Here is a 141786-nt window from a genome sequence, read left to right as displayed (position 1 = left end):
CTAGACTATTGAGATTCAGCCACAGTGTGTGTCGTCAAGGTGAGGAGGTGTTGAAGGTGCCCCTCGGGGGTCGGCGGGAGGCGAAGGGAGATATGTCTTCGTGGGTGAACATGAAGGCGTCGCTCGGTTTTTGAAGTAACAGGAACTGCAAAGTCAGCCATTATACCATAGATCACCGGGTGCGTCGCAGGTTGAGGCATGCTCCGCCTTCAACTCCTCCTGTAACACACAGGTCATGTTGGAAACTTAGGGGTTAGTGGTTTAAGTGTAAGGGGCTAGGTGAGAGTAGGAGGTAATGGTTGTCCTCCCACACCAGACACCTCTTCTCAAACACTGGCTTATCATCACTCACCTCTGACACACCACCAGGTAAAAAAGGGGAACATTCCTAAGTGTGTGTGTGTGTGTGTGTGTGTGTGTGTGTGTGTGTATATGTATGTATTTGGGACACGAGAGCTCACATGCACTTGGCCAGGTGCCTAAACAGGATATGTCATCACACAGGGAGAAAGATGGCAGGAGCAGTGTGTCACAGGTTCCCCTTGTGTAGGCTATGTTACTGTAAAAGCACTGTGACAACTGCTGATGTAAAAAGAAAAAGGCCAAATATAGACCTTTGATTGACTGATTGTATAAGTAGATGTCCACTTACCCGTCATGTGGGAAGTATCAGTGCCAACACTGCCAAGTGGCTGGGATGTCCTCCACTGAGTCCACTGTCCTCTCTACCCCAAACAACTCCACCATCTGCACCCCAGCTCCCTATGACCACAGTTTGAGGCATTGGCCCACCAGACTAATCACACAGTTGGGTGGAAGTGTCTGGAAATTAAATCAAAACAACTGAGAGCACATAGAAGAGTGAACACACTTACCTCGCACAAAAAAAAAACGAGTAGGGCAGAGTGACTAAAACAACTGACACATGGAGGTTGAGATGAGTGTGTCCTGGTGATAGGAAGATCATGTTTTTCGGGATGCTCTTCTGCAGAGGGAGCAGCATCAGAAGCAGCAGGCTAGAGCTTTTACACACTAACCCCTTCAGAGAGGACAGAGGGTACGACAGTCTGCCTCCTCAGTTCCAACACACACATACAGGTTAGAGCCCTCAGATACATACCCTCCAACAGAGAACATCAGGAAACACTGTCACCTTAACTCACCACACAAACACATGCACACACAAAGAAACCTCCTATGATTCTCAAACCTTTCCGTGTGAAAATGATTACCATGTGTGTGCTCATCCATTCCTGTGTTTGCGTGTTACCTGTAGGAAGTGGTCTAGCTGCTGCAGCAGCTCCATGTCTATGGATGTTCTTCTCTGCTGAACATGTGCAGGATGTGAGGGGTTGGAGTATAATTCTGCATCCAACGTCTCTATGGAGAACAAAGATTCTACAGTTAAATAAAGTGAATTTAGTTAAATCGCACATTACACACAGTCCCTGTCCCTCTAGCAAAATATGTCATTATACTCTAGTATAGGGGTATTCAACTCTTACCCTCCAACAGCATTTTCCAAACTCGGTCCTCGGGACACCAAGGGATATAAGTTTTGTTTTTGCACTAAAACTACACAGCTGAGGATTCTTCTGCGGTATCATGGCGTTCACACATTTTGTCTGTGCATGTTATAAGTCTTCTGCAGTAAACTATTGTACATCCAGGAACTTCTCTGCAGCTGCCACCTACACTCTAAAAACCCACTACCCCAGTCCACTACTTTGATCCTATTGACCCTGCTCCTGCACCATGCCAACAGCACACAACTGATTCAAATGATCAAAGCTTGATGATTAGTTTTTTATCAGCTGTGTAGTGTTAGGGCAAAAACAAAATGTGCCCTGAGTTTGGGTAACTCTGCCCTATGAGGTCCAGAGCCTGTTTTCTGTTCTACCAGAATAAATTGCACCCACCTGGTGTCCCAGGTCTAAATCAGTCCCTGATTCGAGGAAAAGAATGAAAAAGGGTAGTGGGACTGGATTTGAGGTCCAGAGTTAAGTTTGAGTGCTCTAGTACATTGGTTCCCAAATTTTTTATAGGTCCATACCTTCAAAACAATCAACCTCCAGCTGCGTACCCCCTCTAGCACCAGGGTCAGCACACTCTCAAATGAAGTTTTTTGCCATCATTGTAAGCCTGCCACACACACTATACAATACATTTATTAAACATTAATTAGTGTGAGTTTCTGTCACAACCTGTCTCGTGGGAAGTGACAAAGAGCTCTTATAAGACCAGGGCACAAATAATAATCAATCATTTTGCTCTTTATTTAGCCATCTTACATATAAAACCTTATTTGTTCATCAAAAATTGTGAAGTACTCACTATAGATGAATGAGAAGGGGGTGTTTGAAAGGATGCAGATAACTCTGCAATGTTGGGTTGTATTGGAGAGAGTCTCAGTCTTCAATAATTTTCCACACAGTCTGTGCCTGTATTTAGTTTTCATGCTAGTGAGGGCTGAAAATCCCCTTACATAGGTACCTGGTTGCAAAGGGCTTCAGTGTCTTAACAGCACGATTTGCCAAGGCAGGATACTCTGAGCGCAGCCCAATCCAAAAATCTGGCAGTTGCTTCTGATTAAATTCAATTTTCACAGAACAGCTTGTTGCAATTTCGATGAGGCTCTCTTGTTCAGATATCAGTAAGTGGACTGGAGGCAGAGCATGAAAGGGATAACGAATCCAGTTGTTTGTGTCATCCTTTTCGGAAAAGTCCCTGCATAATTGTGCATCCACCTCAGGTGCTTCGCTATATCACATTTGACATTGTCCGTAAGCTTGAGTTCATTTGCACAAAAAAAAGACCTGTGTTGTCCTTGTTAATGTAGACAGAGAAGAGCTCCAACTTCTTAATCATAGCCACAATTTTGTCCCTACATTGAAAATAGTTGCGGACAGTCCCTGTAATCCTAGATTCAGATCATTGAGGTGAGAAAAAAATTAATCACCCAGATAGGCCAGTCGTGCGTGATGACGAGTTTCTCACAAGCAGTCAGACAAGTGAAAATTATGGTCAGTAAAGAAAATTTTAAGCTCATCTCTAAAAAAAAAATTGTCAATAAGTTGCCCCTTGATAACCAGCACACATTGTACATTGTAAAAGCATTATATAGTCGCTGCCCATATCATTGCATAGTGCAGAAAATACACAAGAGTTCTGGGGCCGTCACGCCCTGACCTGAGTATTCTTTATTTTCTTTATATATTTTGGTTAGGTCAGGGTGTGACGAGGGTAATATGTGTGTTTTGTCTCATCTAGGGTTTTTGTACTGTCTAGGGTTTTTGTAGGTTTATGGGGTTGTTTACCATCTAGGTGTTTATGTAGGTCTATGGTTGCCTAGATTGGTTCTCAATTAGAGGCAGGTGTTTATCGTTGTCTCTGATTGGGAACCATATTTAAGCAGCCATCTTCTTTGGGTATTTGGTGGGTTATTGTCTATGTTATGTTGCACGTTAGCACATTGTTTCATTAGCAGTCACGGTCACCTTATCATTTTGTTTAAGTGTTCTTCCTGCAATAAAGAAGAAAGTATTCTAACCCACGCTGCGCTTTGGTCTACTCCATATGACGACTGTGACAGAATCACTCACCAACAATGGACCAAGCAGCGTGGTAACGGACAGCAGCAGCAATCACAGGACTTCTGTACTTGGGAGGAGATTCTGGACGGCAAAGGACCCTGGGCTCAGCCAGGGGAATATCGCCATCCCAAAACAGAACTGGAGGCAGGGAAAGCAGAGAGACGCCGGTATGAGGAGGCAGCACGGCAGCGCGGATGGAAGCCTGAGTGGCAGCCCCAAAAATGTATTGGGGGAGGGCACACGGGGAGTGTGGCGAAGTCCGGAAGGAGACCTGCACCAGCTCCCCGTGCTTACCGTGGAGAGAGAGGGCGTTGTACCAGTCAGGAGCCGCCAGCCAGTCAGGAGCCGTCAGCCAGCCAGGATCCGCCAGAGCCGTCAGCCAGCCAGGATCCGCCAGAGCCGTCAGCCAGCCAGGATCCGCCAGAGCCGTCAGCCAGCCAGGATCCGCCAGAGCTGTCCCTCAGTCCGGAGCTGCCCCTCAGTCCAATGGGGCCTTTAATTAGGGTCTTAGACCCTAGGTCGGAGGCAAGGGTCGTCCCTCTGCAGAGGCCCTTGAAGAGGGCAATGACTATGGTAGAGTTGGGTCTACGTCCCGCACCCGAGCCGCCGCCGTGAAAGAGGCCTACCCGGACCCTCCCCCTTAGATTAGGTTTTTGAGGCCAGAGTCTGCTCCTTTGTGGGGGGGGTACTGTCACGCTCTGACCTGAGTATTCTTTTCTTTATATATTTTGGTTAGGTCAGGGTGTGACGAGGGTGATATGTGTGTTTTGTCTCATCTAGGGTTTATGTACTGTCTAGGTGTTTATGTAGGTCTATGGTTGCCTAGATTGGTTCTCAATTAGAGGCAGGTGTTTATCGTTGTCTCTGATTGAGAACCATATTTAGGCAGCCATCTTCTTTGGGTATTTGGTGGGTTATTGTCTGTTATGTTGCACATTGTTTCATTAGCAGTCACGTTCGTCTTGTTGTTTTGTTGAAGTTTTCTTCGTGTTCTTCCTGCAATAAAGAAGAATGTATTCTAACCATGCTGCGCTTTGGTCTACTCCATGCGACGATTGTGACAGGGGCCTGGCTTTAGCAAAGTGAACCATTTTCACTGTAGCGTCCAAAACATCTTTCAAGCTGTCAGACATTCCCTTGGCAGCAAGAGCCTCTCGGTGGATGATGCAATGTACCCAAGTGGAGTCGTGAGCAACTGCTTGCACATGCGTTACCACTCCACTACTTCTCACTGTAAAGGCTTTTGCGCCATTAGTACAGATACCAACATGAGCAGCAGCTGCGTTTGGCTACATTTGAACCGTTAGTGGAATTCCTGCAAGAGAGTAATGGTTAATGTGATTGGGATGTTAATTATTTGACTAGGCTACCTGTATTTGACATTGTGTGGTTATTTCACTGAACACCAGCAGGTATATCTCACTTGTCATCCAAAGCCAAAACCTCCTTTGGCTGCCTTTCCTTTCAGTTCTCTGCTGCCAATGACTGGAACGAATTTTTAAAAATGCTGAAGCTGGAGATTTATATTTCCCTCACTAACTTTAAACATCAGCTATCTGAGCAGCTAACCGATCGCTGCAGCTGTACATAGGCAATCTGTAAATAGTAATCTACCCATCTCGTCCCCATACTGATTTTATTTACTTTTCTGCTCTTTTGCACACCAGTATTTCTACTTGCACATCATCTGCACATCTATCACTCCAGTGTTAATTTGCTAAATTGTAATTACTTCGCTACTATGGCCTATTTATTGCCTTACTTCCTCACGCCATTTGCACACACTGTATATAGACTTTCTATTGTTTTATTGACTGTACGCTTGTTTATTCCATGTGTAACTCAGTTGTTGATTGTGTCGCACTGCTTTGCTTTATCTTGGCCAGGTTCCAGTTGTAAATGAGAACTTGTTCTCAACTACCCTACCTGGTTAAATAAAGGTTAAATTTAAAAAATACATTTAAAAAGATGGTTTAATTTTATGGGCAGTGAAACGAAGCTACTCAGGCGAGAAAAAAACCTCACCCAAATGTATAGCCCTGTTGGAAAATATAAATTGACTGTTTGAAAATGTGAAGCAAAAAATTAAAAAAGAAATAATGAAAAAGTTAATTTTATTTGGGTACCCCTGTTTGGGAATACCTGCTCTAGTATATAAGAAGCCATACCATGCAAGGCAAGGAATGGCAGTGCCTGCCTGTACATGTGTAGTGTCACCGTCAACCAAACCAGCTTCAATCTCATGTAGTGGCCATATGCAGTATGCCCACCTATTGCTCTACAGATATACTCAGGAACTACCATTGGAGAATGATTGAACGATCCATTGTACTGCCTTAAATCTCTGCCATTATTAGGTGGAGGGAATTACCACCTACATATACCATACAGAGTAGACAATTGTTGATCATTAATTCATACTCTCCTAATGGCAGAGAAAGGGTCATGGTCAAAACTTGGCATGTCAAGCCGTGTGAGTTGGGGCTGGATAGTCTTGAACGATCTTTGTAACCTACCATAGACAGACATGCATACATACATACACAAGGACACTCACCTGTTTGGTATGATAGCTAGCTAGTTTTAGCTCAATGCTTGTTGTCTTTTAATATAATCTCCCTGTCTTGTCTGTAAAGCCACCAATAATTGAAGGCAGCTAACTAACTGACGTCAATTATTGGTGACTTTATAACTAACCTGCGAAATATAGCTAGCTGGATATGTTCAGGTAATATCAGTAACACAGCCTTTACTTTCAAAACAACTAGCGACGTAATCATGTTGCAGCCCCCTCTCTATGCCCACGCCACCACTGTTGAATCTTGTGAACGAATTCATTACTGCAGTCGAAATGATTATCCGTCTTGGTTGTATAAATTCGGAAATTGATTGAACGAACAGTACACGGATGACATTTGAACAAAGAAATATAAATCGATCATGAGAATATATCATGGGTAGCCATGGAAAACGTAATTTATCAATACACCTTGCCATTTACACTATAACGTGTAAACGTTAACGTGAGTATAATAACTGTATAATAGATTAGAATATAATAACTGTTCCCTGAGATTCTTTCAAGATGCAATAGAACATTTATGCAAAGTCAACCAGGGAGGAAGGTTTACCATCCTCCTCCTACCATACGACAGACTGCAAAAAGAATGTTGTAAACATAATGTGCAGAGTAGTTCACTACCACGAACGAGGTGGAGTGAGTAATTCCACATTCAAATAATAGTCCTTACTATGTAACTCGGAAATGTCCAAATGACTAGATGGTTGAAGTACACGTGCCGTCAACCAGTTAGCAAGTCGTACATGTCCAAGTTCCAACTAGCACTTGAACGCGGCATAAATTCAGAAAGTCTTCACGCTCTCTCCCAACTAAAATAGTTTCTCCTGGATTTTGCACCGACTCGGATAAATTATTTATTCTCGGGATAACAATACGATCGTGCAGAAACATGGTAAGCTATTAATCCAAAGTAAATCAAGAAAAGGGAATTGTTTTGTGTGACATTCAAAAACGATTTATTATCATTTAGAATTTAACTTCAGATGCACGGGCTACTTCCACTTTCCTTTTGCCTATGTTGACGGGATAATGTTCTATGACATTACTTTTGAGACTAGGGAGGATTCATATAGAGCTTAGTCTATATTTTATGATAATACAGAATACTTTGTAAACGTCATTGACAAGTGGTTAATTAAATGCGTATTTGAAACGCTGCTTTGTTTGAGCATTCACATTGGGTGCATCTCAATAGCTAAAAGTGGGTTCCTCTGCTCGTCCCTCTCCATTCGCCTGTAGTCTATTGATTTCAAAGAACATGACAAACAGGTAAGATTAAATTCCACATGCTGTCGGGATTTATTTTACAGTTTCGTTTTCAGATATTGCGCAGATGAGTAGACGGAGAGAGGAAGACAGTATACTTTGAGACATACCCCAGCATATCCTTGCCTAGCTGGAGGTCGTTGACACATTTTATTGCACCTACAGGATAACAATTTAACATAGGCCTCGGCCTATTCATATTTCAGAGGTGTATAATAAGATTTACTTACTGTAAATCAAAAGACAACATATTGTAAAATAGATATTCATTTGAGTTTTCAGAACAACATGGTTCAATCAAATGTGGAATTGATTTGACAAATACATTATATTTGAAAGGGTATCATTTATTTTCATATTTTGTTGAATAAAAACATCCATGAATTACCACCCCATGCATTATTTTGATGTAGCCAATAATTACAAAAAATACATTCCTTGACAGCTGCTTGGTTTACAGTTCTTCCTTTTTAGAGTGCTACATTTCAGGCTTGACCTCAGGGTGAAAGTTGTCCCTATAAATGCTGATCTGGGGCCAGTTTAATGGTTAAGGTTAGGATTGGGGGAGGGAGAACTGATCCTAGATCTGTAGCTAGGGGAAACTTCACCCTGTAGCGAAACACATTCTACCTCTTCCTCTGGCTAAAAAAGAGAATCTCTTAAATCAAGGGATTTTTGTTTCATATTCTGTATTATAGTTGTTAGATATTCTGTTCCAGGTGGTTACAGGTTGAGTGACATCTTCAACATTTCTGAGGATGATATCAATATCTTGATTCAATTATGAGATCTTCCTGAAAAGGGGTGACAGTTACAAGCAGGAGGCTCATTATATTTTCAATAAACATGGTGTGGTGTTGTATAATATGCAGTATCCAGTTCATATGTTTTTCAACCCAGTTCATATGAGTTTATCAACACCAGCTCTTTGACAGAACTGTAGGAAAATGTTTGTATTTAATTCACGTGCCATCTCTCTCAGCCTGACAAGAACAGTCAGCTGCGTCAGGCTCAGGAAGAGGCGGAGGAGGTGAAGGTCATCATGATGGACAACATGGAGAAGACCGAGGAACGCAAGGCGAAACTGCAGGACCTTGACAAAAGGGCTGAGGAACTGAAGTTAAAAGTGAGACTGGGATTGCTTTTTAATTATTATTATTTACACACACACACAATTTTTATTCTGACCTGATCCATTTCAGATATCTTCTTCAGATGCATCACTTTTTAATATAAAAGCTGTTCAGACCTCACTCTGGCCAAGCCTTCCACAACCGGAGGTCTTTTTTGGTGTTCAAGATAGACAGTGGTGTTTTATCAGAACGGTGAATTGACTTTAGTCCTTGATTGGTTTGTTTGTTTAGAGCAAGTCCTTCCACAAGACCTCAATGAAGGTGAAGGAGCAGAAGAAATGTGACAACATCAAGGCCAAATGGAAGCTCATTGCTGTTGTTGCAGCCTCGGCCATAATTGTCATTCTCGTAGCTACCTTCATGTTGGTCAACAGATCAAACCCTGAAAACACACATGATATAGGCAGTATCCCAATGAACGAAGGAGGCATTACACCAACAACCATTGGGCCTGGGAAGTAGGCTATAGCCTAGAATCAATAGGGCTGAAGAGGAAACAAATAGTGGGCACTACTTGAAGGATACTAATATCGGTCAAAAGTATTTTCTAGCTTCTGTTGTTGATACTTTACTTGTCCTTGTACACCCTGGAGACTACTACAGATCCATCAGAGAAGATAAATAACTTATTAGGTGCAAAACTTGTTAAAGAATTGCATTATTCAGAATCTTGTTGGGATTACAAATTATCTGTAAACTATTACATCTGATAATATTGAAATCAGAAAAGACATTAGGGGTGATGAGATAGATTTGATCTATTTCCTTTCAACAGCATTTATAATGCATTACTGTACATCTTGGGATACATAACTAAGGTTAACCTGAACATAAAGTTGTATTTTGTAGTTTATTTGAAAATACCATCTTTTCAAATACTCGTGGCAATAATTACCTTTGATATTCAAATACAGGTCTCAGAAAAAAGAAATCTGTATTTTGAATACGTCTTTCAGAAAATACTGCAGAGAAATAGCTATTTTTTAAAGAAAAATATTTTATGGTTGCCAAATACTTTATGAAAAACCAAAAACTACAACAGTTGCGTTGAAATATAATGACCATAAGCACATCGTTTGGAGGGCTCCTAGATATGAATCTTAATATAGCCTAGAATTAGAATTAAATACATGAAGGACATGGAATCCCCTCAACATTAGAGTAGACCACTTTTGCAGCTTAAAAATGACCAACAAATATACAGTATTTTCATAATGATTGAGACAAGGTAATACAGTAACACTTTGACATCAAGTTCTTATACATGTGTAGTAATTTTGTGATAATAGCAACATTGTTGTTACATAGGACTTTGGAAATTGCTTTATAATTGCACAATGGAGTTATTACACAAGTGGAATAAGGACAGTCATTATTCCTCGTGTACATGAGTTAAAAATTCAGCTCATTGCTATGCAATTAAAATGCAATTACCAATTATGTAACATGCTAATAAAATGTTGAAGTTTTATTACACAGGCACAAGAACAGTTGTTAAGTGGAATGCTAATGGTTACAACATATGGCTATTAAGTGTCAAAAGGAAACTAAATATCTCAAAACTTAAATAACAATAGCCAAGATAGGTGTAAAATCATGTTAGTTTGTTTTCTGAGTAAACTGACTCTTTAAATATGTTATAGTGTGTGTTTGAAACAACACTTACCCACAGATGGACAGAGTTACATTGTTTTTGCTAAGCATCCAACTTGCTGTTTGCAGATGGCTTTGAATTTCTCTGCAGTAATTTCAGGTGTCATAAAATTAATTGCAACTTTCTATCTTTTCAGTGGCATGTTGAGTCAGTCGAACATCAACTGATTTATACTTATCTTTACAAAATATCATTGGTTTGACTTGATTATGTACCCCTATGGCAATGGACATTTACAGAATGTTCAGATATAAATGTGTTGTGTATATCAAATATGACTGTCAAACAGATTGGTATAGTATAGGAGATTGTGTGCGAGCGCGCTATTCATTATTTATATCTTCAACATGCAGTTGCAGATAGTTTGTTAGTTGATGGCAGACAATCCAATAGTTTCTTCAAAAGTAGCCACTTCCTGAGATCGGTATTGAAATATAAAAAAAAAGGTACTTGCTTTATCAGTTGCGTATTGAAATGGTTTTAGAAAATAGTCATTTTTGGGGATCTGTATTCAAATACTTTGTCACCTCCAAAGTAACTATTTGTTCCCCCTTAAATGGTTACCTTCCACAAAGCATAGTTAAAACTAAAGTTATCCCAGATCTGAACCTGAATAACCTCACATTTTCAATGACACCATTCATTGTTTATATTTTACTGAAGGTACACCACCATTTACTCTGTCATTCTCGAAGGACTAGTTGATAGACATCACGTGTTGACAAAACAAGGCATTCCATTGTCAAGATCAGGATTTAACTGACAATGTAATTCCCTTTAAAATTGGTCTGAGAGATGTATTTCAACATGCAACACAATTTTTAGAAATGAGTGTAACGTCCCTCAATGCTGAACAACTGATTGATAGTCACATTAAATAGGCAATAGCAAAAATGCCCTTGCTTGCTAAATAACTGACGTTTGTAGTGTAAACACAATGGGATTAGGTTGTTGACAATGACACCTTTTCAACCCTTTTATAAACAGTCAACAGGAACTCCCCAATAGCCAGCTGTGTCTAGTTCATTGACCAGTTGAATGGACATTGAGTCAAAAATATGTTTTGTTATCTTGCAATTGCATTATTGATTTATTTTATCCAGTAAATTAAAGTTGATTAAAAAAAGTACATTAACCCTGATTGCTCATTATTTCAACACGATTGGCTGGCAATTACCAATAGGCTATTTTGTCTAAGTGATTTGAATGTATAAACCTTACTGCATTCCAAAGGGGAAATCATCTCCTTTCCCTCATCACAACTCTGCCAGATGGTTTAGAATGTTTAATTTCCCCTAATACATACGTTGACTCTCCCCTTTCAACCGATCCAATCATTTGGAAAAAGTCAAGGACAAACTAAATATAACGTTTTTAAATGGAATTCAGCCTAGGGCACATGGCATTAGTTTTGCATGCCAGTTTACCCCGGTGAAGGGATTTTGCACTTGATTCAAAAACCTGCATCTCCAGGAGTGACATCGAAAGACAACTGTTCCACCCAATGAGATGTATTAACCGTAAATGACTGAACGGGGTGCTCGTTTGAAGAAACTGCGCACCCAGGGGCGTCATTTCAGCAAAACAATTAAGCTCATTTACTGCATTTCTACACAATTTAAAAACTAAAACAAAGACATTATCACCTTGTTTCTGTAGTTTCATTCACATCAATAGGGGACTTGCCTAAGCATCAGTGTAATGGGTGCATATCCGTGGCAGTGAAGTCAGAGGCGCAGAAAAAAAAAACTTGGTATAAACGGCGTCGTTTAATAAGTGCTAATAAAACTCCAAAGAACAGAAATACGTGGGTACAAACTCCGTCACACATCGACACATGACGTGCACATAACATACAATAATAAATCTCCGACAAGGACATGAGGGGAACAGAGGGTTAAATACACAACATGTAATTGATGGGATTGGAACCAGGTGTGAAGGAAGACAAAACCAATGGAAAATGGATCAGTGATGGCAGAAGGTCGGTGACGTCGACAGCCGAACACCGCCTGAACAAGGAGAGGGACCGACTTTGTTACCATATAATATTCAGTCTGAAATAAGTATGCCTAAAATAGAAGAAAGAGTCTCTACAAGCCAGAATGTCGAATAAAATGATATTTACAAGTACTGGTTATCTGTACCTCTGGTCCTTTTGACGGTAGGAGGTGGAAATAGGGTATCCACAGGAATGTGTTTCCCCGACTTTTTAGTAAATTCGGTCTCTTGTATTTTCAATCTCCCAAGGCATTGCAGGTGATGCACAATGCGTTAACAGTAGCATAATGTAATCGGCTAGAAGTGTTTGAAATCTACCTACTGATTGCATGGGCCAACTTTCAGTCGGTGGTTTGGTAGGCTCAGCCGTATTGTGCGTAAGTGTTTGTCACAGTGCGAATTGCAAACCAATAAATAAACCAGCATACTGAAGGTCGGGTTGATAACACTTCCCTGTGGATATTTTGTCTCTGATTACCTCCGAAATGGGGACTGTGCTGCCATCCTGTTAGAAGGTAACAGATTATTTTATTACAATGGTTAAATTGGATTTTCATTGTGTTCAATGGTGTTATTTGCCCCCTAGTGGCGCTTTCTGGTACTTAAGACGACGCAAACAGGAAGTACAGAATTTGTTTTGCACGCATAGAAACAGCTACAAACAACGCTACGGTGCAGGTCTTTCAATATAGTTATTTCTTGTCATGCTTCAGCCTTGGAAAAATATTTGTTTGTAAGTTCGATTCAAGCATTTAGCTAATGATGATAATCTTGTTATTGATAGAGTTGCTTACATATCAATGTTGGTTGCATTTACTCACAAATTGCAATGCCTTTAATGTATGTCGTTAGCTGTATTACTTTGCTCATGCGTCATGCAAACGAATTGTAAAATATACAATACTGTAGTTTTGTTACTTCTAGTGTAATATGCTTTGTTATTCTACATAATGGTTATACATTAGAGTAATGAAAGAAGCCAATTACCATATGGTTAACAATTAGCTATATGGTTTGGCATCATGCCAGATGCATGGTACCTTAGCGCGTGCTTTGTATTTATGCAACTTCCAATGTTTAATGTACAGCTACAGTCAGTATGTCTGTGTGAATTGAACACTAAAGTATATTATTTTCTGTATTTTGCAGTTTCACAACAAACGTTTACAATATATTCATTCAAGAAAAGTCACGCCTTGGGAGTTTTATTGAAGACTTAGTTTGCCATCTGTCTAGTTTTGCATGGGAACGCAACTCAAGGGCAGAATAGGGACAAATCAGCTGACAACATGTAAAGTCAATTGAAATTAATTAAACATTCTGACTGTTCGACAATGCTGCGCTATATGTTGGAGAGGTGAGTAAGTATTTCACTCTCTGGGTTCTAAAATAGGCTAATAGGTGACTTAATATTCCACAAACTCATGTCATAATTAACTAGCTCAGCACCGGGATTAAAACGGTTTGATTTGACTAAACTAGCAGTTACCCTACCTACTCAAAGCCATCTACTACAGCCATTTTACCTCAGCAGTGCTTGGAGAAAAAGTCATGCTTTTTCGATGAGATATCCATAAAGCCAGTCCGCCCTCCGGCATACAAACAGCCTTCCCTCCCGCTCCCAGGCATCTACATGGTCCTAAAGTCAGTCCTTTTGTATAGCTAAACTGCATTTGCCTTCGGGATTGGAATTATTTTATAATAAACGCAACATGCAACAATTAACGGTTCTGAGTTACAGTTCATATAAGGAAATCAATCAATTGAAATGAATTCATTAGCCCTAATCTATGGATTTTATATGACTAGTAAACAAAGAAAAACCCTTGTTCCAAACTTCCATTTCAGAATTATGGAGGCCACTGTGTTCTTGGGGATCTTCAATTCTGCAAAAAATGCTTTGATACCTTCCTCAGATCTGTGCCGCGACACAATCCTGTCTTGGAGCTCTACCGAAAATTCATATGACCTAATGGCTTCGTTTTGGCCCTGACATGCACTGTCAACTGTAGACAGGTGTGTGCGTTTCCAAAACATGTTCAATCAATTGAATTTACCACAGGTGGACACAAAGTTGTAGAAATATGTCAAGGATGATCAATGGAAACAGGATGCACCTGAGCTCAATTTCGAGTCTCAAGCAAAAATGTCTGAATACTTAGTAAATTAGGTATTTCATTTTATTTTATACAGTACTGTTGAAAAGTTTGGGGTCACTTAGAAATGTCCTTGTTTTTGAAAGAAAACCACATTTTTTGTCCATTAAAAAATAATAATAATAATAATAATAACATCTAATTTATCAGAAGTACAGTGTATACATTTTTTATGTTGTAAATTACTATTAATGCAATATCTACATTGCATTTACCAAATTATATTTTGAAAGAGGGAGCAAAATATTTTAAGCATATGTTTTCTTTTCAGTCTCCTCTATTTCTCCTCTATTTCTTTTCAGTCTCCTTTATTTCTACTGAATGTAATTCAGGATTTCCTTCCTAGTAATAATAATAATAAGGGAAATTTAACAAATGTACAGAAAGACCAGTGTGAAGGCCAACTTACAGAAGAGGAACTTTTTGAGGCAATTGAATATTTTCAGTCTTTAAAAACACTAGGACTTGATGGTATACCAGTAGAGTTATATCATACCTTTTTTTATGTACTCAAAGATCCATTATTAGCATGTTTTAATTACTCCTTTAAAAATGGTAGACTTTCAGGTCCACAACAATAAGGTCTGATTTCATTACTACTAAAACAGAACCCAAGTATAAAGATCCAGTCCATTTAAAAAACTGGAGGCCTCTTACACTTCAATGTTGTGATTTGAAAATCCTGGCGAAATGCATAGCACGTAGTATAAAAAATGTTTTACCAGATATTGTTCATCCTGATCAGACAGGTTTTTTACATGGACGATATATTGGATATAATATATACGACAATTACTTGAAACAATTGAACATTGTGAAGCATCAAAGATACCAGGCCTGGTCTTCATAGCAGATTTTGAGAAGGTGTTTGATAAAGTATGACTAGAATTATTATTTAAATGCTTGGATTACTTTAATTTCGGTGAATCTCTTATACAATGGCTTAAAGTTATGTACAGCAACCTCAGATGTACCACAGCTTGAAGATGGAGTGTGAGAAACTGGCCACAGAGAAGACTGAGATCCAGAGACACTATGTTATGGTGAGACCCTCAAACACAGTCAACAACATACACTCAATCCACTCCACCTTGGGTGTTGTAACAAACACCATGCTGATGATTCTTGTCTGCAGGAGAAGAGTTGAGATGTATTCTGTTTCACTGAGCAGGCAGACAGTTCAAGGGCTTTATTGGCATGGGAAACAAACTTGCCAAAGCAAGTGAAGTAGATAATAAACCAAACCAATTAACAGTAAACATTACACTCACAGAAGTTCCAGAAGAATAAAGACATTTCAAATGTCATATGTCTATATACAGTGTTGTAACGATGTACAAAGGGGAAATTAATTAGCATAAATATGGGTTGTATTTACAATTGTATTTACAGGTTGCCTTATCGCTTTGGGCCAGTAACCGAAAGGTTGCTGGATCGAATCCCCAAGCTGACGAGGTAAAAAAACGTTGTTCTGCCACCGAACATGCAGTTAACCACTGTTCCCTGGTAGGCAGTCATTGTAAATAAGAATTTGTTCTTAACGGACTTGCCTAGTTAAATAAAGGTTACTCCCCACCCCCCCAAGTCTGTATTTGGCAGTAGCCTCTGTGTTAGTGATTGCTGTTTAATAGTCTGATGGCCTTGAGATAGAAGCTGTTTTTCAGTCTCTCGGTCCCTGCTTTGATGCACCTGTACTGACCTCGCCTTCTTGATGATCACGGGGTGAACTGCTACAACATCCGCAGAGTACGACCCTGCCTCACACAGGAAGCAGCGCAGGTCCTAATCCAGGCACTTGTCATCTCCCGTCTGGATTACTGCAACTCGCTGTTGGCTGGGCTCCCTGCCTGTGCCATTAAACCCCTACAACTCATCCAGAACGCCGCAGCCCGTCTGGTGTTCAACCTTCCCAAGTTCTCTCACGTCACCCCGCTCCTCCGCTCTCTCCACTGGCTTCCAGTTGAAGCTCGCATCCGCTACAAGACCATGGTGCTTGCCTACGGAGCTGTGAGGGGAACGGCACCTCAGTACCTCCAGGCTCTGATCAGGCCCTACACCCAAACAAGGGCACTGCGTTCATCCACCTCTGGCCTGCTTGCCTCCCTACCACTGAGGAAGTACAGTTCCTGCTCAGCCCAGTCAAAACTGTTTGCTGCTCTGGCCCCCCAATGGTGGAACAAACTCCCTCACGACGCCAGGACAGCGGAGTCAATCACCACCTTCCGGAGACACCTGAAACCCCACCTCTTTAAGGAATACCTAGGATAGGATAAAGTAATCCTTCTCACCCCCCCCCCCTTAAAAGATTTAGATGCACTATTGTAAAGTGGCTGTTCCACTGGATGTCATAAGGTGAATGCACCAATTTGTAAGTCGCTCTGGATAAGAGCGTCTGCTAAATGACTTAAAATGTAAATGTAAATGTATGTAATATTGTAAATAATGGTTACTTTTCAGAAAGTATTGAGCTTTTAAGAGGAGTAAAACAAGGCTGTCCATTGTCTCCATATCTATTTATTATGGCCATTGAAATGCTAGCTATTAAAATGAGATCCAACGGGAACATCAAGGGGTTAGAAATCCAGGGGATAAAAACAAAAGTGTCAATGTATGACGATGACTCTGGATCCCTGCACAGTCTCATTGAAGATCTTGATCACTTTTCTAGCCTCTCTGGACTAAAACCTCATTCTGACATATTAATTATGACATATTACGTATTGGATTGATAAACGACACAGTGTTTACACTACCTTGTAGTTTACTAATAAAATGGGCCGATTGTGAAATAGACAACTTGGTATTCAGATCTCAAATCATATAAATGAAGTTACCACAATCAATTTCAATAGAAAGTTTGCAAAAATAGATAAGATTCTGCAACCATGGAGAGGTCAATACATGTCTATTTATGGAGAAATCACATTGATGAACTCTTTGATCGTATCACAGTTTACTGACTTACTAATTGCACTGCCTACACCAGAGGACTCGTTTTTTAAAATCATATGAGCAAAAAATCATTTGTTTTATTTGGAATGCTATGCCAGACAAAATTAAATGTGCCTATTTATATTGTGAATATGAGTTTGTGGGGATACAATTATTAAATATTAAAGCTTTAAACCTCTCACTAAAAGCATCACTCATACATACATTATATTTAAACCCAAAATGGTTCTCCAGTAGATTATTAAGAAAGGGACATCCATTGTTCAAAAATGGCCTTTTTGCCTTTATACAAATTACAACTTCTCATTTCCAACTAATTGAAAATGAAATTTTGTTGAAAGTATCTTCCTTTTTTAAACAAGCTGGTTACAATTTCAGTTTTATCCTCCAGAAATAATAGAACAAACATTACAACAAATGTTATGGTTAAACTCAAATATATTGATTAATAAAAAAAACATTCTTTATGGATGTATTTTTATTGTGTTATATTTATTAATGATATTATGAATACAATCGGTGAAGTTATGTCAAATGTGCAGCTATCGAAAATATATGGGAACGTTTGCTCAATCCAAATTTATAACCAACTGATTGCAGCATTAACACAATAATGGAGGAGGCAAGTGAAAAAAGGAGAAGGTAGGTTATTTATTTGCCTGCCATATATTAACGATACAAATTGGCTGAAAGGAATTGCCGTAAATAGAAATACATATACCAGTTTTATTTGAGGACAGAAATGTGGACAGCTGCGCCATACAGGTTGCAAAATAAATGAGAAGAGATTTCCGATGTACCGATTCCATGTCACATGGTTTATGAACTGGTACAAAAAACTACACTTGATTTAAATCACAACATTAATTTAAAATGTACCTTAAAATAGCAGTGTTGGGTGATTTGGAAAGCCATAGTCAGTCAATAAATAATATAATTATACTCGTAGGAAAGTTTTTCATCTTTAGCTCTCAATCTGTGGACACTATACGATTAGAAAGGTTAAAAATGTATGTAAAACTTCACAGCACAATTGAAAAATATATGGCACATGGAATCCAAACGAGGGTGGTCTATGGTGATAGGTGGGATGGGCTGAGAGTGGCTAAGGGGTGGGATTAAAGAGTTTATGTAATGTATTATTGTTATATGATTGTTTTATATAAAAGTACCATGAATGTAAAATGTGTATACAAAATGTATACAAAATGTGTATGTAAAATGTATATGTATATTTAAAATATATGTAGCAGAAAAGCTGTAAAAAAAACAACAAGATATGTGTCCTCCGGAGAGGGGTGGTGGTGCATGGGTTAATAATAAAAAATAAAATAAATACATAAAAAATGTTTGGCAAAGCCTCTCCTTGGTGCAATCCAGAATCCTTGCGACTAAACCCTAAACCTTAACCCTTACCCTAACCATGACCATAAACCTTACCTAACCCTGACCGTAATCCTAACCTTAACCCTTACCTTAACCATTTTCAATTTCAACTTCATTGGGTAGGGATGTCCCGTAGATAGCATAGACCATTGACCAATACATAGCATCAGCAATCCAGGGTTTATACACATCACTGGTTCCACCTGTGTCGTTTAACATATTAGCTTTCAAAAGGAGCGCACCTATTCATGCAGGTTCATATCCATATTCATGCAGGTTCATCTCCACTCTCTCCTACTGCTCCCACTCGATGGTCCGATATACAGTAAAGCATCTGACCAATAGGAACACGGAACATTTCAAACACAGGAAACGACTACACTTCTGATTGGGTGATAGAGGAGCCCTCGCATACAGGGACAGAATTTTCGCTCACCGTTTGCAGATGTGTTTACTATAAATACATGAAAACTGAACCACTATCGTAAATTGCAACACCATTCAAAGGTAAGGACTATTCGGTGAAATACCTTATGTGAGCTGAACGATAATTGTCTGATTTAACTGTGCGGTATTGGGGTGTCAGATTTCAACAAAATGAACCGGCTTCTAAAGGGTCGGGCAAACTGTGCGGCTGTTTTCTCTTTTGAAATGAGCATATCAGTTAAAAAAACGTACACTATTCTGGTAAATGAGCAGTGCTAATAAGCCATGAATATAGATTTGCTCATAATTGCTATAGGCCTATGTTTCATAATATACAATGCGGATTGATGTTTGAAGTTGTTTTGAATAGGATCAAAATGGGAACCTTGCAAGAACCCAGTGCTTTGACAGCCAGACTGCAGAACACTCTCATGTCTTACCATAGCCTGGATGAGAATGAGTGGAGGGTAGCCAAGAAATCGGTGGGTGATACAGTATTTTCACAGTCTATTTAATCACCTCCTATACTGTAGGCTCAAAAGCTAATTGATGGGAAACGATGTATACCACACACCATATGCTATCTTCAACCACTTACACTTTCAATTCCTCCTAAGCTCATTTTGTTTGTGCAAAACTGCGCTGGCACCAGACTGTTTCTTCTGCTTCTATGGGGTTTCCACTATCTTGATGTTTTTGGTAATCTTACATTGTAGAAAGATGTCACGGTATGGAGAAAGTCATCAGAGGAGTTTCGTGGCTATCTGTAAGTATGGGCCTTCTTTCAGTCATGACTCTGGACATGACATCACAAATATCATGCATATATTTTGTGTTTTAGCCATATTGCAGTAAATGCCCACTGGCCACATACATAAATTAAACGTCTATTCCACGTTGGTTCAACATAATTGAATTAAAATGACGTGGAAACAACGTTGATTCAACCAGTGTGTACCCAGTGGGAAGGTTTATTTGTCTGATCTGATGTGTGATGGTTTTATCTTGCAGGTATAAAGCCCAGGGTATGGTCGACGATAACCCCAATAGAATAGTGGATTACATACGCCCTGGGCCTTATCGATTAGACTGGGATAGTTTGATGACAGCAATGGACATAATAGAAACCCTTGATCAGGTAAACCCATCATTCCTTAAGTTTTCTTTGATAACGTGATCAAATGGCAAAAGTACAGTATCTTATTTCTCTCTTGAAGATACATGTAGACTGCACAGTTTTTTGTTGTGTAATTCCTATTTTACCACACTTAAGTAGACCCACTGCCCTAAATATTACTCAATTTGTCAGAATAATGATATTCCATCTTCTTATTAGGTTTTATAAAAGAGCTTTGTCACAGTTAGCATGTTATCCCAAATGAATCAATGGCTAAGTTTATCTCTGTATGTCTGCAGGGCTGTTGTGTGATGAGGTACACTACTGCAGGCCAGCTGTGGAACATCATAGCTCCCAGAGAGTTTATTGATTTCTCCTACACCACAGACTACCAGGATGGACTATTGTCCTGCGGTGAGTAGCAATGTGCAGTGATGGAACCACAAGGGAAGGCAGCATAATGAATACAAATGTGTTGTGTGTAAGGAGTCTGGAGTTCACTGCTTTCTTCTAACTACAGTATTAGTATCTAACTAAAATGCTGAATCCCAAACACCCTCACAGGTTTAATTTTTAAAGATTGTGATCCAGGAAATGTTTTCTGTGTAATAACTCTGTCTGTGTAATAACTCTGTGTCTGTGTAATAGCTCTGTGTATGTGTGTAATAGCCCTGTGTCTGCGACTCTGTCTATGTGCGTAATAGTTCTGTGTAGGTGTGTAATAGCTCTGTGTAGGTGTGTAATAGCTCTGTGTCTGTGTAATAGCCCTGTGTCTGCGACTCTGTCTATGTGTGTAATAGTTCTGTGTAGGTGTGTAATAGCTCTGTGTAGGTGTGTAATAACTCTGTGTCTGTGTAATAGCTCTGTGTAGGTGTGTAATAGCCCTGTGTCTGCGACTCTGTCTATGTGTGTAATAGTTCTGTGTAGGTGTGTAATAGCCCTGTGTAGGTGTGTAATAGCTCTGTGTCTGCGACTCTGTCTATGTGTGTAATAGTTCTGTGTAGGTGTGTAATAGCTCTGTGTCTGCGACTCTGTCTATGTGTGTAATAGTTCTGTGTAGGTGTGTAATAGTTCTGTGTAGGTGTGTAATAGCTCTATGTCTGTGTAATAGCTCTGTGTAGGTGTGTAATAGCCCTGTGTCTGCGACTCTGTCTATGTGTGTAATAGTTCTGTGTAGGTGTGTAATAGCTCTGTGTAGGTGTGTAATAGCTCTGTGTCTGCGACTCTGTCTATGTGTGTAATAGTTCTGTGTAGGTGTGTAATAGCTCTGTGTCTGCGACTCTGTCTATGTGTGTAATAGTTCTGTGTAGGTGTGTAATAATTCTGTGTAGGTGTGTAATAGCTCTATGTCTGTGACTCTGTCTATGTGTGTAATAGTTCTGTGTAGGTGTGTAATAGTTCTGTGTAGGTGTGTAATAGCTCTGTGTCTGCGACTCTGTCTATGTGTGTAATAGTTCTGTGTAGGTGTGTAATAGCTCTGTGTAGGTGTTTAATAGCTCTGTGTAGGTGTGTAATAGCTCTGTGTCTGCGACTCTGTGTAGGTGTGTAATAGTTCTGTGTAGGTGTTTAATAGCTCTGTGTAGGTGTGTAGTAGCTCTGTGTCTGTGACTCTGTCTATGTGGGTAATAGTTCTGTGTAGGTGTGTAATAGTTCTGTGTCTGTGACTCTGTCTATGTGTGTAATAGTTCTGTGTAGGTGTGTAATAGTTCTCTGTAGGTGTGTAATAGCTCTGTGTCTGTGTGTAATAGCTTTGTGTCTGTGTAGGTGTTTCCTTTTCTGTTCAATTTCCAAAAGTGGTGTTTAACTGAAACATTGAAATTGTTCTAAACTTTAGGGAGTACATTTTTTAAAATCTTTCCTTTCCACAAGGTCTATATACAGGGTCAACTTATTTTAGGGAGACCCGGAAGGCCACTCCAGGAAGTTGTCTGACCACAGATTTTGTCTGTCTCCACTATCCACCAGGTATCAGTGTGGAGCATGAGGAGCAGCACCAGAGTTATGTCCGGGGCTTCAACCACCCATGTGGCTGGTTCTGTGTGCCCACCTCAGATAGCACCACCACCCCAGCCCAGAGCCTCCTGACAGGGTACATTCAGACAGACCTACGGGGTATGATCCCCCAATCTGCCGTGGACACAGCCATGGCCAGCACCCTCATCAACTTCTACACTGACCTGCGCAGGGCTCTGAAGAAGGCCTAACCAGTACTAGCCCGGTTGCCAGATTGGTTTATGCTTTAGCCAACTCTCTCGTATTTGTTGTTATACTGAATGTATGGGATGGCAAGGGAAGTAAGAGGGGTTGGCTAAAACAAGTTCAAATCTGGCGACTAGGCTAAACCAGTACATCCTAACAGCACTCCTTTTTCAATACACCAGTCGATTGATCAGTCAGTCTATACTCCACCCTCATAGAGGGCTATAGAGATCCAACTCCAATTCACACCAACTCAGGGCAGGATCCAGTTTAGGTTGAAACAGGGTAGGAGTTAAAGGACATGTTCTGACCTGGTCTGCTGCTCACTGGACTTTGGAGTTGTGACGTGTTATTTGTCTGCCCTTTAAATCATTATATAATACTGAAAATTGCTACGAGATTAAAGTAGTACACAAATACTGAAGCACTTGATCAAAGTCGATGTTTGCCTTTTTTGTTGATCTCTTTTGCTGATTTCGGACAAACATCGAACATACCCAACAAATGTAATCGTTGGTTGTTGATAGATTTAAAACATCTAGGTAGACAGACAGCCAATACAATCAATCCAATGTTGCTTTTAGTTGAAGTTACATGTGAAAGTGTTTGCAGGACTACACATTGGAATTTGACTGGTGTGTCACACCCTGATCTGTTTCACCTGTCCTTATGCTTGTCTCCACCCCCCTCCAGGTGTCACCCATCTTCGCTATTATCCCTGTGTATTTATACCTGCGTTCTCTGTCTGTTTGTTGCCAGTTGGTCTTGTTAGTTCAAGTTTATCAGCGATTTTCCTGGCAGCGCCTATCGTTTCCCAGGCTCTCTTTCCTCGTCATCCTGGTTTTTTACCTTTGCCTGTCTTGACCCTTTATCCGCCCGTCTGACCTCTCTGCCTAAGCCTGCCTGTCTTCCTGTACCTTTGCTCCACCTCTGGATTACTGAACTCTGCCTGTCCCTGACCCTGAGTCCGCCTGCCGTCCTGTACCTTTGCTCCACCTCTGGATTACTGAACTCTGCCTGTCCCTGACCCTGAGTCCGCCTGCCGTCCTGTACCTTTGCTCCACCTCTGGATTACTGAACTCTGCCTGTCCCTGACCCTGAGTCCGCCTGCCGTCCTGTACCTTTGCTCCACCTCTGGATTACTGAACTCTGCCTGTCCCTGACCCTGAGCCTGCCTGCCGTCCTGTACCTTTGCTCCACCTCTGGATTACTGAACTCTGCCTGTCCCTGACCCTGAGTCCGCCTGCCGTCCTGTACCTTTGCTCCACCTCTGGATTACTGAACTCTGCCTGTCCCTGACCCTGAGTCCGCCTGCCGTCCTGTACCTTTGCCTTACCCTGGATGTTCGACACCTGCCTGCCTTGACCTGTCTTTGCCTGCCCCTATTGCTACAATAAACATGGTTACTTCAACAGTCTGCATCTGGGTCTTACCTTGATCCCTGATATGGTGCTAATATAACTTGTTGATGTCCATCAAATGTCTTCAACAATAGCTACCGATAACAGTATCCAGCCAGACGTGCATCTATCTGTTTTTATAATAATGATTAACTGTAACTCTTTGGACTATAATAGTAGATATCAGACACTGATTTGACATTCATCCCAAATATTCCCCGGTGAGGAAATAACAAATGTCACTGCCAGACAAAATCCACGATAAAAAGAACTACAACAATATGAGTAGGAAAGCATGGTACTGTACACTAAAAGCCTCATGTAAAAGAGTTTGCAAAACCTTTTTGAATTATTATAACCAGCTCAATATCAAGTACAGCATATTATGTACACTGTAGATTGATGCATTCTTTCCAATTTCATGTGTGTTTTTATTTGTATCCCTTCTTGCCTTTCTTAAATGATTGTTCTGTAATGTAACAGAAGGAAGAAATTGGATGCCACACATACCTTTTTTGATCCTTCACACTTCTCCCTATTGTTCCTTGCCTTAGGACTAAATGAACATGAGAAGACAACTTAACAATTCTATACTGAACCAAAATATAAAAGCAACATACAACAATTTCTAAGATTTTACTGAGTTACAGTTCATATAAGGAAATTAGTCAATTGAAATAAATTAATTAGGCCCTAATCTATGGATGTTTTGCTGTTGTTTTATTTCTTTACTTACCTATTGTTCACCAAATACCTTTTTTTCACTTTTGGTTAGAGCCTGTAAGTAAGTCTACACCTGTACACCTGTTGTAAGGTCTGGGCCTGTACACCTGTTGTATTCGGCGCACGTGACAAATAAACTTTGATTTGATTTGATGGGCCATGGGTGAGCCTGGGAGAGCATAGACCCACCCACTTTGGAGCCAGGCTCATCCACTGGGGAATCAGAATGAGTTTTCCCCCACAAAAGGGCTTTATTACAGACACAGTTTCATCAGCTGTCCTGTTGGCTGGTCTCAGACGATCCTGCAGGTGAAGAAGCCAGATATGGAAGTCCTGGGCTGGCGAGGTTACACTTGGTCTGCGGTTGTGAGGCCAGTTGGACGTACTGCCAAATTCTCTAAAATGTTGTTGGAGGCTGCTTATGGTAGAGAAATTAACATTTAATTCTCTGGCAACAGCTCTGGTGGACATTCAGCATGTAAGAGACATCTGTGGCATTGTGTTGTGTGACAAAACTGCACATTTTTGAGTGGCCTTTTATTGTCCCCAGCATAAGGTGCACCTGTGTAATGATCATGCTGTTTAATCAGCTTCTTCATATGCCACACTTGTCATGTGGATGTATTATATTGGCCAAGGAGAAATGCTCACTAAGGGATTTAAACACATCTTGACACAAGATTTGAGAGAAATAAGCTTTTGTGTGTCTGTAAATTTTTGGGGATCTTTTATTTCAGCTCATGAAACATGAACCAACACTTTAAATGTTGCGCTTATATTTTTGTTCAGTATATTTTCTAAGTTTGATAAACAAAAACAAAAAACTAAAATGAAAGATATTCTTTATAGGACAAGCAGCCCCTAGGCAGATATTAGTAGGGTTATTTATTTTAAGTTATTGTTAGAGTTTGTTAAGTTATTGTATGCTACTATAAAGGCTGTAATATTTAATCAGGGTTGGGATGTAATGGATCCCTTGTAGTATTTATTTTATAGTACAATACTAAAAAACATGCTCTGCTTTGCCCCTCTTATCATTTTGGAATTCTTCATACATTTTCTCATGTGATTCAAGATGTCCTATGTTATGTATATTAAAGTTAAAGTACGGTCTTCATGTCTCACCCCATCGCCCTTTCTTGGTCTAATGTTGGGTATGAATCTATGTCATTAAAGGTACACTCCTTTTACTTTGGTTTCCACCACTGTAATCATTTGTTTGTGAAATGGTAAACACAAACGTTATCAGTCAAATCAAATGTATTTTATTTAGCAGTTCTTTACAGATACCTAGCCTTAAACCCCAAAGAGCAAGCAATGCAGAAGCACAGTGGCTAAGAAAAACTCCCTAGAAGAAACCTAAGTAGTGGAGGCTGCTGAGGGGAGGACGGCTCATAATAATGGCTGAAACGGAGCAAATGGAATGGCATCAAACAAGGGGGCAACTTTGGTTTTAGAAGTGGGGGAGACATAACTTTTTTTATTCAAGTACATCATTGCCTCTGGGGTCATGGTAATGACTGATATAATTGATAACATTCCACTAATTCCACTCCAGTCATTACCATGACCCCATTCTCCCAAATGAAGGTGCCACCAACCTCCTGTGCTAAGAAGAAACCTAGAGAGGAACCAGGCGCCAAGGGGTGGTCAGTCCTCTTCTGGCTGAACCAGTTGGAGATTTAAAAGTATATGAGGTCATTAATGCCAGATCGTTTTTCAAGAGGCGTAATTGTTTATAGATGACCAGCAGGATAAAATAATAACTATGATGGCTGTAGATGGTGCTCAACACTTTTTTAAATTTAACCTTTATTTAACCAGGCAAGCTAGTTGAGAACAAGTTATCATTTACAACTGCAACCTGGCCAAGATAAAGCAAAGCAGAAAAAATGGCATGGCATGAAGAGGTAGGCAATAAATAGGCCATAGTAGCGAAGTAATTACAATTTAGCAGATTAACACTGGAGTGATAAATGAGCCGATGATGATGTGCAAGTAGAGATACTGGTGTACAAAAGAGTAGAAAGTAAATAAAAACAATATGGGGGTGAGGTAGGTAGATTGGGTGGGCTATTTACAGATGGACTATGTACAGGTGCAGCGATCGGTTAGCTGCTCAGATAGCTGATGTTTAAAGTTAGTGAGGGAAATATAAGTCTCTAGCTTCAGCGATTTTTGCAATTCGTTCCAGTCACTGGCAGCAAAGAACTGGAAGGAAAGGCGGCCAAAGGAGGTGTTGGCTTTGGGGATGACTAGTGAGATATACCTGCTGGAGCGTGTGCTACGGGTGGGTGTTGTTATCGTTACCAGTGAGCTGAGATAAGGTGGAGCTTTACCTAGCATAGACTTATAGATGACCTGGAGCCAGTGGGTCTGGCGAAGAATATGTAGCGAGGGCCAGCTGACTAGAGCATACAGGTCGCAGTGGTGGGTGGTATAAGGGGCTTTGGTAACAAAACGGATAGCACTGTGATAGACTGCATCCAGTTTGCTGAGTAGAGTATTGGAAGCTATTTTGTAAACGACAACGCTGAAGTCGAGGATTGGTAGGATAGTCAGTTTTACTAGGGTAAGTTTGGCAGAGTGAGTGAAGGAGGCTTTGTTTACGAAATAGGAAGCCGATTCTGGATTTGATTTTGGATTGGAGATGTTTAATATGAGTCTGGAAGGAGAGTTACAGTCTAGCCAGACACCTAGGTATTTGTAGTTGTCCACATATTCTAGGTCAGAACCGTCCAGGGTAGTGATGCTAGTCGGGCAGGCAGCGAACGGTTGAAAAGCATGCATTTGGTTTAACTAAGAGCAGTTGGAGGCCACAGAAGGAGTGTTGTATGGCATTGAAGCTCGTTTGGAAGTTAGTTAAACATGGTGTCCAAAGAAGGGCCAGATGTATACAGAATGGTGTCGTCTGCGTAGAGTTGGATCAGGGAATCACCCGCAGCAAGAGCGACATGATATATACAGAGAAAAGACTTTAGAGAGGCAGGGCAGGGGGGGCAGAGCTGTTGGCTGGGGTTGGGGTAGCCAGGAGGAAAGCATGGCCAGCCGTAGAAAAATGCTTATTGAAATTTTCGAAAATCATGGATTTATTGGTTTTGATCGTGTTACCTAGCCTCAGAGCAATGGGCAGCTGGGAGGAAGTGCTCTTGTTCTCCATGGACTTTACAGTGCCCCAACACCTTTTGGAGTTAGAGCTAGAGGGTGAAAATTTCTGTTTGAAAAAGCAAGCCTTTGCTTTCCTGACTGACTGCGTGTATTGGTACCTGACTTCCCTGAACAGCTGCATATCGCAGGGACTATTCGATGCAATTGCAGTCCGCCTGTCACGTCCTGACCTTAGTTCATTTTTTATGTCTCTATTTTAGTTTGGTCAGGGCGTGAGTTGGGTTGGGCATTCTATGTTTTGGCCTGGTATGGTTCCCAATCAGAGGCAGCTGTCAATCGTTGTCTCTGATTGAGAACCATACTTAGGCAGCCTGTTTTCCCACTATGGGTTGTGGGTAGTTGTTTTCTGTTTTGTGTTGCTGCACCTTACAGGACTGTTTAGTTTTTGTTTCACTCTCTTTGTTATTTTGTTTAGTGTTTCTGTTCCAATAAATAACATGAACACTTACCACGCAGCGCATTGGTCCGATCCTTCATACTCCTCGTCAGAAGAGGAAGAAAACCGTTACAGAACTACCCACCAAGAAAGGACCAAGCAGCGTGGTAACGAGAGGCAGCGATATCTGGAGAAATGGACATGGGAAGAGATATTGGACGGCAAGGGACCCTGGGCACAGGCTGGGGAATATCTCCGCCCCCCAAGGAAGAACTGGAGGTAGCGAAAGCTGAGCGGCGGCGATATGAGGTAAGGCAGCGCAAGAGGCACTAGAGGCAGGGGGCACACTGGGAGATTGGTGGAGTCAGGCGATAGACCTGAGCCAACTCCCCGTGCTTACCGGAAGAAGCGCAGTACTGGTCAGACACCGTGTTATGCGGTCAAGCGCACGGTGTCGCCAGTACGTGCTCACAGCCCGGTGCGCTATAGGCCAGCCCCCCTCAAGTGCCATGCGAGAGTGGGCATCCAGCCAGGGCATATTGTTAAGGCTCAGCGTGTTTGGTCTCCGGTACGTCGTTTCGGCCCAGGGTATCCTGTGCCGGCTCTGCGTGCTGTGTCTCCGGGGAGCTGGGAGGGTGCAGTGTGCCCTATGCCTGCGCTCCGCCCGTGCCGGGCGAATATGGGCATTGAGCCTAAGGGAGAGGTGCGAGTGGTATGCACCAGATCTCCAGTGCTCACCCACAGCCCGGTCCATCCTGCGCCTGCACTCCAGGGTCCGGCCTAAAGTGGTCATCCAGCTTGGAGGTGGGTCCAAGGCTGGCACCCCAGTGCTCCCCACAGCCCTGTCCATCCGGTGCCTCCTCCCCACCAGGCCTCCTTAGGTCTCCCGCCTGGTGGGTCCTGTGGCAGCCCCACGCCTCAGGCTGTCGGAGCTCCCCAGGTTCTCCCGCCTGTCAGGAGCTTCCAGAGCCGCCCCTCCTGTCCGGAGCTGCCAGAGCCGCCCGTCAGTCAGGAGCTGCCAGAGCCGCCCGTCAGACAGGAGCTGCCAGAGCCGCCCTTTAGTCAGGAGCTGCCAGAGCCGCCCGTCAGTCAGGAGCTGCCAGAGCTGCCCGTCAGTCAGGAGCTGCCAGAGCCGCCCGTCAGTCAGGAGCTGCCAGAGCCGCCCGTCAGTCAGGAGCTGCCAGAGCCGCCCGTCAGTCAGGAGCTGCCAGAGCCGCCCGTCAGTCAGTAGCTGCCAGAGTCTCCCGCCTGTCCGGTGCTGCCAGAGTCTCCCGCCTGTCCGTCGCTGCCAGAGTCTCCCGCCTATTCGGGGCCCACTGTAAGGGCCCCCAGTCTGGGGTCGGCGGCGAGGGTCGGCGCTCCAAAGGCGCCACTTAAGTGGGCCAAGACTATGGTGGAGTGGGGTCCACGTCCCGCGCCAGAGCCGCCACCACGGACAGACGCCCATCCAGACCCTCCCCTATAGGTTTAGGTTTTGCGGCCGGCGGCCGCCCCTTTGGTCCGATCCTTCATACTCCTCGTCAGAAGAGGAAGAAAACTGTTACACCGCCACAGGATGTTTTTGTGCTGGTCAAGGGCAGTCAGGTCTGGAGTGAACCAAGGGCTATATCTGTTCTTAGTTCTACATTTTTTGAAAGTGGCATGCTTTTTTAAGATGGTGAGGAAATTACTTTTAAAGAACAACCAGGCATCCTCGTCTGACGGGATGAGGTCAATATCCTTCCAGGATACCCAGGTTGTTTGACCGCGGACCCATAGCGGATACAGGCAATAAGGCAGTGATCGCTGAGATCCTGATTGAAAACAGCAGAGGTATATTTGGAGGGCAAGTTGGTCAGGATAATATCTATGGGGGTTAGGGTTAGGGTTAGGGTTAGGGTTGCCCATGTTTACGGATTTAGGGTTGTATCTGGTGGGTTCCTTGATGATTTGTGTGAGATTGAGGGCATCTAGCTTAGATTGTAGGACTGCCGGGGTGTTAAGCATATCCCAGTTTAGGTCACCTAACAGAACGAACTCTGAAGATAGATGAGGGGCAATCAATTCACATATGGTGACCAACTGGGAGCTGAGGGGGGACTATAACAGGTGCCAACAGTGAGAGACTTATTTCTGGAGAGATTCATTTTTAAAATTAGAAGTTCGAACTGTTTGGGCATAGACCTGGAAAGTATGACAGAACATTGCAGGCTATCTCTGCAGTAGATTGCAACTCCTCCCCCTTTAGCAGTTCTTTCTTGACGAAAATGTTGTAGTTGGGTATGGACTCATTGTGGGTGAAAAGATACATTAATATGACATGACTGTTCTAGTCGTGTGTGTCAGATTAGCCTGAGAAAATGCTCATAACTCTCAATATTCACATATTTAAAATGCTCTATAATGTCTAAAATATAACCTCTTATTGTTTTGTGCAGCATGTCTGCCCCCTGCTGGTCATCTAATGGATGTTCTGCACTTTTCAGTTGTGCAAGTTCTGTACTTGTCAAATCTCTGCTACTCCATCTGCAATGAATACCTGCAGGTGCGCTTGATTTAATGTATTTGATGTGTGGATGATAGCAATTAAATCGGTAAGTGATACAGTATTTTCACAGCATCTGTGTCGTGATCTCTGTGACCACTGTCAGGGGGTCCTTTAACATCAGTGAGGTGAAGGTTTTTTTCAGTGTTTGATAGTCACGTGCACAGGGTTTCAGGTGTGATTGCAGGGTACAGTGAACATTGTGTGTGTGTGTGTGTGTGTGTTTGTGAGGCAGACAGGCCCCTTCAGACAACCTGTTGCTGTTTAACGGCCTTAACGGCCGCTGCTGCAACCTGGTCCTTATGAGTGTCACATAACAACATTGGTCTGGGTGCCGGTCTTTTTCTGCTTTAGCCAATTTGCTGTTGTCTTTCCAAACTTGCTAAACATAAGGCAAGACAACAATGTGATATTTTACTGTTGAGTTTAGAAACAATCGGATACCCAGACTATCGCATCAGGGATTATGTTTAATCAGTAACAGATCTTCTACTGGGTTGTGTTGTACTCTGCTGTATTCATTATAATGTGTCCTTTGTCAGTTTATTTGACCGTAGGGAATCACAACATCCCTGCAGAGAGAGAGAGAGAGAGAGAAAGAGACTGAGAATTAAGGGAAAGAAAAAAGAGAGAGATAAACAGTGATAGACCACCTCTAGGCTGTGCCTACACTTTCGATACCTAGTCATAAATTAGTCATCAGTATCACTTCCCTGTGATCGTATTTCCACACAGCCCTCTAGTCTAATTGCAGGTGCGATCGATTTAGCTGATCTGACCTGGCCATTGGGAGGACAGTGCACTTTACGACTAATAAATGGGTCATGCGGTGTGCCGGGAGAGCTAAATCGGCGAGAAGCTACAGGTAGATCGTACTTTTTCGACTGACGTCACTCCCAGGGATGGGCTTGTCACGTGGTTAAAGTCTGCGCTATCTTGTGGAAAACAACCTCTGAGCTTTAAGGGAAAAAACTGGGAGAAAAACTACTGGAGATAACAAGCTAATTTAGCAGGGGCAAAGGTAAGCCCAAACTATTTCAACAAAGCACTCTAATAATTACAATTTTTGTAAATGACCACGTAGACCGAAGTCTATAGCTTTACCATAACATATTCAGAAGCTACTTTTCACTCCAGTGTTGCCGGAGAAGGGAGCCAAGTTTCTAATTCGTCGCAACGACTGCATTCGAATAGCTTATTTCCGATAGCCTTACCAAATAAACAATCCTCTATTACGTCCAAGTAGGTTATGAACCTGTCTTTATTATTAAATGCGACAAACTAAATCCAACATTCACAGACAGTGAAAAGGTAGGCTGAACTGCCATTACAGCGAACGTGCCCTTTGAAACAACCGAGTCAGGGGTGCTGGATACAATATAACTTTACTGTATTAAGTTATATTTTGTTTCAAGTCAAGTGATAGTGTAATAAGCAATAATATAAAGAATCGTATGGTAGGCCTCATTATTCCTGTCTTTCAATGGTTGTTTTACTTCACCTGTGAAATACCCTTATGTTTTTGTTAATAGTATTATAGATAATTTGAATGGTTTGCTTTCACAAATTGCAGGGCAATTCAAAATGCATTTTGAACAATTAAAATGCATTGTATTATTTATATTATCAGTAGGCTATAATGATATAGTGCTTTAGCCCCGGGCTACTCCTTTCTTTTACCACATACAGTGGGGCAAAAAAGTATTTAGTCAGCCACCAATTGTGCAAGTTCTCCCACTTAAAAAGATGAGAGGCCTGTAATTTTCATCATAGGTACACTTCAACTATGACAGACAAAATGAGAAAAAAAATCCAGAAAATCACATTAATTAATTTGCAAATTATGGTGGAAAATAAGTATTTGGTCACCTACAAACAAGCAAGATTTCTGGCTCTCACTGACCTGTAACTTCTTCTTTAAGAGGCTCCTCTGTCCTCCACTCGTTACCTGTATTAATGGCACCTGTTTGAACTTGTTATCAGTATAAGAGACACCTGTCCACAACCTGAAACGGTCACGCTCCAAACTCCACTATGGCCAAGACCAAAGAGCTGTCAAAGGACACCAGAATCAACATTGTAGACCTGCACCAGGCTGGGAAGACTGCATCTGCAATAGGTAAGCAGCTTGGTTTGAAGAAATCAACTGTGGGAGCAATTATTAGGAAATGGAAGACATACAAGACCACTGATAATCTCCCTCGACCTGGGGCTCCATGCAAGATCTCACCCCGTGGGGTCAAAATGATCACAAGAACGGTGAGCAAAAATCCCAGAACCACACGGGGGGACCTATTGAATGACCTGCAGAGAGCTGGGACCAAAGTAACAAAGCCTACCATCAGTAACACACTACGCCGCCAGGGACTCAAATCCTGCAGTGCCAGACGTGTCCCCCTGCTTAAGCCAGTACATGTCCAGGCCCGTCTGAAGTTTGCTAGAGAGCATTTGGATGATCCAGAAGAAGATTGGGAGAATGTCATATGGTCAGATGAAACCAAAATATAACTTTTTGGTAAAAACTCAACTCGTCGTGTTTGGAGGACAAAGAATGCTGAGTTGCATCCAAAGAATACCATACATACTGTGAGGCATGGGGGTGGAAACATCATGCTTTGGGGCTGTTTCTCTGCAAAGGGACCAGGACGACTGATCCGTGTAAAGGAAAGAATGAATGGGGCCATGTATCGTGAGATTTTGAGTGAAAACCTCCTTCCATCAGCAAGGGCATTGAAGATGAAACATGGCTGGGTCTTTCAACATGACAATGATCCCAAACACACAGCCCGGGCAATGAAGGAGTGGCTTCATAAGAAGCATTTCAAGGTCCTGGAGTGGCTTAGCCAAATCTTTGGAAGGAGTTGAAAGTCCGTGTTGCCCAGCAACAGCCCCAAAATATCACTGCTCTAGAGGAGATCTGCATGGAGGAATGGGCCAAAATACCAGCAACAGTGTGTGAAAACCTTGTGAAGACTTACAGAAAACATTTGACCTCTGTCATTGCCAACAAAGGGTACAGTGCCTTGCGAAAGTATTCGACCCCCTTGAACTTTTCGACCTTTTGCCACATTTCAGGCTTCAAACATAAATATATAAAACTGTATTTTTTTGTGAAGAATCAACAACAAGTGGGACACAATCATGAAGTGGAACGACATTTATTGGATATTTCAAACTTTTTTAACAAATCAAAAACTGAAAAATTGGGCATGCAAAATTAATCAGCCCCTTTACTTTCAGTGCAGCAAACTCCAGAAGTTCAGTGAGGATCTCTGAATGATCCAATGTTGACCTAAATGACTGATGATAAATACAATCCATCTGTGTGTAATCAAGTCTCCGTATAAATGCACCTGCACTGTGATAGTCTCAGAGGTCCGTTAAAAGCGCAGAGAGCATCATGAAGAACAAGGAACACACCAGGCAGGTCCGAGATACTGTTGTGAAGAAGTTTAAAGCCGGATTTGGATACAAAAAGATTTCCCAAGCTTTAAACATCCCAAGGAGCACTGTGCAAGCGATAATATTGAAATGGAATGAGTATCAAACCACTGCAAATCTACCAAGACCTGGCTGTCCCTCTAAACTTTCAGCTCATACAAGGAGAAGACTGATCAGAGATGCAGCCAAGAGGCCCATGACCACTCTGGATGAACTGCAGAGATCTACAGCTGAGGTCGGAGACTCGGTCCATAGGACAACAATCAGTCGTATATTGCACAAATCTGGCCTTTATGGAAGAGTGGCAAGAAGAAAGCCATTTCTTAAAGATATCCATAAAAAGTGTGTTTAAAGTTTGCCACAAGCCACCTGGGAGACACACCAAACATGTGGAAGAAGGTGCTCTGGTCAGATGAAACCAAAATGGAACTTTTTGGCAACAATGCAAAACGTTATGTTTGGCGTAAAAGCAACACTGCTCATCACCCTGAACACACCATCCCCACTGTCAAACATGGTGGTGGCAGCCTCATGGTTTGGGCCTGCTTTTCTTCAGCAGGGACAGGGAAGATGGTTAAAATTGATGGGAAGATGGATGGAGCCAAATACAGGACCATTCTGGAAGAAAACCTGATGGAGTCTGTACTGTACTTCCCTACCACTGAGGAAGTACAGTTCCCGCTCAGCCCTGTCAAAACTGTTCGCTGCTCTGGCCCCCCAATGGTGGAACAAACTCCCTCACGACGCCAGGACAGCGGAGTCAATCACCACCTTCCGGAGACACCTGAAACCCCACCTCTTTAAGGAATACCTAGGTTAGGATAAGTAATCCCTCTCACCCCCCCCCCCCTTTAAGATTTAGATGCACTATTGTAAAGTGACTGTTCCACTGGATGTCATAAGGTGAATGCACCATTTTGTAAGTCGCTCTGGATAAGAGCGTCTGCTAAATGACTTAAATGTAAATGTAAATGTCTGCAAAAGACCTGAGACTGGGACAGAGATTTGTCTTCCAACAAGACAATGATCCAAAACATAAAGCAAAATCTACAATGGAATGGTTCAAAAATAAACATATCCAGGTGTTAGAATGGCCAAGTCAAAGTCCAGACCTGAATCCAATCGAGAATCTGTGGAAAGAACTGAAAACTGCTGTTCACAAATGCTCTCCATCCAACCTCACTGAGCTCGAGCTGTTTTTGCAAGGAGGAATGGGAAACAATTTCAGTCTCTCGATGTGCAAAACTAATAGAGACATACCGCAAGCGACTTACAGCTGTAATCGCAGCAAAAGGTGGCGCTACAAAGTATTAACTTAAGGGGGCTGAATAATTTTGCACGCCCAATTTTTCAGTTTTTGATTTGTTATAAAAGTTTGAAATATCCAATAAATGTCGTTCCACTTCATGATTGTGTCCCACTTGTTGTTGATTCTTCACAAATAATACAGTTTTATATCTTTGTTTGAAGCCTGAAATGTGGCAAAAGGTCGCAAAGTTCAAGGGGGCCGAATATTTTCGCAAGGCACTGTATATAACAAAGTATTGAGAAAGTTTTGTTATTGACCAAATACTTATTTTCCACCATAATTTGCAAATTAATTCATTAAAAATCCTACAATGTGATTTTCTGGATTTTTTTTCCCTTCTATTTTTGTCTGTCATATTTGAAGTGTACCTATGATGAAAATTACAGGCCTCTCTCATCTTTTTAAGTGGGAGAACTTGCACAATTGGTGGCTGACTAAATACTTTTTTGCCCCACTGTATATGATTTTGGAGACTTGCATTTTTAGTCAATTACATTGTAGAATGTGTATCCATTAATGTGTGTATAAAACCAAATACTAATCTTTGTGTCTTCAGGTGATTCCTGGATGTATGTATGATCTGTATGTCCAGACAAGGTTTGCACTCTGACCTGCAAGCCAATGTAAGTCGTGCTGAGTGACTGCGTGTGAAAGAGGTATTCCAACACAGTATGTTCATTTATCATAATCTATCCTCTCCAATTGAAGATGGCATGCTGGCTGATGATCATCAATAATATATTTTTGTGTCACTACTGCTAGTAATTAAAGCAACACACTGCTGACTATCCAACCCTTACAAAAAAAGATTGCGGTTTTGAAACTGCAGTAAAAGTGTAGTAACTGCAGTCGACTGTGGTATTTTGGACACAGTATTTGCAGCAGTTGTACTGCACCCCAACTCAAATCGAATGTTATTGGTCACGTGTCAAATACAACGGGTGTAGACCTTACCGTGAAATGCTTACATACAAGCCCTTAACCAACAATGCAGTTCAATAAATAGAGTTAAGGAAATATTTACTAAATAATGTAAAGTTTAAAATCAAAAAGTAACAGAATAAAATGACATAACAATAACGAGGCTATATACAGGGTGTACCGGTACCGAGTCAATGTACAGGTTAGTTGAGGTACTTTGTAAAGTGACTATGCATAGATAATAAACAGTGAGTAGCAGTTATACTGCACTCTGACTGCAATCTTTTTTTGGAAGGGAAATGACTCTAGTAATCAATAGTCCTATGTAGGCTAGCCTATTTGCCCACTTCCTTATTTAGTTGTGGCACAAAAGTGTGTTCCTGACTCAACTTGCACTCATTCATTGGTACTTTTAGGGTGTTTTCACATATTTTGTCGTCTTTAAAAGAACTGATCGCCGTCCTCTTTAAAGTGCTAAATAACTCAGTTCACTTCAACTATTTTGTCCTCTTTGCATTGGCATTGCTATGTTTAGACAGGAACCAAGATATTTCTCCAACATGCACTCTGGATTTTTTACATAGAGCAGGACAAACCATCTTTTTTGGGGGGGGGGACCTGAACATCATCACATTCTCTCTTTTGTGGCACCTATGTGAGGGTTTAGGGCAGGGGAAAAGGTGTTGCAGTAGTCTAGTGTGTGGTGCGGGAATAATGACACACGAACCTGGGGAGTGTTGTGTTCACATTGTCCTAAAAATGGGAACCTGACTATGGAATTCAAGCGAACCGGACTCCGATCACCTCTTGATGGTCTCAGTTTGCTTCAGGGGATCTTTTGAGGGGTCTGCGTTTCTTTGGTGTGTTCACACTGCACACTGCTTAAAAAATTAAGAAAACCGTAAAAAAAAAGCCTGAAAGGGACCAAGTGTGAAAACACCCTAAGTGCAGCTACTCCAGTTCTCTACCATTCTTGATGACCTATGGTTTAGGGTTAATCTTCTATGGTGCTTGGGTCAGCATATAGTTTTGGGCTGGTATCTATGGTTTGGTATACCATTACATTGTGCATGTTTGGTTGACGTTATCAGTGGTGTGCCTGTTTTTTAAGTTTGTGATCTGGGATTTCTGATTGTTTTGACACATTTCCTGCTTCTGCTTTCCTCATTTATTGTGCTCTTGTAATCTCTTCTTGCTGTACTTATTTCATCATCATGCCATTCATCCTAAAAGATTTTTAATACTTTTGTGAAATATAAAAAGTTTCGATATTTATCTGTTTTGAAAAGGGCACTATAACTTTTGTGTGTGTGTGTACTCGTGTGCGGGTATGTGTGTGCAGGGCTCATCTCTTTCCCCATGACCTCTGGAGGAGGTCCCTGCGGCCGCACTGAGCGTGTCCGTCATGAACCCCATTACGACCAGGTCCCGCCAGGCTCCCTACGCCGAAACGAACTCTTTGACCTTCAACCCCTGAGGTACCAGCGGAGCACCGAACTAGCCCTGAGCTCTGATCCCCTTCCGCCCCCTCCCCTGCCCGACCAGCCCCCTGTGGGGCCCGAGTATGACCCCAGCGTCAGTGAGGACAACCCAGACCCTGACCCAGATCCACACCTCGAACTAGACCCTGCCCTCGACATCAAACCGGTCCACCGTTTCATCCCTGACTCGTGGAAGAGCTTCTTCCGAGGGACCAGTCTCCGCAGCAGCAAGCCCTGCCCCATGCCTGCCTCCTCCTCCTCCTCTAACAACAACAACAGCACCAGTGGCGGGGTGCGCTGCTCGCCCCCACACTCGCCCTCCCTGCCCAGATCCTACCGGGACCCCTATGGGGGGTCGGGGGGAAGCAGCTACAACTCCCGCAAGGAGCTCCTGGGAGTGGGTGACCACCAAGAGTCAATTTCGGGACGCACACTCCACACGGCGCTCACCTACAGCGAGCGGGTGGAAGAGTACCACGAGCGCTACGGCTACATGAAGTCCTGGGCGGGCCTGCTGAGGATTCTGGGATGTGTGGAGCTGCTGCTGGGTGCAGCGGTGTTCGCCTGCGTGTGCGCGTACGTGCACAAGGACAACGAGTGGTTCAACATGTTTGGCTACTCCTCGCCTGGAAGTGCATACGGAGGCTACGGAGGTGGGATGTACGGAGCGGGCACCGGAGGGTCCTATTATTCGGGTCCTCAGACTCCGTTTGTGTTAGTTGTGGCGGGGCTGGCCTGGATCGTGACTGTGATATTGTTGGTGATAGGGATGACTATGTACTACCGCACCATCCTACTGGATTCCTCCTGGTGGCCCCTGACAGAGTTTACTATAAACCTGGCCATGGCCGTGCTCTACATGGCTGCAGGTGGGTGGGAACTGAACTACACACTTTAGAGAGAGAATGCAATGCTATGTCAATGTAAACTATGATGATGGTTACTATTATTTGTGTTTCTTCCAACTGCTTAGCTGGTTATAGCATGATACTTAAAACACCAGTGTTGTGGTTGACTCCAGCAGGGGCCATACATTTTATAATAATATACAGTAACTGTGTTGACTCGTTGGATAAAAGTATTTACTAAATTACCATATTACTATCATTATTAGCTGTAGTCTACGTCAGGGACACCACGCGGGGCGGTCTCTGCTCCCTTCCCATCTTCAACAATGGCATCAACGGGGCTTTTTGTCGCACCGAGGCCGGACAGACAGCCGCCATCATCTTTCTGTTCATCACCATGGTGATCTACCTGATCGGGGCCATTGTGTGTCTGAAGTTGTGGCGGCACGAGCAGGCACGCATGTACCGGGAAAAGTATGGCCTGGAGGTGAGATTGTGGGTGTGTGCCTGAGGCATGAGGTTAAAAGTTAGGACTGAGAAGAAAGTTACATTTCTGTGAGGATGTCTAAGTTGCAGGTATTATTTGCATTCATTGGTGTCTGATTCAGAAAATCCAACAGTTGATGCAAGCTTGGCAATGAAAATAAAGCTGTTTGAACCACTACACTAATGAGAGGGGGTGTGAATGAGTGCATGTTCGCGTTCACACTGAGTGATGGTCCATTGAGAGAGCATTGTTCATTAGTGGATGGGGGTTGCCATGGTAGCTTGCTATGTTCTATGTTAATTGCTAGGCGGCTCAGGTACCACTTGTTCTATCGCTTTCATTCAGTTCTCCTGTGAGGAAGAAAATCTGTTCTAGTTATGAAAACATTGGAGCAATAGTTTATGGTAACATTTTATTTGGGTAGTCCATCTGTAGATGCTCTACAGACTCTAACATTTAAACTATCTACTAACCTTAACCCTTATTTTACAACTAACCGTAACCTTGCTTATACACAGATAATTTGACCATCTGTACAGCATCTACAGATAGACTTTCCAAATCAAGTGTGACCTTGTCTTTCTGTATGCTGTATAGATTGAGTGCGCAAAATATTAAGAATGCCTGATCTTTCCACGACAAACTGACTAGGTGAATCCAGGTGAAAGCTATGATCCCTTATTGACGTGACTTGCTAAAACGACTAGTCAGTGTAGATGAAGGGCAGGAGACATGTTAAAGAAGGATTTAAGCTTTGAGACAATGGAGACATGGAGTGTGTATGTGTGTCATTCAGAGGGTGAATAGGCAAGACAAAATATTTAAGTGCCTTTGAACAGGGTATGGTAGTAGCTGCCAGGCGCACTGGTTGTAATCAAGAACTGCAACGCTGCTGGATTTTTCACGCTCAACAGTTTCCCATGTACATCAAGAATAGTCCACCACCCAAAGGACATCCAGCCAAAGGACACAACTGTGGGAAGCATTGGAGTCAACCTGGCCCAGCATCTCTGTGGAATGCAAAAGGGGGGGTGCAACTCAATATTAGGAATGTGTTCATAATGATTTGTACACTCAGTGTATATGCAGTCTTATATTACATAAATATAAGCTCTTTTTTTTGCAGAAGTGTCATTTTAGACTTACACAACTTCTGTTTTGTTATTACGCAGATGCATACGACAGATTTCCCTGCGGCGCGGTCTTTGGTAAGCATTTACTGCTGAGCTTAATGTTTTTATTTATGGCTTAATGCCAACAAAGAAATCTATGGTGTTGATCAGCTCCTTAGTGTTGCACATACTCCAGTTACATCCATGGTCTATATTTCTATGGTTCTGTCTTTGTTCTTCTTTCTCCCAGATGCCGGTTCCAGAGCCAATTCAGGGTTCTACTGTGGTTCCCATCCAGGCTGCGGTACCCAAGGCAGGGCCACCGAAGGTTCTACAGGGAGCTATCCCTTCTGGTCACATCCCCAAACCAGTCATCATGCCTGACTATATAGCGTGAGTAGCACCTTCACACACAGGGCAGTGGGAGAGTAGTTGATACAGGGGTTTTATTGATAGAATTCAAGCACCATGTTCAAATCTGAATTTAGTTTATTTGAAAGCTTTCAGGGAATGCACAGAGATTGCATTGGTGCATAGAATTATGCTCAGGATGTTAAATTATTAGGACAAATATCTGCCCTGTAATGTTAAGCGGGTATAAAAATAGGACAGTCAATCTAACACAAAGGTAGAATGTGCAATGCTTACTGAGTCCTCTGGCGGGATTGTAAGTAGAATGTCATGTGGGCTGATTGTACTTCCCACTAAACAAAAACCATGAGCCATATGCAAATTCAAGCTCTGCCTAACCAGTCTAGACAGGAATTGTAATTTTATTTCTCTGGACATTTTGGGGGCAAATCCTAACTTCTTTAGAGGCAAATCCTAACTTCTTTAGAGGCAAATCCTAACTTCTTTAGAGGCAAATCCTTTAACAAATCCTCTTTAGAGGCAAATCCTAACTTCTTTAGAGGCAAATCCTAACTTCTTTAGAGGCAAATCCTAACTTCTTTAGAGGCAAATCCTAACTTCTTTAGAGGCAAATCCTAACTTCTTTAGAGGCAAATCCTAACTTCTTTAGAGGCAAATCCTAACTTCTTTAGAGGCAAATCCTAACTTCTTTAGAGGCAAATCCTAACTTCTTTAGAGGCAAATCCTAACTTCTTTAGAGGCAAATCCTAAGCGTTCAGGAGAAAAATAGCTTCTTTGCTGTTTTTAAGTCTACACATTTTCGCCACTCGTAGTGAGCACAATGTTGAATTTTCGGCCTTCCTGATGTAAATATCCTTTGTTGTTTTTATCACTCCCATAACAATGACCATGTTTGTTCTTATCCCTCTTATAATCATTAAGCCTGTTTAAGTTTAACACTTTACATTGAGTTGCCCTAATGCCTTGCAACTATTTTTGTACTCAGAATGTAATTACCCAGTTCTGCATGGTATGTACATATTAGGTTACATTGAATAGTAATAAGACAGGAAAATTGTGTTTTAATTAGTAAAGGGTGTAGTAACTGTGTATTTACATTGACAACAATAACTGTATACCTTAATAAATATAAATTTTGTAAAGTAAATACATTAATACCTTGCAGTAATACATTTAATTTCTGTAAAGTGTGACTGATCTCTGTTTCACTGTAGTAAGTAGGCTACCCTGTGTTCTTTCTAGACCTGTTGTTGGAAGTAAAGTTACACTGTCTGCCATGGAGGAAGCCCCCTTTGCTTTCTGCCACTCGTGTTGTAATAATGAATCCTCTGTTCCTCCGCTGCCCACTCTCTTCCCCCCTGCAGTAAGTACCCAACCATCCGTACGGTCGATGAGCGGGACCAGTACCGGGCTGTGTTCAATGACCAGTACTCTGAGTACAAGGAGCTCCACGCCGACGTGCAGGCCACCACCAGGAAGTTTGACGAGCTGGACGCCATGATGCGTGCCCTACCCCAGCACCCCAACAGTCAGATGGTGATTGGCCATGTCCTGCTGTTACGCAACCACACATTCACTTCCTGTTTATTATTTCTGTTCTTTTCTTGTTGATCGCATCTATTTGGTCTAGGAGTATTCCTCTCTCTTTGTCTGCTGTAATTAACACTGATATTAAAAGAACTGGATAGGTGACAGGATGGAGACAATGAGAGGAAGCCATATTGAGAATATCAATACTAAATAGCTGTTCGTTCTGCTCTCATTGTGGTGCTCTGCCTCACCCCTCCCACCGTCCCCCCGTCCTCAGACTTCCTTGAATCCTCCCCCTTTATTTCCTCTCCCCTGTACTTCTCCTCCGCCCTCCACTTCCTCTCAAAGCCATCAAACTGTACTTTCGATTCCTGAAGTTTCCTGATTTTTGAACTCATTACAATCTTGCATTATCTTTATTTCACCAGGAGTATGACCGCGTAAACAAAATCCTTCAGGAGTACCAAAGGAAGAAAAATGTGAGTTTGTCCCCTGCCTTTCTCTCAATCATTCAGCTGTCCATATTGTAACAGTTGCCAACTCCATTTGGCCCTATATTCAGATTAAAAGACCTAGCCTATCCTTGTAAATGAAGCACCATTAGCAGACAGGGTGTAGTAAGTCACCTGTGTGCCAGTGGTTGTTAATCTATACTGCCACTGTGGGAAAGATTCATCGAGCATGAGTGGGCAGAGAGAGGAAGTATGTGTGTGTGTGTTCTTCTATCCTTGTGGGTCCTTAAAATCACCAAGTTCCCACAAGTAAAACAAGGAACATTTTCCTTTGTGGGGACATTGGTTATTTTAAATTCAGGGGTTCGGGTTACAATTAGGGTTAGGTTTGGTTTAGAGTTAGGGAAAGTCTTCTGACATTTTTTTAAGGAAATGTATTTTAGGTCCCTCGAGGATAGAAGAACATAACATGTGTGCTTCTGTTCCGGCATGAGGAAGTATTGAATTTCCTTGCAAACCTTCTCACATGAATGGGCTCATTGTGTTTTCTCGAAACCTAGAGATAGAGGAAACGGCATCACTTCATATTCAGCACAGTGCTGATGGTCTCTCTCCTTTATTTAAAAGGAGTGGAGTCAGGGAAAACACACAAGCTGAACTTGTATAAAAAAAAGTAGTACTAAACTTCTTCTCCCTGGCACACTCTACTAACTCACAATGCTGTTTAATATCACAATTATCCATGCTAAACTTCTTCTCCCTGGAACACTCTACTAACTCACAATGCTGTTTAATATCACAATTATCCATGCTAAACTTCTTCTCCCTGGAACACTCTACTAACTCACAATGCTGTTTAATATCACAATTATCCATGCTAAACTTCTTCTCCCTGGAACACTCTACTAACTCACAATGCTGTTTAATATCACAATTATCCATACTTGAGTTCTACATGTGGCATGTTATTGGCCTTACATTGTCTTTTTGACATTTGACAGAGCTAATTCCTATGCATTATGCTGAGCCCATAAGACGTTTCTGCCATGCAATGATGCATATGCCAGTAACTCTTTAAACTGGATTTCGATTTGCCAGAGCATTGCAGGATAACTGATAGGTTTGGTTAGTTTGAAAATTCAAGAAATCTGAAACTTCTCTTCTCTCTCGCTGTTAGGATCCTACGTTCCAGGAGAAGAGGGAGCGCTGTGAATACCTGAAGAACAAACTGGCCCACATTAAACAGAAGATCCACGAGTACGACAAGGTCATGGAGTGGAACGATGGCTACGGCTAAACCAGCATGGCCTATCTGTCTGGGGAGACCACTGGGAACCATTAGGAGACCAGTTAAAACTAGTAGGGACCAGTTTAAAATAATGGAAAACATATGGGGACCAGTGCAAACAGATGGGAGCCATTTTTAGTTTAAATTAATTAGGAATGAAACCGGTTCAGGCTGGTTGGAACGGTGGTTTAAAATGGTGTCCCTTTCAGAGACTGCACTTATTTTTGAACCGAACATTTTCTTAATTAAACCCCAAAAGAAATTGGAGTGTGTGTGCGACTGTGTGTGTGTGTGCGCATGATGGAGAATTGACCAAAGGGGCATCTGGAGCAATGCTTTACTTTTTTACTGAAAATGACCTTGATATGCAAACAAAGACCAGTATGGTACTGTAACTGGACATACCACTGTATCTAAGGCGTTCTAATCCATTTCACCATACTCACGCAACACCAGCTGCTCAAGTGTTTCACAAAGGGAGAACAGGATTAGGCTACAATCCTTCAAATGGATCATGGAAATTGTTGCATGCGTTTACATATGACATTTTTAGATGCTTTTATCAATCACTTTTCTACTCCCTCCATTCCTTGACTCCTAGCTCACTGACTCATTGGAACACTAGAGTGATGACGATTGTCATGTTGCAGTCCATTTTGTTTTTACTCAATCACTGTGCAAACTTTACAACCACTGTTCAACCACTGTCCAAAGTTAACTTATGAGGTAACCGTGATACTATGGCTCACTTTGGGTATGGTTTACTACCTGAACTCTTCAACTGCTGTATCTCAAGACTGTCTGTGTTATACACTGACCATCTGGAGGATTTGTGAATTTCCAAATCATCATATTGTGAAAATCAGGTAACATACAGGTGTCCCTCCTGAGTGATGATTATGCTTTTTGGAAAGATCACACACAATTTCTGATATATTTAATGACCACACTAATTTCTGTGTAGTTTTTTTACCATGTTCTACCATTTCATTAAACAACACTACTTATTTCCTCCACTTGTTAGCAGTTTGTAGTCTTGAATAGCCTTTGCATGTGCCTTGGTGTGTTAATGTAAATAAATGACTGTTATATTTATGTCTTGTCTTCTATCATTTTGTGACTACATTTAAATGTTGTCTTCCTGTATTAGACCAAATGTGATATTTAGAAAGGTTTTTTTTGGGGGGTTCTTTCGAAAGTCATCCATGATGAATTGGTGCTTGCTGTCTTTGAGACTACACCTCTGCTATTGCATGTCTGTTTTTGTATTATTTAGTAGTAGGCCCTACAAGCAGGGCTGTCAGTTTGCCACTCTCCTTAAAAACATCGTAAAATGTCTGAAATTGAAAAACAAGCAATTGTTGTTGATAGCTCACAGGATCTGCAAATTACATGGTCTGCATACACTTGGCAGTTTAGTTTTGTCATTGATGTTACAGTAAAGTATTTTTGCCGATGGAAAATCCATTGATTTACAGTCTGCTTTATGCAAACTTGTGAAATAGGTCTACTGCATTTGCAGCTATTCAATGACACTTGTAACAAACTATATGTTTTCCATTATATGTATACCGCAGGGATGTATATAAATATGTTTGTAGTTTCTGGCTTCTGACACTTGCTTACCACCGAACTGAATGGAAGACACGGGGAAAAGAAAAAGGTTAGCCTAGGCTACTCCCAGAGGAAGCCTCTTGTAGGCCTACCAAGCAACCAAAATAAAACATTAGTGCACGTGCATTTGACTTGGATTATTTTCGTTTTGTTTCACTTCTGTTGACTTTGTTTCGCTTCAATACATTTTTCGTTGTAACAACTCTTCATTGTGGTACAAGCCTGCCTGATAGAGATGAGAGGAAACCAGACACACTTCACATTCGGGGGCGGGGAAATGTGTGGGGTGGGGGGATGAAGGGGCGGGTCATATTTTGACGATGCAACACCTGAACAAGGTGTGGCCTGTTATTGAGGATCGGACGGAATTTCACCAGAAAGCACTGGTGTTAGACGCGCTGACTATTTTCCAACAGGTGAGTGGTTCGGCTTTATTTTGTGGAACATTTGTTTCACTGTGAAATCGTGTTTGTGGTAAGATCACATGATCTTTTTTCGCAATGTTATCTTAATTAAAATGTCGTGTTGTTGGAAACGAAACAAAATGTTTTCTTTGTATCAACATTTGTTCAGCCTAGTTCAAACGCTTTACTGATATTATTTTATTGGTTATGAGTAGAATAGATTAATTCAAGGTCCGACCCCCCCCCCCCCGGAGCGGATGGTCGGAGAGGAACTGAAAATAATTACAAATAGTTTGTCGTTTGCAAATTGTTTTCAAAAATCTATAAATTGTTTGCCTAGAACATAATAATTTCAAACCTTGCTTATATTTGTTTTTACAGTCTTATGTCCAACAATAAAACTTGGGGGGGCCAAATGAATCCACCCGCAGGTCAAATTCGTCATGTGGCAGCCAGTTGGGGAACCCTCATTTAAGAAATCAATAATGCATGTCAGTTACTGTGTCATTATTCAGGTTCAAAATGTTGCAGATATAAATGTAACCTGGTTGACAAGCAATATGGCTAATGTGGATTAGAGAATACCGCAGATAATTGTCCTCATTATTTAAAGCTGAATACCCCACTGAAAACACCTCTGTTGACTGGTGTTTATTTTGTTTTTTTTGTCACACCTGTTCTCACTGTTTCCCTTGGGGAGGAAGCCTTGTCATTATTCACTGTGTTTTGTAACTCTCCTGTAGACACTGAGGCAGTGAGCTGTATGTTTTTTTGCTTTATTCTAATGTTTTTTCTCCAACAGAGCTCAAACAGTTTTAAAGAGAGAGAGACCCTTCGGGCCCCAGGAATGTCTTCCAAGCCCAACGGGAGTCCGCCTCCCTATGAGTCAGATGGATAGTGAGTCTTAATTTTTACTTTACCCCTACTATATCCTTGTCAAAAGGTTTATGACCTTCCTGACCTATACATATTTGATATACTTGTTGGGTGGAAAAGGCATGAACTTTTACCTAAAGGTTTGATCTTGTATTATGTTTATCGAAAACCATAGTAGTGCGATAACTCCTACTATACGAGGTGTTTGCTCAATAGAGATTGTAGCTTGTGTTGTTGGCCCAATGCAGTTTATATCTCTCCTCTATATGTCTCACACACAATTGTCTTTGCTAACTCGCTCATCCTACAATTTATGTTCCTACACTTGACACCCCCACTCTGTTACAATCCACGTTTAATCGGTTGTCTGTCTCCCTCTGCAGTCATGAGCCACCCCAACCGGCGTACTCCTACTACCCTGACGATGAGTTCCAGCACTTCTACAAATGGACGTCTCCCCCGGGCATCATCAAGCTGATGGCCATCATCGTCATTGTCCTCTGTGTGGCCATATTCGCCTGTGTGGCCTCTACGCTGGCCTGGGACAGCCAGGGGGCCATGTCTGGCTTCGGTGGTTACGGGGGCAGCTCGTATGGGGGCAGCTCGTATGGGGGCAGCTCGTACGGAGGCGGTGGTTACTCCGGTAGCTTTGGTGGAGGTGCCTATGGTGCCGGTAACAACTATGGCTACGGTGGACTCGGCGGGAACTACAATGACCCTCGCACTGGCAAAGGATTCATCATTGCCATGGCAGCATTCAGCTTCATCACGGCCCTTGTCATTTTCATCATTGTGGTGTCGAGGCATGGCCTGTCGGAGTCTAGAAGGTTCTACCTAGCTGTGGTGATCATCTGTGCTATCCTGGCCCTGCTGATGCTCATAGCGACTATAGTGTACCTGGTGGCGGTGAACCCCATGGCTCAATCTACAGGGTCGATCTATGGGAGCCAGCTGGCAGGCCTGTGTGCCCAGTACCAGGGCCCCCAGGCTTCAGGAATGTTGGTCAACCAGTATCTCTACCATTACTGTGTGGTGGAGCCTCAGGAGGTGAGTGTACTGTGTTTGTGAGAGAGGGGATGTATGTATGCCTCCTTTCGCTGCATCCTTCCTCTCATCTCTGTGGTGGTGTCTGGGTCTGTGTGTCTCACTCAACTTCCCCATCCTGATCCAGGCCATAGCGATAGTGTTTGGCTTCCTGGTGATGGCGGCTCTGATCATCATGATGGTGTTTGCCTTAAAGACGCGCCAGAAAATCAGGAATCATGGCAAGTCCAACGTCCTGTGGAGGAAGGTGAAGGTCATCAACGAGGAGGCCCCGCCCCAGGACGTGGAGGCATGGGTGAGTTAGGGAGTGGATGGGTACACATGGGGGGATGAATGTCGAATATATATTTTTAATTCCTTGTGTCCTCTCCTGTCTTTCACTTGCATTCCACACAAAACCCCAGATGGAAGCAAGGAGAGGAAATCTGGAAACCATGATCAAAGGAAACACACTTGTAATAAATGAGACAATACGGTTTCATATTGAGCTCACCTGTTAGGAGCTAACAGGTCAGTGATCATGAAGGATAGGACAGAAATGATTGAAGACATTTTACACTATTGAAATGCTCTCAGAATCTATTCAAAGGTAATACTTCCTCTAGACATGTACAGTTAGAGTTAGGAAATCATATCGGCAGTGTTTGTCTGACCCTATAGTTTTTTCACTTCCTGAAGGCTGTATGAAAGAAGGAAGGAAGGAGGGGACATTCTTTTTAGACTGTTCCAGTTGTTAAGAATGACAGCCTACTCAGAATTGTAGCACTTCGTTTACCCTTCAGGGTTTTCCGTCTCTGAACAAACTGCTGTGGTCAGTTGTTGTTGACCTCTGGTGGTTTCAGTGAAACCAGGTACTGTGTTCTCATGCATGGAGAAGGATTAGTCAGGCCAATATGTCTGCCTGTTGACTGTTTTGTTCTACAGCAGTAGTCTGATAGGTAAAGTAGTAAGACCTGTTCTCCCAGAGTCAGCAGCATTGGAGGTTTGAGGAGAGAGCTCTCACACTCAGTTTCTGGGTGTGGTTTTGTGTATGGTGGTTTCACTTCCAGTCAGTAAAATGGTGTGTGGAATAAGACCTTCAAAAACAAAAATGGCAGTTGGGAGGTATATTATTTCAAGAGGTTCTCTGTTGAATGAGGACAGTAAGCAGTTAAGGAAAAACATGGTCAGTGCTCAAAAGTAAAAAGAGGAGTCAACAATGAATCATGGTTTCTGAAACTGTTCTTAGAACACCCCCTTTCCACATACCTAAATCATGATAATGAAGTGGGAGTTCAGTCAAGATAGTAAGTGGCTCATAGTCAAGGGAAGTTTCAGTATGGTCCCCAAAAATGATTTAACCTTTACACACTGCAGCTTTTTGCACCAAACTCACAACTGGTATTTGAGTTTTGCCCTAGAGGAAAATGTGAAGGAGGAAGAGCTGGTCTAACTAGTATTTAAACCCATGCTGACCAATACAAGCAAAGTAGACACATTCACAACATTACAGAACAGCAACATGACCCTGAGAAACTGAAGAGGCGGAGAAGTGCTGTGTGGCTCGTGAATGCCTCAGCAATTTCAGAAAGGTTGTGTTATTGCATGGATGAGTGTGTCTTCCCTGGTCTACTGATTACTCTGATGGGAAAATTCTGTCTGTCTACAAATGACACCTACTTAGTACCTACCCCTTATGCACTTGTGGAGGTCTGAGAGGAGTGGATAGGTGTAAACCATACTGTGAACATTCCACTTAGCCTGTCAGAGGTACTACCAAATTGCTAGCCTTATGCAATTAGCAATTTCAGATCTGAACAAAGTCCCAACACCGACGGTCCAAGTATTACTATAGTGGCTGGCTTTGTTCTGGGAAGTATTTCTGCATATGTTTTTCAGTGTAAATGTGTCTTACTATCAAGTTGGTACAACGTCATCAAATGCAGTATGTCATTGTTCTGATGAGGATTCACTCTAAGCATGATATGGCATTTCACTCCCCAGAAGAAGTATACTTCTATTACTGTACATCTGCATTTCAATTCCCCCTCCACACATATAGGCCTACCTGTTCAGATGACACTTTTTAAATTTTTATCTCAAGGCGGTTCTGTTGCCACAGTACAAATAATATGACTATCTTGTCTGCTGTGGCTCTCTCAGCCGCTGTGGCTCTCTCAGCCGCTGTGGCTCTCTCAGCCGCTGTGGCTCTCTCAGCCGCTGTGGCTCTCTCAGCCGCTGTGGCTCTCTCAGCCGCTGTGGCTCTCTCAGCCGCTGTGGCTCTCTCAGCCGCTGTGGCTCTCTCAGCCGCTGTGGCTCTCTCAGCCGCTGTGGCTCTCTCAGCCGCTGTGGCTCTCTCAGCCGCTGTGGCTCTCTCAGCCGCTGTGGCTCTCTCGCCTGTTGTGAGTTAGGTCACTGAAGTATATGTTGTATCCCCTCTGCAGGTGAACAATGTGTCAGGTTTTCCTGATGAAGGTGTGGTGCTGACCGACTACCCAGAGAAGTTTGGAGGATCCAGGAGTCACCTGGACGACACCAGCACCAACTACGACAAACCTCCCTACAATGACAGCCCAGCGTGAGTACAGACAATACAGTACAGTTACAGTCTTACACTACAACTACAGCCCACTTTAGTACAGATGAGATTAGATCTGTGCAATTGATCAAAGAACAATTACCTTATATTGTCTTATCATCTCATAATGTAATACTGGGAATTAAACAAAGAGATTTTAACTACCAAAGGGAAGGAAAGCTATCTACATGGGTGCATGGAACATTAGGTCATGAAACAAGATTGTGGTGGGCTATTAAGTTTGCAGTCGACACAACAGTGGTAGGCCTGATCAACGACGAGAGCCTATAGGGAGGAGGTCAGAGACCTGGCTGGGTGGTGCCATAATTAACAGCCTATCTCTCAACGTAACCGAGACTAAGGAGATGATTGTGGACTATAGGAAAAGGAGGACCGAGCACACCCCATTCTCATCGACGGGGCTGTAGTGTAGCAGGTAGAGTTCCTTGGTGTCCACATCAACAACAAACTAGAATGGTCCAAACACACCAAGACACAAGACAGTCGTGAAGAGGGCACGACAAAGCCTATTCCCCCTCAGAAAACGAAAAAGATTTGGTATGGGTCCTGAGATCCTCAAAAGGTTCAACAGCTGCAACATCGAGAGCATCCTGCCTGGTTGCATCACTGCCTGGTACGGCAATTGCTCGGCCTCCGACCGCAAGGCACTACAGAGGGTAGTGAGTACGACCCAGTACATCACTTGGGCTAAGCTGCCAGCCATCCAGGACCTCTACACCAGGCGGTGTCAGAGGAAGGCCCTAAAAATTGTCAAAGACCCCAGCCATAGACTGTTCTCTACTACCGCATGGCAAGCGGTACCGGAGTGCCAAGTCTAGGACAAAAAGGCTTCTCAACAGTTTTTACCCCCAAGCTTTAAGACTCCTGAACAGGTAATCAAATGGCTACCTGGACTATTTACATTGTGTGCCCCCCCCAACCCCTCTTTTTACGCTGCTGCTACTCTCGGTTTATCATATATGCATAGTCACTTTAACTATACATTCATGTACATACTACCTCAATTGGGCTGATCAACCAGTGCTCCCGCACATTGGCTAATCGAGCTATCTGCATTATCCCTCCACCCTCCACCCGCCAACCCCTCTTTTATGCTACTGCTTCTCTCTGTTCATCATATATGCATAGTAACTTTAACCATATCTACATGTACATACTACCTCAATCAACCTGACTAACCGGTGTCTGTATATAGCCTCGCTACTGTATATAGCCTCGTTACTTTTATAGCCTCGCTACTGTATATAGCCTCGTTACTTTTATAGCCTCGCTACTGTATATAGCCTCGCTACTGTATATAGCCTCGTTACTTTTATAGCCTCGCTACTGTATATAGCATGTATTTTTTTACTGTTTTATTTTTTTACTTATTGTTCACCTTTTTTGCACTATTGGTTAAAGCCGGTAAGTAAGCATTTCACTAAGGTTGTATTCGGTGCACTTGACAAACTTTGATTTGAGAAGATTGTTCTGTTTTCCACATATGTCAGTGCAGACCTGTGTAGTGCTTCCACAGTAATGGCAGGGTTGAGGTTGATCCTAATCATATAGTGTTATTCTACACTGCTGGGAGGGGACGACAGCATGTTAGGGCTTGCTGCAGTACTGAGATGACTGGGCGTGTTTGTGCGGGGTTGTGTGGGCATATGTGATTTTCTGTGCAGAAGACGGAGAATGTTGAAATGGGTGACCCCTTCTGTCCATTTAAGTCAATTTACTGTAAGACACTGCTATGAAAGGACAGTGAGAATGGTAGGTGAGGGCATAGTGAAGGAAGTGTGACATTCCTTCTTTCCCCTCCATCTGACGATGACATCACATTGAACAAGTCTGTATTTCCATTGTTGGAGAGGAGCAACTGTTGTCTTGTGCATCATATTGAAAGTCTGACATAAGCTTGCTTGGCATTTCGCCAAGATTGGGATTGTTTTTGAATAAAGTTCTTCAAAAAAAGATGTCACCAGACCCCTTGCAAAAATGGGCCATCATCCCATGATCAGTTATGTACATTAGCTGGTCCCAAATAAAAGTCCAGAGTGGTTGTACTATATTTGTACAAAAGTGTTTATTGCACAACCTCTATGTCAAACAGTAGTTTTTAAGGAACAATAGTGACCGTGTGTCTGTCTCTGGGATGATTATCTTAGATGTAGGAACTTAGAAATACCACCCCTGGTCTCTGGAATGCAAGACATGTGGTGTGTGTGTGTGATCACACAAATAGCTGGAGAGAATGGTCTCATGTCAGAATCAACCTTTTTATTATCATTATTTGTTATGAGGAAATCTTTCTGGCAGAACCAAATGTTCATGTTTCCTGTAGTGCAATCATCAGTCATGGATGGTACTGTGGGTCAACTCACAGCTTATCTCACCCCAGAAAGTCAAGCAAAACAACACCGTAAGTTTAACCTTTACGCTACTCAACCACCAGTATGACTGGTGACTGAAATACACTAATGCACCTTGTCATGCTTTTTTGAAGCAGAAATGTTTTGTTTTTATTTTAAATTCACCATTACACATTAGTGTCAATTTTTCCCGCCCGGTCAGCAAAGTAAAAATGGGCAGTGCAAGTTCGGCACTATTTATTCAGATTTTTTAAACTTTTGCTTTTGGCAGTAGCTGTAATGGCCTACAACAGTAATTCAACACCAACTTTTAAGTATTAGCAGGTAGACCGCAGCATTGATCACTGCTTAGGGGAGGTGAAGCTCCCGCATTAACTGATCCGGGTCATTTTGGTTCGTCAATGGTTAATAATACTAAATTGAGTAATTTTATCAGTTTGTATTGGGGCAACTCCATTTTGTAAAATACTAAATCAAGACTCCCATCTTTCCTTGTCTGTCTCCAGTCCTCCAGTAGTATGTGACTTCCCTGTGCACAGTAGCGCCCCCTACAGCAGTGGCTCAGAGATGGCCAGCTCAGCAGCAGGGAAGCCCAAGAAGAGACGGGCTGGTCGTCCTCGCCGTACTGATGGACAGGATACAGACTACGCTTCCTCTGGGGACGAGCTGGACGACGACAATGACTTCGACAGGTACAGAGAGAGAGACAGAATTACAGTTGTAGTGATAATGGTTGTATGTATTTTAGTTGACCGCTACTATTAATACTACAAGATTGAAGTTGCTGTTCTGTGCCACAAAGTCTGAAAACATATTGCCGTCTAGGTTTCCACAATAAAATGTTCAGGTGTATTCTGACACACCCTCTCTCCCCCTTTCTCTCTCTCCTCAGTGAGTTCCCCACCATTGCCAATGAGCAGGAACGTGTGGACTACAAGCGTGAGTTTGACCGGGATCACCAGGAGTACAAGGACCTGCAAGGAGAGCTGGACATCATCAACAAGAGTCTGTCAGAGGTGGACAGAGAGCTGGATGAGCTGCAGGAGGGAAGCCCCCAGTTCCTGGTGAGTTTGATGGAATCCTTTTGGTGAGGAATGGGCTAATCTTGATCACATGATGACTCGTTATTTGGGAAGCAAGGTGATTTGTTGATCAGTGATTCTGTGCAGTCTGAATGTAGTCAATCTCAAACGTGCACTTTAGAGGACCCTAGCTAGCTAGTTAAAGGTTTTCCTGGTCAGGTCATGTGGCCAGTAAAAATTATGGTCCCAATTTATAACATTGAGAACATGTCCATGATATGTTGCATTGATTCCCAATCACATGGTAACTTTAGGGTGTGGAAGAAAGGGGTCATGAGAGGGATAGTTGTTTGAGAAGTATATTTGTTTGCATTTTCAATAATCTTTCTTTCCCCTACAGGATGCTATGGAAAAGTACAACAGGCTAAAGGACATAAAGAAGGTAGGTATCCACAACATTTAAGCAACGCCTCTTTGTTTGATCTACTTGTGTACTCCCTCTTGTGTCTCTTCTGAGTACTACACCCCAGTCCCACATTGTCATGAAGTTTGAGAAAGTACATGTGGTTATCATGTCCCTTGTGAACTGATTTAGAACCAGATTTCTATACACTTGTACTTACCATACTTATTATAGTCATAAAACAAAACTGACCAGCTACAGAAGACAATGTACCTTCATTGGCCCATTCTTCCTGGTCTACAGTCAGCAGATTACCAGTTGAAGAAGCGCAGGTGTAAATACCTGAAGGCCAAACTGTCCCACATCAAGAGGATGGTCGCTGACTACGATCGCAGGGCCTGAACTTCCTGTCACCTGACGTCAGCCAGGATACTTCTTCCGGTTCAGAGTTGATGCCAGATGTAACACTGGTGGTTTGAGTCAGATTCTACTTATTTCTTTGGCTCTGCTCTAGTAACACTAGCATATCACTTAGAATTGAGCAATGTATTGAGCATTTATTCTAAGTGGTATGCTTGTGTAGATATAAGAACGTAACCTTTGTAATTAGGTTTGTGGTTGCTGTATACTGAGCATCTTTACTGAAGTGTCTTCCCAAGGATCTCCACTGTGATTGGATGGATGTGCTAGGGATCAGCCAATCCACAGTATACTACAAAGCTGTTAAAAATGAAGTTCTCGCACATACTTCCTGAGACAATGGCTGTAGAAATGTGTGGGTTTTGTGACTTTAAAAAAACATTGGTAAATTGAATGTGCAGAAATAATATATTTATATGACTGCATTAAGTTATTAGTGTTCAAAGGCTTGTGTTAACTCTTGTTTCGTATAATGAATGGTACTTAGTGCAGTTTATCCTCTCTGTTGTCTGTTGCTAATGTTGGGATGGGACAAAATGACAACCTCAAACTGATGTTGTGAGACTGATTTCACTCTGATACATTAGACGTTTTTACAGCTTCCTCTTTTAGATACGATGTTCACTTTCTATTTTCTCTTAACCTCATTGTCAGGTGTTGATACTTGTACTTATCAAAGGTTTGCCATTTGTAAATATGTGAATATACTTGTGGTCTCTTTATGTACTAATGCATTGTACCCTCTCCTGTCATTTTTTGTCAGTTGCTAAAGACTTCGAAACTGTTATACTTTGTAAATCATTATGCATTTGATTCATGTTCTGTTTACTTTTTTGACCTAAATGGAATATATTCAAGGTCACCTTTTTAAAACTGATAATTCAATTAAGATTTGCGTAACAGTTGAAATCAACCTGATCAATTTTGTTCTATATGGTCTCTTAAAGCCATTCTCAGGTTTTTCAATGTGTGAATATACTGTTATATACTTAGTTATATTATATTGATGTAATATGGTCTGCTCTCTTTTGTCAGTTGCTAAATACTTTGAAACTTTTTAAAATCAAGATGCCTTAAGGTCTTTTTAAATAAAATAATTAAACCGCACTTTTTTTGCAATAACTTATTTTTAATACCAGTACTTTTCATTGTCAGTCTACTGCGAACACTACATAGCTAAACAGCAATTAACACTTATAACAGGGCCAAATTATTACTTCAGGTCGGAAAGTCAGTGCTCTAGAAAGATGCCAGAGTTTCCGACTTGGAGATTTTGAAGTGTCTGTCCTACATCTAGGAGCTACTGCATAAGAATGCTTAGAAAATATATTTTCGTTTTTTGGACACATTTAACCACTTATTTTTGTTTGCACAAAGATACCTTGAGTCTTTTTCACCAAACTATTAATCTAATTCCAATGACAGACTTTTTTGGGTTGAATTCACGTTAGTTGACGACGATCAAATTGAGCCTAAATCAAAACTAGATGTTGAACTGAAAGCTGTGCCCAGTTGGAAAATATAGATTGCACTTCTAAAATCATATTTCACACCATAGCCTGCTGAATTTGTAAAATAACTTTTTTCATTTTTATTTCGGCACAAATTCAAATGTGTCACTGACTCGCTCATAGACTGTTTCAGCATTGTCTCATTGAAAAGTTTGGCATTCGACTAGTGCTAGCCATGTGGGACATCATGCACGTGTAGTTAGAAGCCTGCTGAGTTGGCAGACGAGCAATATCCACCTTCGTAGAACGGATGAAGCCTAAACTGCAATGTGAAATTGAAGCTGGTTATCTTTAGAAAACCCTGAGTAGAGTTTGCAAACACCAATCCGGTGTGTTTTTTGCATTAACATTTGTAATTGTCCTGCTGAAAAGAATAACTATCCCAGGGTTAGGGTTTCAGAAGACTGAGGTGGGTTTTCCTCTAACTTTTTACCTGGACTTTGCTCCTTTCATATTTTTTTGATCCTGACATACAGTGCCTTCAGAAAGTATTCATAACCTTGACTTATTCCACTTTTGTTGTTACAGCCTGAACTGAAAATTGAGTCCATTTGTTTCCCATCCAGCTACACACAATACCCCAATACCCAATAATGACAAAGTGAAAACATGTTTTCAGAACATTTTGCAAATTTCAAATTTACATAAGTATTCACACCCCTTAGTCAATGTTTTGTGGAAGCACCTTTTGGCAGCTTCCTTGCAGATTTTCTCAATGTCTGTTAAGTTAGATGAGGATCTGCGGTGAACAGCAATCTTCAAGTCTTTCTACAGATTTTCAATAGGAGTAAAGTCTGGGCCACTCAAGGACTTTCATATTCTTGTTCTGAAGCCATTCCAGCATTGCTTTTGCTGTATGTTTGGGGTCATTCTCCTGTTGGAACGTAAATCTTCACCCCAGTCTGGAATCTACAATCTGAAGATGGTTTTCATCAACGATTTGCCTGTATTTAGCTCCATTCATTGTTTTCTCTATCCTCACCAAATCAAATCAAATCAAATTTTATTTGTCACATACACATGGTTAGCAGATGTTAAATGCGAGTGTAGCGAAATGCTTGTGCTTCTAGTTCCGACAATGCAGTGATAACCAACAAGTAATCTAACTAACAATTCCAAAACTACTGTCTTATACACAGTGTAAGGGGATAAGGAACATGTACATAAGGATATATGAATGAGTGATGGTACAGAGCAGCATACAGTAGATGGTATCGAGTACAGTATATACATATGAGATGAGTGTGTAGGCAAAGTAAACAAAGTGGCATAGTTAAAGTGGCTAGTGATACATGTGTTACATAAGGATGCAGTCGATGATGTAGAGTACAGTATATACATATGCATATGAGATTAATAATGTAGGGTAAGTAACATTATATAAGGTAGCATTGTTTAAAGTGGCTAGTGATATATTTACATCATTTCCCAGATTTCCAGTCCCTGCCGCTGAAAAGCATCCCCATAGCTTGATGCTGCCACCCCCATGCTTATCGTAAGGATGGTGCTAGATGGATGATGAGCTGTGCCTGGTTTTCTCCAGACATAACACTTTGCGTTCCTGCCAAAGAGTTAGATTTTTGTCTAATCAGACCACAATCTTTTGCCTTATGCTCAGTCTTTCACATGCCTTTTTGCAAATTCCAGGCATGCTGTCATGTGCCTTTTTCTCAGGAGTGGCTTCCTTCTGGCCACTGATAAAACCCAGATTGGTGAAGTGCTGTAGAGACTGTTGTCCTTCTGGCAGGTTCTCCCATCTCAGGCAAGGAACTCTGTAGTTCTGTCAGAGTGGTCATTGGGTTCTTGGTCATCTCCCTGACTAAGGTCCTTCTTGCCCGATTGCTCAGTTTGATCGGACGGGTAGTTCTAGGCAGAGTCTGGGTAGTTTCATATATTTTAAACATTTCCCAATGATGGAGACCACTGTGTTCTTGGAAACATTCAACACGAGACATGATTTAATATCCTTCCCTAGATACATGCCTCATCACAATTCTATCTCGGCGTTCTTCGAACAGTTCCTTGGACTTAGTATAGTTTCTGCTCTGACATGCACTTCTTCGGTGAGGTTTAACAGCGGTTGGTATCCAATATGTTGCATTACCGCCCCCAATTGAACTATAATACAGATCCATTACATTTTATGATACAAAATGGGAAATGGGAACCAAAAACAATTTTCAATTTTAAAAAAGTATACATATTTTAATATTTTTATGACCCTTCCAACTATCCCTACACTATCCCTACACTCATGGGGTTCCCGAGTGGTGCAGTGGTCCAAGGCACTGTGCTTGAGGTGTCACTACAGACAGGTTCAAATCCAGGCTGTATCACAACTGGCTGTGATTGGGAATGCCATAGGGTGACGCACAATTGGCCCAGCATCGTCAGGGTTTGTCCGGTGTAGGCCGTCATTGTAAATAAAAACGTGTTCTTAACTGACTTGCCTAGTTTTAAAAAACGAATTAAAACACATCACCTTATTTCATTATTAACCCTTTCTGATCCTACCCCAGGCCAACAACTCAAGAGGACCGGACACCACCACTCGACACATGCTGTAACTCTTCTGAAGTCAAATTTCATACCCCCAAGTGCTTCTCTGCAGCTGCCACCACAACATATATTTTCTGTGACTCACGTTCCATTTCTGCATTCCAGGTGATAACAATTGCTATGAACGCTTAGAAGCCAACCTTACTGAAGCATATACTGTATCACTCATTGGCCTATCCCTTTGTGCTGGCACAGATCTCATTTCCATAGAATCCCTCGTCCTTGACCCATCCTCCTCTACTTTCTTTACTGCCTCAGCATACGGCATCTTCTGCACTACTCTGACTCTAGCCACCTCAACCTGCCGCTCGCACCAGACACTTCCGATCCCCAGCAACATGTGTACCCCTACAGTTGACGCACACACAACTTAATCCAATTTGTAAGTCGCTCTGGATAAGAGCGTCTGCTAAATGACTTAAATGTAATGTAATGTTAATCCACCGAAACGACACAATCCTCTATCCCATGCCCTCCTGCTCTGTTTCACCATGCTCACAACAGGGTCAGCATCGCACCAAACGGCGGCCATCACAAACACCAGGAATCTTCAACTTCAATTGCTCCACCTTCACACTACCCCAGAAATCACTCCTTTCAATGATGCCCTGTTCCTAGTAGTAAAGTAAGAAATAGATCTTGACTCAAGTTGCGTGATCTGACATGAACTGTCAACTTTGGGACCTCATATAGACAGGTGTGTTGCTTTCTAATGTCCAAACAATTGAAACAAGTTGTAGTGACATCTCAAGGATGCACCTGGAGTGTCACAGCAAAGGGGTGTGAATACTTAATGTAAATTAATATTTCTGTTTTAAATTTTCAATACATTTGCAACTATTTCTAAAAACATGTTTTCACTTTGCCATTATGGTGTAGATGGGTGAAATCAAAATCAATTTTGAATTCAGGCTGTAACACAACAAAATGTGGAATAAGTCAAGGGGTATGGATAATTTCTGAAGGCACTTTCAAAGCAGCTGGGAACTCTGAAGAAAACGATCTTCAGTGATCTGCAGGTAGGAAAGTCAAAGCTCTAGAAAGATGCTTGAGTTTCCGACTTGAAATTCTGAGTTGGTTGACCAGTTAAAAATATTTTTCCCTGTTGGAGCTCGTTTTTTTCAGTGTTCCCAGTTGTCTTGAACGCACTGAAGTCTCTGACTTCCGACTTCAGTGTGTTCAAGAAAACTCGGCACTTGGGGAAAAATAAGCTCCGACAGGATGTTTTTTGGGGAACTGTCATCTAACTCGGGAACTCAGGCATCTTTCTAGTGCTCTGACTTTCCGATCTGAAGATCACTGAAGTCATGATTTGACCTTGTTTTTTCCCCCCTGAGGTCCCAGTTGTCTTGAACTCACTTAAGTCGGGAGTCTGAGATTTCCGAGTTCCCAGTTACCAGTTGTTTTTAACGCGGCATCAGAGACACAAACAACACATAGCAGGTTACAACGTAGAGCTTTGTAGCTATTTTTTGATGTATGGGTTGTTGGGTATTCATCCAAATTCACAATTCGCCCCCCCCATTTCCCATTTCCCATTTGTTTTAGCATATTTTTTATTTGCCTATCATTCTTCCCAGGGAAATTTTAACTGAGAGATCCTACTGGTCCTGTTGTTGCCTTGGCGGGGAATGATGTAATTTTGCCATGTAACTTCAAACCCAGCATTAGTGCTGTGGGCACAAAGCTGGAGTTTCTCAGACCGGACAAGTCCCTCACTACTGTCCATATTTATGAAAACAAGAGTGGAGAAGAGGAGCAGAATGACTTCTACAGAGTAAGAACAGCACTGTTCAAAGAACATCAGAAAGGCAACACTTTATTAAAACTGACCGAAGTGAAACTCTCTGATGCGGAACACTATAAATGCGTTGTAATTTAAATGCACAGCATTAATGTATTTTCCTTTGTTATATTGACATTCCTGCTTACTGGTTTATTTGCTCTGGAAATCCATTAGACCTGCAGAAATATTACATTGTTTGTCTGGCTCATTACTGCATTTAACTAATACTGGATGAGTGTCCCCAAAATATAAAGTTCATCTTTATCACTAAGATCATCTTAAATCCATTGTTGGGAAATGGATGAACCATGATCTTAATGCCAAAGATAACCTGTATGTTTTTTTGGGGGAAACCAATGTTATTAGTTTAAAAAATAAGTAGTTTAGATTAAACAAATTCCTGTTGATGTTAAAGGCTTAGTGCAGTCAAAATTATGTTTTACACCATCAGTGGTGTAAAGTACTTCAGTAAAAAAAAAAAAAAGTACTACCTAAGTAGTTTTTATGGGTATCTGTACTTTACTATTTATATTTTTTACTATTTTTACTTTTACTTCACTACATTCCTTAAGAAAATATTTTACTTTTTACTCCATACATTTTCCTTGACACCCAAAATAACTAATTACAGTTTGAATACTTAGCAGGACAGGAAAATAGTCAAATTCATGCACTTATCAACCGAACATCCTTGTTCATGCCTATTGCCTCTGATCTGGCGGACTCACTAAACACACATTATTAGTTTGTAAGTTATGTCTCAATGTTGGAGTGGCCCGCGGCTTTCCGTAAATAAATAAAAAACAAGAAAATGGTGCCATCTGGTTTGCTTAATATAAGGAATATGAAATTATTTATACTTTAACTTTTAATACTTAAGTATATTTTAAACCAAATACTTTTAGACTTTTACTAAAGTAGAATTTTACTGGGTGACTTTTACTTTTACTTAAGTCATTTTCTATTAAGGTATCTTTACTTTTACTAAAGTATGACAGTTGGGTACAGTTTCCACCACTGTATATCATATTGTAGAACAGCTGAGGAAAGTGTGAAAAAGTTTGATCAGGGTAATTTTCTGATAGTTGCTGATTCAAAACACAGTCTACAAAGGACCTTCTAATCAGCAGGTTTGCATGGGTGGGAGTTTTGTCTTTCCATGGTAACATCACTATGCGGCAAAAGCTAGTTTTCAGTTTCCCCTCCCCACTCAGACTACTCCCAGACAGTCTTAGCTAAATTCTTCCTTGAGAAGAGGAGGGTACTTAATTGTTACCCAGAAATAATTTGATATTGATATAAAAATGGTTGCATTGGGCCTTTAATTAATAATTTGCAGTTTAAGATGTACAGTTGAATTCGGAAGGTTACATACACTTAGGTTGGAGTCATTAAAACTTATTTTTCAACCACTCCACACATTTCTTCTTAACAAACTATAGTTTTGGCAAGTCAAGTCATTTTTCCAACAACTGTTTACAGACAGGTTATTTCACTTATAATTCACCGTATTACAATTCCAGTGGGTCAGAAGTTTAAATACACTAAGTTGATTGTGCCATTAAACAGCTTGGAAAATTCCAGAAAATTATGTCATGGCTTTAGAAGCTTCTGATAGGCTAGTTGACATCATTTGGGTCAATTGGAGGTGTACCTGTGGATGTATTTCAAGGCCTACCTTCAAACTCAGTGCCTCTTTGCTTGACATCATGGGAAAATCAAAAGAAATCAGCCAAGACCTCAGAAAAAAATTGTAGACCTCCACAAGTCTGGTTCTTTCTTGGGAGCAATTTCCAAATGCCTGAAGGTACCACGTTCATCTGTACAAACAATAGTATGCAAGTCTAAACACCATGGAACCACGCAGCCGTAATTCCGCTCAGGAAGAAGACGCGTTCTGTCTCCTAGAGATCAACGTACTTTGCTGTGAAAAGTGCAAATCAATCCCAGAACAACAGCAAAATGCCTTGTGAAGATGCTGGAGGAAACAGGTACAAAAGTATCTATATCCACAGTAAAATGAGTTGTAATATCGACATAACCTGAACGGCCGCTCAGCAAGGAAGAAGCCACTGCTCCAAAACCGCCATAAAAAAGCCAGACTACGGTTTCCAACTGCACATGGGGACAAAGATCGTACTTTTTTGGAGAAATGTCCTCTAGTCTGATGAAACAAAAATAGAACTGTTTGGCCATAATGACCATCGTTATGTTTGGAGGAAAAAGGGGGTTGCCTTGCAAACCGAAGAACACCATCCCAACTGTGAAGCACAGGGGTGGCAGCATCATGTTGTGGGGGTGCTTTGCTGCAGGAGGGACTGGTGCACTTTACAAAATAGATGGCATCATGAGGCGGGAAAATTATGTGGATATATTGAAGCAACATCTCAAGACATCAGTCAGGAAGTTAAAGCTTGGTCGCAAATGGGTCTTCCAAATGGACAATGACACCAAGCATACTTCCAAAGTTGTGGCAAAATGGCTTAAAGATAACAAAGACCAGGTATTGGTGTGGCCATCACAAAGCCCTGACCTCAATCCTATAGAACATTTGTGGGCAGAACTGAAAAAGCACTTGTGAGCAAGGAGGCCTACAGACCTGACTCAGTTACACCAGCTCTGTCAGGAGGAAGGGGCCAAAATTCCCCCAATGTATTGTAGGAAGCTTGTGGAAGGCTACCCGAAACGTTTGACCCAAGTTAAACAATTTAAAGGCAATGCTACCAAATACTAATTGATTGTATGTAAACTTCTGACCCACTGGGCACGTGATGAAATAAATAAAAGCTGAAATAAATACTTCTCTCTACTATTATTCTGACATTTCACATTCTTAAAATAAAGTGGTGATCCTAACTGACCTAAGACAGGGAACTTTCACTAGAATGAAATGTCAGGAATTGAGAAAAAAACTGAGTTTAAATGTATTTGGCTAAGGTGTATGCAAACTTCCGGCTTCAACTGTATCTAAATGTCGTCATTTTCGCGATGTTAAAAATGAATGGAATACATTGCAAATGGACAAGGCTGTTTCTCGACCTGAGAACCTTTTAGAACCACATAACTCACCGTGCACTACCGACTTAAACTCTAGAAAAGGTTTGTAAACTTTCAGAGCCTGGGACTGATGGTTTTTTGATTGTGCGAATGCCAGTAATTATTGCAGGCTCTGCTGTCTGGAAGCCCCACACTGTGTCACTCCTTCTTGGCTGTGTGTGTGTGTGAGTACAGAAAATCACAGAAATCACAGAAATCACATAGAGCTCCAAAATCCGCCTCAACGGATTCGCTTTAACACGCCTCAACTGGATCTATAACTTTAAAAAAAATAAAAAAACATTTGCTTTAGCATCATGAAATGGATGTTGTACGATTTCTCGTAAACTACGATAGATAAATGGCTGGTTCTATTTTTCCTTACAACATAGATTTATGTACTTTGACGTGAAGAGGTAAAATTAGTACTGTATTACAGTTTTCTACCTTTAATCCCACAAAATGTGCATTAATTCAAAGAGTGCTGTGGCCTCGACGCCATCTTGTTTCTGGACTAAAAGCACATTTGACCATCCCTGTGCTCACAGAGTTTCGTCTTTGAAGTCTGTTCCATTTACGAGAAACGTCCATGTCCATTTGGTTATGAAATGTCTATTTGCCATATACAGTCAGTCATCATCTGGAGTAATTTTCCGGTACAGCAGAAAAATGTAAATAAATATATATATATTATATCTCGGAAACCAAGTGTTCCATGTCCGTTGGTCTTGTGAGTACCTGCGCTCTGTTGAATCAGCTTGCATTTTAGTGTGCTCTTGTTATTATGGGTCTCGTCCCGTGTATTTATTAGAGGTTACACCTTGCTCTTTGGTTGGGTTTACAGCCCTGTGTTATATATATTAAGTGTTTGTTTTGGGCTTTGCAAATCAATTTATAACATTTTTGACATGCGTTTTTCTGGATTTTTGTTTTGTTTTTCTGTCTCTCATTGTTCAAATAAACCTACGATTAAAATTATAGACGGATCATTTCTTTGTCAGTAGGCAAATGTAATCAGCAGGGGATCAAATACTTTTTTTGCCTCACTGTATATGTCACTCCCTTTGGTTCCTTCCCCAGACGTCATTGTTTCTGTTTCGTGTCTGTGTGCTGTTAGTGTTTCTTGTCTGTGTGCTGTTAGTGTTTCTTGTTTTGTATTATGTTCTGTTTATTTTAGTAAAACACTCAATCCCTGAACTTGCTTCCCGACTCTCAGCGTTACAGAATGACGCCTCCCCCAACGGAAGCATCGGGGAGTGTTTTTTTTTTTTTTGGTGGGAATGACGTCGGGTCCGGGAGCCACTATAGGCTCTCATGCCTGAGACAGATCGCCATGCTCCCCTCCTTCCTCCAGCTCATCGGGCTCTCATGCCTCAGCCGGATTGCCACGCTCTCCTGCCTCAGCTGGTCTGTCGGGTTCCCGTGCATCAGCAGGTTTGCCCGGTTCGCTCCTGATTCCCGGGATAGTCCCTTTGGTTGGTGTCCTGCGGCTGGAGCAGAACGCGCTGGAGAGGGGGTACCCTCACATATCCTCTCTCCGGCGCTCTAGGTGGCCATGCTCCCGCATCTCAGCCAGACCGACAGGTTTCCCGTGCCTCAGCAGAGGTGACTGGTCCAATCCTGATCCCCGGGATCTTCATTTTGGTCGGCGTCGTGTGGCTGGAACACTGTCACGTGTGCTCCCTCTCCGGCCTCTAGGTCACCAGGCTGCTCGTTGTAGCGCACACCTGTCACTCTTCAAAGGGGGTGACACACTAGACACAAACTGTTACAGACCTATATCTATCCTACCCTGTCTTTCTAAAGTCTTCGAAAGCCAAGTTAACAAACAGATTACTGACCATTTCGAATCCCACCATACCTTCTCCACTATGCAATCTGCTTTCAGAGCTGGTCATGGGTGCACCTCAGCCACGCTCAAGGTTCTAAACGACATCATAACCGCCATCGATAAGAGACATTACTGTGCAGCCGTATTCATCGACCTGGCCAAGGCTTTCAACTCTGTCAATCACAACATTCTTATTGGCAGACTCGACAGCCTTGGTTTCTCAAATGATTGCCTCGCCTGGTTTACCAACTACTTCTCTGATAGAGTTCAGTGTGTCAAATCGGAAGGCCTGTTGTCCGGACCTCTGACAGTCTCTATGGGTGTGCCACAGGGTTCAAATCTCGGTCCGACTCTCTTTTCTGTATACATCAATGATGTTGCTCTTGCTGCTGGTGATTCTCTGATCCACCTCTATACAGACGACACCATTCTGTATACTTCTGGCCCCTCCTTGGACACTGTGTTAACTAACCTCCAGACGAGCTTCAATGCCATACAACTCTCCTTCCGTGGCCTCCAACTGCTCTTAAACGCAAGTAAAACTAAATGCATGCTATTCAATCGATCACTGCCCGCACCTGCTCGCCCGTCCAGCATCACTACTCTAGACGGCTCTGACTCAGAATACTTGGACAACTACAAATACCTGGGTGTCTGGTTAGACTGTAAACTCTCCTTCCAGACTCACATTAAGCATCCCCAATCCAAAATTAAATCTAGAATTGGCTTCCTATATCGCAACAAAGCATCCTTCACTAATGCTGCCAAACATACCCTCGTAAAACTGACCATCCTACCGATCCTCGACTTCGGTGATGTCATCTATAAAATAGCCTCCAACACTCTACTCAACAAACTGGATGCAGCCTTCTTACGGTGGCGGCTCGGGTGCGGGATGTGGACCCCGATCCACCTCAGTCTTGGCCCACTTCGGTGGTGCCTTTGGAGCGGCGACCCTCACCGCCCACCCCGGACTGGGGACCCTTTCAGCGGACCAAAAATCAGTTAACCACCTAACCGAGGATCTAAACTTAACCTTGTGTAATAACCTAGATGCAGTCTCACCTCTAAAAACAAAAAACAACTGTCACACGAAATTAGATATTTTAAACTATCAAAACATAAATGCTATCTCTAGGTCCCAATAAAGAAAGATCTGCTGTTTGATCTGACAATTAGTCTTGAATAAAAATGTGAAGGACCTCTGTGTTACTCTGGACCCTGATCTCTCTTTTTACAAGCACATAAAAAATATTTAATGGGTAGCTATTTTCCATTTTCGTAATCACAAAGTCTTTGTCCAGAAATTCTGCAGAAAAGCTCATCCATGCTTTTGCCACTTCTAGATTAGAGTACAGCAATGCTCTACTCTTTGGCTACCCGGATAAAGCACTAAATAAACTTCAGTTAATGCTAAATACGGCTTCTAGAATCTTGACTAAAACCCAAACTTTTGATCATATTACTCATATTCCAGTGCTTGCCTCTCTACACTGGTTTCCTGTCAAAGCTAGGACTGATTTGAAGATTTTACTGCTAACCTAAAAAGCATCACATGGACTTGCTCCTTCCTATCTCTCCGATTTGATCCTGCCGTACATACCTACATGTACGCTATGGTTGCAAGACGCAAGCCTCCTTATTATTCCTAGAATTTCAAAGCAAACAGCTGAAGGCAGGGCTTTCTCCTATAGAGCTACATTTTTATGGAATGGTCTGCCTATCCATGTGAGAGACACAGACTAGGTCTGGACCTTTAAGTCTTTACTGAAGACTCATCTCTTCAGTAGGTCCTATGTTTGAGTGTAGTCTGGCCCAGGAGTGTGAAGGTTAAAGGCAAGGCACTGGAGTATCAACCCACCCTTGATGTCTCTGTCTGGCTGGCTCCCCTCTCTCCACTGAGATTCTTTGCATCTGACCCTATTACGGGTGTCACTGGCTTACTAGTGCTCTCCCATGCCCTCCCTAGGAGTGGTGTTTCTCTTCTTGACAGGCTTTTTTCGCTACTCAATTTGAGTGGGTTTAGTCACTGACATGATCCTCCTGTCCGATTTTGCACCCCCTTGGGCTCTTGCTGTGGGGGAGATCTTCCTGGGCTATACTCAACCTTGTCATGGGGTAGTAGGTTAGTTGATATCCCTTCGATGGTGTGGGAGCGTTGCTTTGGGAAAGTGAGTGGGGTTATATCCTGCCTAGTTGGCCCTGTCCGGGGATATCGTCGTCGGACAGGGCCATAGTTACTATGTCTGTGATATGTGGTTGTCCCACCTAGCTATCTTAATTAAGATGAATGCACTAACTGTACATTGCTCTGGATAAGATCATCTGCTAAATGACTAAAATGTCAATGTAAAATGGGTGTGTGAATACTTATGTAAATTAGATATTTAATGGTGATTTAAAAAAAAAGTTTTATTCCTTTTAAATTCACGCTGTAGGACAACAAAATGTGCAATAAGTCTAGGGGTATGAATACTTTTTGAAGGTACTGTAGGCCTAACCATACATAATAAACATCATTGCGTTACATTCAAGTCAAAAAGCTTGGCTGAGGCAGCAGCATCACGTGGTGGCTTCTCAATCTCTTCTGGCTCCCCCATTTCAATCTCATTCTCGTCTTCACTAAGTAGCACGTAAAACAAGGAACCATGACTGGAAGGGAATTGTGTAGCTATTGTGTAGTTTTCAATCGGTTTTTCAATCTACATTTTGAGAAATCATGTACAATTATTTCATATTTAATAAATAACTCTCTACTTTGCTCAAATGTGTGTGTCTGCCTATTCGACACACGATGGCGGCATTTAGCAACTGCCCTGTGCCATTATGAAATTAGGGGAAAGAAGTAGCGAGGAAGGGAAAAGAAGGAAAGGGGGGATTAAATTAGAAACTAAACGAGGCGGGGGTGTAAGTGAAGGCTTTATTTATATTGTCCTGAAATAAAGTGATTAATGTCAGCGCAGTGCCATGTTTGGTTGCCACCAGATCAACCCACCCCCTCTTCCATGCCCTACCTCCACATAGTGTCCCGAGTATCGAACGATCTTCCCAAATTTAACCCCTCCTTGCCGTAGGACGGAGTCACTGCCAAAGTTTTTTTACGGAGAAAGGGAACTGTTAAGGAAAGCGAACCCAGGCTGTCCCTCAAGAGATGGTACTTATGACCGAACAACCGGACAGAGATCTAACTCCGTTATCTACGCCAGAACAAGTTGTAAAGTCTGTCAAACCGGTCAGAAAAGATCCGAGGGGGATCCAATCGACGTAAGTTTGTATGTTTTCAGTTCAGCACAGCGCAGGGCCGGGGGCCTAGTAAGCTTGCAAGTTAGCCAACTTTGCTAGCTATGTAACCACTTTTGTTGTTGATGCATAGTTAGCTAACGTTAGCTAGTTAAGTTCTTGCTTTCCCAAGCTCTCTCGATAAAGTTTGCGTTTAATTTGGAAGCAACCTCACACGAAGTTATATGTTGTGTATTTTTTTATGCAGTTATTTCTATAACGCTAACGTTAGCAAGCGAATAGTGTTTTCAACTTTAAAGACATGGAATCGTAGAATTAAAGTTGTCCCAATGGATTTTCCTTCATTGTTTGTCTACCTAGTTACATAAGTTTTGCAAATGCACAATCAGGGTTATTTGTCGTCATTCTGATGGGATTACGTTATTTGACGCGTGGCACTGTTTGGTCTTAAAAAACGTATAACACTCAGCCAGTTAAGTATGTCCAATCAGTTCATTGCGCCAATTCTGTTGCAAAACGTTTTTTTAACAAAAATAGTTTACTCCAAATAGAAAACGTTTTGCAATCATAACGAGAGTTTCTATTGGACAAATTCAGGTAGTTCCCTCGCTGTTTTGTACTGTTTTCTCTGGGGTGTGTTCATAACGGTTAAGAACTAAACCGAAGCGAACAGCGCACAACGAAACGGGGAGGGACCTACCTGAATTTGTCCAACAAACGCTTGTTTGTGTTTTCCATTAGCAATAAACGGTTTATGTTGCAAAACGTATTTGCAACCGAATCAGCATAATGATTACACATCTGTTTGCTTCCATTTGATTCTTGAACAGTAAATGTTTCCATTGCAAGACGTGAGTGGGTTGCTGATGTCAACGTTGTGAACAGAGTGCCCTGTGGTGGTGTGGTTATGGTATGGGCAGGTGTAAGCTACTGACAACACAAACAATTGCATTTTATCGATGGCAATTTGAATGCACAGAGATACCGTGAAGAGATCCTGAGGCCCATTGTCACGCCATTCATCCGCTGCCATCACCTCATGTTTCAGCATAATAACGCACGGCCCCATGTCACAAGGATCTGTACACAATTCCTGGAAGCTGAAAATGTCCCAGTTCTTCTATGGCCTGCATACTCATCAGACATGTCACCAGTTGAGCATGTTTGGGATGCTCTGGATCGTCGTATATGACAGCGTGTTCCAGTTCCCGCCAATATCCAGCAACTTCGCACAGCCATTGAAGAGGAGTGGGGCTACAGTCCACAATCAACAGCCGGATCAACTCTATGAACTGTAAATCAGTGCAGTCTTTGTAATTGATGCTCATCTCATATGTATATACTGCACTCAATACCATCTACTGTATCTTGCCTATGCCGCTCTGTACCATGACTCACTCATATATCTTTATGTACATATTCTTATCCCCTTACACTTGTCTATAAGGTAGTAGTTTTGGAATTGTTAGCTAGATTACTTGTTGGTTATTACTGCATTGTCGGAACTAGAAGCACAAGCATTTCGCTACACTCACATTAACATTCTGCTAACCATGTGTATGTGACAAATAAAATTAGATTTGATTTGTTGCACTTTATATTTTTGTTCAGTGTAGCTTGCTAGCTAAGGTTGACCACAGTGATAATGGTTGATTGCATTTTAATGTATGGTTTTCAAAGGTTAATAAAGATTGTATGACTTCAGTAACTAAAGTTGACTGCGATTTCCAAAAACTACAGGCTTGATCCTCTTTTTGAAGGAGTTTGAATGGGGATTTTGTTAAATGATTTACCAATGATAGGTAGCTAGTTGAATCAATGTCCATGTTCATAAAGAAGGAAAACCTCTTGTACTGACTGTTGTCCCACATCAAAAGGTGCCGGATCTTTGCATTACTTCTGCCCTGCTGTTCTCAACCCCATCATTTGAGGCTAAATGTTTTAATAATATATCTCTACAGGTCTGAATGGAGAAACAACACGAGTTTAGCTAGCTACAACATATCATGTTTGACTGTCACACTACTGTGTCCAGGTCAGAGGCAGCGAATGGAGGAGAGGACAAGCCCAGGAGGAGTGCCAGTGGGAGGTCTGCTGGGGACACTCAGGTGTCAATGGACACTGAGTCAGACCTCTCAGAGAGCAGGAAGAAACCACCCCTCATGAAGTGAGACTTACAGATACCATAAATCATGTTTTATGTGAATATGTGGTAAAATGGTCAACTGTCTGCTCTAGCACACAGGGTGCACATGTTTTGTTTTAGCCCAGCACTGACATATTTGATTAAACTAATCTCCAAGCCCCTTCTTAGTTTAGTGTCTGTAGATCAAGTGAGTTTGTGCTGGTCCAGAACTAAATGTGCACCACCTGTGGATCCCCTAGGGATGGAGAAACCATGCTTTAGCCATTGTTGTCATACCAATTTGTTGTGATAACATACATGTGAGGTTTTGGAACATGGATATATCCACTTCTGTTTAAAAGTTTGGGTGACTTAAATGTCCTTGTTTTTGAAAGAAAAGCTATTTCTTTTTGTCCATTAAAATAACATCAAAATGATCAGAAATGTAGACATTTGTTAATGTTCTAAATTACCATTGTTGCTGGAAACAGCAGATTTTAAATGGGAAATCTACGTAGGTGTATAGAGGCCCATTATCAGCAACCATCACTCCTGTGTTCCAATGGCATGTTGTGTTAGCTAATCCAAGTTTATCATTTTAAAAGGCTAATTGATCATTAGACAATGGGTGTCTGTACGCCTATGTAGATATTACATTAAATATCAGCAGTTTCCAGCTACAATAGTAATTTACAACATTAACAATGTCTATGCTGTATTTCTGATCAATTTGATGTTATTTTAATGTAATTTTTAAATTTTCTTTCAAAAACAAGGGACATTTCTAAGTGACCCCAAACTTTTGAAAGGTAGTGTAGATTACCAACTCTCTAGTGCTTGACCACATTCGATGGCACTAGAACACAGTTGTATGTTATTGATTAATACATCAGACTGCACTGTCTGGGGCTGTTATGTGATCCACACCTGTGTCGAGTTCATTAGGCGCAAATCAGGAGAAACTGTTTTGAAACAGGAGGTTCTTCTTTTGCTTGACTAATAAGAAAAACGCATTTGTTTTCCATTTCAAAACATTTTGGCCTGTTTTGTGACCTACAAAGCTTGGCTGAGTATTGTGTTGACGAACCTTGATGTTGCTGTATAAACAACACACTTTACATAACCATGCTGCAAGGGATGTGGCTGGCTGTCCTCATGGGAGTTGCTTGTCTTTTTGACTGCTGTAGATCTAGGGAAAACAATATTTAATTTCAATGGGAGTCAAAGTGGATGTGTCATTGACAGTAAGAACTTAGCCAAGTCAACTTGTTTTGGACTATTATATTGAAGTTGTCTGTCTACATTATTGTTTTTGTACCAATCACTTGCAATATTGGTTGCTACTGTGCTTGTGTGTTAATCTTGTCCCCTTTTTCAGATTTAAGGCTGTGGAGTTGCCTTCCCCGATGCAAACTCCAAGTGACGGTGAAACTAAGTTTGAAGGAAGAAAGAAATCCCAGTCCAGCCAGGTGTGTTTATACTGTATATCAGGCCACCCACACAATCACATTTTCCATTGGTCTCTACAATGTGTGTATGTTTGTTTGGAATTAGCATAATGGCTGAGCAGCTGACTTGCAAAACTAGAGTTTTGTGAGTGAAGTATCTTGACAAAGTTAAAGGTGCAATATGCAGAACTCACTCTGCCATTTCCTGGTTGAAAACATTCTAATAGTGTGCCAAATTTCAGTTTGTGACAAAACAAGCAGTCATTGTGTAGAGAATCATTGTATCATCTAAACCCTTGTGAAATATATTTTCCATAACCAAAAGTATTGTATTTTCAGCTGTGAAACTGAAAGTAAAAGATCCAAAAAACTAAACATAAAACATGGGAAGCATAGAAATAGTGCACACAGCCTTGCTTTCAATAAGAATGACAGATCTCTAACTTAAATTTATATGTGAATTTGGTCGAGTTGCCCAAAAAGTTACATTGTAGCTTTAAGTCTACACAACCCTAATGATCTTTAAATGGATGCTTGTATTTGACATTACCTAGTTGCACATGCACCTCAATATCAATACGTTTGGTCATTTGGAAAGGGAGGTAAAGAAAGTAATACATTTCAAAAGGTCACATTTATCAAAATTTGGATGTATTGTCTTCTCTTGCAGATATCCAAGACAAATGCCCAGTACCATAAAATATTCAAAGAAATCAGCAAGGATGAGTTACTGAAACAAAGTAAGTGGCGTAGTCTTCAATTTAAATGAAAGTTAAAAAGCCATAGGGTGACTTTCTCCATTTTCCTCTTGTTTTTAAAAATACGCAAGATTTGCATTATTCTTTCACTTGAAAATAAGCCACAGAGTCTTGTCATTTGTGCAGAATAGATTTTGCCTGACATCCTCTGCTATGTCTCTTCTCAGGTTACACCTGTGCACTGCAGAAAGACATGCTGTATCAGGGCAAAATGTTTGTGTCTGATAACTGGATATGTTTCCACTCCAAAGTCTTCGGCAGAGATACTAAGGTACAGTATAACAATGGAATACTATAGTCATTACTCCTTCAGTCTAGAATGAATTACATTGTTGTTCCTGATAACTGCAAGCCCCAGTTTAGTACACACACTATCATTACAGTTCTGAGTTGTTACATTTATCAGGAGTTGACTTTCCTACTAATGAACTGAATGTTGTAGACCAGGAGTTGTTTCACTGACTTAATGTCAACAGATTTGCTATAAATGTTTTTAATAATACTTTTTATTGACTTTTTCTCCTTGGTAGTACTTTGCCTGATCTCTCTAGGAAAAGACAATCACTGAAATATAGATGAAGTGAAATAATGTTTGCTTTCCCATTCCCAGATTGCTATTCCTGTACTCTCTGTGACTCTTATCAAGAAGACCAAAACTGCCATTTTGGTTCCAAATGCACTCGTTATCACATCCACAAACAAAAGGGTATGACCAGTTTTATTTGTAGATATTCAATTGTCAAGTTTGGTCTTAATTAAAAACACGTATTTTTTCATTATTGTCCTTATGATTCATTATTTAACATGTTTTCCAGCACGTATTTGCATCATTCCTATCCCGAGATACAACCTATAAACTCCTGAAATCCGTCTGCGTTCATCTGGATGTAAGTTCTTCCTCCTTGTCCTTTTTTCTTTCATGCATTGTTGCGACATTTGACAGTCTTATTTTGTGTTGTATTACAGAACATTAGCACTGAGGTTAAACATGTTCTTTCTGTTGTCATAATACTGTGTTATACTGCAACAGGGACTTTTCCATGGGGCTGTGACGATACCCGTATCAAAGTTTATTTTTGCCACGGAAAAAAAATAAACACGAAGCAGACCGAACTCTTTGGTCCTTTAAAATCTTTCTCTATGTAAGATATTGTGTGGGAAATAAATACACGTGACTGGATGATGTTTGTTTACAACATTAGGGCTGTTTTCCTAAAGAAATTGAATACGCTTTTTGTTTCCTTGCCACAGTACTAATGAGTATTGCGATACTGGTATCGTCCCGGCCTTACTTTTCATGTCTTAACTCATTGAACACCATTGTAGGGGGACAATACAGGGAGCAGCCTCATTACTTCCTCTGCTGAGAATAGCTTCATAGCCGATTGTCCCTCCTCACTTCCTCTGGTCAGTACTAAGACAGTTGCCTTTTTCCCAACTCTTCTTCTTATATGACCATACAGTAAAGGGTGTGTGTAATGTAATGGTTCTACTGTACCCTCTGTGCCTGGACAAAGTTGCATTTATATTCAATAATGTTTTCAATGGGATCATCTGTATGAACAAAATGAATGTAAATATTCTGTGTGTAGGATTTCTCTGGAGACTTCTCAGACCTGGATGGGGTTGTGTGCCAGAGGAGGCAAGACATGCTGGAGACCAGCAGCTCAGGCTCCCAGACCCCAGACTATGAGAAAATGGCGGGTGGGTTCTCCCTTTATGATGGCAGGGGAGTCCAACCCCCCCTTGTGAAAAACAAGACAATCATCATTCACAATAGACAGACAGATGCAACATCATAGAGACAGAAATAAACCCTGAGAGATGGTGATTAGATGATTTATACCCTTCCATGAGTGGAGAGAAAGGAATTGCCCCTGAGTATGGAGTCTTATCTATACAGCTTAGAAAAGAGCAGTACTCTCGCAGCTTCTAATAATCTAATAGATTAGTTATTACTGAGTCATGAGTTGGACTGGGAGGTGCAATCAGAGGCTTTCAGTTAGTTCAGCTTCTCTGCCCAGACACAGCAGTCGCCAAACTTGTACTGTACAGGCTCACTTTTTATTGTAGTCCGTAGGCTTGAGTTCAGTTGTATTTGAACAGACATGGTTTACCTTTTACATTACATTTACATTTACATTTAAGTCATTTAGCAGACGCTCTTATCCAGAGCGACTTACAAATTGGTGCATTCACCTTATGACATCCAGTGGAACAACCACTTTACAATAGTGCATCTAAATATTTTAAGGGGGGAGGGGGTGAGAAGGATTACTTTATCCTATCCTAGGTATTCCTTAAAGAGGTGGGGTTTCAGGTGTCTCCGGAAGGTGGTGATTGACTCCGCTGTCCTGGCGTCGTGAGGGAGTTTGTTCCACCATTGGGGAGCCAGAGCAGCGAACAGTTTTGACTGAGCTGAGCGGGAACTGTACTTCCTCAGTGGTAGGGAGGCGAGCAGGCCAGAGGTGGATGAACGCAGTGCCCTTATTTGGGTGTAGGGCCTGATCAGAGCCTGGAGGTACTGAGGTGCCGTTCCCCTCACAGCTCCGTAGGCAAGCACCATGGTCTTGTAGCGGATGCGAGCTTCAACTGGAAGCCAGTGGAGAGAGCGGAGGAGCGGGGTGACGTGAGAGAACTTGGGAAGGTTGAACACTAGACGGGCTGCGGCGTTCTGGATGAGTTGTAGGGGTTTAATGGCACAGGCAGGGAGCCCAGCCAACAGCGAGTTGCAGTAATCCAGACGGGAGATGACAAGTGCCTGGATTAGGACCTGCGCCGCTTCCTGTGTGAGGCAGGGTCGTACTCTGCGGATGTTGTAGAGCATGAACCTACAGGAACGGGCCACCGCCTTGATATTAGTTGAGAACGACAGTTTGTTGTCCAGGATCACGCCAAGGTTCTTAGCGCTCTGGGAGGAGGACACAATGGAGTTGTCAACCGTGATGGCGAGATCATGGAACGGGCAGTCCTTCCCCGGGAGGAAGAGCAGCTCCGTCTTGCCGAAGTTCAGCTTGAGGTGGTGATCCGTCATCCACACTGATATGTCTGCCAGACATGCAGAGATGCGATTCGCCACCTGGTCATCAGAAGGGGGGAAACATGTTGATACAGTCATGATTTTATGGTTTGTTTAAGAATCTTTTTTTTAAAGTAATTGGGATTAGTTGGCTGTAGACAACTGTCTTAGTACATCCATCAATGAGAGAGCTGTATCTCCTTTCACCTGTTGACTGCATATGCTTATTGGAAGGCTGAGTATAACACAGATGGTTTGGTGAACCACGCGCACATGAAGAGTAATCTTGCCTGAGACCTGAAGACTCATCTTAGCTCCCCGAGCGAATGCCTTGGCTTTAGCTCAGTTGGCTAACATGGTTTAGTTTGCGCTCAGGCGACCCGGCCTTGATACCAATTAACAAGACCACATCTGATAATGTTGGTAGTTAGGCATGTTGAATTGAAAGGAAATTAGTTCAATAACGACCAGTGGTGTTCAGAGAGCAATCTGTGTTTGTTTTTGCAGAGTTCCCCAGCATCCCAGACACGTTCCTGAGCGCGGTGAAGAACGTAGAGGTGGCGGTGCACGCAGACATCCACCTCCAGACCCCCAACCAAAAACACGGAGCCGCTCACCAGAACGGTGAGGCCTCCTTATGCACGAGCGTGGTGCAATGGAAACAGCAAGACTCTGTTAAATACTTCTGCATTCTCTCTCCCTGGTATCCTAAGGGTTGGCTTCTATCATTTTCCAGAGGGAATGGAATCTGAAAAGTAGAACAGATTGTAATATAAACATTAAGAGAAGGATAAGATCTTAAAGATGTAGTTCTGCAAGTGTTAATTAATATTTGTTTAGCTTCGTCTTTTTGGATTTAAGTCCGGCCCTCTGTGTTGCTGACCTGTGCACTAATCCTGTCTTATCTTTAGGTCCGACCAAGCCTGCCCAGGGTGTTGTACACAAAGTGAAATCGCTACAGCCAGTGTCGTTGAACACCCTTCTACTCGTCTATTTGTTCCTGTGAGTATCCTCTCATTATGAGTCATAAGGGGGTGTCGAGGCCATCTAACAGGTTTTGTAGCTAATCTAATAATTTCACTTGTCGCCAGGCATGTCAAAACAAGTGAACTGGGTGTTTTGTCCTGCCTTGGGTGTTAACTTGGTTGTGGAATTGTGACTGTTTGTGTCATGTAGGAGATGATTCAACAATGGGAGTTGAATTGGAAATACTTGTTTCTTATTGAAAGCCAATGGGTTCCTGTAGATTCCAGCCCTCATCTGGGTGCGTGACGTGTTTGTGTTGTCTTTACAGAGTTAGTGTCCTTGTCTTGTCTTCGTGTTACATGGCCTTCAAGATTATGGCTCTTGAGAAGCGGCTGAACTCGTTGAGTTCCGTGGGGGAGTATGCACACAACGAGTAAGAGCTGCCACTAAACACTCACACCAGCTTTGTCTGAGATAACGGAGCATCAATAGGAATTATTTAACAGGTTAACAATTGCAATACAATGAGAATCCAGTCCTAGTATCTGTGGTATACAGTAGATAGTGTTATAATGAATGATAAACCTGAAATTTGACATTACAAACTGTTGGAAAACCCGAAGAATGACTGGGTCAGTCAAGAAACTGTAATTCTTTATATTATAAATAGTTGTAATATGCATGTTTTGATGTCATTTTTCCAAACATTTCTTGACTTTTCCATATAAAATTGTAAACCCACTTGTTAAAAATCCATACAATTAAATGTTAATTTCTTTAGGTGTTCAATTTAAAGGCTATTTTACAATATGTACATGTATTCTAACGATGGGATACAGTAAAATGGACATTTTGCATTTGTGGTCTTTCATTTGCATCTTGCTATAGGAATGAGCTGAAACTGAATACACCTGAATTTATACGACGGCTAATTCAGAGCATATTTTGTTTCAGAAACGTTGTGCATCACAGATCGCAGGTCGACTTCAATGCCGAAATCTATGGGGAGCTGTCTACAAACCTGTTCAAGCTAGAAAAGGTTTGTCGCCTTGCCAGCGAAGACAGTGTCGACATCTGCTCACTGTTTGCTACTCCCAAAAGTTGTTTAATCCGCTTCATTAAAGTTCACTTTTTGGGAGTAGCTTATGGTTACTAGTCTTGCTTGTCCGAGTTTGCCCAGCTCCTGTGTCATGCTTGAGTGTGTGTGTGTGTGTGTGTGTGTGTGTGTGAGATACTCTTTCATTGTCACCTCTCCACTCTCCATGGAACAGCTCAAACATGCCATGCAGTCAGCTCTGTCACTGAGCTAACAACTACTCATCAAGTGGGACAATAGCTCTGCTCTAACATATTTTGTATGAACCATTCCCCACTTGGTTACATAATGTGAGCTTGTTGGGGATTGTGAATAGGCCAATGTGGGAGTGTTCTCTGCTCATCAGCCTCTCATGCATGCTATTGTTTTGCGGTGTGTTTTTATTAATTCAGTGCATGTTTTAACCTGTCAAATCCTACCAAACCAGATTCAGAGAAATCTCCGTAAGCTACTTGAAGAGACCTGACTTAAGGACCCGTTGGTCGCCTCGCTGGACGGAAGTGGCGGCTTCATAAAACGCTGGTGAAAACACTGCAGATCTGATCGGCAATCTGTTACCAAATAACAGACTGCCACTTTGGAAAAGAGACCATTTCTTAATTGTGCAATAGCAGTATCTTCCTTCTCTTTCTACTCAGGACAAAACCCATTATTTTGTGTCTGATAGCATGCCAGTGTAATCAAGACATTTCAGCAACTGTAGCTAGTTTGGGCTGAATCCTAACTTGAAACTCACGAGCTTAATAATGCAGAATTCTGCTTTTAGGGGCAATCTGCAGTTGCTACATAAATTTTTGGACTGAATGAATGATATTCCTCAAGAATCAATGGGTACATAACTTATAAGTGCTTCATGAGCTTAGTTCAACTGTCGTACCCCACTAGAATCCAAAATATAACCTGGTTTTACGCCAATATTTGAAAACAAAGTTAATGTAAACAAACACTATATAGCCTAAAACATGGTTAAAATTATGACTGACATCATTGGTGGTCAGTCTTTGCATCCATAGCTTTGTCTATTAATTTGAGTGGTTACATTTCCACAGCCCCCTGTGTTTCTATACCGAAGCCGGGGTGGAAAAATTCATTGTTTCAACTGCTGATTGCCGCATTAAATCATGCCTCGATGTCAATGGGAGATTTCTATGGAAATTTGAGTTAGGTGTTCAGGTTTCAAGGTATAGGATACAAACCTTAGCAAAGAGAAGCCATAAGCTTTAGCCTATGTAGTACTGTACCTGAGAAGCTTTTCAATATTAATGGGATGTTTTCAGGTATGAGTAGGTCCCAAGGACCCACCTATTTCAATGTTTTTCTATTAACATTTCAAAAATGGTCAGTCTTGTAATGCCTACTGTTCATGTGCCCATTTTGTTACAGGTATGATTTGCCAATAAAATATTTATAGTTCTTGCTTCATTTTTTTTGTCTCAAATTGTCATCCAACATGCCTAAATGCTGTTTTCAACCACTTAGTAAATAGGCTCCATTTTCTCAATTTTCAGTAAGCACTGAATGATTCACACAATGTATAACTGAAGTGAATGCCATCTAAAAGATGTGACAAGTCTATGGCTTCTACTGCATCATGGATGTGTATATAGTTAAAGGAACATGACTCTTTCACCTTGTCTGACAGTGCGGTCCAACACTGGTCCACTAGTTTGAGTAAGATTTGCATTCAGGTAAAACAGCATGAATTTGAGTGCCCCATTCAGCCTCGTACCACAGAACAGACTGCTCTTTCAGTGCGTTTTGCCATTGTCAGGTGAATTAATGATTTGCATTCATTTTGAGTGTTCACCATACATAAAGATTACACTGTTGATATATTTGTCATGCTTTTCACATCTGAACATATCTCCATTTTATTCTAATGAATGACTAGCCTATTATAGAGCCTCAATTGATGTCTTGTCAATCATTATAAACTCACCTATTCGGAGGTATGCTGTAAACATGGAAATTATGATAAAACTAAATTATGCACAACTAACCTATATAATTTGTCCAAGTGCCTATATTTTCATTATTTTAAATGTAGTCATATGAAACCATTAGCAATGGAATATCGTTAGGAGGCACCCCCTTTACATTTGGCCTGTCTGTCAACCCATGTTAAGGCTGCACATGACGTAACACCCACACTGCAAAGTGCAATGGCGAAATTGAACAATAACAGCCATCGCTTCTCCGTACCATATGTATTATGTCGTTAACATTAAAGAAAACAGAATCATTCTGGAGAGTCACATCATGCAACATCTGTAAATTTAACGCGCGCGGGGCTGCGACTAGGAGTATTCTACTGTCTCTGCAAGCGATGACAGTTTAAAACGCGGGTAAGTTTAATGTAATTGCAATACCGTCCATTTTCAATGCCAAACCATTTTCGCAGCAAACTGTTTTGTGCACCTGCTTTTAAAGGGGCGTGGCGGCTGGAATGCAGGGTACCCCATCTCCAGCTAAAGATGCTGATAGCTTAGCAACTACGATAGGGGAAAGCAGACGAGAGCAACAATGGATTTACCATTTGTAAGCATCTTTCGCAATGTCTGACTATGCACGGAGCATTTTTGTGTGATGACCCGACCATCAACTGTTCTGACACGACTGTAGCGCGAGCTACACGGCGCTATGACTGCTGACTCGAAATGTAAACAAAGGGAGACCGGCCTTTTGCTATTTCTCACAATGCCTGGCAAGCTGCATTGAAGTTGTCGTTGATAGTGTCAATAACTGTTTTTATTTATGCACGATGCATGTATTAGTACAAGCAGACCGTAGATCCATGTGGTCGATGGTGTCTGCTAAACCATAATGTTTCAAACTATAGAAAAATACGTACTGAACAAAAATATAAACGCAACATGTAAAGTGTTGGTCCCATGTTTCATGAGCTGAAATAAACATTTCCCGAAATTCTCTTTAAGCACAAAAATATTATTTCTCTCAAATGTTGTGCAGACATTTTTTTACATCCCTGTTCAGTGAGTATTTATCCTTTTTCAAGATAATCCATCCACCTGATAGTGGCATATCAAGAAGCTGATTAAACCGCACACAGGTGCACCTTGTGCTGAGGACAATACAAGGCCACTCTAAAATGTGCAGTTTTCTCACACAACACAATGCCCCAGATGTCTCAAGTTTTGAGGAAATGTGCAATTGGCATGCTGACTGACTGTAGGAATGTCCACCAGAGTTGTTGCCAGATTATTTATGTTAATTTCTCTACCGTAAGTGGCCTCCAACGTTGTTTTAGAGAATTTGACAGTACGTCCAACCATCCTCACAACCGCAGACCATGTGTAACCACGCCAGCCCAGGACCTCCACATCTGGCTTCTTCATCTGCAGGATTATCTGAGACCAGCCATGAAATTGCAGAGTATTTCTGTCTGTAATAAAGCCCTTTTGTGGGGAAAACAAATTATGTTTGGCTGGGCCTGGCTCCTCAATTTCAAGTCCATTACCTTTACAAAAATATAAAAATAAAACAAACAGAAATAACCATGGTTTTCAAGCGCCCCTGTCGTGTGAAATCCATAGATTAGGGCCAAATACATTTATTTCAATTGACTGATTTCCTTATATGAACTGCAACTCAGTAAAATCGTTGAAATTGTCGAATGTTGCGTTCTTATTTTTGTTCAGTATAATTATTTTCTCTTCTAATACAATGACAAGCTTTTTTGAATGCAAAATGATCAGGCTAGATGCCATACCATGCCAATTGTTTATTATGGGCATTGGGCTATAATGCCACCACCTAAACAAGAAATACATACTGGAAAATACATCAGATCTGCCAAATTGTCTATCTCTCTGACCTGACTGACGTAGTATTGTATTAGTGTCATATCCAGAAAAAGCAGTGGCCTACTGTCTGCAGTACCTTTCTCTCAGTCTTTATTAAATAGTAGTATAGTTTGGTTTCCAAAAGATATTCAGATGGAGACCTGCACTCACTGATAATCTAGCTTTACCATGTCATCAACACATCAGAAAAATATGCCTTCATCGTAAACTTTTCAAGTTAATTTGGACTCTGATGTTGTTGTTGCCAGGTCTTAGGCGTACTGAGGGAATCATGGCCACGGAAGAACCATCCCCTCCGTCGTCCATGGAGAGCAACAAACCCGGCTTCCCCAAACAGATCCTGGCCAACAAGCTGGAAGATAAACACCTGTGTAACTGCTGTCAGAAGCTGCTGCGGAGGCCCTTCCAAGCCCAGTGTGGACACCGCTTCTGTTCCTACTGCTTCAATAGGACTGTCAGGTGGGAGTTCAACGACTATCTCAACTGTATACAATCGTCTGTATTTTCTCCTTTACCTGTAATGTGTAAGTACTGTTCTGGTAAAACCTAAGGAAGAAACTTTAGACTATTGAAATGCACCCCCAGGTTATGATGCCTGATGAATATATTACACATTTGACAATATGACACACTGTACTGTTATTTTGTACTGTTTGTTGACATAATATTCCCATTACAGAGATGGACCTCAGAAATGCAGTGCTTGTATCAAAGAGGACATTTTTGAAGAGCCCACGTCGATTCTAAAACAAGGCTGTGTAAGTTTCTACAAAATGCGTCTTTCATTACAGTGTCACTCTATCCTCTCAAAGAACAAGTAAGATCAAAATGTACCCTTCAAATAATATGTGTCCATGTTATTTGGAGCGTGCGCACACACACACACACACACACACACACACACACACACACACACACACACACACACACACACACACACACACACACACACACACACACACACACACACACACACACACACACACACACACACACACACACACACACACACACACACACACACACACACACACACACACACAAACACCTCTCAATCATAAATGGAGCATTCGGAAACAGTACAGACTCACTGTAAAGAAAAAAGCCTTGGCGAAATGTTAGTTTGCATGTTAGTTTGCTCTCACTTCTGCAGGCTTTTCCTGACAACGCAGCTCGACGAGAGGTCGAAAACCTCTCTGTTGTCTGCATCAACGAAGGCTGTACCTGGAAAGGCAATATTAAAGAATATGAGGTTAGTTGAGCGTGGTTTTAGACTGATTATAAACCTCTTCATCATTCAAACGAAGCATTTAGACGGACATTTTTGTTGAAAAAAGAAATGGTGCCACAGATGGTTATAAGCAATGCACCTCAATACTGTATTTGCTTTGCTGTGTTCTTGCTTCATGATCAGTTTGACCGAAGATCCTTGTTTAGGCTGTTCTGAACATATACTAAAGCCAAATTAATCCTAACTTTATTTTCCGTCACTTACAGTTGAGCCACGAGGGGAAGTGTGACTACATGATCATCCCCTGCCCCTCCTGTAAAGAGCAGATCCGCTTCAACGAACAGGAACGCCACAACGAGCGAGAGTGCCCTGAGAGAACTCTCAACTGCAAGTACTGCAAGGAACCATTCCATTTCAAAAACATCAAGGTGAGAAATGATGCATGCTCCGAGAGAGAACGTCCATCCATCTGTTTATTTGTGAAATCTTTCAAATGGCTGGCTTACGATCGTATCAATTTTGCAAGGAACATTTAGGGTCAATATTTGTAAGAAGCTATACAAGAACACGTCTTTTATTTAGGCCCACGACGAGATCTGCCCCAAGTACCCCATGATCTGTGAAGGCTGTGCCAAGAAGAAAATACCCAGGGAGAAGGTGAGTTCTTAAAGTTTCAACATACACAATATAGCCAATTATAGCCAAACGCGACTGAATGCGTTTGGAAAATGCATCACGGAAAAGGAAGCTCAATATTGAGAGAAAATAATCCACTCTTTTAAGAAGGTTGTTGTTCGAAATAGCTGTAGAACTTGTCAAATCATTGTGTATTGTTTCGCCTTTGGCTCTTTCCCTAGTACGTGGACCACATTAAGTTCTGCAGCAAATTCAGAACTCCATGCAGATTCCATGTTGTTGGGTGTGATATGTCAGTAAGTAGCTTTCTTATCTCTTCAGAGCTATGGTTTTAATGAATCCTAATTAAACAAACGAGGTTGTTACTGTGTAATTACTATTTACCATGTTATTTCTTAAATATTACCTGGTAATAATTCAGTGCTACTGTTAGAACAGCTCTCCTCTCCCCCTCTCTCTGTACAGGTGGAGAAGGAGAGGATCCATGACCACGAGAGGGCCTGCGCCTACGAGCACCTCAACTTGCTGCTGCACTACATTATGGGGATGAAGGTGAGGATGAGAATGGATGTAGTGGAGCGTAAGTGCCCATTACACACACACTAAAGCAGTGGTATTCAAAGTCGGGGTTGCAGCGGAACTGCAATGGGGTCGTCCCAAAAATTATTATTAAAGTACAAGATATTATATGGGACTATATAAAAATATTGTTGAGAAAGATAATGAAATACAATTTTCTTGAGTAGATGTATTTATTTGTTTCCTTTTGTTTTGTTAAGAGATGAAAACATAATTAATTGAAGGTTATGTGCTGATGTAAAAATCGAAATGTACCTATTTTATGGTTGGTTTGGGATGAGTTGGATTTGGGGTGGGGTCGTGAGAAATTAATGCTAAAAAAATGGGGTCCCCAGAAATTCTGGTGGAAAAAATGGCGTCCCTGCTGAAAAAGTTTGAATAACACTGCGCTAAAATATGGTTGTTTGCATTAGCATTTACTTACTCTGTGTTTACTTTACCTACCTTATTTTCTTCCTCTCCATCCATGAAGGTGAGCATGGAGGGCCTGCAGCCGCAAGGCCTGGAGCTGGCTGGAAACAAGCTCCTGGAGCTCCACCATTCCCTCAGGGAGCTGGAGGCACGCGTCTCCCAGCTCAGCACTACATCCACTGGGCCTCCCGTGCAGGGGGCCACCAACTCTTCTTCCTCCCCGGGCCTCTCCGGGCCTCCCGCCCTAGCTCTTCCCCTGCCTCCACCTCCCGCCCTGGCCCCCACCCTGACTGTGTCCACCTCCTTCACCCCCTTGCCCAGCTCGGTGGGGGCGGCCCTGGAGCTACAGCTCCACAGTGAGAAGACCAAGGTGGCGGAGCTGGGACGCAGGTGCACCGATCTGGAGGTGAAGGCGGGGATGTTTGAGAATGTGGTTTGCGTGTTGAACCGAGAGGTGGAGCGCTTTGCCACAACCATGGAGGCCAGTAACAGACAGCATCGCCTAGACCAGGATAAGATTGAGGCCCTGAGCAACAAGGTAATAAGGCCCTGAAGCTGAAATTAAATTCAGTCATTTCATTTATACATCCCTATCCAACATGTTAATTCAATGGCATGACTTACTGGGGTATAAAGCTGGAGGTTCTGAGGATTGTGGTGGCATTTTTCTGCTTGACCAAATTACCAGAGTTACAAACTACACCTCAGTCAGAGTTACACTTAAACTACATATATTATATTAAGAGCTTTGCAATAGTCCTTTTTTGACTTTCAATGATGCGCTATCTCTAATGAACCATTGAAAAGTACCACCAGAAAAGTACAAAGATCTTTTATAGCCAAGATACACCCCTCTCAACTTACATGACGAACCACAGATCTTAGGAACAGTTCACAAAGATTCAGATTTGTATGAAAAATATCTTTAAAACATAGCAGACAGTTACTGCTGTGTCAACAGTTCTCATTGTAAAGACCAGTGTCTGGCCCCCTCCTCACCAAACTGGAACCCGTCTCACCCTGGTACGGTATAGCACAAAAACATTACCTTTACTATCTGGAATGCTCTTTAGGCTTTATTACCCAAAGACATCGTAAATCTCCTCTGTCAGTGCTATCTCATAGAGGCCCATCCTCAGTGGAACACACACACAATACTCTATTCTGTCTAATGTAACAACTATTCTTATAACAATCTTACAAGCATTAAAACATAATCTTGCAATTCTCCACGATAGGTTATTGACTTCATAGAAGCCAACACATATTTGTGTGTGTGTGTCTCAGGTGCGGCAGCTGGAGAGGACGGTGGGGCTGAAAGACCTGACGGTAGCAGAGATGGAAGGCAGGCTGAGGGAGATATCGGGCACCACATTCGACGGCGTCTTCATCTGGAGGATTTCTGACTTTACCAAAAAAAGACAGGATGCCATCGCTGGCCGAGCTCCTGCCATGTTCTCACCAGGTAAACCAGAACTATTGCAGTCCGTGTTAAGACTGAGAACAAAGGGGCTTCGAGACCGAGTCAAGGCCGAAAACCAGAACAACCATATTGAGACTATATTATACCGTAGTAGTGCAAGTCATAATGACAGTGCAAAACGTAGGCTATTGTGTTTCCATAATAATATTTAAATCACCGTTTTTCAGCCTTCTGCACCAGTAAATATGGCTATAAAATATGTCTGTTTTTCCCCAACAGCCTTCTACACCAGTAAATACGGCTACAAGATGTGTCTGCGGATCTACCTGAACGGGGACGGGACAGGGCGTGGCAGCCACCTGTCTCTGTTCTTTGTGGTGATGAGGGGACTGAGTGATGCTCTGCTCAAATGGCCCTTCAACCAGAAGGTAAGGACCAGGGGACTCATTTAGAAAATGCATAGAAAATGCATTAGAAGGTCATACATTTTACATGCTGTATATTGAAATCCACACAAATCCTGTAATTTATACAAGTACCAGTCAAACATTTGGACACACATACTCATTCAAGGGTTTTTCTTTATTTTTATTATTTTCTACATTGTAGAATAATAGTGATGACACCAACACTATGAAATAACACATATGGAATTATGTAGTAACCAAACAAGTGTTAAACAAATCAAAATATATTTATATTATATATATATATATTTATTATTATTATTATTATTATTATTATTATATATTTGAGATTCTTCAAAGTAGCCACCCTTTGCCTTGATGACAGCTTTGCACACGCTTGGCATTCTCTCAACCAGCTTCACCTGGAATGCTTTTCCAACAGTCTTGAACGAGTTCCTACATATGCTGAGCACTTGTTGGTTGTTTTCCCTTTACGCTGTGGTCCAACTCATCCCAAACCATCTCAATTGGGATGAGGTTGGGTGATTGTGGAGACCAGGTCATCTTATACAGCGCTCCATCACTTTCCTTCTTGGTCAAATAGCCCTTACATAGCCTGGAAGTTTGTTGGGTCATCGTCCTGTTGAAAAACAAATTGTAGTCCCACTAAGCGCAAACCAGATGGGATGGCGTATCGCTGCAGAATGCTGTGATAGCCATGCTGTTTAAGTGTGCCTTAAATTCTAAATAAATCACAGAGTGTCACTAGCAAAGCACCCCCACACCATCACACCTCATTTCCATGCTTCACGGTGGGAACCACACATACGGAGATCATCCATTCACCTACTCTGTTTCTCACAAAGTCACGGTGGTTGGAAAAAATCTCAAATTTGGACTCATCAGACCAAAGGACAGATTTCCACCGGACTAATGTCCATTGCTTGTGTTTCTTGGCCCAAGCAAGTCTCTTCTTCTTATTGGTGTCCTTTAGTAGTGGTTTTATTGCAGCAATTCGACCATGAAGGCCTGATTCAATGAGTGGCCTCTGAACAGTTGATGTTGAGATGTCTGTTACTTGAACTCTGTGAAGCATTTATTTGGGCTTACATTTTTGAGGCTGGTAACTCTAATGAACTTATCCTCTTCAGCAGAGGTAACTCTTGAGTCTTCCTTTCCTGTAGCCAGTTTCATCATAGTGCTTGATGGTTTTTGCAACTACACTTGAAGAAACTTTCACATTTCATGAAATTTTTCGTATAGACTGACCTTCATGTCTTAAAGTAATGATGGACTGTAATTTCTCTTTGCTTATTTGAGCTGTTCTTGCCTTAATATGGACTTGGTATTTTACCAAATAGGGCTATCTTCTGTATACCACCCCTACCTTGTCACAACACAACTGATTGTCTCAAACGCATTAAGAAGGAAAGAAATTCCACAAATGAGCTTTTAACAAGGCACATCTGTTAATTGAAATGCGTTCCAGGTGACAACCTCATTAAGCTGGTTGACAGAATACCAAGAGTGTGCAAAGCTGTCATCAAGGCAAAGGGTGGCTATTTTGAAGAATCACAAATATAAGATATATTTAGATTTGTTTAACACTTTTTTGGTTACTACATGATTCCATATGTGTTATTTCATAGTTTTATGTCTTCAATATTATTCTACAATGAAGAAAATAGCAAAAATAAGGAAAAACCCTTGAATGAGTAGGTGTGTCCAAACTTTGGACTGGTACTGTATATCTTCAAATTTATGTTAAAATGTGCAACACAATTTTGATTTTGCATGACACGCGTGACGTATAAATCAGACATGCTTTTGTGGAATTCTCTTTCTCGTTGTCCTGGCAGGAAACATGTCTGTAATGGAGATTATAAATATCTAATTCTATGATTTATTACGTTTTCTATATCAGACATTGTTTTGTTCGTACTCTTTTTATTTGTAAATAATCATTAATCAACAAAGAGGTGAAAAGAGGGCGACCCAGTCAAGTGTCAGACAGAGTTGTGGTTCTCATCTTATGTCAGACAGAGTTGTCGTTCTCATCTTATGTCAGACAGAGTTGTTGTTCTCATCTTATGTCAGACAGAGTTGTCGTTCTCATCTTATGTCAGACAGAGTTGTTGTTCTCATCTTATGTCAGACAGAGTTGTTGTTCTCATCTTATGTCAGACAGAGTTGTTGTTCTCATCTTATGTCAGACAGAGTTGTTGTTCTCATCTTATGTCAGACAGAGTATGTGTTCTCATCTTATGTTCTCATCTTATGTCAGACAGAGTTGTTGTTCTCATCTTATGTCAGACAGGGTTGTTGTTCTCATCTTATGTCAGACAGGGTTGTGTTCTCATCTTATGTCAGACAGGGTTGTTGTTCTCATCTTATGTCAGACAGGGTTGTTGTTCTCATCTTATGTCAGACAGGGTTGTTGTTCTCAGACATCTTATGTCAGACAGAGTTGGGTTGTTGTTCTCATCTTATGTCAGACAGGGTTGTTGTTCTCATCTTATGTCAGACAGAGTTGAGGTTCTCATCTTATGTCAGACAGGGTTGTTGTTCTCATCTTATGTCAGACAGAGTTGTTGTTCTCATCTTATGTCAGACAGGGTTGTTGTTCTCATCTTATGTCAGACAGGGTTGTTGTTCTCATCTTATGTCAGACAGGGTTGTTGTTCTCATCTTATGTCAGACAGGGTTGTTGTTCTCATCTTATGTCAGACAGGGTTGTTGTTCTCATCTTATGTCAGACAGAGTTGAGGTTCTCATCTTATGTCAGACAGGGTTGTTGTTCTCATCTTATGTCAGACAGGGTTGTTGTTCTCATCTTATGTCAGACAGAGTTGAGGTTCTCATCTTATGTCAGACAGGGTTGTTGTTCTCATCTTATGTCAGACAGGGTTGTTGTTCTCATCTTATGTCAGACAGAGTTGTTGTTCTCATCTTATGTCAGACAGAGTTGTGGTTCTCATCTTATGTCAGACAGAGTTGTGGTTCTCATCTTATGTCAGACAGAGTTGTGGTTCTCATCTTATGTCAGACAGAGTTGTGGTTCTCATCTTATGTCAGACAGAGTTGTGGTTCTCATCTTATGTCAGACAGAGTTGTTGTTCTCATCTTATGTCAGACAGAGTTGTTGTTCTCATCTTATGTCAGACAGGGTTGTTGTTCTCATCTTATGTCAGACAGAGTTGTTGTTCTCATCTTATGTCAGACAGAGTTGAGGTTCTCATCTTATGTCAGACAGAGTTGTTGTTCTCATCTTATGTCAGACAGGGTTGTTGTTCTCATCTTATGTCAGACAGGGTTGTTGTTCTCATCTTATGTCAGACAGAGTTGTTGTTCTCATCTTATGTCAGACATAGTTGTTGTTCTCATCTTATGTCAGACAGAGTTGTTGTTCTCATCTTATGTCAGACAGAGTTGTTGTTCTCATCTTATGTCAGACAGAGTTGTTGTTCTCATCTTATGTCAGACAGGGTTGTTGTTCTCATCTTATGTCAGACAGAGTTGTTGTTCTCATCTTATGTCAGACAGAGTTGTTGTTCTCATCTTATGTCAGACAGAGTTGTTGTTCTCATCTTATGTCAGACAGAGTTGTGGTTCTCATCTTATGTCAGACAGAGTTGTTGTTCTCATCTTATGTCAGACAGAGTTGTTGTTCTCATCTTATGTCAGACAGAGTTGTTGTTCTCATCTTATGTCAGACAGAGTTGTGGTTCTCATCTTATGTCAGACAGAGTTGTTGTTCTCATCTTATGTCAGACAGAGTTGTGGTTCTCATCTTATGTCAGACAGAGTTGTGGTTCTCATCTTATGTCAGTTCTCACAGAGTTGTTGTTCTCATCTTATGTCAGACAGGGTTGTTGTTCTCATCTTATGTCAGACAGAGTTGTTGTTCTCATCTTATGTCAGTTCTCATCTTGCGTCAGACAGGGTTGTTGTTCTCATCTTATGTCAGACAGAGTTGTTGTTCTCATCTTATGTCAGACAGAGTTGTTGTTCTCATCTTATGTCAGACAGAGTTGTTGTTCTCATCTTATGTCAGACAGAGTTGTTGTTCTCATCTTATGTCAGACAGAGTTGTTGTTCTCATCTTATGTCAGACAGAGTTGTTGTTCTCATCTTATGTCAGACAGAGTTGTGGTTCTCATCTTATGTCAGACAGAGTTGTTGTTCTCATCTTATGTCAGACAGAGTTGTGGTTCTCATCTTATGTCAGACAGAGTTGTGGTTCTCATCTTATGTCAGACAGGGTTGTTGTTCTCATCTTATGTCAGACAGGGTTGTTGTTCTCATCTTATGTCAGACAGAGTTGTTGTTCTCATCTTATGTCAGACAGAGTTGTGGTTCTCATCTTATGTCAGACAGGGTTGTTGTTCTCATCTTATGTCAGACAGGGTTGTTGTTCTCATCTTATGTCAGACAGAGTTGTTGTTCTCATCTTATGTCAGACAGAGTTGTGGTTCTCATCTTATGTCAGACAGAGTTGTTGAGGTAAAGTCAGAATGGCAGCTGGCAGGTTTGTGAAGTCATCTGGTTTGCACTCATGAGGTCTATCCCTCACACTTTCTGTATCTCTCTCTGTATCTCTGTCTCAATTCAATTTGCTTTATTGGCATGATGTAACAATGTACATATTGCCAAAACTTACTTTGGAGATTTACAATATTAACATAATTAAAATAATAATAATCAGTAACACCAATAATCAAGGGTCAAAATAACCATACATTGAGCAACAACAATTACAATAAGCATAGAGGACAGGTTGGTTGGTCTGTCAGACACTGTCCCACATCTTATGGTAGGCCTGCAATGTACATAGTGAGCTGCCAACCCACAGCTGTGTGTGTCCTCCCCCAACAGGATGGGGAGCCTGTTCTCATCAGAGAGGACTTTGAAGCCTTGAATAAGGGTTTCAATTCTGGGGAAATGACATTCTTGTTTTATATTTTTGATATTTTGTCAGAAAATGCAGCTCTGTCTCCGGTTCTGCTGTGGTGCAGTGGTTGCACAGCCTTTCATCTACAGGGAGCCATGTTTTCCTGTGTTTAACCTTCTTAATGGCAAGGCTGTGCTCACTGAGCCTGTACTTTGTCAAGGTGTTTCTAAGGTTTTGATCAGTAAAAATGGTCAAATAGTTAGCCACAGTGTACTGTCGATTTAGGACCAGATAGTACTGCATATTGCTTTGTGCTTGTGTTTCCCAATAGGTAATATAGTTTTGTTTTGACTGTGTTGTAATTTGGTTTATTCTGATTGATTGGATGTTTTGGTCCTGAGGCTTCAGTGTGTTAGTAGAACAGGTTTGTGAACTCAGCCCCAGGACCAGCTGGATGAGGGGACTTTTTCTTTGCTCAGCTCTTGGCATTGCAGGGCTTGGTAATGATATGAGAGGGGGTCACTGTATTTTAGATGTTTCCATAACGTAATTGCTCTTTTGTTATTATTCTTTTTTATTATTCGTGAATATTGGCCTAATTCTGCCCTGCATGCAGTGTTTGTAGTTTTCCTCTGGACATGTAGGAGGATCTTACAGAACTCTGCATGCAGGGTTTCAAATGGGGTGTTTGTCCTATTGGGTGATGTCTTGTTTTACAAGTGGACCCCATACCTGCTGCCATAAAGTGCAATTGGTTCAATGACACATTCAATTCGTTTTAGCCAAATTGTTATAGGTATTTCAATTTGAATTTGTTTTTTAATGGTGTAGAATGCCCCCATGCTTTCTCTGTCAGTTCATTCACTGCCTCATTAAGGTGTCCAGTTGAGCTTATTTTTCAATCTACGTAATTGTGCAGTACTCTATATATTTTGTACCAATTGAGAACTCACTCTCTCTCTCTCTGAATGCTGGGGATGAGTGTATGTATGAGTGAGTGTGAGTGTTGTGTAGAGTTACATATCCTGTTTTTTCTTTTACGTTTCCTTTTCTTGGTATCTTTTTTTCTTCCTCTACATGATTACGGTTATCATTATTTTTATTTAGTTGTTGTGGTAAAATTAAGTATATTGTTGTTTGTGTCTAAATTACCCTGGCTTTGGCGTGGGGACGCAGTCTCTGTCACTTCGGCACGGCTTTAGGTGTGTTACTGAAGCTACTGTCACTGGAGGAGTTTTTGGTCGAGAGAAGGCATGCTATGAGAATGTTGCTTATGCGTCATGGATGAATAAAGCGGTGGTGGTTTTTCTTAAAGAAGAGTGTCTTGTTGATCGTATGGTTGAGCATGGTGTACTTCTAAAGAAGAGCGTCTTGTAGATCGTATGGTTGAGCATGGTGTACTTCTTGTAGAATGGTTGAATGGTGTACTTCTTAAAGAAGAGCGTCTTGTTGATCGTATGGTTGAGCATGGTGTACTTCTTAAAGGAGAGTGTCTTGTTGATCGTATGGTTGAGCATGGTGTACTTCTTAAAGAAGAGCGTCTTGTTGATCGTATGGTTGAGCATGGTGTACTTCTTAAAGAAGAGTGTCTTGTTGATCGTATGGTTGAGCATGGTGTACTTCTTAAAGAAGAGTGTCTTGTTGATCGTATGGTTGAGCATGGTGTACTTCTTAAAGAAGAGTGTCTTGTTGATCGTATGGTTGAGCATGGTGTACTTCTTAAAGAAGAGTGTCTTGTTGATCGTATGGTTGAGCATGGTGTACTTCTTAAAGAAGAGCGTCTTGTTGATCGTATGGTTGAGCATGGCGTACTTCTTAAAGAAGAGAGTCTTGTTGATCGTATGGTTGAGCATGGTGAACTTAAAGAAGAGCGTCTTGTTGATCGTATGGTTGAGCATGGTGTACTTCTTAAAGAAGAGCGTCTTGTTGATCGTATGGTTGAGCATGGCGTACTTCTTAAAGGAGAGTGTCTTGTTGATCGTATGGTTGAGCATGGTGTACTTCTTAAAGAAGAGCGTCTTGTTGATCGTATGGTTGAGCATGGCGTACTTCTTAAAGAAGAGCGTCTTGTTGATCGTATGGTTGAGCATGGCGTACTTCTTAAAGAAGAGCGTCTTGTTGATCGTATGGTTGAGCATGGAGTACTTCTTAAAGAAGAGCGTCTTGTTGAGCATGGTGTACTTCTTAAAGAAGAGCGTCTTGTTGATCGTATGGTTGAGCATGGCATACTTCTTAAAGAAGAGCGTCTTGTTGATCGTATGGTTGAGCATGGTGTGCTTCTTAAAGAAGAGCATCTTGTTGAGCATGGTGTACTTCTTAAAGAAGAGCGTCTTGTAGATCGTATGGTTGAGCATGGTGTAATTCTTAAAGAAGAGCGTCTTGTTGATCATATGGTTGAGCATGGCGTACTTCTTAAAGAAGAGCGTCTTGTTGATCGTATGGTTGAGCATGGTGTACTTCTTAAAGAAGAGCATCTTGTTGATCGTATGGTTGAGCATGGCGTACTTCTTAAAGAAGAGTGTCTTGTTGATCGTATGGTTGAGCATGGTGTACTTCTTAAAGAAGGGCGTCTTGTTGATCGTATGGTTGAGCATGGTGTACTTCTTAAAGAAGAGCATCTTGTTGATCGTATGGTTGAGCATGGTGTACTTCTTAAAGAAGAGTGTCTTGTTGATCGTATGGTTGAGCATGGTGAACTTAAAGAAGAGCGTCTTGTTGATCGTATGGTTGAGCATGGTGTACTTCTTAAAGAAGAGCATCTTGTTGATCGTATGGTTGAGCATGGCGTACTTCTTAAAGAAGAGTGTCTTGTTGATCGTATGGTTGAGCATGGTGTACTTCTTAAAGAAGGGCGTCTTGTTGATCGTATGGTTGAGCATGGTGTACTTCTTAAAGAAGGGCGTCTTGTTGATCGTATGGTTGAGCATGGCGTACTTCTTAATGAAGGGCGTCTTGTTGATCGTATGGTTGAGCATGGCGTACTTCTTAAAGAAGAGTGTCTTGTTGATCGTATAGGTTGAGCATGGTGTACTTCTTAAAGAAGGGCGTCTTGTTGATCGTATGGTTGAGCATGGCGTACTTCTTAAAGAAGGGCGTCTTGTTGATCGTATGGTTGAGCATGGCGTACTTCTTAAAGAAGAGTGTCTTGTTGATCGTATGGTTGAGCATGGCGTACTTCTTAAAGAAGGGCGTCTTGTTGATCGTATGGTTGAGCATGGTGTACTTCTTAAAGAAGGGCGTCTTGTTGATCGTATGGTTGAGCATGGTGTACTTCTTAAAGAAGGGCGTCTTGTTGATCGTATGGTTGAGCATGGCGTACTTCTTAAAGGTATGTTTATTCTAGTTACGCCGCTTTTTTCTCTGTCAACAAGGATAACGATTTCGAATATACCGCCGTTTATTCCCATTGAGCTATTGCCATAAGCGATATGCTTGCCCGAAAAGGGAGAAGGCGGAGGGGGGGGGGGGGGGGGGGCGCAGGTGGTCCTCGTAACGCCTGGGCCCAGTGATGTAGGGAGAAGTGGGTCGACAGTGGTTGAGCAGCCACACGCACCTGTTTTTGAGGAACAAGTTGTCAGTGTTGAGGGCACGGAGTTGCAACTTCTACCAGAGGAAAATGCTATGCAGCAGAAAAATATTGTTGTAGAAGGTAAGGACAGATCCGAAGAATCATTTCCAGACTGGAGTTGCCCACGACGAGTCACGGGGCACAGGAGGGGGGTCATGTGGAGCTAGGCTCCCAGGTAGTGGAGGAGATGCCCACTACGAGTAATGGGGTACAGGAGGGGGCTCAGGTGGGGGCTCAGGTGGGGCTAGTCTCCCAGGTAGTGGAGGAGATGCCTGGTACGAGTGATGGGTTGCAAGTGTTGAGAGGGATGTGGTAGAGGGGAGTCAGTGGTCTGTGGGCTCAGTTGAGGAGAATAAGGATATGGATATCTCTCCTGATACGATAGCAGCTGATGAAGACTCAATTTACAGTCTAGAGGAGGTAAATGGGTTCCTGGATCAGACTTTTGGGAAATCTGTGAAATTGGCAGATTTTTTTGATGTTGATAAGTTTGTGAGGTCAGCTGTGGTGTTACAGAAGACAGTGGGGTTAGACAAGCTGAGTGAGGAGAAGCGTTGAGGACATTTACTACTGCTGTCACTGCAGCAAAAGGTAGTGGGAAACGTGGTCAGCTTCTTAGGGCTGCAATCCCGTTAACGGGATTGATATGGCAACAGCCAGTGAAAGTGCAGAGCGCCAAATTCAAACAACAGAAATCTCATAATTAAAATTCCTCAAACATTTTAAAGGTAATTTTGTTGTTAATCCCACCAAAGTTTCCAATTTCAAATAGGCTTTACACCACAAACGATTATGTTAGGTCACCGCCAAGTCACAGAAAGAAATCTGCCATTTTTTCAGCCAAAGAGAGGCTAACTAAAAAGCACAAATAGAGATAAAATTAATCACTAACCTTTGATGATCTTCATCAGATGACACTCATAGGACTTCATGTTACACATTAAATGTTTGATTTAGTTTGATAATGTCCATCATTTATGTCCAAGAGCTACTTTTGCTAGCACGTTTGGTAAACAAATCTAAAGTTATGAAGCGCGTTCCCTAGTTGCAGACGAAATGTCAAAAAGTTCCGTTACTGTCTGTAGAAACATGTCAAACGATGTATGGAATCAATCTTTAGGATGTTTTTAACATTAAACTTCAATAATATTCCAACCGGAGAATTCCTTTGTCTTCAGAAAAGCAAAGAAACGGGAGATACCTCTCATGTGAAATGTGCATGACCAGCGGATGACTGCTGGAAGACCTCTGACTCATTCCTCTCTCATTCGGTCCCACTTCACAGTAGAATCCTCAAACAAGTTTCTAAAGACGGTTGACATCTAGTGGAGGCCTTAGGAAGTGCAACATAACCAATATCCCACTGTGTATTCAATAGGGGCTGGGTTGAAAATCGACCAACCTCAGATATCCCACTTCCTGTTTGGATTTCTTCTCAGGTTTATGCCTGCCATATGAGTTCTGTTATACTCACAGACATCATTCAAACAGTTTTAGAAACTTCAGAGTGATAATAATAATATGCACATATTAGCAACTGGGACTGAGGAGCAGGCAGTTTACTCTGGGCACCTTTCATCCAAGCTACTCAATACTGCCCCTGCAGCCATAAGTTAAGAGAAAAATAAATCAATGATGATGATCATGCCTCATATGGTGTTTTTTTCTCCTTGTCTGGTTTCTCTGTGGTGTTTTCTGCTTTTCCTTTCTTTTTTCTATATGGAGGTACTAAGTAGAGGTTGACCGATTAATCGGAATGGCCGATTAATTAGGGCCGATTTAAAGTTTTCATAACAATCGGAAATCGGTATTTTTGTGTGCCGATTTTTACATTTGAATTTTTTTTAAATGTATTTTATATACCTTTATGTAACTAGGCAAGTCAGTTAAGAACACATTCTTATCTTCAATGACGGCCTAGGAACGGTGGGTTAATTGCCTCGTTCAGGGGCAGAACGACAGATTTTCACATTGTCAACTCAGGGGATCCAATCTTGCAAGCTTACAGTTAACTAGTCCAACTCAATAACAACCTGCCTCTCTCTCGTTGCACTCCACGAGGAGACTGCCTGTTACGCGAATGCAGTAAGCCAAGGTAAGCTGCTAGCTAGCATTAAACGTATCTTATAAAAAACAATCAATCATAATCACTAGTTAACTACACATGGTTGATGATATTACTAGATATTATCTAGCGTGTCCTGCGTTGCATATAATCTGACTGAGCATACAAGTATCTAAGTATCTGACTGAGCGGTGGTAGGCAGAAACAGGCGCGTAAACATTCATTCAAACAGCACTTTCGAAAGTTTTGCCAGCAGCTCTTCGTTGTGCGTCAAGCATTGCGCTGTTTATGACTTCAAGCCTATCAACTCCCGAGATGAGGCTGGTGTAACCGAAGTGTAATGGCTAAGCTAGTTAGCGAACGCTAATAGCGATTCAAATGTAACTCACTCTGAGCCTTCTAGTAGTTGTTCCCCTTGCTCTGCATGGGTAACGCTGCTTCGATGGTGGCTGTTGTCGTTGTGTTGCTGGTTCGAGCCCAGGGAGGAGTGAGGAGAGGGACGGAAGCTATACTGTTACACTGGCAATACTAAAGTGCCTATAAGAACATCCAATAGTCAAAGGTTAATGAAATACAAATTGTATAGAGGGAAATAGTCCTATAATTCCAATAATAACTACAACCTAAAACTTCTTACCTGGGAATATTGAAGACTCATGTTAAAAGGAACCACCAGCTTTCATATGTTCTCATGTTCTGAGCAAGGAACTGAAACGTTAGCTTTCTTACATAACACATATTGCACTTTTACTTTCTTCTCCAACACTTTGTTTTTGCATTATTTAAACCAAATTCAACATGTTTCATTATTTACTTGAGGCTAAATTGATTTTATTGATGTATTATATTAAGTTAAAATAAAAGTGTTCATTGTTCATTCAGTATTGTTGTAATTGTCATTATTACAAAATATATATATATATATATATATATATAAAGATCGGCCGATTAATCGGTATCGGCGTTGAAAAAAAATCATAATCGGTCGACCTCTAGCTCAGATACATACAACCTGTCTAACCTTACTTCTGTGTATTGACATTGCAACGTAAACAGATGGTCTGCCTTTGTCTACCTGATGGGAAGGTGACCACGGATGAAATGCTCCAACATGCCGTGGATTTCTACTCTGCCCTCTATAAGGTGGAGGATTGTGATTCTCTGAGTACTCAATTGGGCCCTGAGCAGAGAGTTGCTTTGGATTCTGACATTACTCTGCAGGAGCTGTCCACAGCAGTTATGCAGCTCTCATCAGGCAGAGCCCCTGGCATCGATGGTTTACCATCTGAGTTCTATAAGCACTTTTGGGGGTTTATTGGGGAGGAATTTTAAGACATGGTGTGTGAATATTTTCCTGAGGGTTGTCTTCCTGTATCTTGTCAACTTGCTGTGCTTTCATTGTTGCCAAAAAAGGGGGATTTGGCTCTTATAGAAAATTGGCGACCTGTTGCGTTGCTGTGTGCAGAATATAAAATTGTATCTAAATGTCCCTCAAAAAGGTTGAAAGAGTATCTGGCTCTATTGTTGATAATTTGTTTCTAATAAGAGATGTGTTAGACATTAGTAAACTGTCTGATGTGAATGTGGGTTTACTTTCATTGGATCAGGGGAAGGCTTTTGACCATGTGGACCACCAGTACTTGTTCAAAACAATGAAAGCCTTTGGGTTTGGGGATGTGTTTTTGTCTTGGATGAGTTTACTGTATGCTGGGGCCTCATGTACGGTGAAGGTGGGGGGTGGTTTGAGTTGCCACATCCCCGTCCAAAGGGGTATCAGGCACGGATGCCAAATTTCGGGAATGTAATATTGTCTGGCAATTGAACCAATTCTTTGTTTTTTTAAGAGCGAGGCTTACTGGTTTTTCTGTGCCAGGAGTAATGAAGGGTACCACGATAGCACTGTCTGCGTATGCAGATGATGTGACAGTTTTTATTACAGGGGATGAGGATGTTAAGGTTCTCTCAAATGCTTTAAAGGTGTATGAGAGGGCCTCCTCAGGAAGAGTCAATTGGGAAAAGAGTGAATCGCTGTGGGCAGGTCAGCTTCAGATAGGGTCCACTCCACGGTTACCAGAGGGGCTTCAGTGGGGAAGAGATGAGATGAAGACTGGGGTTTCTTCTAGGCTCTGATGTAATTTCAGAAAAATAACTGGGAGGGTGTAGTGCAGAAAGTGTGTGCCAGACAGTCAAGGTGGAAGTGGGTGCTACCCCAGCTGTCTTATAGGGGAAGGGTATTGGTAGCTAATAATCTTGCTGCCTCTATCCTGTGGCATAGACTAATGATTTTACAGCCACTGTGGGTCTGATACAAGAGCTTCAGAGGACCCTTGTCAATTTATTTTGGTCAGGACAACATTGGATTAAAGCTACATCCCTGTACCTGCAACTGCATTAGGGTGGGTAAGGTCTGGTGGACATTTCTTCCAGGATCATGGCTTTTCGGCTTCAAAAAAGCAGCCCAGAGACTGTTGCACAGTGACGGTTTTAGCTGGGTTGACACAGTCTACACATTGATGAGGAGAGCGGGCTGTTTGGGCTTAGACAAGCATCTTTTCCTCTTAAAGTTAGAGGGAGGTGATTTGTCTGATCGGACTCCATTTTATCAGTCTGCTATGCAGGCTTGGAGGGTTTTTGTCATGTCCCGTAAGGCCGGTACGCCACCAGGGATGTGGCTTTTTGAAGAGCCTCTTTTTTTTATAACACTGCCATCCAGTCCCGTGCTATGGTTTCAGCCAGCCTACGTTCATGCCTGTTAGGTGTGGGGTGAACTAAGCTGGGTCATCTGATGCGGAGCGGGAGCAGATCGTTGGAGGCGCTGGGAGAAAGAGCAGGGATCCGATCATCTCTTCTACTGAGGAAGGTCGTAGATGAGGTCTGTAATTCTTTGCCAGTACTTCATTGCCAATATGTGACTGACACTTCCAATTCTGATCGGTGGAAGGACGGTCTGGATTATGTGTTCCCTGCACTGATTGTAAGTGCTGCGGCGGGGGATTTCGAGAAGGACGTGGGGATGCTGCTTTCCTTCGAGACCCAGGAGCTGGAGGAGTTCAAGGTGTTGGGAAAGAAGGCCATGTATTATATCTGTGTAAAAGTGTCCTTTACCTTTTCCCTGGATGGGGTAAAATCGACGAGGTGGGCGGGTGTGTTTGGTCCAGGTGCCTCCCCAAAAGGCTGTTGGAGGTCTTTATACAAACTGCCTATTGAAAAGAGGATAGCTGACCTACAATGGAGGATAATACATGGAGTCATAGCCACCAACATGCATCTGGTACATCTGGATCCGACAGTTTTGGAAGGGTGTCCATTTTGTGCTGAGTCTGAAACTCTGGCACATTTTGTTTTTACAATGTCCCAGGTTGGTCGGGATGATTGACCTGATCACTAATTGGTTCTCAGCTCTGGGAGAGGTTTTCTCTTCCCAACTGTTTATATTTGGGCTAAAGTACAGGTTTAGTCAAAGGGGTGTAGTTACTTTGCTTAATTTTGTGTCAGGGGCAGCCAAATTAGCAATATGGAAGACCCGAAAGAACAGTATTCGGGGACAGGGGTCTGTGGATGGGTGGGAATGCTGGAGGGAATGTTGGCAGCGAGACAGAGTTGAGTTTGCCTATTACAAACTGGTTAACAATATTGAACTGTTTGAGTATATGGGGTATTTAGAGGCTGTTATGATTAGTTACTGTGGATGAGAATTTGGTGTTGTTTTTAATTGATGTGTAACTATGGTTTTGTATGAGTGTATATAGTGTTGTGAGCTCCCAGACCCAATAAAGATGATTTAAAATTCAAACTCTCTCTCTCTCACCAGGTGACTCTGATGCTGCTGGACCAGAGTAACAGGGAGCACATCATCGATGCCTTCCGGCCCGACGTCACTTCCTCCTCCTTCCAAAGGCCTGTAAGTGAGATGAACATCGCCAGCGGCTGCCCGCTCTTCTGCCCGCTCTCCAAGCTCGACGCCAAGAACTCCTACATCCGCGACGACACCATTTTCATTAAGGCCATCGTGGATCTCACAGGCCTCTAGGATGCACCCTTTGAAGTGGAAGTGCAAGACAACCGAGCAGCAATGTGGCCATTCAGGCTTAATTTTGGCTGCTTTTGAGCACCATTTCGGGTCCATTTTGGTTCCGTTAGGGCCTATTTCGGTCCCCTTCATTAGTAGGGAGACTGACACGTATGCTACCGTGTGCTGCATGTGGCTCCAGTTTGCCCAGCTCAGGAGGCCCTTGCACTGTTGTAGCTCTACCATCTCTTAATGCCACAATACTGGTTCCTCATGGTGCTTGAACCCCAGTTGGTGTGTAGCTTTATTATTTGTATCCATGGAAATAACTCCAGAGTATAGTCTCAATATTTAGTAGGACAGAACCTGTGGTATTTAAATGGGGATATGTGGCAATTGAATTGATTTGGAGGGCATCTTTTTCTCTTTGTTTTTCATAAGACTTCATTGGGTCTCAGAGAGAGTGAATTGTAGCCGTTAGAGAATAGCAAAAAGAGGGATATGAACCTTTTCCTTGTCAGTGTAGAAAACTGCCCCACTGCTTATTGCAGAAGTAGAGCTTATCGTGGCTTGATGCAGCAGGGTATTCACTTTATCTCTTGTTTCCGATCTCAACCCGAGTCATTTTGATTGTGGATATCGTGAGCTTCTCAATGCCATTGTTGAGTACATTTGCATAGACAAACGTGGAGTTATGTTATGAATAAGAATATGGGCATTTGTTTGCCTTTTTGCGCAAATTGCATGCGGGCTATCTTTTATTGGCCTTGGTGTTGAAGTGCTCGCTCTTTTCATTGGGCTGCTGAAGGGATCCTTCCTTGTTCGTTATTACACCTGTTAGTGAGTTAAACCATCTGTGATGGTGGACATTGCCTGCATGTCTTGGATCCAGGCATATACTTTTACATTTACTTGTTGGTGTTGCTTTTCTTGTTCCTCTTTAGGGGTTGAGGCTGATGGGATTGGTGGTTCGGTACATCTGTGGAAGATACAGTGGAGTTATCAGGGTGTTATAAGGCAGCTTGCCAATCAAAGCCTGAGGCATACAAGTGTATTTCTATCACTGGTAAATACATCAAGCTGGAAGAGCTTTCCCCTCCAGGAAATGCTCATTACAGTAGCTCATATATCAACACATAGTACTGTGCCCCACCACAGATGTTAATACAGGTTCCATGAACTGAAGGAATGGAGTGTTCCTTGTTTTCTGTTCATATTACAGTGTGGTACATTTGTATGTAGTTTTGCTGCTATGTCAGATATGTTGGTGATGTAAAACAAATGTGTTGCGATCAATGCGAAATTTAGCACAGACAGTTGAAGGTGTAAAGTGGAAGGATAAAGAGAGATGTAATCACGAAGTGAAAACAAGTGAATGTGATGGTATACTTTGCCATTGGACCATAGTGGTTGATCATCGTTAATTGATGTTTGATGTAACTCTAGATAAATCCCATTAACCTGTGGGTGACAGTGAAACCTCTTAGCCTAGGTGGTAGTATTATGATTCATGAAGCCCCATAAATGACACTGACCAAAATGCTAAATCTGAGGAAATCCTTTAGATCTGAAATGTATCTGTAGGTTGTATGCTTGTCCATTAGGGGGTGCTGTTTTACTTGGTACGCCTGTGTGCGTCCCCAATAGTCTTCCCCCTCTGGACTTGTGTAGGGGTTTTCACCTACCTGTTTTGAAACCAGTCTTGACCTGTTTTGAAACCTCTCTGTGCATGGGAGGGTTCAATTCATATTCAGTATCGCAGTTCGTGGTTGGCTTACCTCGTAGACCAATGGCGAATGCATTTATTTGCATTTATTTGGAGGAGTATAAATAAAGATGTTAGAGTTATTATTATGTCATATCTCGCACAGCTTCTGTTCAACACAAGCAGATGCCTATATACATATATATATATATATATATATATATTCATAAGAATTTATAAATATAATATCATAATGTTGAACAATTCAATATATTGATGTTACTATACCCATATTGTTATTAATAAATATAGTATAGTTGAATATATTATTAATGATATAAATAATACCTACTTTTTGTTTGTCGAGGTGGTTTAAGACAAGTCTGGAAAACCCCTTAAAGTAACCCAAATACATCAAATGCTGTGCCACATAATACCAACCATGGCACCCCATTCTCCTGGGTTAACTGAGGGTTAAAAAACAAAATATGAAGTGGTTGTGTTTACATTCCCCAAAATGACCCTTTAAAGGTTCCCACAGTACCTCTGTGTCACATAACTGTGCTTCTCAACCTTTTCTGTACCACTGGGGCCGGAAAACAATGGTCCCTCTTGTACCAAGAACCGTCAAGTTGCTATGGTCCTTCCTCCTCGAAGGACTCCTTAGGCCTATATCAAAACAGCACTTGAGATCTGGCTACATTATTGTCAGCTAACCATCTGATGGGCCGGTCAGCAGCATCCCTGGGACTGGTGCCAGTCCACAGGTCAGAGGTTGAGGACCACTGATTTCTTGTCTTCTGAGAAAGGGTGCGTTGGTTGTTATTATAGGTAGTATTTGCGCTCTGAACATCATATTTGTGCAGTCAGTGAATATGGTGTTTGGTCCTTTGATGGTTATAGACAGGGTTTGGTTCTGCAGGAGTTGATTCTGACTATGTTCATTATAGGGCGAATCCCTCCTGCAGATGTAGCTTTTTTAGCATCAAACTGGAGAAGTTGTTCAGTCATTTTACAGCCCTCAACGAAAAGGAATTCATATATATTCTTTCCTTTCCATAAATACTTATTCTTGTGTTGTGCCAGAATGTTATATTACCTCCAAATTATTGCAAAAGCTGTGTTATACATTGTACTTGTATTCTATGCTAAAAAATGGTGCCAAATATGCTTAGAGAAAAAAATCGATGTTATGTACATATGAAGGTTTATGGTTTTTTCTTTTTGTTTCATTCCAATGTAATGCATGGGTCACTTTTGGAACCACCTAGACTGATGGAGTACTTTCAGCAAAATATCTCCTCATAATCCAATAATATACCTTTCTTTAGGTCTCTGAATGTAAAGCTTTAATGCAGTGGTCCTTTACTCTTTCTGGGAGAGAAAAACAGTTCTGTTTTAACAGTTGTTGATGCAGTTGAATTTAATGAACTTTAATTGTGCACTTTGTATTATTTAAATGTGAAACAGGGTACTACTTTGTTCTGTGATTTGTATACTGTGAAGTCAGAGCTATATACATTCTGTTTTGTTGATCATGTATGTTCTCTATACGCTGTAAAGGCTGTAACAGGTCATGTAGTATGCAATAAATTTGTCATTGGATTCCTGGGTTTTCTTCGTCTCATACCAAGTCTCTGTTTGTGTCGCAAATGGCACCCTATTCCCTATATTGTGCACTACTTTTGACCAGGACCCATGGAATATGGTGGACATATATTTGGGACACTGCCTCTGACTTCCATCTCTTTCCTGCTGGCTAGAATGAGGGAGTCATTGGTTTTGTTGTTCCTGTATTCAACCAGAAGATGGTGCTGCTCACCATTGTTTTACACTGGTTGCCATCAGTACAGTTACCATGTATGATCTTCAAACAGGGATTATTCCACTCCTTTTAATGAGATTTGGCCATCTGCCAGAGATAAAGATCTAATACAGATTCTGGTTTCTGAGAATCACGGATTTACTCTCTGAGTCAAATACCCCCTTGACCGTATTCTGCGCCTTTTAAGGAGGGACGAGTCATAGGCGAAGCAACTGAACCATGGACAGATTTATGTAACGGGCTCTTGATCGAGAAGAATAAAACAGACACGAATCATTGGAATATAGCAAATGGAAATAATAAATGATTCTATGTGGAGTAGATGTTATAGTGTGATTTGGCTCCTTGAATAGTTTCTATGTGTCTTTCAAAGGCATGATTGAGCCCTAGACTGATACCCACAATCCTTCTGTCAAGGATTCCATAATTTAATGTTTTGTGTGTACAAGAAATAGCCAAGGACCCACGTTTCAGCAATCTACTGGCAAGTCTGCTTGGCAAACTTGTACTTTTGTCATGCTACAATACAAATAATTCAACTGCACAATTGCAGTCAAACAAATTATTTCCCTGACAGTGTTGGGACAATGAATAAAAACCTAATGACCCACATTTCACCATTGCATCTTGTGCTTAACATTACAATACAATATCCACCTCACACAAATTCCAGTGAAAAAAATTCCTTCCCAGACAGTCTTAGAGTGTTGGGTCTCTAACTGGAAGTTTCACTCTAACATATCCCAGAGAGGGGTACTCTAGTATAGTAGTGGTTGGGTGAGTCATGATTCATGATGGGACAGTGGAACTGAATTGGCAGTACCAAGGCTTTTCTACAGGAAGTGGTGGGAAGGGAAGACGACTGGCCCACACAGCCGTTGAGGCTCCTGTAGCTAGGGTTGCCGACCCTGCCCATTGGGCCTGGACTGGAAGCTCCTGGAGGATGGAGAAATCAGCCTTTGAATCCCAGGGAGCAGTACATTTCTTACATGTCTAATTGAAATGAATGACTTAGTGTTAAAACTGCCAAAGGATTTGGCAACCGACTTGGCTGCAGTTGTCACTAGCAGGATATGCTAGAAAGTATGACTGTCTATTAAGCACAAATGTGGTGTTCATGGTCTTGTTGATTAAGTCTAACAATGTTCAATTGTGCCACTTCTGTACATTATAGCATGGTCTGTCTGTTTGGCCTGAACCGAAACCCCTGGATAGGAGGAGAGTCCTCTGACATGGTGATGATTGGTAGGATAACACAGACCCAATACAGTGTTGCCAGTCTGCCCTCCAAAAAGAGATTAGAGGTTGCTGATGATAATTGATTAACTCTGGAAGAGTTAATTAACTCTGACCTGGCATCTGTCTGTAGTGGGCTTACAGCACCAACCAGTTAGTGAAATGTAATTTAGACATACAGAATGTGGCTCTATGCTAATGATAATAAGCAGATCTAGTTTCCCTACTCTGGTCAGAGGGCATTCTACCAGCATATACACCCTCTGTGGGCAGAGGCCATATGCCATTATGCCATGATATCATTCAGGTTTATGTCTGTGTGTGAGTGTCAGAGGAGGCTGGTGGGAGGAGCTATAGGAGGATGGGCTCATTGTAATGACTGGAATGGAATGGAGTCAAACATGTGGTTTCCAAATGTTTGATATGTTTGATACAGTTCCATTTAGTCCATTCCAGCGATTACAATGAGCCCATCCTCCTATTGCTCATCCCACCAGCCTCCTCTGGTGTGTGTGTATGTGTGTGCTTGCACATGTTTTTTATGTGCATGCGTGCGTGTGTGTGTGTGGTTGAGCATGTGGGTGTGATTGTGTGTGTGAGAGCCATTATGACGTGATTTCATTTGGGTCCTTGCTTACACTCACCATGTGGTGTTTTCAGTAACAGACTACCAGTGAGTCACTTCCTCTGTGCAGCCTGGAACCTCTTCATCACATGCTAGTGGAACATTATACTGGTCCAGTATGGCGGGGGAATGGAGCTTTCATTTCCATAGAGATGTAACTGGAGATGATTCTCCTTGTGCATTGTGGTGGCTATTGTTTGTGAAATTGTTCCATTCCATTACTTATTGTCCATATTCAGATCTACACATATTCATCTTTCGATTAACATCGGGCCAAAACAATATACTGAAACTTACCGTAAGTCACCAACACTGTCTTCCTGCCATAGGAAATGAACCTGGGTTATATCAAGGTGTGTTCCGATATCTTGAGAAGACCTAATGTTGCAATGCTGCAGTTGCCAGCCAACAGCTTTTACTGTTTGTTTCTGGGCAAACATGAAAGGAGTTAGTCTGACCATCTGTCATGTTCACTTTTATATGACAGCGTTTTATTCAAGACCATGAGAAGAAGCTGGGGTGCTTCATCATACTTGGAGAGGCTGGAATCAGAAGGATACATCTTTGTGCTGTTTGGATAGAGGATTGGAATGGTGGAACCTTTTCAGCTAGTTGTGCCTGTTATAAAGATCATGGGAAAAGTGTGTGTGTGTGTGTGTGTGTGTGTGTGTGTGTGTGTGTGTGTGTGTGTGTGTGTGTGTGTGTGTGTGTGTGTGTGTGTGTGTGTGTGTGTGTGTGTGTGTGTGTGTGTGTGTGTGTGTGTGTGTGTGTGTGTGTGTGTGTGTGTGTGTGTGTGTGTGTGTGTGTGTGTGTGTGTGTGTGTGTGTGTGGAAAGGCAGATGAATAAGTGTGGAATTGATGTGTCTGGTTTAAATCTTTGAGGTGAACCATGCATTGTAAAGTTCAAATAAGTTCATAATGCCTGCAGTAACTCTTCAAGACTATCTTCCTCTTAAAAAGTGACATTTTAAATCAGACACGAAGACAGGAAGGTGAGGGAGAGAGAGAGAGAAAAAGAGAAAGAGAGAGAGAGAAAGTGGCGAAAGAGAGTTCACCCACATAGAGTACACACAATAAGTGACTGTATTGAAGAGGCAACAACTACACTGCTAATGGGGTAATGACACTAACATGTAATCACACTGAAGACAGTTGCTTCAAGTTGTCTAAGAAAATAAGACTCCGCACAAAATGTTCAGTCTCAAATCCCCTTATTATGCAACACCCTCAGTTGCCATGTCCCCCGCTAGCTTTATTAGGGCAATAACCAGCCCCAGGCATGCCAATTAACAGGGAGCGGCTCCCTCTGACAAGCACTCTTATTGGCGTTCAGAGAAGATGTGATGTCACAGACGGCCCTCTATATTCTGGGTCACAGGTCCGCCATGAAAATGGGGTCCAGTACGTACAACTGAGTTTTCAGTTTAAAAGAGGTAATTGTTTCAGGAGTTCCCCTGGAGTTGAGAGACTTTGGTTTTGGGGTTAGGAAAGTTACCTAGTTGTTTTAGAGGACCAGAGAGGGAGACGAATGGGAAATTGGGGAGAATACATTGGCTATCAAAATACTGTAGATCTAGAGGCTACTACCTTTGATCAGGCAAGTTTGAATGGTTGTGTTCACTGGGGACCAAATGGAAGAAAAAATACTGAAACAGGGAGGGACTACTGGATTTTTCCAATTAGAAACACACATTTTTTATTTCTGTTGCAAAATGTTTTAAAAATGTTTCGTTGCATGCCCCAATGAACACGACCATGGTGACGGCTTGTTGGGTTTCCCTCTCTGTTCACTCAAGAGAAACCAACTTGATCCACAGCTTTCAGGAGCCAAGTCTTTGAATGAGACGTTGCATAGGGAAAACTCTTTCAAAGCCACATTTTTCATGAAATCTATATGGAAACGGTTAGCAGATAAATCAAAACGAGGGATATCTGTAAAGCTTGCCGTATGTCATCATAGTGAGGCAGTAGGGAAATGGAAAAACGAAGAGTATGCAAGTCCCCAGTTTGATAATGATCCCATGGTACCTACAGTACCAGTCAAAAGTTTGGACACACCTACTTTTTCTTTATTTTTACTTTTTTCTACATTGTAGAATAATAGTGAAGACATTGAAACTATGAAATATCACATATGGAATCATGTAGTAACCAAAAATATATATATTTTATGTTTTAGATTCTTCAGAGGCCACCCTTTCCCTTGATGACAGCTTTGCACACTCTAAAATGTATTTTGATTGGTTTAACACTTTTTTGGTTACTACATGATTCCATATGTTTTATTTCATAGTTTTGATGTCTTCATTATTATTCTACAATGTAGAAAATATTAAAAATAAAGAAAAACCCTAGAATCAGTAGGTGTGTCCAAACTTTTGACTGGTACTGTATGTGGTTCCACAATGCAGGGGCTGGGTGAGAAACCCCAGTTTTCACCCTGCATACTAGGCCTACAGACCGTCCTCAGATGAGTGAGTTGCCCACTGGGGTAATAGGCCCTGACACACTCCCCCATCTCCCCTGAAATAAACACAAGGCTACCCACAGGAGCCACTTTTACAAGCCCCAGTCCCAAACCGAGGGTCAATCACTCATATCAGAGGATCCTGGACCAACACGTCACAGGCGATAAAGCATGAGTGTCCCACTGGGATAATAGGGTACTTCAGATTCAGGCACCATATGTAGTATACTGAGGTGAGGAGGGCTGTAGACGGTACATTGCTGATCTATTTCCCAGCATTTCTAAATTGGTTTTACTGTATATTAATCATACGTGGCTATGTTCATGTCAGTGTAGGTGATTATTTGAGAAATAGTCATTGTTTCTGCCTGCATTTTCAATAAAAATAGCTATGGTTTTTGTTGTTGCCTGAATTTCCCCACTCAGCAGGGACTTATTCAATTATTCTAGTGCTTCAAGGGTCACAGTATACAGCTCATTGAAACAATCACCCTAAATTGCTTACTCCATAAGGGCCTGTGCTCTGATGCTCATTTGAAAATGTGAAAAGATGAGGTGGTTTGACCCTCACAGAGATTGTGTTGCCAAACAACAGTGAGAAAATAGCAGTCACTTAGTTTGCATCAATACTCAAGTACAGTCCATCCATAGAATCAATATCGTGCCATTTCTGGAATTAAAAGCAAAAATTCTGGAGAGTACTGAAGCTGTCTCCCTCTGGGCACAGACGTCAATTCTATATTGGTCCCACGTCATTTCAGACGTGGAAACAACGTTGATTCAACCGGTGTGCCCAGTGGGCTTTGTATGACTACTGACTCATGAATCTTTTATGAGAAGATAAGGAAGGACTCTTATTGACTGAGGGATATAATGACTTAAGTTACACTGTGGCTGATTTGATAGAAATTGCCCTCTTAAGAGAGTTTTCCGATGCTGATTCAAAGTATTTCACTCTCGAGGTACTCAAACCAATAAATACAACACACTGAGTGGAAATCTGCATTGTTGAGGAACTATTTCTATCCAACTGTCGTAGGCTTGAGCTATTAGCTTCCCCCAGTGTGCTTTTACACAGTTGGGTGTGATAGGTGAATAACATAGCAAAGAAACAGGGCTTCAGCAGATGGAACATTTATGAAATACTGACATAATAGTACTCCACTTGTCTCTGTTTTCCCCTGTTGCCGAGGAAAGTCTGTGGAAATTAGTTATGGGGGTGAAAGTGATGGTTGGGGGGGATGTGAGGGTTGTCTTACAAACACCAGCGGTTTGGCCCTGGTGGTGACAAGGCTGGGGCTGACAGCCAACAGTAATTTCGCGGGATCCTTTTGAATTAGAGCTTGTGGGTATAAAGCCCTCAGTGTCTGTGTATTCCTTTTTGACTTCCACATACTGTAATTATGTTTTCCTATGAGAGCTTCTCAATCCAGATATACTGATATGGTCCTCCAATAAAGATCAGGCTCCAGTAATGAAGAAGTGTCCTGCGGAAAAGAGGGAGAAGGGTGTGTTTTATATACTGTAACTGCAAACCTGTAAAAGGGACTTGATCAAGCTATGTTGAAGGCTATAGGAGGGCCTGTTGCTCTATGTCAGGGTTGTCAAACTCATTTTGCCCCCAAAAGGCTGCACTCGGTCTTCAACGAGGTCCGGAGGGCCGCACTCGATCTTCAACGAGGTCCGCATGGCCGCACTCGAACTGCAACGAGGTCCGGAGGGCCGCACTCGATCTTCAACGAGATCCGGAGGGACGCAATTGGTCTTCAACAAGGTCAGGAGGGCCGCACTCGATCTTCAACGAGGTCTGGAGGGTCGCAATTGGTCTTTAACGAGGTCCGGAGGGCCGCACTCGATCTTCAACGAGGTCTGGAGGGAAGCACTGAAAATATGTTATATTTCCTCCCCGTGGAAATTTGAAGAAAAGATAGTCCTCTATCCATTGTATGGGGAATTTTTTATACTCCCTGACTGTCTGGCTTTAATTTAGGTGATTATTAATGAGCTGGACACAGTCAAGAAACTGTATAAATGTAGGTCCATGATCATTTCTACACAGTTTTCAGTTTTCAGTTGGTTTTAGTCATTTTCAAGTATATTAAGTTTGTTTCCCCTCCCAGAGCGTCTGCGAAATGACTTTAAATCTGAACAGACTAATCACAGCATTACCTATTGCCCATGCGGCTCCTCTTGCTCCATGCATGAAGAGTAATGGCGCTTCAGTCTTATTCTGTAGATGGCCATAAAAACCAGGAGAAAGAGATGGATATTCCTTAGTCATGACTGGATGGAAAGATCTATAAGATCTGAGACGATATTATCTAGGGTCTCCCCACACACACTGCCAGATGAAGGTGAGACAATAGTGATGTCATGAGCAGTGGTAGGTCTACTACAGTGCTAGAGTACCATTTAAAGTTGAATTATTTAAAATCCAGTCCTCTATTTTGATTTAAAAACTGTGTGTGTGTGTGTGTGTACGTTTGCATGCATTTGTCTGTGTGTGCGTGTGCGTGTGTGTGTATATCTATGCTTGTGTGTGTGTACTGTAAGTGTGTTTGTTCCTCCTGACCTAAATGACCAACCAAATCAAATTGCTAGGCCTATCCATGCTTTGTTCACATGCGGTTTATGAGTAGAGCCTGTAAAATGGCAGCAATGGCACCGCTTACCATTCAAATTCACCACTGTGCCTTTGACTTGTCAACAGTATAATTCAAACAACGTGGTCCAGAGGTGCTCAACTATAGAGACAGCTGTATGTCATGTTTGAGGTTCCCAAACCGTATTTCTGATGGACAAAGGCGTCAGATGGCAGTGAAGTAAGGGGACTGTCACGGTTTTGTGGGGGGTTTGGACTGGAGGCTGTGAAAACTACATACCAAGTGCAACAGGACTCAGGAGACACACTATATGTGTGTGATCTGGACTCCTAGCAAAAGTTTTGACGAGAGAGAGTAGTACGCCTGCATAGTATTCAGTTCTATTCACTTTTCCTCACCTCTTACTCACTGTCTTTCTGTGTGTGCACTGTGTGTGTATGTGTTTGTGTGACCTATATTCACTCCGAGGCCGATTCCAACCCGAGTTAAGAGTGTGTACATGGAATGTAATTCCCTATTCATGCACGTTTCTCTCTGTGTGTATTCAGACCTGAACTTAATAGCATTCTATTCACCCGCTATTTGTTTGTGGTGGAGATCAAAAAATGAAGGTGTGGCAGAGGTGTGTCTACAGCTGTTTTCTGACCTTGAATGAATTCCTTCATAATTCCTCCACCTTTACGAGCGATGAAACGATGAATTAGGTCGAGAAACCTTTCGGTTCCAAGTGGAACAAAATCTGCTTTCTTTATCTCGATAAAACAACACCATTCTCCATGCACTGTAATTTACTCATTGAAACGAGCTATTGATAAGAGCTAAGTAAATGAGTAAGCCATTTGGATAAGGGGATTGTAAATATAAATTACACGTTTTAGATATATTTTAGGCCTTATAATCGCTGGAGACAAATGTGAAAACAGTCATATGGCAACAAACTGGAGCATATCAACATATCACCATTTCCTTAGTGATGTTTATGAAATGCTGGCCGTATAACTTGCAGGGATGACATTTGGAGACCCAAGCTATAGGCTTCTCTAGCAATGACAGTATAGCGCAAAACCTACCAAGTTGATATATGATTTTTAGGTTTTAATTATATGGCTGGACTTTTCACTTTAAAAAAAACAAAAAAGTATTGTGTTAAATATTAGCCACAATTGGTAACTACCGTCAGCTATATCCACATACATTTATAATTGTCACCTTAGTGTTTGTTTCCTTACATTTTGCATCCTTCCATTCCATTCTTAGTTGACCTTTTTTCCTCAGCGTTTGTTTGGTTGTTCCTGAGGATCGCTATGAATAGTGGATGCTATTATGCTAACGTATTAGAAGCTGTGCAATAATTTGGGACAGTTCACAACGACTGGACCGTTGTCATCACAGGTCCATGATTAGTGAGGAATATTAAGGTCGATTTAAAGAACTACTGTTCAACCCCTATTGTACACTTTTCTCATCTTCCAATATTTCATGGATTGAAAAATTGAATATGGCAACTTTTAGGAATCAAACCACTGTATTTTTGATTCACCAATATATTTTGTGCGTAAAGGCTCTCCAAACCATTTTTTTTCCATAAATACCTTCCTAACCTTAATTAATATACAAGATCAGAGTATTTTTTATATACCAATTGTTGCAGAAAATTAGATGAATATGCATGTATTTACATGGCCCAGACCTAATATTCTGCACCTTTAACTTGAGAAAATTAAAGGTACACCAAATTTAAAGGAACGGCTTTACATAAATGTACTGAAAACTCTATTGAATGAAAACTTGACGAGAAAATCCATTTACCAGCAAGTGGGAGGGTTTTCAGTGGTTGAATTAATTGTATTCAAAGCACGCAAGGGAACCACGCCTGCAAAGTCCGTTACGCACTAGCATAAGGTAAATCTGAATCTGAACTACTGAGACGTGTGTAGAAAAGACGTACATTTCCTATGACTGAATCGGGCCCTCAGACTTTTATTTACCCACATGAACATTAACAGTCCCTTGACTTATGTCCTGTCCAACCCTATCTAAGACCTAAATTCAATACCGGCTCAGTTTAATGGTTTGTATGCTACTTCATGCCCAAGGCTATATCATATGTACTCTTTTAAGCACATATTCCCTTTTAAGCACAAGACTTCTGATATGTCACACAAACACACTCATTATGGCAGACTAGTATGTACAGTAGTGAAGGCTGCAACTGAGAGAAAAGCCTGATGTGTGTGTGTGTGTGATGGACACCCCTGACTCACTGGTCTCAGCCTCTGTTTCTAGCTGAGGCTAGGAAAGGACAGCCTGTGATGACAAGGCAGCACATGACCCCGTCCTCCCCCAGGCCCACAGACTGAAAACGAGATCACCGTCTTCTATAGTCTGCGCTCCACCACCTTTGTGCTCTGCATTCTAAATCATCATCCCTATTTACTGATGCCAACAGTTTACATTCAGACAAAACAGATAGCATAATGTTTGCGTTATTTTGTCTAGACCTCTGCTCTGACCCCGTAAATAGGGATATACAGTATGTAATGCACTTAGTCCCAGCTTCAGACTGTAGAATGCTTTTACATGGAACTCCCCAATCAGTCATTCAAAGGTGATTATGGCAGAGTACTTACTGTAGTGACTGATGTGGATGTTCTTCGGCACTTCGGTTTGAAAACTTGACGTCAAGGGTTCATCAGCCCACAAACCATTGAAAGTGTCTTTGGTAAGTTGGGAGGCACATGGATATAGGACACATGTACTATATCATACAATCATCTTTGGAACATGGTTGTTAAAGTTGTTAAATGATGTGTGACACATGAGGCTACTTTATCAGATTGTCTAGCTAAGCATCTACTGTGGACTGCATCTATATAATGCCCCAACAGTGAAACCATAGCCTCAGATAATAACTCGAATGCTCTTATTTAGAACAAGCAGCTTTGTGGTAGAATGTCACCTTCCCATATGGTAAATATCAGAGAAAGACATTTTCAAAATCAATGTACACCTTTGAACCCTTGATTGCGGTCACCAGCGTCTTGGACTATTTCATTGCCTATGCTCTAAGAGTTGCAGAAAAACTCTTTACATTATATGCTGGGTTGTGACCCACACAGTAGCAGCAGTAGTAGGTGTACTGTAGACTACGTGTCTCTTTACTGTTCCCCTAACAAGATACGTCAACATGTTAATGGTCTCAGTGCTTGTTTTGACAGCTAGGGGCTGAATACTAACGATGATGTCAAGTTTTTCCAGGATTCCCGAGCTCTGTGTAATAGGACTTACTTTGAACAGGCACGAGGATGGAGGATTAGAGTGTTTCGGCTCTCTTCCCAGACGTTTCCCGGGTGTTTGAAAGATTGTGGCTGGTGAGGAATCGTAATATTGATTTTAAAGTGCCTTTAATGAAAATAAAATGGGGATTTGTCAGAATGACCCACAGCCTGTCTAGCTGGTAAGGAATGTTGATGAGCAAAACCTTTCCGATAAATAGACCTAAGGGGTTGCAGTTGTTCATTCACAACCCTCCATGTCAATGTCTTACAATGGCAACGTCTTTGTTAACTGCTGCTCATTCGGAAAGTATTCAGACCCCTTGCCTTATTCCACATTTTGTTAAGTTACAGCCTTATTCTAAAATGTATTAAATAGATTTTCCCTCATCAATCTACACACTATACCCCATAATGACAAAGCAAAAATGTTTTTTAAATACATTTTCGCAAATTTATAATACCCCCCCCCCCCCGGAAATAACACATTTACATAAGTATTCAGACCCTTTCCTCAGTACTTTTTTGAAGCACCTTTGGCAGTGATTACGGCTTTGGTCTTCTTGGGTATGACTATACAAGCTTAGCACACCTGTATTTGGCGAGTTTCTCTCATCTTTCTCCGCAGATTCTCTCAAGCTTTGTCAGGTTGGTTGGGGAGCGTCTCTTCACATCTAGAAGCCACTCCTGCGTTGTCTTGGCTGAGTGCTTAGGGTCATTGTCCTGTTGGAAGGTGAACCTTCACCCGAGTCTGAGGTCCTGAGCGCTCTGGAGCAGGATCTCTCTGTACTTTGCCCCGTTCATCTTACCCATGATCCTGACTAGTCTCCCAGTCCCTGCCGCTGAAAAACATCTCCACAGCATGATGCTGCCACCACCATGGTTCACCATAGGGATGGTGCCAGTCTGGCTCCAGACGTGACGCTTGGCATTCAGGCCAAAGAGTTCAATCTTGGTTTTATCAGCCCAGAGAATTTTGTTTCTCATGGTTTGAGTCCTTTAGGTGCCTTTTGGCAAACTCCAAGCTGGCTGTCATGTGCATTTTACTGAGGAGTGGCTTCCATCTGGCTACTCTACCATAATAGCCTGAGTGGTGGAGTACTGCAGAGATGGTTGTCCTTCTGGAAGGTTCTCCTATCTCCACAGAGGAACTCTGGAGCTCTGTCAGAGTGACCATCGGGTTCTTGGTCACCTCCCTGACCAAGGCCCCTTCTCCCCGATTGCTCTAGGAAGTGTCTTGGTGGTTACAAACTTCTTCCATTTAAGAAAGATGGAGGCCACTGTGTTCTTGGGGACCCTTAAATACTGCAGAAATGTTATGTTACTCTTCCCCAGATCTGTGCCTCGACACAATCCTGTCTCGGAACGCTACAGACAATTCCTTCGACCTCATGGCTTGGTTTTTGCTCTGACATACACTGTCAACTGTGAGACCTTTTACAGGCAGGTGTGTGCCTTTCCATATCAAGTCCAATCAATTGAATTTCCCACAGGTGGACTCCAATCAAGTTGTAGAAATATCTCAAGGATGATCAATGGAAACAGGATGCACCTGAGCTCAATTTTGAGTCTCATAGCAAAGGGTCTGAATATTTATGTAAATAAGGTATTTATGTTTTCACTTTGTCATTATGAGGGTATTGATGATGATTTTTTTGTATTTAAACCATTTTAGAATAAGGCTGTAATGTAACAAAATGTGGAAAAAGTCAAGGGTTCTGAATACTTTCTAAATGCACTGTATATAATTCTGAAAAACTTAAATAATTTACCTGTGAGAGGAGTCTAGAGTAGTAGTAGTAGGAGAAGTGTTTCTTCATTCGAACTATACAAAACTGCATGATGTTTAGTTGCTAGCGGTACTAGTTAAAGTAGGTTTTTACAGTACACTCTTAGAAAAAAGGTGCCATCTAGAACCTAAAAGGGTTATTTGGCTGTCTCCATAGGAGAACCTTTTTGAAGAACCTTTCTTCGTTCCAGGTAGATCTCTTTTGAGTTCCATGTAAAACCATATCCACAGAGGGTTCTACATGGAACCCAAAAGGGTATCATATGGGGACAACCGAAAACCCCTTTTGGGTGAATTTACTTTACCTTTGAGAGCTAGTGTGTAAATAGGGCTGTTCTATTGAGTCCTATGATTATCTTTACCTACTGTATGAAAAAACTCCCACGGTTAGTTTCCAAGAAAACTATGGTTACTCCAATACTATGTGTGGAAATGTTGAAAATGTATTGGTAGATGTCGAAAAAGACCAGAGAAGTCACATTCCATTTGTAAAATTGCTGTCTATCAGGTAATAAATGACTTAGATCATATTGAATAGTTGTTTTCCCTATATGTACATGGTTTATTGTCACGCTCTGATCTGTTCCACCTGTCTTTGTGATTGTCTCCACCCCCCTCCAGGTGTCGCCCATCTTCCCCATTATCCCCTGTGTATTTATACCTGTGTTCTCTGTTTGTCTGTGCCAGTTTGTTTTGTTCGTAGAACTTACCAGTGTTTGTTTCCCTGCTCCTGCCTGTTTATTGCTCCTGTTTTCCAGACGTTCCCAGTTTTGACCCCTGCCTTCCCTGACCCTGAGACTGCCTGCCATTCTAGACCCTTACACACTTTCTGGATTACTGACCCCTGCCTGCCTTGACCTGTCAATTGCCTGCCCCTGTGGTTGTAATAAACTCTTGTTACTTCTACACCTTCTGCATCTGGGTCATACCTTTAAATGTGTTTATGGCACATAGTAAACTGCAATCCATGGGGTGTCTACTCCAAGAATGTTGAGTTGGCTCCAGTCAGCACTTATACAAATATGTAATCATTCTGTCATATATTTACTTGAGATGTCGTAGCCGAATGCTCAGCTTTTTAAACAGAGTAATTGAGGTGCGTTTATTGCTTGACTCTCGACATGACGTTCCAGTTTTCTAAGGTTACTTGGTATCAATCATGTCACCGACTGGAATGAACACTCACGTAGACCCTGACTGCAGCCTGATTTCACACCCCTCCTGTTCAGTGGGAACTCTGATCCAGTAACCATGCATAACTGGGACAGGAAGTTGTGTGAATATTGAGGGGAATGCAGTTCATGGGCATATCTCAAATCAATCAACCCATCAATCCATCCATCAATCGCTCAATCAAATAAAACCAATTCTATAAATCTGAATATGATCAAATAACTTTTGTTGCTAAGAAATTGAGATGGGAAGACAGTGGGTTTGTAGCTAAAGTCGCTGGGTGAGATTCGTACCTTAGCTCAGAGTTGGCTCCCCTACCCAGGACCAGACTCTGGCTCATTGGCAGTTTTATAATATTGACTCCGGCTCATTGGCAATTTCATGATATTTGTTGTGTAACAACAGTCATTATCCATAATTTATTCACAGTCACACCGGCAGGAATTTAGAGCAGAAATGAACACTGTTTTGTCTTTTCTCTTTGTAGATGAGCATTGGGGTTTGGACAGTGCTTCTGGTTTCCCAGCCAAATTCCCATGCTTCATTTCAGAATATTATCGTTCACATCTAAGAGTTGCCAGGTCTGCACCCAATCACCATACAATACTGGCTTTCCTGTACGGAGTACATGTACACTAAGTACAACTAGCGGAGAAGCAGTATGTCACATTAAGGAGAAGTACACAGTTATGAAACTTCACTCAGGGGGTAGAAACAGGGCTACAAGGTGACTTCATGGTAAATGGGAAAAAGCAGTAAACAGCGTCACACTTCCAATGTAGTGATGCTTCAACACTATGAATTTTACAGGAGTTTTGATTTCCCAGTGTCAGGGATTTCCTCCTCTTCTTCCGAAGAGGAGAGGCGAAAAGGATCAGAGGACCAATATGCAGCGTGGTAAGTGTCCACGGTTCTTTTAATACGTAAATGTACACATGAACACGACAAAACAATAAACATGGAAAACCTAAACAGTCCTATCTGGTGCAAAGACAGAGACAGGAACAATCACCCACAAACACACAGTGAAACCCAGGCTACCTAAGTATGATTCTCAATCAGAGACAACTAATGACACCTGCCTCTGATTGAGAACCATACTAGGCCGAAACATAGAAATACCCCAAAACATAGAAAAACAAACAGACTGCCCACCCAACTCACGCCCTGACCATACTAAATAATGACAAAACAAAGGAAATAAAGGTCAGAACGTGACACCCAGGGCTGAATGAATGTGGTTTGTTTCCAGCCGCAGGGCCTTGCGAGCCCGTTTTACCGCCAGTGGAATGGCAAAACAAGGGATTAGTTGCTAGGCATATCATGAAAGATGTTATTGTTCTGATCAGGGCAGTGTAATGCCTGGACGGAGGTGATGCCAGTTTGAAATGAAGGGTTGCATTTCTCTTCTACTGTCTCTCAGGACAGCTGTTGAGTATAATATAATATATGCCATTTAGCAGACGCTTTTATCCAAAGCGACTTACAGTCATGTGTGCATACATTCTACGTATGGGTGGTCCCGGGGATCGAACCCACTACCCTGGCGTTACAAGCACCATGCTCTACCAACTGAGCTACAGAAGGACCACGTACAAGTTCAGGGATTACCAAATATAGTATATTATACCTTCATGTCCTTTTACCTGTTTGTTATTTAATGATATGGTTTCTAAGCAATAGATTCATTCCCCTAAGGGTATTATTCAATTTGATGTTGCGACAGGATGTAGTCAGGGTTGGATAGGTTACTTTCTAAATGTAATCTGTTACAGTTACTAGTTACCTGTCCAAAATTGTAATCAGTAACATAACTTTTGGATTAACCAAACACTGATTACATTTCGTTACTTTTAGATGACTTTCTTTTTAAGAGGCATTAGATGAAGACAACAATTTATGTTACCAATTGAATGACATCTATTGCAGGATAAATCAATGTTAAAGTTTACATAGCTGGCCATATATGGATGCTACATTTTACTTAATGGATTGGTTATGTAGGCTTCTTCTAACCCTTCGCTTTCTACTACATATAATAATACAATTAAATTATATGTTTACATTAAAAACCAAAGTCTATCAGAATTCCAGTCATTCCAATAAATGTTATACCCCTTGATCTTCAAGAATAGGACTTGGAAATATGGATGTATAAATTAGTCACGTTGTGTTACTTGAGCATGACTCCAAAACGAAGGACTTATTAGCCAGCCCTACTCTGTTCTTTATTATTTTGTTGTAATGGAGGACTTATTGGGCTCATTGATTCAAGTTGAAAAATAAGTAATGCACTCGTGGAATGGCATACTTTGAGTACTACTAAAAAGTGCTATTTACATGTGAAAAATGAATGCCATATGCTGCATTTGCTATAGGTCTATTGTTTACCTTTTTGTTGGTGACACTTTGACATCTTGATAATATGCAGCTGTTTAAAGGGCAAATCCATAGATGAAACAATAACAAAACGGTCACCCCAACTCTGTTTTGGAATAAAACTGAGGGATTGGGTATGGAGAAATGTAACCAGTCTCAGATTACTAGACAGAGCTATGGATGCAATAACATAATTGTTTTAACTATGTTATGAGGTGTTTGTTTATATTCACAACATTTACAAACATTGGAGTAAAACAAGCTTATATTTTGGGTTGTCATGGAGTGTGACAGTTCATGCTCATGACTCATTTATAAGGTATATTCTTCAAGAATCAATGGATATACAGTATCAGTCAAAAGTTTGGACACACCTACTCGTTCAAGGATTTTTCTTTATTTTGACTATGTTCTATATTGTAGAATAATAGTGAAGACATCAAAACTATGAAATAACACAAAGAATCATGTAGTAACCAAAAAAGTGTTAAACAAATTAAAAAATATTTTGTTTTAGATTCTTCAAAGTAGCCACTCTTTCACTTGATGACAGCTTTGCACAGTCTTGGCATTCTCTCAACCTGCTTCACCTGGAATGCTTTTCCAACAGTCTTGAAGGAGTTCCCACATATGCTGACCACTTGTTGGCTGCTTTTTGTTCATTTTGCGGTACAACTCATCCCAAACCATCTCAATTGGGTTGAGGCGGGTGATTGTGGAGGCCAGGTCATCTGATGCAGCATTCCATCACTTTCCTTCTAGGTCAAATAGCCCTTACACAATCTGGAGGTGTGTTGGGTCCTTGTCCTGTTGAAAAACAAATGATAGTCCCACTAAGAGCAAACCAGATGGGATGGCGTATCGCTGCATAATGCTGTGGTAGCCATGCTGGTTAAGTGCATCTTAAATTCTAAATACATCACAGAGAGTGTCACCAGCAAAGCACCCTCACACCATCACACCTCCTCCTCCATGCGTCACGATGGGAACTACACATACGGAGATATATCCGTTCACCTACTCAGTCTCACAAAGACACGGCAATTTGACCATGAAGGCCTGATTAACGCAGTCTCCTCTGAACAGTTGATGTTGAGATGTGTCTGCGAAGCATCTATTTGGGCTGCAATTTCTAAATGAACTTATCCTCTGCAGCAGAGGTAACTCTGGGTCTTCCTTTCCTGTGGCGATCCTCATGAGAGACAGTTTCATCATAGAGCTTGATGGTTTTTGCAACTACACTTGAAGAAACTTGAAAAGTTCTTGAAATTTTCCATATTGACTGACCTTCATGTCTTAAAGTAATTGTAACTGTAACTGGGGTTGTTTCTCTTTGCTTCTTTGAACTGTTCTTGCCTTAATATGGACTTGGTATTTTACCAAATAGGGCTATCTTCTGTACACCAACCCCTACCTTGTCACAACACAACTGATTGGCTCAAACACATTAAGAAGGAAAGAAATTCCACAAATTAACTTTTAAGAAGGCACACCTGTTCATTGAATTGCATTCCAGTGTGCAAAGCTGTCATCAAGGCAAAGGGTATAAATATATATATAGACACACACTGTAAATGGACACATCTTCGAAAAGGGATGTAGCAACTAAAGATCGCCCCTTTAAATCTATCAAAAGTTTGCATGTTCGAAGATGTGTCCATTAGGCCTATGGATTTTCTTTTTTATCAACATTAATTAGATTGAGAAATAAAAGCCCCCATTTTATTCCGTAGGCTTGGATCAACACTATGCAGCTGTTGCAAAAGCATATTTTTTCATTGGCTGCACACTGGATTCAAAAACAATGATTGATAGGCAGCTTAAACTTCTTGAATTCAACCATTATTGGGTTCAAATACACACTTAGACTTGTGAACAGCCATCTACAACAACCACAATCCGTAAGGCGTAAATAGCTAAATGAGAGCAGCAGCGTGATCCACATCAATGCGCTATGTAGATATCAATAATAAGTGATATATGTATGGCCGTAGACTACACCACTGCTGTCATCCTTACCTCCAAGCGTTTATTCAAGTTGGATAATATTTGGATGCCGACTGCAGTCACACCATTGGAAGACATAGCTTGGACTTTAGCCTACAAAAGCCTATTCCTGCTCTTTTCCCGCAATCCATCAAACACATTTGGTGCGTCATCATATAGTGGTCTCTTACTTGTGGTCAGACTCGCTCAGCTGGAACAAACTTAAACTTGCGCCTTTTTCAACGCTGATTTGAATGTCATTGAGAAAACAGAGAAGTCTCAAAGATGTTTTTTCTCGCAAACATCCTTTCTGAATTTAAAATTAATCCCTGAACTAATCATGTTGTTTTTAAAAGTATCTGTAATCTGATTACAATATTTTTGCTGGTAATGCAACGGATTTTTTGTAACCCTTTACATGTAATTGATTAAATGTAATCGGTTACTCCCCAACCCTGGATGCGGTGATACACCAAGAGAAAAACAGAAGTATGAAATGATCACAATTGATTGAGGTCAGTTAATAAGGAGGCAACATGACAAATCCAAAGATGCAGTATCAGAGGAAATAGTATCTATTTTGTGATATCTAACATAAAACTGTACATATGAAACTCCCATCTTACTGTTCAATAAAATATTTTGGCCCAAATCAAATTGAAAATAGTTTATGACAGAATTCCTTCAAAACCTGAATTCCTCATTACATTTCAAATTAATACTGCCATAGTTTATCCTGCTTTATTCCATTGTGTCTTTCTACAATGACACAGTGAAATGTCAGGATATTTGCTAAACAGCAGAATCAAGTCATTCCCTGAGGCCCTGTCAATACAAGATTAAACAGACAGGATACAGATACACCCCTTGTTTGCCCTCTCCCTTCTGCATCTTAATGAACCACAGTCCCTAAACAGTAAACTACAGTGTTAACTGGTAGCACTATTTACACTGAACAAAAATATAAACCCAACATGTAAAGTATTGGTCTCATGTTTCATGAGCTGAAATAAAAGATCCCAGAAATTTTCCAAACACACAAAAATATTATTTCTCTCAAATTTGGAGCACATATTTGTTTATATCTTTGTTAGTGAGCATATCAAGAAGCTTGTGCTGGGGACAATAAAAGGCCACTCTAAAATGTGCAGTTTTGTCACACAACATAATGCCACAGATATCTCAATTTCTGAGGGAGTATGCAATTGGCATGCTAACTGCAGGAATGTCCACCAGAGCTGTTGCCAGATAATTTCATGTTAATTTCTCTATCATAAGCCGCCAATGTTGTTTTAGAGGATTTGTCAGTACGTCCAACCGGCCTCACAACCGCAGACCACAAGTAACCACGCCAGCCCAGGACCTCCACATCCAGCTTCATCACCTGAGGGATAATCTGAGACCAGCCATCCGGACAGCTGATGAAACTGTGGGTTTGCACAACTGAAGAATTTCTGCACAAACTGTCAGAAACCGTCTCAGGGAAGCTCATCTATGTGCTTGTCGTCCTTACCGGGGTCTTGACCTTTCTGCAGATCGGCTTTGTAACCAACTTTAGTGGGAAAATGCTCACCTTTGATGGCCATTGGTACGCTGGAGAAGTTAGCTCTTCATGGATGAATCCCTCGGTTCATCCCACAGCACCAGTTCTGCTTACCAACAGTGGCTCACTAGGGTGAGCGGTTTGCTGATGTCAATGTTGTGAACTGAGTGCCCAATGGTGGCGGTGGGGTTGTGGTATGGGCTAGCATAAGATACAGACAATGAACACAATTGTATTTTATTGATGGCAATTTCAATGCCCAGAGATACCGTGACCAGATCCTGAGGACCCCTGTCGTGCCATTCATCCACCAACCATCACCCCATGTTTCAGCATGATAATGCACGGCCCCATGTTGCAAGGATCTGTACACAATTCCTGGAAGCTGTCACAGTTCTTCCATGGCCTGCATACTCACCAGGCATGTCACCCACATTGATCATAATTGGGATAGAGACCTTTTCCATAATCCGAGGACTGACAACATGACACATCAAAACTGATTGTTCTAAAACTGATTGTTCTATCCTGCTCTTGTGAGCTTTTCATCACAACGATATCTCTCTAGAACATTCTAGACTTGCCTGAAAAATGTTTAGATTATTTTTATGAGCCTTCAGTATATACACAACCAGCAAATTTCAATGGAAACGTCTTCTCGGATCAGATGAAGATTATCCCTTCTGTTCAGAGAGTCAAAATAGATACACTCAATGATCCAGAACATTCCCAGTAATCCCGTACCATTAATCCACTTTTTACCCAGGATGAATGGACACATTCAAGATGGTAATCCTTCCATTTAAAATATCCTTCAAATCTTTAGAATTATGTCTCAATATTGCACAATAGAGAGCAATCCTTTGGTGCACACTTTGAGAGGTACAGTACTGCACAAAACCGCTGAGGCTTCAACAGTCATGTCATTAGCTGATACCTAAAACAGCATACCCAATGAGAAGTGTGTTGTTATGATCTGCTACCTTGGCGGCTGTAAAGTGACTTTAAAATCAAGCCTGTAGCCATCTTACCAGACTTAACGCTTCACCACTATTAGCGGATGGCAGATTATGTAGCTCTTACCTGGCCTCAAATGAGGAGTAGCAAGATGATATGTGTCCAGAAATCACCTCTCTTTCCCATGTGTTCAATCTGATCCGTTTCCATGTATCCAAACATGGTCCCACTTCATTGATATACACTGAGCGTACAAAACCCTAAGGACACCTGCTCTTCTGTAGCGGTCTTTATATGTACCACAGAAGACCCAAGAAATGAAGAGTGACACCACGGCTGTCTTTTTGGTCTTTTATGTAGATCTGCAATGATGTTATGAAAAGACAGGAATACATCGTTCTCCAATGCACCATCTGACAAGTTGTTGTTTCTCTCTCAGTGTTTGCTCAGACTGTACAACTGAATGCATTATCCACATTTAACCAAACCCCTCTGAATCAGAGAGGTACAGGGGCTGCCATAATCAATGTCCACAGCACCAAGGGAACAGTGGGTTAACTGCCTTGCTCAAAACAACAGATTTTTACCTTGACAGCTCGGGGATTCGATCCAGCAACCTTTCGGTTATTGGCCCAACACTCTAACCACTAGGCTACCTGCCGCCTGACGTAATCATATTCATACATAAAGCCATAATATATAGAATAAAATAGTCAACAATCTTCAATACAAAGACTGTATAATAGTAGTTCTTAGACAATAGAACCAAACCTACAATAATATTATGAAAAGACAAGACAGGAATACATCAGTCTCCAATGCACCATCTGACAAGTTATTCTATAGAGGAGCACGTAGAAAAGTAAAACACATACAGTTCAAGTCAGAAGTTTACATACACTTAGGTTGGAGTCGTTAAAACTAGTTTTTCAACCACTCCACAAATTTCTTGTTAAACAAACTATAGCTTTGGCAAGTCGGTTAGGACATCAACTTTGTGCATGACAAGTAATTTGTTTAATTTGCAATTGTTTACAGACAGATTATTTCACTTATAATTCACTGTATCACATTCTCAGTGGGTCAGACGTTTACATACACTAAATTGACTGTGCCTTTAAACAGCTTGGAAAATTCCAGAAAATGATGTCATGGCTTTAGAAGCTTCCAATAGGCTAATTGACATCATTTGAGTCATTTGGACGTGTACCTGTGGATGTATTTTAAGGCCTACCTTCAAACTCAGTGCCTCTTTGCTTGACATCATGGGACAATCAAACAAAATCAGCCAAGAAAATTGTAGACCTCCACAAGTCTGGTTCATCCTTGGGAGCAATTTCCAAACATCTGAAGGTACCACGTTCATCTGTACAAACAATAGCACGCAGGTATAAATAATATAATAATATATGCCATTTAGCAGACGCTTTTATCCAAAGCGACTTACAGTCATGTGTGCATACATTCTACGTATGGGTGGTCCCGGGGATCGAACCCACTACCCTGGCGTTACAAGCGCCATGCTCTACCAACTGAGCTACAGAAGGACCACATAAACACCATGGGACCACGCAGCCATCATACCACTCAGGACGGAGACGTGTTCTGTCTCCTAGAGATGAATGTGCTTTGGTGCGAAAAGTGCAAATCAATCCCAGAACAACAGCAAAGGACTTTGTGAAGATGCTGGAGGAAGCAGGTACAAAAGTATCTATATCCACTGTAAAACGAGTCCTATATCAACATAACCTGAAAGGCCACTCAGCAATGAAGAAGCCACTGCTCCAAAACCACCATAAAAAAGCCTGACTATGGTTTGCAACTGCACATGGGGACAAAGATTGTACTTTTTGGAGAAATGCCCTCTGGTCTGATGAAACAAAATAGAACTGTTTGGCCATAATGACCAAGGGTGAGGCTTACAAGCCGAAGAACACCATCCCAACCGTGAAGCACGAGGTTGGCAGCATCATGTTGTGGGGGTGCTTTGCTGCAGGATGGACTGGTGCATTTCACAAAACAGATGGCATCATGAGGCGGGAAAATTATATGGATATATTGAAGCAACATCAAGACATCAGTCAGAAAGTTAAAGCTTGGTCACAAATGGGTCTTCCAAATGGACAATGATCCCAAGCATACTTCCAAAGTTGTGGCAAAATGGCTTAAGGACAACAAAGTCAAGGTATTGGAGTGGCCATCACAAAGCCCAGACCTCAATCCAATAGACAATTTGTGGGCAGAACTGAAAAAGCTTGTGCGTACAAACCTGCCTGAGTTACACTAGCTCTGTCAAGAGGAATGGGCCAACATTCACCCAATTTATTGTGGGAAGCTTGTGGAAGGCTACCCTAAACATTTGATCCAAGTTAAACAATTTAAAGGTAATGCTACCAAATACTAATTGAGTGTATGTAAACTTCTGACCCACTGGGAATGTGATGAAAGAAATAAAAGCTGAAATAAACAATTCTCTCTACTATTATTCTGACATTTAACATTCTTAAAAGAAAGTGGTGATCCTAACTGACCTAAGACATGGAATTTATAGTAGGATTAAATGTCAGGAAAAACTGAGATTAAATGTATTTGGCTAAGGTGTATGCAAACTTTCGACTAAGGTGTATGCAAATTTTCAACTAAGGTGTATGCACATTTTCGACTAAGGTGTATATAAACTTTCGATACAACTATCAGCTGTATCCTGTCTCACATCTCCTATACATTGCTAGGTGCTTTCAGTGTTGACAGTATTCAAATACAACTCATGTACAAAAACACTGTAATACAAACAAGCTACAACGTGAAATCGCATTTATCCCATTCAGACCCTGGAAAGCTAAAACTACATCGCCCACAATGCAATGCTAGCATACGTTGGCAGCTCAGCTAACTATCTGCAACTTAATATTAAGAAGGTGTTCTTAATGTTTTGTACACTCAGTGTAGATCAAATGTTTTCTGTAATTCATCTGGCAGGTATAGTATATAATAGATCAGCAGTCTTTTCACTGCCAAGACGACCCTGTTCTTATAAGGCTTACTGACCTTTAAGTATGCTACTTCAGAGAGAGCGTTGTGTGTTTTATGGGGGACCTTGGACCAGGGAGCCATGTTCAACAACTTCCTGACAGGAAATGGGGACATCCAGGGTCCCCTTGGAAGACCTCACTTCCTCCCGAAGTTGTTCTTGGAATAAGAACAGAGACAGAGGAATGTTTTTACTCTGAGGTTTTATATCAGCTGTGCTATTTGTGAGATTACCATCTGATATCAGGAGTGCGAGATGGTTTAGGCATGATAAGAGGATGTAAGTTCAGAATAGCTATTATCTTTAATTGAGAATTGGGATCAATGAATGAAATCAATGTGGAAAGCCTGCAGGCATGAATCCTAACTTGACAGTAAGTCAAATATCCCATGCAAACCACCCATTGGCTTCAAGATTTACGCAAAAGTTGGAAAGTACAAACATTAAACTCAAGTAAAATAAACTAAATGTTGTTTGAAAAAAAGAACTACTGTGTGTGCACCATGATTCCACCATCAGCCCAGCCAGTGTATGTCACAGACATACTAAAGATGCAACATTTTCCCTTCTTACAATGGGATCATATTTATGTTGGGGAGCTGGTTTGAAGGCTGTGGTATTTTGTGATAACTGTAGATAGAGGCTTCCATCAAATCATGCATGGCTGATGATCGCTTTAATCTCAGCAATCACTGTTTACATCAAGATGAAGCAAAGAGGAATTCCCAAAAGATGTCTACAAATGCGGTAGTACATGTAATAACACCATTTGTTATGTTGATACTATATAATTCAAATGCTTACATGTAGGCTATTGCGAATGTAAGCACTATCATCTTCATGTGCTTAGTATTATTTAGATGCGTTGTACTCAGTCTGGACAGTCTATGACCACTGCTGTGATACATTGTCTTCCTCCCAGTGGGACAGAGTTCTACAACAGGACACCCTGACTCCTACTCCTTATTATCTTGCCTATCCATCATGGTGGTCCTCCAGTTGGCCCAGACCGATGTCAACGAGCCCATTTCAGTTCGCTCTCGGTAGATAGCGATGATATCATAGCTTCCAGACTGGTGTGCTGATTCATTAACATGAGACGGAGGTTTGTTTTGGTCTAGTTCCACTGGGCTGATTACACACTGGTCTGGCCTTGTTTGGGGTTGTCCCTCGGGGTCTTTTGGGTTCACATCGGACAGAACATGTCATCTTTGTAGCCTAACATTTTGCCTAATTCCCAATCAAACACCTACCCTCTCAGTTTGTGTCTTTTGGATAAATGTCAAAGGTCAGTGAGTTTGTGAGATCATGTTGCGCCCCTATCCATACTGACACATCATAGAAGTCGGGGGAGATATTAGCAACACAGGGCTGTGCTAGGTGGGCTTTTGCAATATTGGTAACAACATCCAAATGCTGGGCACAATGTTATCTCCTCCCAACGTCTTAACAACGTCTTCATCTCCTGTGCATCTCATCCTAATGTCTTCATCTCCTGTGCATCTCATCCTAACGTCTTCATCTCCTGTGCATCTCATCCTAACGTCTTCATCTCCTGTGCATCTCATCCTAATGTCTTCATCTCCTGTGCATCTCATCCTAATGTCTTCATCTCCTGTGCATCTCATCCTAACGTCTTCATCTCCTGTGCATCTCATCCTAATGTCTTCATCTCCTGTGCATCTCATCCTAATGTCTTCAACTCCTCTGGAACATATGGCACTGTCACCACTGAGGGTTAAAGTAGTTTTGCGATTTGCCAAGGAATGCTGTTTTGGAGAAACCCTGGAGAACTTTGTCTGCCTCTCCAGTAACCTCCCCACCTTGGAGAACGGATGCCATGTGGACGGGTTCCCCTGGTAACCAAATATTGAAATCAGCAGTGCTAAAACATGGAAATTTGCCTGGAATCCCCTAGGAGCCATACTTCATGCGTTTCGGATGGACAAAGTCAAAAAACGTCTATGGACCAGTGGTGTCTCAACAAGGGAGGCAGAGAAATAACTTCTGATAGGATTTGTGGAATCAGGGAATACACTTAATCTAGGTATCTATGGTCTTAAAAACACACTGGGACTTTGTTTTATGATAAACACAGCTTAGATGGATAGCTACCATTATGCACACTTATGCACAATAATTATGCATTGCTCCATCAACATTCATGATACAAAATCTGAAATGTGTGTGATAAGCAATAAATACTGTTCAGGAATTTGAACATTGGGATTCTGGTCAGAATACCAAAGGCACTGGTTTCATTACGGGACATGGTGTGTCAGATGTTGATGTTCTGCATGGTGTGAAACAGGAAGCATGTGAGCCAGGTTGTACAGGATAGATGAGACCCAAAAGTCTTGAATGAAGTACCTCTTCTACAGTTTACATCAATGGCAGAAGGAGCAGTTGATGACAAGTCTTAATATATATTTTATTTCAATCATTCCCTACAGACTTATTCGTTAACAAAAGACCTGGGGAGAGTCTGTTAGGCACGGACTAAGTCTCAGACATGAAACAGTTTTATATATAGAAAGGGAAATCCTGTTTTTCATTTCAGGCTTGGATACGTGTTGGTATTGGCACTAGTTGAGGATTGCCCAATCGCTTTCCTCTTTCATGCGGTCGTAAATCAGCGAGCCAATGATTAGCTTTCCCTGGATGCCTCCGAGGCAGCCCTGTTAGAAACAGGATCAAAGAACCCCACGAAGCTGTCCATTTCAGTCTCTGACCTGGGAACCATTAAGAAAACCATCAATATTTACGACAAGTTTTACACTGCCCATTATTGACATATATTTCAAACTCTCTTCTTCCTATCATAAAGATGAAAGTCTTTCTTCATTTTTGTTGTATTAGGGTTTTGGTTGGACTGTTGTGCAGCCTTGAAGTAACCTTGGGGGCTGGACGATGTAAAAATTCTAAATAATTTTGAGAGCTGTGGTCTGTGTTTGAGCGGGTGATGACTCCCACACTGTGATAATCGCTTTAGACGCATTTTAATACATGAAAGGATTCAGCCTGGCAATGTGGGAAAAAAGGTTTAAAATACTTTTGCATGTTTATTCAAACTCTAAAAATGTCTTCCTGCAAATAGAAATGAGTAGTAGTGAGCCAAAACGATCCAATGTGTCTTTCTCTGGACAGGTCAAGGAGAATTTGTGTGACATCTGGTTCATTGGTTCCAGGCCTTTTGAGGATATGCTCTACTGTACTCAATTGACCCTTCACTAAGCCCCGCCCCAGCCATCTGGGAAACCAATCGCAGCACTCCAATGCTAGCAACACGGTCGTAACTAGTTACTACAACCACAAAGTCATAAATCCTACTTATTTCTACAATTTCTCTTTTTAAAATCTAATTTTAAACCTAACCCTAATATTAACCACACTGCTAACCCTATGCTTAATTGAAGATCAAAAATCGAATTTTTGTTTTCATGAATTTGTACACTATCGCTAAGTTTTACTTTGTGGCTGTGGTAACTAGTGGAATCCTTGCAACAGAGTGATGAGAAAGATCGTTTCGGAAATAATTTAGCCATTTATTATAGAGTTTTTTCATGTTAATTAACTTGTGACATTCCTGGATTACTCATTATATACATTTTATAAAGTCAGATTTAATGAACAAATACAATAGTCAGTTAAAAAATAATTAAGAGTAGTATACACCTTCGGAAAGCATTCACACCCGTTGACTTTTTCCACATTTTGTTACTTTACAGCCTTATTCTAAAATGGATAGAATGAAAAGTGAAAACAAAGTGAAAACAGGTTTTTAGAAATGTTTGCTAATTTATTAAAAATTAAAAACAGAAATACCTTATTCACATAAGTATTCAGAGCCTTTGCTATGAAATTGAACTCAGGTGCATCCTGTTTCCATTTATCATCCTTGAGATGTTTCTACAACTTGATTGGAGTCCATCTGTGGTAAATTCAATTGATTGGACATGAATCGGAAAGGCACACATCCGTCTATATATGGTCCCACACTTGACAATGCATGTCAGAGAAAAAAACAAGCCATGAGGTTGAAGGAATTGTCTGTAAAGCTCGGAGACAGGATTGTGTCGAGGCACAGATCTGAGGAAGAGTACCAACATTTTTTTGCAGCATTGAAGGTCCTCAAGAACACAGTGGCCTCCATCATTCTTAAACGGAAGAAGTCTGGAATCACCAAGACTCTTCCTAGAGCTGGACACCCGGCCAAACTGAGCAATCGGGGGAGAAGAGCCTTGGTCAGAGAGGTGACCAAGAACCCAGTGGTCACTCTGACAGAGCTCAAGATTTCCTATGTGGAGATGGGAAAACCTTCCAGAATGATAGCCATCTCTGCAGCACTCTACCAATCAGGCCTTTATGGTAGAGTGGCCAGATGGAAGACACTCCTCAGTAAAAGGCACAGGACAGCCCTCTCGCTTGAAAAAAGGCACCTAAAGACTCTCAGACCATGAGAAAAAAAAGATTCTCCAGTATGATGAAACCAAGATTGAACTCTTTGGCCTGAAGGCCAAGCGTACGCCAGGTTGCCTACAGACGTAGGCAACCTGGCACCATCCTTACAGTGAACAATGCAGTCATGCTGTGGGGATGTTTTTCAGCAGTGGGGACTGGGAGACTTGTCAGGATTGAGGCAAAGATGAACGGATCCTTGATGAAAACCTGCTCCAGAGCCCTCAAGGACCTCGAGCTTAGGTTAATCTTCCAACAGGACAATGACCCTAAGCACACAGCCAAGACAATGCAGGAGTGGCTTTGGGACAAATCTCTGAGTGTCCTTGAGTGGCCCAGCCAGAGCCCAGACTTGAACCCGATCGACCATCTCTGGAGAGACCTGAAAGTAGCTGTGCAGCAACACTCCCCATCCAACCTGACAGAGCTTGAGAGGATCTGCAGAGCGGAATGGGAGAAACTTCCCAAATACAGGTGTGCCAAGCTTGTAGCGTCATACCCAAAAATACTTGAGGCTGTAATTGCTGCCAAAGGTGCTTCACCAAAGTACTGAGTAAAGGGTCTGAATACTTACGTGAACGATGTATTTCAGTTTTTTACGTTGAATAAATTTGCATTGTGTTTAGATCGATGAGTAAAAAAAACTATTTAATCAATTTTAAAATAAGGCTGTATCGTAACACAATGTGGAAAAAGACAAGGGGTCTGAATACTTTTCGAATGCACTGTATCTGGCTGAGTTGGCAAAATCACTACATATCCCATCCAGCCAAGCGAGAAGAAGCTGCCCGTTGTCACAGTTCCAAGACCAGTCAGAAACATCCTGCTAACACTACGCCAATGAAGCCAGTGGATCTCAAAACTGAACTTGGATCCGCGTTAAGTAGAAATGATATCTTACAACAGATATCGCGAACCAGTTATGACTATTCAACAAAATAATAAATAATTTTCAAGTTTCTTTCCAGCAAATTTTGTAGTTTGTCACGTTCTGACCACAGTTCTGTTATTTTATTATTTGTTTTAGTATGGTCAGGGAGTGAGTTGGGGTGGGCAGTCTATGTTGGTTTTTGTGTTCGGCCTAGTATGGTTCTCAATCAGAGGCAGGTGTCATTAGTTGTCTCTGATTGAGAATCATACTTAGGTAGCCTGGGTTTCACTTTTGGTTTGTGGGTGATTGTTTCCGTGTGAGTCTTTGGGCCACACGATACTATTTCGTTTATTGTTTTGTATTTCAGTGTTCAGTTCGTTTTGAATAAATCACCATCAACACTTACCACACTGCGCTTTGGTCCGTTCCTTCTTCCACCTCTGAATGCCGTTACATAGTTAAATGATTGTATAACTAGCAAAGGTGTTTTGAAGTTGAGGGTGCAGTATTTATGAAGTTTGGCAATGAGGCCAAAAACTAGCATAATTCCACTAGCCAGCTAGTTTAGCCAGGGGAAATGAGCTCAGGCGCACATGCACACTTGGTTAATTCAGGAGGAATATTGTAGTTTTTAATGTCCTGATATTAGGAACTGTCAGCGAAAAGTTTTTAAATTAAACAATTCAGAGATTGAAACAAATAAATCTGATTACTTACATTTCAGGACAGTGAATCAATATACAATCCCCAAATCAGCTGTAACTGTCAATAGTAAAACAAAGCTTAAAACAATAATTGAGTGACCCCTGAATACAGAAAATGAATGGTGAAGTCGCTTCTGGACACGGTTGACTCCTCCTTACCACTCTACTGTCAGGACTTGAGCAGCTCACATCTCAAACGCATGAAAGCCAGAGGAAAAAAACAATATATTTTTTTCTCAAAATTAATTGTTTAAATCGCTAAATAATTTAACAGTGCACCAGGAATATTTGCTACAGTGATTCCTGAAATGCAGAAACTGTTGGAGTATATTTAGAATCCAAAATCATACTTTTGTTGCATTGTTTGCTAGCTCAGCTGGTTAGTTAGCTAGCTCCCCGTCTCATTGACCACCAAGCATTGCTAAAGCTAGCTAGTTAGCCACTTAATATGAAATGTATGTTAGCTAGCTAAGTTAGCCATGTTATGAATATAACTCTCATCTGTTGTCAACATCAGGATACTATTTGAGAGCACTAGCTAGTTAGCTGCAAAAATGGTTAGTAGCTTTGACTGTATGCTGACAATGAATTCAGAGCCAGTGGCTAGCCATACTGCAACCAAAGATTTGTATAATTAAGATAGACCACAGCCTGTAATTTCCAACTGGAGCAAATTAATTATAGTGGGCAGAACAAGCAAGGAAGTGGGCAGAGCCAAGCACGAGCTAGCGAGAGCCTATCGGCACGTTCCACCATGTATTTGCATGTTTCCGTTAGGGAACGCCTACTCTGTGAAGTGCACATGTGCAATAACTCAATTCACACTTGCACTCCTTCTAAACAACACAATTTTTTAAAAGTCTGGCAAAGGATGAATTCTACAAACTTTGTCCACTCTGTTCGTAACAGATTCTAGTTGTGGAAAAATACAACTGTATTAAGATCAAATGTTTAATCTATGAGAAAATGAGCAGAATGTTTGCCAAAATCCATCTTTGCTCCATCTTCTCACAGTACTAGGCACCAGGCTTCCTCTCACCACCATATTTGGTAGTGAGTGGAAACGGCAAATAGATGCTTCATATTTATACATCCGGTGAAATATCTGTCTCGTACATTTTACCAGGTACCCGTGAAGCAATTGTAATGACAGTCCACCACAACATAACCTAGAGTCTCCTGATCAGCAAGGGGTATTCTGTGTTTAATTTCATTGTGTATTAAAAACACAGGTTGAGATCGTTGTGAATGCATTTCCCCAGTGGTTAAAAGGGGAAGTGGGTTTGCCGGGAAAATGTTGTTCGAGGTTGCAACAGTAATCAAGGGGGCGGGACTTAGCGAAGGGTCAATTGTACAGACATGTATTGTAGCAAATTAACTGTACTGTATTTTCCTTTGACATAAAAAACGTTTCTTGATCGTTTTCTTTTTCAGGTTAGAACACAACTCTTTCCAAGGACACAGGGGAGAAGCTGAGTTCATACTACATCACCCAAGTTACAAGAACAAGCTCCTCTTTATAACAGTAGAACCTATTTGTTACTGTTCACAGTCCACATCCTTCTCCTATTCTTCAGAGAGGGTGGCTTCACCATGTTGTCAGTCAGTCCGGAAGTCTGGAAACTCAGAGAGAGAGAGAGAGAGAGAGAGACTCTGATCCTCGCAGAGATTTCCCCGTAGACTTCACACCCAAGCTTTTGTCTCTGTGATGGATGCAGGCCTGAGGGGGATTAGTCACTGTCTGGCTATCTGTAGTGGGGTTAGGCAGGGCTGCACTCGGCATGCACAGGCCCTGTTAACCAAACACTGCCATAACCAAGATAGAATAGATGGAGACATATGGTGATGGAAGGAAACCGGGAGAAGAGTGCCAAAATACAAGAGTCACCATGACAATTATAAATAGTGACATTAGGGTTCATAAATAGAGATAGGCTATTTGGCAAGGATTAGTTTGAATGACAAATTACTGCACTGTAAATGCCCTCATGAATACTGTAATGCTGAAATCACACTGATGTAGTTATAGATGGCTTAGTCAAGGATTTCCCTCTTTATCTGCCCCATCCCTGTTACCGGGCCTGTGTAGATTATAGTCCATAACCAATGGATTGGTTCCCAACAAGTTCAAAGAGATAATGAAATGCACCTATTATCCAAAAATAAATGTTACTTTTGTTTTACAACTTGACAATACACATCACTATTTTGCACTACTGTTCAGACAGAAGGGTAGCTTTTCAACTCTGATATCTATATAATATGTCTGGAGGCACTGACCTCTTTCATGCCACTGATTTGTGCGACTGACAGCTGATTGTCAGTATTGATTTTGGCTCCTTCATAGGGGACTCCCTACAAAGAGGCAGATTGCCATTGAAATCATCCATTGCTGAATTACATTGTCTGTAGAGAGATGAGTATTAGCTAGGCTGTCCGCAGTAGTCAGATCTGTGGGTTTGAGCGAACTTGCAGACCCAGCCGATCGTCAAGGGTTTGAGAGCTTAGGAATACAAACTTAGTACACTCTCGTCTATGGCTGACAGTGTTACGGTTTACAACATGGCTCTTGGATGTTTCATGAAGTGACACCAGAACACAGGACAACATTTGGACCGGAAGACCTACTTGTGACATGAGAGGGGCTTCCCCTGCATCCCTCTGGTTTGTTTTGGAGAGTGGACGGACGGTGGTTACCCTCTGAATTTGAGAAGGAAGAAGCATGCAGTGACCTCAAAAGGCCTGCAGTGTCTGTCACGCTGTTGCTCTGCAGTGGAGACAGCTGTAGTAGCTCACTGGAAAGAGCCGAGGGATTTGAAGAGGTGAAACTGCTTAGAGGTTTGTTCCAACATTTTTCATTATTGTACATATTGGTGAAAAAGCAATGCAAAAAAAGTCTTCTTTATTTTAAAGTACCATACAGTAAGCCAGATTCTAGACAAAAATTGGAACAAAGTACAAATCCGGTTCATGTTAATAAAGTACAAATCCAGTTCATGATAGTAATAAGAAGTAAGCACCCTATTTTTCCATGCGTGATATAGATCCAGGGAACAATGAATAGGCAGGGAGGCATAGTTCTTTTGATAGGGTACTCCTCCCAGACCTAGTGGATTTACATTTATTTCTGGATCAATGATTTTGACCTTATTTCCAGAGCTGTGACATAGATCTTTACAGATTCGACATCCAATCAAACTTTATCATGAATGAAGCCCATAGTGTAGATTTATTGACACAATAATCATGGTGTAAGAGGAAAGATGACTGCTGAAAAAGTTATTTGTGACGTTACAGGGACTGGAACAGTATTCAATATTAAAATATTTCAGATCAGTGAGTAGAATCCTGACCATGTCACCTGACTATGACAAAACACTGGGACCTAGTTTTCTGTTCTGGTCACTTGGCCAGGAAAAATATATGTTCCTATAGACAGGTTGGTTGTTCAGCAACACAATCAATGCATAGGCAACTATAGGGTAAAACAGACAGGGTTGGCTTAGGCCTTATCTAGACCTGACAGTTCATGCAGCTTTAGTATTCTGATCATATAGTTCTGATCATGGAATTCCGAACGCTATTGCATCTACACCTACATTGAAATGTCTCTACCATGTCCACAGTGATTCCGGATTCCCGAGCCAAATTCAAATGTCCTTATGCATTATATGGAATAGGCAAAATATGATAATAACACAACTGATGGCAGTAGCTAACTATTGCAGCTAACTAGCAAGCTAACCTCGGTAGCTAGCAAGCAATGCTAAAGGGTTTTCAAACGGGTTAGCATAACTCTAAAATCGTTTTTCAAAATATTAGCTAGAGGGCTAGCATTTGAGGCCAGCAAACATGTTCCTCATATGCTAGGAATGTATTTCCTCCAACATTATAATGAAAAGGTGCCTCTCGGTCCCAAAACACACGTTTTTAGGAGACTTGTGGGAGGAGTGCTGATAACGTCACCCACTGTATGCGCTTTTGGTAGCTTGGCTACATCCAGACTGAGGAGACATGCACACACAATGCATCCCTGACCACCTTCTGATGTGGTCAGCCAGATCTGAACACAATCAGACCACAACTTTTGTGCATCTAGGCCTGTCTTTCAATGTGATCTTTGTAATCTGACAGCAGAAGTTGAAAGTACTGTAAGTGTCAAGTGTAGACACGACCTTAGACTGTTGAAAACATGTAAACTATATTTAGTCTCCAAATGTTTTACACAAACATACATACCTTTGCACAATGAGCACTTGTCTCTCAAATACATCATAATTTAGCTATCTAGCAATTTTTATCATTAGCAGACATGAAATCAGTCAAAACAAGACACAGTATCAATAACAAAATCCCTATGATTTCCCACACAGCAGCTTCTTGTCATTGTTGCTAGCTAGCTGACCACTCAGAATGATAATAACACACACCTTCCGGCCACATTGATGCATGCATCATTTTCATTTAATACATTTACATTTTAGAAGACACTCTTGTCCAGAGCGACTTACAGTAGTGAATGCATACATTTTAATTGGTCCCTTATGGGACTTGAACCCACAAGCTTTACATTGCAAGTGCCATACTCTACCAACTGAGCCACACACGACTACTTACTCACCCTGTAGGAGAATTATGCATAGAGCTTTGCAGACTGCACAACTATTGCACAACTACAATGAGACAGTGAATTCACATGCAATATTTCAAATGAAAACAACACGGGGCAGCCAAGTTCATGCAACTGTATAAGCAAAACCTGGTTGTCCTGACAAGAAACTCCAAACTCTGTAATGGAGATTATAAATATCTAATTCTATGATTTACTATTACATTTCCCATATCAGTCATTGGGGTGTCTTGTAATGACTCTTTTTATCTTTAAATAATCATTCATCAACAAAGAGGTGAAAAGAGGGCGACCCAGTCAAGTGTCAGACAGAGTTGTGGTTCTCATATGTCAGACAGAGTTGTTGAGGTAAAGTCAGAATGGCAGCAGGCAGGTTTGTAAAGTCATCTGGTTTGCACTCATGAGGTCTATCCCTCACACTTTCTGTATATCACTCTCTCTTTGATTGTGTTTTGCTCTTCATGGATTTGGACTTTACTAGGGGGAAAATGAAGAGACAGGAGTCACCTGCTCCTGTGCTGGAGATAGATGGCAGTGAGAGACAGCCAAGAATGGACGCCAACTACCACCAGAGAAGTGTATCTGGGACAAAGATTCATATGGGCTAGAGGTCACTGGACTGTTGCTTACAGACCTCTCAACAGTCTAGACTAACCCACATATTTTAACCCAGTTATGGATAAACATACAATTAGGTTGGGATTTCGTAACATGTTACTTTACATTTAGCTACCATCTATAAAGGATTTATAACCAGGTTTAAGTCTACTTCTGGAAGCACTGATATAGCCTACTAGATTTGAATTATGCCTCTTTAAGAGAGGGTGTTGGTTTGGAGATTGTGGAACTCACCAAAATTCTCTCCACATTTGCTGTGTGTGTGTCCATAGCCGGGGGCATGTATATGAGGAGGATAAACCATGAGCAAGACCTTAAAAAATGTTCCGCCTCCCACGGGTGTCCACATCTGAGGGCGATGGTGCAGTTGCCATAGGGACACCAGATTGTTTTGGTTGGTGTTGGTTAGACTTCCTTCTTTATGAGCGATGCCTTCTCTGCTTCAGATTTCCCCTTCTCTCACTCCTAAAGCAACAGGAGGACCCGTTTCCATTGTGCATTCAGAGACTTGGTTCTTTCATGGAAAGACTTTCATCATAATAAAGCCTTACACCCATTGGCGTAATTGCTTGTAATTAAGACCATTATGTTCAACTGCCTCAATAACCATAGCAAGATGGCACAGACAGATGGTCGCCTCGCTTCACATCCTTAGGAAACTGCAGTATTTTTTTCTTACATAGTGTAACGTCGTCCATCTGTGTGTAGCTGGTGAGATGAGTCAGGCGCAGGACAGCAGATATGAGTAATAAAAACACTTTTACTCAAAAATCAATATATATACATGTAATATACACAGCCACACAATACAGACCACAATACAACAAACAATCACAAAACCCATGTGGGGAACAGAGGGTTAAATAATGAACAGGGGATTGTGGGAGTGAAAACAGGTGTGTGAAACTAAGACAAAACAAATGGAAAATGAAAAGTGGATAGACGGTAGCTAGAAGGCCGGTGATGTCAACCGGCGAACGCCGCCTGAACAAGAGGAGGGACCGACTTCGGTAGAAGTCGTGACAGTACCCCCCCTTGATGCGCGGCTCCAGCAGCAACCCGGAGGACGAGGTGCAGGGCGATCCGGATGGAGACGGTGGAAATCCCGCAACAATGAAGGGTACAGGATGTCCTCCACCGGCACCCAGCATCTCACCTCTGGACCGTATGCCTCCCACTCCACGAGGTACTGGAGGCCCCTCGACCGACACCTCGAGTCTAGGATAGCTCGAACAGCATACGCCGGGGCCCCCTCGATGTCCAGAGGGGGCGGAGGAACCTCCTGCACCTCAGTTTCCTGGAGTGGACCAGCCACCACCGGCCTGAAGAGAGACACATGGAACGAGGGATTAATACGATAATCTGGGGGAAGCTGTAACCTGTAACATACCTCGTTCAGTCTCCTCAGGACTTTAAATGACCCCAAAAACCGCAGACCGAGCTTCCGACAGGGCAGGCAGAGGGGCAGATTTCAGGTCGAGAGCCAGACCCGAACACCGGGGCCTCACTTAGGTGCTGGTCAGCGTCCTTTTTTGCCGCCTCACGGCCCGTTGCAGGTGCACATTGGCAGTGTCCCAGGTCTCCTCTGAGTGCTTGACCCATTCGTCCACCGCAGGATCTTCGATCTGGCTCTGATGCCACGGTGCCAGAACTTGCTGATAACCCAGTACACACTGGAAAGGAGAGAGGTTAGTGGAGGAGTGGCAGAGCGAGTTTTGGGCCATCTCTGCCCAGGGGATGAACGCTGCCCCCTCCCCCAGCCAGTCCTGGCAATATGACTGCAGAAACCTAACCACATCCTGGTAGCGGAGTATATCAGAATGTCATCTATATACACCACTACACACTGCCCGTGCAGGTCCTGGAAAATCTCGTCAACAAAGTCCTGGAAAACTGATGGAGCATTGATCAACCCGTACGGCATGACGAGGTACTCATAGTGCCCTGAGGTGGTACTAAATGCAGTCTTCTACTCGTCCCCCTCCCGGATACGCACCAGGTTGTAAGCGCTCCTGAGATCCAATTTTGTGAAGAAGCGCACCCCGTGCATTGACTCTATCGCACTGGTGATGAGAGGCAGCGTGTAGCTGTACCTCACAGTGATCTGATTGACACCTCGATAGTCAATACATGGGCACTGACCCCCATCCTTCTTCTTCACAAGAAAGAAACTTGAGGAGGCAGGTGAAGTGGAGGGCCGAATGTATCCCTGCCTCAGGGATTCGGAGACATACGTTTCCATAGCCACCGTCTCCTCTTGTGACTGAAGATACACGTGACTCCTGGGAAGTGCTGCGTCTACCAGGAGATTTATCGCCAATCTCCCCGTCGATGAAGTGGTAATTTAATCACCCTCTTCATACAGAAGGCGAGAGCCAAATCACCATATTCTGAGGAGATGTGCACGGTGGAGACCTGGTCTGGACTCTCCATCGTAGTCGCACCGATGGAAACCCCCACACACCTCCCTGAGCACTCTCGTGACCACCCCTTGAGAGCCCTCTGTTGTCACGAAATAGTGGGGTCATGACAGGCCAACCAGGGTAAGCCCAGCACCATGGGAAACGCAGGAGAATCATTAACCTCTTGCTCCTACCTGGCACGCAGGCGTCCCATCTAGAGCTCTGGAAATGCAAATGCGCTACGCTAAATGCTAATAGTATTAGTTAAAACTCAATCGTTCATGACAATACACATGCAGGGTATTGAATTAAAGCTACACTCGTTGTGAATCCAGGCAACAAGTCAGATTTTTAAAATGTTTTTTCGGCAAAAGCATGAGAAGCTATTATCTGATAGCATGTAACACCCCAAAAGACCCGCAGGGGACGTAAACAAAATAATTAGCATAGTCGGCGCTACACAAACCGCACAAATAAAATAT

The 141786-nt window shown here is 41.7% G+C and overlaps 5 protein-coding genes across 5 annotated transcripts; all 5 read left to right on the top strand.

Moving 5' to 3' along the window:
* The first annotated feature begins 6914 nt into the window (after positions 1-6914).
* On the top strand, positions 6915-11362 carry LOC124049068. The gene is made up of 3 exons (XM_046370397.1): positions 6915-7066; positions 8423-8566; positions 8805-11362. Exons 1-3 carry the CDS (start codon positions 7064-7066, stop codon positions 9033-9035), a joined length of 378 nt encoding a protein of 125 aa, XP_046226353.1. The 5' UTR covers positions 6915-7063; the 3' UTR covers positions 9036-11362.
* Positions 11363-19096: 7734 nt separating this feature from the next.
* On the top strand, positions 19097-23487 carry stard4 (StAR-related lipid transfer (START) domain containing 4). The gene is made up of 6 exons (XM_046370396.1): positions 19097-19229; positions 19519-19630; positions 19865-19914; positions 20160-20286; positions 20565-20679; positions 22231-23487. Exons 2-6 carry the CDS (start codon positions 19526-19528, stop codon positions 22467-22469), a joined length of 636 nt encoding a protein of 211 aa, XP_046226352.1. The 5' UTR covers positions 19097-19229; positions 19519-19525; the 3' UTR covers positions 22470-23487.
* Positions 23488-31435: 7948 nt separating this feature from the next.
* Positions 31436-55715, top strand: LOC124047695. Its single transcript, XM_046368003.1, has 19 exons — positions 31436-31676; positions 35962-36028; positions 37669-38676; positions 38922-39142; positions 40315-40350; positions 40505-40647; positions 41991-42162; positions 42585-42635; positions 43786-43900; positions 45811-45926; positions 46717-46811; positions 47174-47837; positions 47962-48129; positions 50258-50391; positions 52736-52813; positions 53270-53455; positions 53656-53827; positions 54186-54227; positions 54492-55715. Exons 3-19 carry the CDS (start codon positions 37686-37688, stop codon positions 54588-54590), a joined length of 3483 nt encoding a protein of 1160 aa, XP_046223959.1. The 5' UTR covers positions 31436-31676; positions 35962-36028; positions 37669-37685; the 3' UTR covers positions 54591-55715.
* A 12479-nt stretch (positions 55716-68194) lies between these two features.
* On the top strand, positions 68195-79405 carry LOC124049066 (GRAM domain-containing protein 2B). The gene is made up of 14 exons (XM_046370395.1): positions 68195-68595; positions 70607-70738; positions 72075-72165; positions 72815-72884; positions 73070-73173; positions 73513-73608; positions 73718-73789; positions 74229-74309; positions 74495-74606; positions 76429-76545; positions 76833-76923; positions 77216-77320; positions 77842-77926; positions 78411-79405. The coding sequence occupies exons 1-14, from the start codon at positions 68483-68485 to the stop codon at positions 78447-78449; spliced, it is 1308 nt and encodes a 435-aa protein (XP_046226351.1). The 5' UTR covers positions 68195-68482; the 3' UTR covers positions 78450-79405.
* A 722-nt stretch (positions 79406-80127) lies between these two features.
* On the top strand, positions 80128-104315 carry LOC124049064 (TNF receptor-associated factor 2-like). Its single transcript, XM_046370394.1, has 12 exons — positions 80128-80328; positions 82056-82266; positions 82487-82565; positions 82961-83059; positions 83305-83466; positions 83621-83695; positions 83896-83970; positions 84140-84226; positions 84726-85202; positions 85952-86129; positions 86367-86515; positions 100830-104315. Exons 2-12 carry the CDS (start codon positions 82079-82081, stop codon positions 101046-101048), a joined length of 1788 nt encoding a protein of 595 aa, XP_046226350.1. The 5' UTR covers positions 80128-80328; positions 82056-82078; the 3' UTR covers positions 101049-104315.
* The last annotated feature ends 37471 nt before the right edge of the window (positions 104316-141786 follow it).

Source organism: Oncorhynchus gorbuscha, linkage group LG11, assembly GCF_021184085.1.
Source record: "Oncorhynchus gorbuscha isolate QuinsamMale2020 ecotype Even-year linkage group LG11, OgorEven_v1.0, whole genome shotgun sequence".
Classification (NCBI taxonomy): Eukaryota; Metazoa; Chordata; class Actinopteri; order Salmoniformes; family Salmonidae; genus Oncorhynchus; species Oncorhynchus gorbuscha.
The sequence above is the reverse complement of the archived record's forward strand: the minus strand, read 5'-3'. Positions and strand labels throughout refer to the sequence as shown.

Excerpts from the sequence above, each read along its gene's own strand:
- LOC124049068 (XM_046370397.1), top strand. Across the intron at positions 8,567-8,804 it reads CTGAGGAACTGAAGTTAAAA|AGCAAGTCCTTCCACAAGAC; the intron begins GTGAGACTGGGA and ends TTGTTTGTTTAG.
- stard4 (XM_046370396.1), top strand. The coding sequence starts at position 19,526 with ATGGGAACCTTGCAAGAACCCAGTGCTTTGACAGCCAGACTGCAGAAC. Across the intron at positions 19,631-19,864 it reads GGAGGGTAGCCAAGAAATCG|AAAGATGTCACGGTATGGAG; the intron begins GTGGGTGATACA and ends CTTACATTGTAG. Across the intron at positions 20,287-20,564 it reads TAATAGAAACCCTTGATCAG|GGCTGTTGTGTGATGAGGTA; the intron begins GTAAACCCATCA and ends GTATGTCTGCAG.
- LOC124047695 (XM_046368003.1), top strand. The coding sequence starts at position 37,686 with ATGACCTCTGGAGGAGGTCCCTGCGGCCGCACTGAGCGTGTCCGTCAT. Across the intron at positions 38,677-38,921 it reads CGTGCTCTACATGGCTGCAG|CTGTAGTCTACGTCAGGGAC; the intron begins GTGGGTGGGAAC and ends TATCATTATTAG. Across the intron at positions 46,812-47,173 it reads CCCTATGAGTCAGATGGATA|TCATGAGCCACCCCAACCGG; the intron begins GTGAGTCTTAAT and ends CTCCCTCTGCAG.
- LOC124049066 (XM_046370395.1), top strand. The coding sequence starts at position 68,483 with ATGGTACTTATGACCGAACAACCGGACAGAGATCTAACTCCGTTATCT. Across the intron at positions 74,607-76,428 it reads AGACTATGAGAAAATGGCGG|AGTTCCCCAGCATCCCAGAC; the intron begins GTGGGTTCTCCC and ends TTGTTTTTGCAG. Across the intron at positions 77,321-77,841 it reads GGGGAGTATGCACACAACGA|AAACGTTGTGCATCACAGAT; the intron begins GTAAGAGCTGCC and ends ATTTTGTTTCAG.
- LOC124049064 (XM_046370394.1), top strand. The coding sequence starts at position 82,079 with ATGGCCACGGAAGAACCATCCCCTCCGTCGTCCATGGAGAGCAACAAA. Across the intron at positions 83,060-83,304 it reads GCAATATTAAAGAATATGAG|TTGAGCCACGAGGGGAAGTG; the intron begins GTTAGTTGAGCG and ends CGTCACTTACAG. Across the intron at positions 83,467-83,620 it reads TCCATTTCAAAAACATCAAG|GCCCACGACGAGATCTGCCC; the intron begins GTGAGAAATGAT and ends TCTTTTATTTAG.